At 50.5% G+C, this 118,541-nt stretch overlaps 1 protein-coding gene across 1 annotated transcript; it reads left to right on the forward strand.

Moving 5' to 3' along the window:
• Positions 1-31,284: 31,284 nt before the first annotated feature.
• On the forward strand, positions 31,285-91,841 carry LOC311526530 (antigen WC1.1-like; the record flags this gene model as incomplete). Its single annotated transcript, XM_084639685.1, is given in 16 exon segments — positions 31,285-31,348; positions 38,558-38,872; positions 65,471-65,776; positions 71,855-72,172; positions 73,139-73,453; positions 79,452-79,766; positions 80,340-80,402; positions 80,489-80,803; positions 83,326-83,360; positions 84,367-84,394; positions 84,397-84,540; positions 86,840-86,935; positions 88,397-88,480; positions 89,588-89,677; positions 90,319-90,462; positions 91,690-91,841. Coding segments are annotated over 16 exon segments (2,784 nt in total).
• Between the last annotated feature and the right edge of the window lie 26,700 nt (positions 91,842-118,541).

The following is a 118,541-nucleotide window of genomic DNA, read 5'->3' on the forward strand; positions in this document are numbered from 1 at the left end:
CCTAATTCAGATCTGAAACTTTTCTTGAATCCAAGGAGATAAAAGGGAAATTCTCTCTGGGTACTTCCCACCTGAACTGAAGGAAATGGTAAAAAGAATTCCCATTAGCGATAAATACAGAGGATGAATATTTCTGCTAGGACAATAAATAAATTGAATAGAAAATAATGACAAGAGGAGGGTTAATAAGAATCTGGGTTTCCACTGAAGCAATAAGGCTAAAACAAGTAACAAGTCACTGAGTTGTTACTAAAAACCCCAGTAATACTAATCATTTTCACACAGTGGGATATTTCCATGACAATCTACGAATATAGTTTAAAGTCAATGCTGAGCTGAGTACTGACTAGTGGAGAAGCCAGAAGTGCTCTCTGGTTGAACCCTCAGTGAAATCAATACCAGAATGCCCACAGAGTAAAGATATTTCTGTGAAATAGCGATGTCTTTCCTTCACCACCAATCCTGAGTGTAGTTTGGTCACTTCATCTGTGGAAGGATAGAATGGAAATAGAAATGATGGGAGAAGGAGTTTCCAATCATCTGCATTCAACAGGGTCAGGGGTCATATGAAGACACAGAAATACAGCAATTTACTTTCGAAAAGAGAAAAATTAAAAAGACATGACTGAGACATGTCACTGACCCGTGGAGACTGAGGAGGGAAATCTCAGGGGCTGTGCTACCCTGTTCCAGGGCAAAGAGAGGAGCAGAACTCCCCCCAAAAATGACACATGCAGATCCTGGAGAAAAGGAAAGAGAACAGGGACAGCAACAGGTGAAGGTGACTGAAGAGGGAATTCCCTTGTATAAACGGGGGATGTTATGGAGATACTGTGATCTGGATCACTTGGTAAGCTGGGTCTGTCATAAATATAAAGGGAAGGGTAAACCCCTTTAAAATCCCTCCTGGCCAGAGGAAAAATCCTCTCACCTGTAGAGGGTTAAGAACCTAAAGGTAACCTCGCTGGCACCTGACCAAAATGACCAATGAGGAGACCAGATACTTTCAAAAGCTGGGAGGAGGGAGAAAAAACAAAGGGTCTGTGTCTGTCTGGGTGATGCTTTTGCCAGAGACAGAACAGGAACTGAGTCTTAAAACTTAGTAAGTAATCTAGGTAGGTATGTGTTAGATTATGATTTCTTTAAATGGCTGAGAAAATAGCTGTGCTGAATGGAATGAATATTTCTGTCTGTGTGTCTTTTTTGTAACTTAAGGTTTTGCCTAGAGGGATTCTCTGTGTTTTGAATCTAATTACCCTGTAAGGTATTCACCATCCTGCTTTTACAGAGGTGATTCTTTTTTACTTCTATTAAAAGCCTTCTTGTAAGGAAACTGAATGCTTTTTCATTGTTCTGAGATCCAAGGGTTTGGGTCTGTGGTCACCTATGCAAATTGGTGAGGATTTTTAACCAAACCTTTCCCAGGAAGTGGGGTGCAAGGGTTGGGAGGATTTTGGGGGGAAAGACGTGTCCAAACTATGTTTTTTCAGGAACCCAGATAAAGTTTGGTGGCAGTCCAAGGGCAAAGGGTAAAATAGTTTGTACCTTGGGGAAGTTTTAACCTAAGCTGGTAAAAGTAAGCTTAGGAGGTTTTCATGCAGGTCCCCACATCTGTAGCCTAGAGTTCGGAGTGGGGAAGGAACCTTGACTGGTTTGGCCCACAGAAATAAAAATCTGCACATCTTCCATGTGGTTTTGGACCAATAGAAAAAAAAACAGGTACAATTCAAGTGACTTTTAAAATTGCGTATGAAACTGAGTTAACAAAATAAACGAGCTTATGAACAACCAGAAAATATACTTCTCAAGTGAAAAACTATCAATGGACTTCTTTGCAAAGAAATTGTAAGTTTTCTCACAGGAAAAGCCACAAACTGTCTGGAAAGGAAGAGTAGACTGAATTACTTGCCTAAGTGAAATTAAATACCCAGAGAATTGCTAGGCCTGTGATGATGATGACCAGGGCTTGCTCACCTGTGGCTCTCCCTCCCGTGTTGTGGAAGTCCAGCCAGGCAGGTCTGCATCTGCAAGCAGGCACCCTGCGTCAGGCGCAGCTCCCATTAGTCATGGTGGCCAACAGGCTGGGAACCTCCCGGCCAATGGGCTTGGGAAGGAGGGGTAGGCAAAGGGGGAGATTGTAGGGAGCGGGATGGTGGGGAGAGGAGCTGTCTCTGGAGGCACAAAGGGGGGGGGGGGTTGTCCAGAGAGGGGTGATGGGTGCACAGGGGCCGGTGGGGGTCTTTGCGGGGGGCAGGGGGCACAGGGTTGTGTGGGTCTCTGTATGGCATAGGGATTGATGGACGGAGCCAGCTGCAGCCTGGGTCTGCTCTGTGGGGGCTTGCTATAGTCCCCCCCAGGAAACCACCTCTGTACTTTGCATTTAATGCCAGCCCCAGGGTGCCCATCACTGTCTGACAGTAACACACTCCAGCTGCTCTCTCTGCTGCACCTCTCTCCCCGGCCCTGGTGTGGAGGCGTGGCCAGGCAGCTCCGGCACCGCCCCCCGCAGCTCCCATTGGCCGTGGTTCCCGGCCAATGGGCTGGGAGCAGGGTCAGCGCTGGGTGGGGACGGAGGCAACATGCGGAGCTGCCCTGCCTGGGCCCAGACTCTCCACAGCACGCAGGGAGCTGGGGGGGGAGGGGAAGCCACCCCCACGGTGAGAGGGCCCCACGTCGCCAAGCCATGGCGTAGGGCCCCCCAGAGCATGGGGCCCGGGGCCCAAACATTACTGGAGCCAGGCCCATCCTCATGAATATTCAAGGAGCAGGAGCACCACGGGCCAATATAACTCAAGGCCTATCTCCTGCCCCAGCCTCTGGGGGCACATCGTCCAAGTGCCCCCCTCCAGCTGCCGGAGGGGAGGCCCTGACACGGGGGGCGGGGGGGATGGAGCAGCTAAATGGCCCCGAGCACCCAGAGCAGGGGGCATTTATCTGGCAGGAGCTGATGCCAAAGCATCGTGGGGGTGACTGACAAAGGGGGTGAGCAAAATCCTGGGTTCAGAGGCTGCTCTCAGGGCAATCCTGTGTAAATGCACTGACCTTGCAGAGCAGACTTTGGTCCTAGTAACAGTCATGTCATGTCTACGCAGACTGCTCTGTTAAAGAAAAGATATTACACCGCCGGGGAAGCTGGGAGCTTTGGCGGGGTGAACCTCATTTTCAAGTGTCCAAAAAGCATAGTAAAACTTTAAACAGGAGACAGGTAATAGCTTGGCTTTCAGACCAGGATGCTTACACTTTACCATCTTTCTCACCCACACCTATGTATTTACTTAAAATACACAACCTCATCAAATAACCAAACCAAAAAGTGAAATATATTTACTGGGCTTCATCCATCCATCAGCCGTTGATGCTGGTGAATTTTTCTTTTCAGCTGCCTCTTTCCTTTTTCTTTTGAGCTTGTTTACCCTCTGGCCTGAGGATCTCTTGTGTTCTGATCATACTGTGGAGCAGACAACATTATTATGATGAAACGGTCTTGTAAACTTAAAAAATAAAATACTCATTAGGGTGTTTTTCTTTTTAAAAAGTCATAGCTTTAAAACAAAATAACCCATTTCAGGCTGTACAACTAACACAGATTATGAGTTTATTTCTATCACTTTAACAAAATAACAACCCCAGAAACATTTTTAAAAACACATCTCATTTTGCAAAATAAAAACCAAACTGCTTGAAAACCAACTTTTAAAATCCATTTTAAAACACATTTTTCCCCAGAAACACCTGTTAGTTTGAAACACACCAAACCAATAGTTTGCAGCCCTATAACTTCTGTTTAAGAAACCCAGCAATATATATTTTTTATAACCACACCTATGTTTTGCACCAACTCACACACCCCAGCAGTTTAAAACACCAAACCAACAGTTTGCAACAAAATACTTTCTTAAACACCCACACTTATGTATAGCTTAGGCCCCTGAATTACTAACAATTGAATCATTCAAGCCAACTCTTTTAAGAAGACAAACAACCCCATTTAAAAAAAAAAACCCTTTTTGTTTCAGAATAAAAATCAAACTGCTTTTAAAAACCAACTTTTAAAAACCATTTTAGACCCCCCTCCCCTAACATTCCCTTTTGTGATCTGGGGTGGGGGAATTCAGTTGTCTGTACAACTGGGTTCCTTTTGGCTATTTTTTTCTTTTAGTTAAAATACATTTTTCTTTGGGGCCTTGTTACAGTATTAAGCAGTAAATCACCATACACAACAATCCTTAACGTTACTGTACCCATTTCCACGTGTGGAGCCCCTTGCAGATATCAGTGAATATCTTGGGGCTTGTTCGTTTGTTTTTTAAACATATTTCTTTCATGCTTAAAGTCTGGGGGTTGTTTTTGAAATGAAATGGGTGTACCACAACCATAGCAAGCACCCTAGAAATACCCAGAGCTTTTAAATGTTTGATTGTCTTTAGCGCAAATGTTTGTTCTAAAGTATGGTGGAGGTTTGTGAACCCTTGAAATTTTTAGTTTTGTAAATATATTATTTTAATGACTTTAAGTTGCTAGAAAGAGTGACCCATAGCATTCAATGAACTGCTGGGGTTATATTTAAACTGTCCAATAGAGTTCTACCAACTGCTGGGGTCATATTTTTAACTGTCTAATAGCATCTATCAACTCCTGAGGTTTTATTTCCTTTCATATTAAATCTCGCCATCCTCACCCACCCACCTCCCTTACTGTGGGTGTACCCCATTCAAATTTAATTTCTTATTACTAATACGATTAACCCTGATGGCAACAAGGGTGGGTAATGTCAGTTACCCTGACTATTCAGTGGGGGTGTGGTTAAACCCATTCAGTTCAACAGGATGGGTCAGCTCTGTTGTACTCAAACACATGTCTGAACCATCCCTGGGTTTTTTTTTTTAATTGTAAGCACATTTTTAGGGTTCCCCCCCCCCACATAATTCTACAACTACATTTCATTACATGATTGCATTACATGATTATACAACTACATTTCAGTTTTTTGCTGTAAATGGGTATCTTTTACACAAAGACATAAGAGCTAGGTTCTCACAAACTATTTTTTTTATTAACAGACATACAGCTCCTTGAAAACAAACCAAGATGCTCCTTTAAAACTTTTAGCTCACTTAAGGGCCACTGAGACCTTCGAACAGAAACACAGATAGTCACAAAGCTCTTTTCAATAGATTTTTTTTTTTTTACAATTTACAGCTATCACGTTTTATATCGCCAAAATGATCAGGGCCTGCAACCCCATACTCTGCATGTCCCTAAACCTCCAACTAACAGAAGCTGGGACTGGATGACAGGGGGTGGATCATTCAAAATTTCCCTGTTCAGTTCTTTCCCTCTGGAGCATGAGGCACACTGGCCACTATCAGAAGACACAATACTGGGCTAGATGAACCATTGGTCTGACTCAGTAGGTCCATTCTTATGTAAGTTATGAAGAGTAAAATATGGACAAGGGAAGCTAAAGACATTAGGGGAAACTCCATGGCTTGCAGAACTAAGGATAATAAGGAGGGGGTTTTTTTTAAGTGTATTAGGAACAAAAGAAATCCTAGCAATGGTGTAGGCTCATTACTAGATGGAGACTGTTTAAAAGGATGCAGTAAAGGTGGAAGTGTTCTTTTAATATGTTTTCTCTCTTTGGAAACCCCATGTCAGTGTATTTAGAAAGGACAAGGGTCTCCAGTGCTCTTACATTTTTGCCACAGCATGAAGGAGTAGAGGTGGTGAAGTCCAACCACAACTCATCGCAAGATCTCCTGCTCAGCACAGCACAGAGTGGGACACCCCACCAGCTGGCCCAGGACTCTGAACTCCTCCACTCCCTGACGGAGAGAGGGAGCAAAGGGAGTCACTTGTTCCTGTAGGACCGGTGCAGTGTGTCCCCCTGCCATTGTACTAGCGATGGGTTAGAACCAGGGGAGGCAGAGCCCAGCGTAGAGAGACCGGGGACAATGAGAGCAGGAGGAGCCATGGGGCTTAACACCAGGGGCTGAGGAAAGCTCAGTAGGGATGGGAAATCTGGGTAGCAAAGTCAGCAAACATTGCCCCCAAGTGAGAACCCTGGTAACAAATGAACTAACATCCAGTCTCCATCTCAAGGGCAAGCTCCTCATCCCAGCCCCTTCTGCCATCCCCCTCCCTCCACTGACCTCAGGCCCAGGAGCTTGGGGTCACCTTGGACTCCGCTGCTCTGCATCCCGCCTCTCTCACTCCATCCTGAAGCTCCCCAAAGCCCCCACTTTCTGCACCGTGCCCAGCCTGCTGGCTCTCTCCTGCAGCCTTCTCCTCTCGTCTCCCCTTCCTTCCAGACCTTCCCTTACCCCTCCTGCAGCCTCTGCGCTGGCTCCCTGCTCTTCCCCACATTGCACCAAGCCCCTTGTGCTCCTCTCTTGCTGTCTGCACAGCCTCCCCACATCCACTCCTCATTGCTCTGGCTCCTTTGGCTCCTCCCATCCCTTTCACTCTGTCCTCTCCCACCTCCCTCCTTCTGTTCCGCTGCCCCAGCCTCTGGGGGCACGTCATCCAAGCGCCCCCTTCCAGCTGCCAGAGGGGAGGCCCTGCCACAGAGGGGATGGAGCAGCTGCAGCAGCGAAATGGCCCTGAGCACCCAGAGCAGGGGGCATTCATCTGGCAGCCTGGCAGGAGCTGATGCCAAAGTATCTTGGGGACAACTGACAAAGGGGGTGAACAGACACCTGATTTCAGAGGGTGCTCTCAGGGCCATCCTGTGTAAATGCACTGACCCTGTGGAGCAGACTTTGGTCCTAGGGGAACAGCGGAGAGAGTCCTTGGAGATAGAATTATGGGACTCAACCCAAAGCACACTGGAGTCAGAGGACAGACCCGTCGACATCAGTGCTCGTTAGACTGGACTCCTACCGAGACTAGACTCCTACCGAGGATCTTCCTGAGTCACTATTCTAGACCCGCCTTCTCCCTGCCAGGAAGCGCTGCACAATGAGGCTGCTCAATGCAGTTAGGAGGCGGCCAGGGTCAAAGGCTGCTCACCTTGAATTTGTGGTGCCCAGCGATGAGTATGATCAGCCAGCTGATCCTTACCACTGCCCTCAGCTGCCCATGCACCTCCTTGGACGTGGTCCTGGGGAACAGGAACTGAGAGAAACAAATTGGGACAAATTGCTAAAGAGACGTACCAAAAAATAGCACAAGCACATAGGGTGAAAATCAGAAAGGCTAAGGCAAAAATGAGTTCTATCTGGCATAAAAGGCAATCAGAAGCAGCTCTATAAATGCATTAGGAGCAAGAGAAAGACAAAGGAAAGTGTGGGGCCACTACTCAGCAGGGAAGGAGAGCAAATAATGGATGACACAGACAAAGCCAAGGTGTTTAATGCCTTTTTTGCTTCAGTTTTCGCTAAAAAGGTAAATGGCGACAAGATGCTTAACACAATATTAACAACAAGGGGGGAGGAATACAGGCCAGACTAGGGAGAGAACAGGTAAAAGACAATTTAGGTCAGTTAGATGTATTTAAGTTGGCAGAGCCTCCTGATATTCACCCTCGATGTAGCTAGGCTAAGTAATGTCTGAACCTTTAGGAGGGCTGTGGTCCCAGAGGACTGGAAAAGGGCAGACCCAGAACCTATCTTCAGAAAGGAGGCCCCAAGGAATTAGAGACCAGTCAGCCTAACTTTGGTACCCAGAAAGATACTGAACAAAGTATTAAACAGTTTGTAAGAACCTAGAGGAGATAATAGGGTGATAAGGAATAGCCACCCAGGATTTGTACAGAACAAACCATACCAAACAAATCTAATTTCCTTCTTTGACAGGGTTACTTGCCTAGTGGATGCAGGGAGGCAGTATATGATGATGGATGTGAAGTTCAGTAAGGCTTTTGACACAGTTCCACCAGACATTCTCATAAGCAAACTAAGCCAATATGATTCAGATGAGATTACTATAAGGTGGGCGCACAACTTATTGAAAGACCGTACTCAAAGAGGACTTATCACTGACTCACTTGCAAACTGGGAGGGTGTCTCAAGTGGGCTCCCCCAGGGGTGTGCCAGATTCAGTACTAGTCAATATTTTCATTAACAACTTGGTTAACGGAGAGGAGAGTATGTTTTTAAAGTTTGTGGATGACACCAAGCTGGGAGGGGTTGCAAGCACTTTGGAGGACAGGTTAGAATTCAAAATAAGCTTGCTAAATTGGAGAGTTGGTCTGAAGTCAACAAGATGAACTTCAGTCAAAACAAATGTGACATAACGCACGTGGGAAGGAAAAATCAAATGCATAGAAACAAAGTGCGGGATAACCGGCTAGGTGCCACTATTGCAGAAAAGGATCCGGGGGTTATCATGGGTCTTACACTGAATAGCAATCAACAGTGTGATGCTGTTGTGAAAAAGGGAAATGTCATTCTGAGGTGTATTAGCTTGGAGCACTGTGTCCAATTCTGGGCACCACGCTTTAAGAAAGATGTGAACAAACTGGAGCCAGTTCGGAGGAGAGCAGCAAAAATGATCAGTGGTTTAGAAAACATGACCTCTGAAGAAAGGTTGAACGAATTGGGCATGTTTCCTCTTGAGAGGACAGAGGGGGCACCTGTAGCAGTCTTCAAATACGTTAAGGGCTGTTACACAGAGGATGGTGACCAATTGTTCTCCATGTCCCCTGAAGGTAGGACAAAAAGTAATGGGCTTAATCTGCAGCAAGGGAGATTTAGGTTAGATATTAGGAAAAACTCTATGGGTGACTGAGCACTGGAACAGGTGACCTAGGGAATCATAGAATCTCAGCATCGAAAGGGACCTCAGGAAGTCATGTAGTCCAACGCCCGGTTCAAAACAGGACCAATCCCCAAGTAAATCAGTGGGGGAAATGGTGGACTCCTCATCATGGAGGTTTTAAAAAACAGGCTGGATAAACACTCCTCAGAGATGGTCTAGGAATGCTTGGCCCTACCTCAGTGCAGGGGGTGGAGTAGATGACCTCTTGCGATCCCTTCCAGCCTGGGCCTTCTGTGATTCCCTCTTCCCAGGTTCCAGAATGGAGGAGACCAAGTCTCTGCCAAGAACATTTCCCTCTTTTTGGACCACAAACCACCCACAGAATCTACTTCCTGTGGCCCCAGAACTAGAACGTTGGGGGAAATCTAGTTCTGGGCTCTGGCCAGGTGGGTGGGCCCATGAGTGATGCTCCGGGCCCACAGCCCAGGGATCCCAGTGTGATTGCTGAGAAGGGCTGCAAGAGATTTGCCATCACTCTGCAACCCCACCCTGCCCCCAGGCAGCTCAGCTGTCGTGTTGATGGGCTCTGGAGGCAAGGCCCTGCACCCAGCCAAGGGCAGGGCATGAATGCCAGGGTCAGATGCGGGCTCAGTGCAGATCACGGCAGATCCCGTCTCCCAGATATAGCAGGGGCACTTGGTTCTCCAGCCCAAGAACCTTTGTATAGAACGTACTCTGAGGAACAGAAGGCACGGGGGTGTCCCATGCTTGGGATTAAATGGAGCCTTGGTTCCCAAGCCCCACCCCAGCTACAGGTCTAGTCCCCTTCCTGCCCCCACGCCTCCAGACCTCCAAGATGTTCTGCAGCACCACAAGGTTGGACTTCTGATCCTCGCACACCAAGGCCTTCAGCATCTCATCCATGGCTTTCAGAGTCTGCGTGCAGAGCAGAGGAGAAACCAGAGCAAGTGGTGTTACCCAGCCAGGCGAGGAACCAATGCCCTGGCGTGTGACATGCCCCAGGTCACAGCAGCCCCTGGTATTCCAGCTCATCCCCTCACTTGTACCTGCAGGGGACCTACTGCAAACTCCTCCTGGCAACAGGACCCCACCTGCCTTTGCTGTCCCCAGGAAGGCCACTGCACACAGTCTAACCCACTGGAAGAGTCCAAAAGGACTCCGCATTTGGACGGGGAGGGAAGATTTCCAGCCAAGCTTCAGTTCCCCTGGCCTGTGTGGGTCTGAAGCAGCCGATCTCAGGCCTGTGCCCCCAGCCATGCACTGGGGATGAATGTGCTTGTGAAGGGAGTGTCTGTTCCCCACTAATTGCCGGTGCATGTGAAGGATAAATGCCTACTAGTGCTACCCCATGAGGGAGTTACTCCTTTTTCTGCGGCCGTGGGGCCTGTGCTTTGCTGCCGCAGTTCCTGAGCTGAAGTCCTGCCAAGAAGCTGTGATCATTACACTCTTATGCCAGTGCCAGGTAACCCAGGGGGCAGGTACACGAGCGACTGGCAGAATTCCCACTCGGTTTGGGGTGGCTCCTCACAGCCAGTTTGGGGCTTACCTTGGTGTTCAGAGCAGCCTCCATGCCCTGGATGGTCTGTGCTGGAGGCAGGGAGAAGATGCTGGAGAAGCAGGTGGCGAGCAGGTTGGATTGTTCCATTCCCCACAGTGGTGGCTTCACATTGCTAAGAGAAGAGACACGTGCGGATTGGAGGGCTGTGGCGAGACTGATGCGTGAATGTTGGCCGCAGGGTCCCAGGACATGGAAACACCTGCAGGGGCTCTAGCTGGGGGATGGAGGATGAGAATAGGCCAGGGGGCGGTGGAGGGAGCCGGTACTGTCTTTTCTCATACCAGCAGGCTGAGGTGGAGATCACTGTGCTTTGCCGTAAAACAACATCCCGCAAACGGCATGGACGGGAGACTAGAATCTATTGGCACAAAAGCGCCTCTGAACCCAGCGGCCACAGTGCAAAGGAGTCTGCCAATCCTGCCCCGCTGGGGGCAAGAGACCCTCCCTCCACAGCCATCTGGACTGCAGCTGCACAGTCCGGGCCAGCAGAGAGATGCTGCATCAGGCCTCAGTAGGGCAGAATCCAGGCAGGGATCCAAGATCTGCCTCTGCCCATTACTCTCAGCACGGTGGACAGGGCACAGGGAGGCAGGAAGGTGGGGACTGCCCAGATGGCATTAACCCCTTCACCCCCACTGCCAGAGCATGGCCCCAGCACATGCCATGAGGTGCCAGGTGACTACTCGAGCTGCCCCCTGCAGGACACAGCCACGCCTGTCAAGGCAGGCGGCAGCCAGTGAGGAACAGCTAGGCCCACTGCTTATGCAAATCACCACCACCCCTGTCCACCCCGGCAGAGATGGGATCACGGCCAATGCTGTCGCCTGCCCTGACCTCAGGAAGCCCATGTCCAGTGGGGAGAGCCACTCCAGCACCTGCCCCGCCTGCCCTTCCCATTCCTGGGGAACCTATTGAGCCAACTGCGAGAGCCGAGCTCCAGCCCGCAGCATCCGCCACCCTCCGGATGCCTGAAGGGCAGGCTTCTGGGAAGCTCAGAGCAGGATGCCAGTGGCACCGAGAGAGAGCCCCCCATGGCACAGACAGTGTCACGTGCCAGGGCTCAGCCTGCCCAGCCTCTCAGCCACAGGGAGTCGCTGAGCTGCCGGTGTGACGCAGCTGGCGGCGATTCCAGTTGCTCCGCTTCAGCGGCACCCAACTGCCCCTCTCCCCACAGAGCCATCGCCTGTGGGGTCCCAGAGGGGACCGGTCCGAACCCCCTCACTCCCTCCCCCACATCTTCATAAGGCCACTTGGAGAGGTCGCCAGGCACCGAAGGATCCTCCACCACCAACCCACTTCTGCCAGCGCCCATGCACCAGCCCCATGACCCGGTGCCACGTGCCCAGGGGAATCAGAAGATGGGGGAGGAGCAGAGGGGAGAACACCCTGGAGAACTGGCCATGCCAAGAGGCTGGCCTGTCTGGCTGCACACAGCACTGGCTGGGGCTGGGAGGGCAGGCCGGGTACCTCAGCTCCATGATGGCGAGCATCACTTGCTAACGCACCACGCCGGTCACGGTGTCGACGGACTCGTGATCAATTAGCTCCTGGAGAGACAACGTGAGGAAATGCCAGCCAGGCTCCGAGCTCCTGCCAGGCTCCAACTGGGGAGCAAAGTGCAGAGCCTGCAACACGTTGGCTCGACAGCCAGGTCGTCCTACTGTGGACTCGATGGCGTGCAGGGCTCCAGCCGGGGAGCGCAGTGCAGGGCCTGTGGTCAGTGCCCCAGCGTCATGCACCAGTGCACTGCAAAGGCTCCATCAGCATTAGCCCCCAGGGACTCCACCTGAGGCCCCCTTGTGCCAGGTGCTGCACACACACAGAGTGAGAGCCAATCCTTGCCCCAGAGAACTCACAAGCTAACTGGACGAGACAAGGCATGGGAGGGAAACTGAGGCATAGAGGGGGAAGTGACTTGCCCAAGGTCTCACTGGAGAACCGAGCCCCAGCCCACTGGACCACTCACCAGCCCACGCTGTCCCACGTTCAGGGAAGGGAGGTAAGCTCTGGAAAGCTTTTTGCAGCGCTGGAGAGCAAAACTTTCCAAATCTATGGAGCAGATTTGTTGCTAGTTCCCTAGTGGGCACTGGCTGCGCAGTGTTGGGGCTCTGTGCAGGGAAACTGGCGTATACAGAGCGACCTGGTGACTTGGAAAGCTGGGTGCAAGGGAACAATACATGTTTCGATACAGTTCTATGTTTAGGAATAAGGAATGCAGGCTACACTCACAGCATGGGAGGCTCTAAACTGGGAAGTGGTGACTCTGGAAAAGACTTGGCAGTCATGGTAATCAGCTGCACATGAGCGCCCAGTGCGACGCTGAGGCCAAAAGGGCTAATGTCATCCTGGGATGTATAAACAGGGCAATCTCCAGTTGTTAGACAGGTTATTTTCCCTCTGTGTTTGGCACTGGTGCATCTGCTGCTGGGATCCTGTGTCCAGGTCTGGTGCCCACAACTGAAGGAGAATGTTGATAAATTGGAGAGGGATCAGAGAAGAGCCACAAGAGTGATTGAAGGACTGGGAAACAGCCCTTATAGTGAGAGACTCAAGGAGCTCAATCAGTTCAGCTTAATGAAGAGAAGGTTACAGGGTGACTTGATGACAGTCTGTAAGTACCTACATGGGGAGCAAATACTTGATAATGGGCTCGTCAGTCTAACAGACGATCCAATGATTGGCAGTTGAAGTTAGACAAATCTGCAGAGATCTCCAGGACAATCACTAAACCCGCCAAGTAACACAGCTCTAGTGTGTGTTCTATTCACCTTTATCTTCTCCACAAGGAGGGCTTTGCTGAGAAAAGCAGCCAGGTTTCTCTCTGGGCTCCTAGTGAGGACGGCTCTGCTGAAGGTGCTGACGCAATCCAAGAACTTAAGTGTCTTGGTCTCGTCCTATGCCCCACAGAGATTAGACACAAACATGAAGGTTAGCGTGGAAAGGAGCTTCCAGTGGGAGAGATGTCAGAAAGCCTCCCTCCTAGCGCTGCTCAGGCTTTAATATGCCGAATGCCAGGAGGCCATTCATCTGGCAACAGGAGTGACTATCTGGGGAGGGCAGGGCAGCGCTGTGTGAAACCAGACCAGAGAGGGAGCAGATCTCAGGGCAGGTGTCCAAAGAGGAACTGCAACATGGGGGCTAAGCAGTCAGAGAGTCTTACGGGGGCATGGTAGTGTGGGAGGAACATCTAGGTATGATACCCTGACACCCCAATATTTGCTACTGTCATGTAATTAGGATATGTTTGGTACAAGGTATGTTTTGTGATGTAGCATTCTAAAAGTCTTGATCTGCTAGACATTAATGTCTCATTGGATTGTATGTGCTATTGTTGTATGTGAAGTTATGAACTTCAGCTATGTATGCGTTCCTGAAACACATTGTGAGGTTCAAAACAGCCTTTCAGGTACAACAGTAAAAAAGCCAAACACTGGCTTATTGAGGAAATGCACACAAGCACCAGGGTTACCCCAATAGAAACCTCCCCGAGATAACACGACACAATGGGACCTGTTGGACCCAGGTCACAGCAAAAGAGTTTTCCAGCAGTTGGGAAGAGGAGATAAAAGGAGAACAATGACATCTGTGGAGCGGGAGGAACCTCACACTCCCTGCAATAAGATATCTGGAAACACCTGAGGGACGAAGATTGAACTATGAGAAGTGATGGTTCCAGGCTGGAGAGAGATTCCTAGCCTGTGTAAGAAAACCTAGGAAATCCAAGCTGCAAAGCCAAGACAGCTTGTGCCTTAAGTATGTGCCAACCTTTTCATCACTCAGGGGGAGAATCTGCAAATGTATATCCTATCTAGTGTGTAAAGCTTCGTTTGCGTGGTTTATTGACTAAGGTAATCTGCTTTGGTCTCTTTGCTATCTCTTATAACCACTTCAAATCTACCTCTTGAAGTTAATAATCTTATTTCTTCTTTATACCCCAACCCAGTTAGTGCAATTAGTAACCGATGGGGAAGGGCGAAGAGTTGTTCGTACCTCTCTCCACATCGAGGGAGGGGGTGAATTTCATAAAACCTTTGGGTCTGTACTCCAGAGGAGGTGGGCAGCACAATACTGGGACAAGCCCCTTCAGCTGAGTCTTCCCACAGCTGAGCTCAGTGTCTGTGTCTTTCTGCAGCTGGGCGTGGCCCTGCCTGTGTGCACGGCTGGAAGAAGCTTGTGAGCCTAGCCCAGCAAGACAAGGTAAAGGGGGCCCAGGCTGACAGAAGAGGTGGGCTCAGTGGTATCCCAGTACATCAGGTGGCACCTTAAACCATCACACTGGGGACTGGCCAAATCCAGTGTGCACAAGTCCACAAGGGGCTGGAAATTGAAGCAAGACACATTGAAACTGGAAATGTACGTTTTTAACAGAGAAAGTAATAGACCATTGGAACAACTGAGCAAGGGGCATGGTGCGTGATCTTTTGTAACTCAAGATGGGACATTTTTAAGATGCTCTAGTTTAAACAGGAATTATTTGGGGGCAGGTCTCTGGCCTGTGTTATACAGGAGGTTACAGTGGTCCCGTCAGGCCTTAGAGTCCATGTATCATCCGTAGAAGGGCGGATGGTGCATGTGGACAGGGCACTAGCTGACACATCAGAGGAGGGCTCTTGGTACCTGTTCATTGCCCTTGAGAAAGCCGTCGACGTAGTCCAGGGGCTCTTTCTCCTCGGAGTCTGGCCCCATAAAGCAGGAGGCATTAGCAGGTGAGGGTGAATCTGATCAAAGACAGAGCAGTGGTAATACCTGGGGCTGCCAAGCTGCAGGCTGGGTGACAGAGATCTTAGAGGAAATTCTTGCCCGCAACTCCTGCCTCAGTAGGGTAACAGCCCCGATGCACAACAGGGTCTGGCACAGCGATCCCTGGCTTCCCCACCTCTTTGCTGCCCAGCCCAGGAAAGATCCAGTCGCAGCCCTGGTTCCCAGCGGCCACCCCACTTCCCCACCCAGCATGCAGGCTCAGCCTGGGGATTGGGGGAGAGCCACACTTGGAAGGAAGGGTGATGTCAGGCTATGAGTGGTGTCCCCACTCTCCAGGCCATTGCTGGAGGGGGCAGAGGAACTGGCAGTGAATCGGTCTACTCCCCACTGCGGGAGAGGGAAGAGCTGCCCAGTCTGCGTGGGATATTGGGACACAGGGCCTGCCCGTTCTGCTTGTTCCGACTGCCTCTCCTGCCATCGACAGCCAGCCAGAGCCACCGGGTGTAATCTGGGCAGGGCCTGGGCTCCCATCATCAATCACCCCGCCAACGCCCTGTGCTGCAACATGCATGGCCCCCCTGCAAAGGGGCCAGCAGATGGGGCTACAACATCAGGGGGCATCATGCTCTGACTGGCGCCCTGCAATCCTAGACTTAACAACCCACCATGCACCGAGCATCCCCTTCGACTGGTGGAAAACATCCTCCGACCCTGCAGAGTGACGGATCGGGGCAGGCAATTCAGTCAGTCTCCACCTGATGCTTCTGCTGCCGCCCCTAATGCCCCCCTCAGCTGTAGAGGCTGCAGCTGCTGCCAGCAAGAGGGGCCATTACCCCTCTGCCTGGGTTTTGCTGTCTCTCCATCCCGTGGCAGCCCAGAGTAGTTCAAGATCTATGGAGTCTTCTCCCCCAATGACACCCTGGTCTTGCAACCCCAACCCCCAGAGGGGCCAAGCCCCACTGCAGTGCGGGGCCATGGCCCCTGCCATTTTTTACAGGAGGCACCCACTCACCAGCACGGAAGGGCTGAGGCACACACAGCTCCTGCTGCTGCTGTGGGCTCTTCCACTTACATCCCTGCGGGAAGTTTAGTCTCCTCCCAGGCTCGGATGGGCTTGGAGACTTCCTCAGCATCCTGCAAGAAGCCAGGACAAGGCATTGCTTGTGAGTGATGAGAGGCGACTGCCCTGTTCAGCATCAGGGCCAGCCCAGTTATTTCTGTTCCACCAGTGCCTACAGATGCCAGCTGAGATCAGGGCCCTGTTGCACCAGGTGCTGCAGACAATCCCTGGGCTGTAGGGCTCAGACTCTAACTACCCAAGGCAGCCAGTGGGGAAACAAGGGAATGGATGTGCTCAACGTCACCCAGTCAGTCAGCAGTACAGGCAGGATTAGAACCTAGGTCTCTGGACTCCCAGGCCAGCACCCCATCCCGCAGGCTGAACGGCCTCCCCTGGGTCACTCCCGCCTCTCCTTCTGCTGGTTCACAAACAGCACAGCAGACAGGCTGAATCCAACCACTCAAGAGTCTTCCTGCCCAGGGAAATTACCCTGATCCCTTCTCCCATAAATATTGGGGTTGTGGCAGATCCCAGGTCGGGAAGGCCAGCGGGGTGGGGGAGCTGGGGACGGGCTAATGAGCAGCAGAAGTTGCTCAGACACCACCATGAAGGGGAAGGAGCAGAAGGCAGGAGAGCTGCAGGCAGGCTCGTACCTTTTCTTCCAACCTCCTGGCCCCTTCGTCCCTGGTTCAGTGTGAGCTGTGGGAGCTCTCTGGGGCACAGGAGCTGGCTGGTGCCCAGATGGAACGACGTTGCTTATTGCACAGATCTCGCTTTCCCCGAACATTGAAAATGCTTCTACAACCATACCAGGGCCCGCCCAGATCCTTGCAGCTGGTCAGTGCTAAATTGTGAACTGTGCCCTGGCCTCCCAGAGTGGGGCAGTGGGAGAGGGTGGGGCTGGCCCAAGGCCCTGCTGGATTGCGGCTCACGTGTACGGGGTCCCAGTGCTACAGAGCTCTGTGCCAGGGGCCGCGCTTTGTGGGGGTTTCGCAGCTCATCTCTCCAAGGTCTGTGTGGCAGCAGCTGCTGCAGAGAATCCCAGGCCTGATTCCCCCGACGCTGGGTCTCCTGAATGGCCCCTGCCCTTGGGGGCTCCATTCCTCACCCAATGTCTCCTGCTGACTCTCCAGCAGCTGCAGGACAGGTGTCCTAATGCAGCTCTAGCCCCCTCCAGCACTCAGAGGGACTGTCCTGGTAAATAGAACAATGATTACTGGCAACCTGAGAATGCCTCTTCCCCCGGCAGCCTCAGTGCCATTCCCTCTGGAAGGGATGGCAGCTCCACCACTCACACTCCCAGCTTCCTGGGAATGAGCCAGGATTAGCGCTCGGGGTAGCCAGGGCGTCTCCAGACCCCCAAATGGGAGAATAAGTTCCATCTCGGCTCCTCCTTCTCACTACAGCGCAGAACAGGGATTCACAAACTCTCCCCGCCCCCACTTCCTAGCCCACGCTGGCGGCTCTTTGCACCTGCCCAAGCTGCTGGGTGCCTTGGCCGTGGGATGTAAAACGGTCCCGTCTCTGCTTCCTCTCCCACCGCTGCAACTATGCAGGAGCTGCTTTAATAGCAGCTCCCCCCGCACAACTGAGTCTCAGGCCTTGCTAGCTGCTCAGTGCCTCAGCAGCCCCAGGAGATGATTGCTGCGGGGGTCTCGGCCCTGGGGAGGCAGTAACTTCTAGAAGCAGGGAGAGCAGCACCACCATAGATCAGGGAGGTCTGGCAATGCCAGTGGCTGGCTGGGGTCTCACAGCCCAGGAACCCTGAGCAGATTGTCAAAGACCAAATCCCTGTCACCACCGGCTCTGTAGCTCCCCTTTGCTTTCGGTCTGCCCTAAGCACCATCCTGATCCTCCTCCCCCTTGCATCTGAGCACTGTCCAACCTCTATTGCATTTATTCTAACCGCCCCCTGCGGGGTAGGACCTGGCTGCTACCCCACTGTACAGACAGGAAACCGCGGCACAGAGGGAATGAGGGACTTGCCCAAAGCCACGCAGAGCATCTGTGGCAGAGCTGGGAAATGACCATAGGTCTCGTGGGTCCCAGGCTGGCACCTTCTCTTCCAACCTTCTGCCCCCTTCGTCCCTGGTTCAGTGTGAGGTGTGAGAAATCTGGGGCACAGGAGCTGGCTGGTGCCCAGGTGGAACTATGTTGCCGATTGCACAGATCTCACTTTTCTGAAACATTGAGTCTGCTGCTACAACCATACCAGGGCCCGCTAAGATCCTTGCAGCTGGTCAGGGCTAAGCTGTGACCTGTGCGACGTAGGGAAGACAAAACAGATCTTCCATCACTACCACAGCTCTGTGTTACATGGGACTCACTGCTGGCTCAAACCAACCAGCCCTCCTAAAATGGATCCTGTAAATCCTCCAGCCCTGCTGTTCTCCTTTGTCTGTAGTGCCCAGAGGCCTCAGTCCCGGATCAGGGCCCCATGGTGTTAGACATTGTACAGACACAGCCCAATTCCCCCCACGCGGGGTCTCCTGGGCAGGAGGGGCTCCATTTCTCACCCAGTGTCTCCTGCCAGCAATGATGCTCTGAGAGACGTCTATGCTCTGGGCTTCCCGGGCTGGGAGGCAAGTGTGGCTGTCTCTGGGTGACTCTGCTGACTCTCCAGCAGCTGCACTTCAGGTGTCCTAATGCAGCTCTAGTCCTCTCCAGAGCTCAGGGGGCCTGTCCTGGCATCAGACTGTCCTGGTAAATAGAACAATGGCTCCTGGCAACCTGAGAATGCCTCTTCCCCCAGCAACCTCAGTGCCATTCCCGATGGAAGGGATGGTGTCAGCAAAGGTGATGGACGCGGTCATGCCTAGTGGTTGGAGCTGGACTCAGGAGGCCAGGGCGTGAGTGGAGCAAGGCTGGAGGGAGACCAGAGCTGGAGTGGGACTAGGAGCGGGGCTGGAGCAGGCTAAGACTGTTGCCAATGTCAGACAGGAGCGAGTTCCTGGCCCTGGAGTCGTGTTGAGCAGACTGAGCTGCTGCTGTGAAATGGATACACCTGCTCTGGGAGTCACGGGTCCAGTTCCTGGCTTGTGGTTGGCTGGAGCCCAGCACAGGATGGACTCAGGGCCTGACAGATGGCTCCAGGGGGCGCTTGGCTCCTGGCCCAGCAGGGTACTGACATGCCAGGCACCCCAGGGCATTATCACCAGCCCGTTCCCAGTCTTGGCATGGCAGTATGTTTCCTTCCCAGTCGCCGTCCCCTGGCATTAAACCAGGAACTCTGCGCTGGGGATGTGCACCTGGCAGCACGCAGCCTCCTGAGAACAGACAGGCCAGGGTGCAGGGCGAGGGCTCCCAGAGAGAAATAGCATGAGGGCAATGCTGGGAACCCCCAGGCCGTCTTCAGCTAGAGCATGAGGGTGCCCTGGCCTCCTGGAGAGCATGAATCGAGCTTCAGCTCAGCCTTTGTGTCCCCCCGTTCTCTGCGCTAGATGGGTCGGTCTCCTGGAGGGACAAAGTGCCGATCAGGAGTTCCTGGCTCATCCAATGTCAGTTTCCAGCTCTTGTAAAAAAACCGGTGACTTCCCGAACACAGGAGCTGGCCTTCTTCAGGCTGTGCTGTGCCTGTACACGTTCCACTGTAGGGGCGTGTGCACCCAGGGCACGCGAGTCACAGACGTTTGCCAACAGTACCACGGAGCAGGGCCTACGCCCCTGCTCTCCCCGTGTGCTCGGGCATCAAAAGGGCACATCTGCCACCTCCCTCTCAAGGCCTTCGCACCTGTGTGCTGCCAGGTGAACATCCCCATTTCTACTGAGGCCTCAGGGACAAGGTTTCTGAGGAACCGGCTGGAGTTTATCACCCCCTGTGTTGCACCCCTACGGCTAGCTGGGGATCCAAACTCACTCACCGGTTTGAGCCCCTGCCTAGCCAGGCCCTGTTCCCTCCCCCAGGCAGTTGCTGGCCCTGAACTCCTGCAGGCAACCATGACACAGAGGCACTTGGGGCTCGAGAGAAGGGCTATTGCCAGCTGAATGACCCCTGCCTGTACAGGGGGGATTGAGGCCACCTTTACCAGCAGGTGCCCCCCAAGTCCTGTGCTATGCTGAGTCTGGGGAGATGGGCAGGTTCAGCCTCATTAGAGAGGATGTGGCCGGACAGACAGACAGAATCAGGTCCCCACGCAGAATAGGTTCCAGTGTCGGGTCCTGTCTATACCCACAGCGTGTTGCACCCAGCATGTGCAGATACTGGATGTTCTGGAATCTAAGTTCAGACACTAGAAACTGCCTAACACCAGGCTGAGGTCTGGGGCTGTGTATGGTACAGAGCACAGCGCCCCTAACAACGGGCAGGAAGCTGGGAGATGTGTAGGATACAGAGCACAGCACCCCTAATGCTGGGCATGGGAGCTGGAGATGTGCAAGGTACGGAGCACAGCACCCCCTAAGTTGAGCAGCGGGGCTGGGAGATGGGGTAATGTCGGGTACAGAGCACAGCACCCCCTGATGCTGGGTAGGGGGGCTGAGGCTGTGTACGGTGCAGAGCACAGCACCCCTTAACACCGGGCTTGGGGGCTGGGGTTGTGTATAGTACAGAGCACTAACGCCAGGCAGGGGGGCTGAGAGATGAGTGCAGCACCCCCTAACGCCAGGCAGGAGGACTGGGGGAATATGTAGGATACAGAGCTCAGAGTCCTCTAACCCCTGGCAGGGGGGCTGAGAGATGGGGGGGCGTGTAGGATACAGAGTACAGGGGTGTGGTCTCCTGCCCTGACAGACTGGGAGGGAGTCACAAATACCCCCTGGTGGGCAGAACCAGGACACCCATGGCAGCCCTGCTGGAAGCAGAAGGGCAGGACAGGAAGCGGAACTGTGCAAGGCCGGCCCTCCAGCTCAGATGGGAGAGAGCTGCTAGATGAGCAGGACGTCTCTTCCCCGCTGCAGGAGCCCAGACCTGACAGAGCGCTATCCTGACAGAGACCCAGAGGGGCTGCCGGAGCTGCCAGACGCCAGGGACTCCGAGGAGCTGGTGGGGCTGCCACAAGCCGTCTACCCCAGTGAAGCGAACGACCCTGGAACCCATGTACACACAGAATGGGCATGTAGGAAGGAGCCCAGGGCAGCCGAATAGGGTTCAGCCGTGTTATTGACTACAAGCCGGACAGTGTGTTGCCGTCAGATTTTCCCTGCTGCCCCAGTGGCAGACCACTCCACCGCTGTTAGGGTCCTGGGCTGGGACACAGTGGAGCGGGAGGGCCTGGGTTCCCCTACCCCCGCCACCCCACCGTCAGGAGTGGCAGCCTCCCCACCTGGTTGTCAGGAGGCCTGCATTGGTCTGGCACCCGCCTGAATCAGGACGCCAGACGGTTGTGTTGACTCTCCCACCAGAGAGCTAACCTCCCCTTGTCTGCGACGGCTCTGCCAGACTATAGGCCAGAACCCCCCTACTTAATTGCTGGCCAGCCCCGATCAAGGGCCAGGCAAGTGGACCTCCTGCTGCTCTGCCTGCCTGTAGGCCAGAGCTCCTTCTCGATTGCAGCCCTGCCCTGATTGAGGGCCCCAGGAAAACAGACTCCCTACCATTGCTTGGCCTGACTGCAGGCCAGAACCATTAACACTGAGCTAATTTTCCCCTGAACCAAGGTACCCCGGAAGTATCGTAGCGAGTGGAGTGGTCTCCCACTCAGACTGATGGGGAGGGAGCTGCGAACTCCTTACAGCCTCTCTTTCTGCTCGTTCATACTTTTCCTCTAAATATGTCAAAACACAAGCACACAATCTTATCCTGGCCAGACACAGAAAAAGAATACAAAATAAGTTTTCAAAATGTCCGACACCACCAAAATCGTACACGACCGGAAATGGGAATGGAGAGTGGAACATAAACCCTACACGGGGCAAGGAAAACTGTCAAAAAGTACATGGTGATGAAAGCTATCAAGCGGTTAACTACTCACATGGCTGGGGAGGGCAGGCGGCCAATGGGAAAGAAGCCATGGTCTGGCACGAAGTGCTCCACCCTGCTCCAGGAAGGCTCTGGTTCTCCAATCCCCCAAAGAAGGGAGGCTGGCTTTTACCAGAGCTAGGGCAGCTGGGCAGCTCCAATGACCGGGCTCTCCCTAGTGCACATCACTGTCATCCTGTGGAACAACGTCCACAGGCTGGAGCGGGCTGGAAGGTAGTTCTTGAAGGTATCCAGGATGAGGATGGTCTGCGAAGCCAGGCATCGGACTGAGGACTTGCTGTCCTGTCCTGAAGGAAATGGAGGTCAGAGCCACGGCTCTCTGGAAAGCCCCGGCAGACCAAGCCAGCACTGTGCCTCTCGGCCCACGACAAAGAGGCAGCAGGCTGGAGGCAGGGGACTCGCGGGAACAACCAGCAACCCTCACTAAACATCCCCACTGCCCTCCATAGCTGGGGGAGCCTCCAGACACAGACAAGAAGTCACAATGAACCCCATTCACTCACTATTTCTAGGACTGCCCCGTCCCTGCAGTATCTGAGCACCTCATCCCTGCCTGCATTTACCCTCCCCTTTCCCCCTCAATGCACAGATGGGCACTTAGGCCCAGAGAGGGGGAGAGTCACAAAGGGGGCTTGGGCATTGTTAGGCTACGCCTAACTTCGGGTGCCCTGCTGCCCTCCAGGAGGGAGCTCAGCCATTCTCTAGCTCCAGTTGGGAGGCCCAGCTATGAACCTGCTCTGGGAGTGAGGAGCCTGAGCTATGTCACCCCTTCCCCCTTTTCCCCAACAAATGTGGAGGAGACACTGCTCTGCCCTGCGCTGGCCCAGGGGTCTGGGCATGCAGCAGGGAGGTAGATGACCGGATGTCACCTCGGCCTCATTTGGAGCAGTGGCTTGACCCCAAGCACCCCATGTGGAGGTGACTTCCCCAAGCACTGGGCTAGTGAGTGCAAGGGGGGAGGCAGGACCCCACCTTGGCTGTGTTCTGGGGTGAGGGGGGGCAATCCTTGGTACTTGCCAACCAGCAGACACGACAGGGTGAGGGGGCAGCTGATCAGGGTTGGGGGGGGATCTACATTTTGCATCCCTTTGTGGCTCTCGCCCACGATCATATTGCTGGCGTTGGAGATTGAACCCAGCCCGCGGCTCTGGGCCATTCGTCCCCCTAACGCTCAGTGCTCAAAGCGGTTACCACTCACCGTTGCAGATAGCATCCAGCTTGTCCTGGCTCCTCTGGTCCAGCTGCCAGGCAGTGAGCCCTCTACACACACAAACAGCTCGTCACCTCCCCACATCCCCCGTGAGGGTTTCAAAGCGTCTGTCACCCTCCAAGCAGTTTCAGAGTAACAGCCGTGTTAGTCTGTCTTCGCAAAAAGAAAAGGAGTACTTGTGGCACCTTAGAGACTTGTGCTGGAAATGGCCCAACTTGATGATCACTTTAGATAAGCTATTACCAGCAGGACAGTGGGGTGAGAGGAGGTATTGTTTCATGGTCTCTCTGTGTATATAATGTCTGCTGCAGTTTCCACGGTATGCATCCGATGAAGTGAGCTGTAGCTCACGAAAGCTCATGCTCAAATAAATTGGTTAGTCTCTAAGGTGCCACAAGTCCTCCTTTTCTTTTTCCTCCAAGCAGTGGGGCTTTCCCCCACCCCTCACTGACCAGGACGTGCTCCTGAGTCCCCAGAGAAAGGGAGAGGCCCCAGGGATGGCTGTGGGGCTGGTTGCCAAAGGAGAGCATAGCGCCTTGAGGTTCCACTACCAAGAGCCCATGGCGGGCTGTGGGGGGACGGGTACTGCATGGGGAGCAGTGGGGTTAGAGGGGGCCCATCAGCCAATCAGGGCAGTTTGGGTTGAGCTTACTCCTACGGGTTTCTGATACCACTGAGCCTTCATTCGGCAATCAGGAGCCCAGGGGTTACTTCTCGCTGCCGGCAGGGATTGAGCAGAGCCTGGGACCGGATCCAGCCCCCTGCTAAGGGGAGCCCTCTGCTCTGTGCTTACTAGGAACCTGATGGCCAGTTCTCTAATTGGAGCCTGCGGGTTCTCCAGAAAGGCCAAAGTCTGACACAGGAAGGTTTCTGCTCTCCCCTTGTAGTGAGCCACCGAGGAGCCAGAACAAGGGAGCACCAGATTATGAAAGGCCTTTCCGTCCCGCAGGCCGGGTTCCAGGTCTGTGCAGTGTCCTGCCTTCGCCCCTCCTTCCTGTGCCGGGGGGATCACGCAGTGGGACTACACCCAGGGCCAGGTGTGGTCCTGGGGCTCGGTGTGGGCACAGAGCCGGGCAATGGGGGTTGCCCTATCCACCAATTCCCCCACTCCTGCCAGAAAGGGCTACGCAGTGAATGACCCGAGGGCTCCCTCACCCGGCAGTCACAGCTTCGCCACGGCTCCTTTTGCTGGAGGAGGGCACCGAGCTGGTGCCACCTCAGGAATTGTGCAGCACTGCTGAGGGTGTCCCAACACACCTGTAAAACAAGAGGGGCCGGAGCGAGCCGGCCATGGTTACGGGAGCTGGAAGCCAGGGCCGCCCCTAGGCATACGCAGCTGCGTAGGGCACCATGAAATTTGGGGCACCAAATTGCTCCAAATTTCATGGTGCCCCTAGGCAGCTGCGTGCTGCATACGGAGCAGCCCAAGCCCCAGTGACCAGCCCCATCCCTTGGCCAGCCCCACGCAGGCTGCGCCCACTACAAAAGGCAGGGCAGTCCCGGAGGGGGGGTCCCAGACAACTCCCTCCACCCTGGCTCTTACCCTTTCCCCTGCTCCGCCCCTGGCCCGCCCCCATTCCACCTCTTCTCTGCAAGCCTCTTCCCCCAGCGACCCCACACTCACCAGCAGTGGCAGGAAGTGGAGCAACCCTGTCCCAGCCCGCTGTACTCCGCCAGCTCCCAGCCGCGGCGCTCCACTTCCCTGCGCCGGTGAGTGCGGGAAAAGGATCGCCCCCCACACTCACCAGTGGCGGGAAGTGGAGCAAGGTGGGCCCAGCCTGCTCCGCTTCCCTTGCCCTGGCCCCAGCCACGTCACTCGGGTGGGGAAAGGACTGCCCCACGCTCTCACCGGCGCTGGGAAGCGGAGCGCCGCAGCTGGGAGCTGGCAGAGTAGAGCGGGCTGGGACCAGGCTGCTCTGTTTCCCGCTGCTGTCAGTGAGTGGAGGGGGGGGGTAGGATCTCTTTCCCGAAACCTCTTCCCCCGAGTGACACGGCTGGAGCTTGGGTGAGGGAAGCAGAGCAGGCTGCTCCCGGCTCCCCGCTAATTCCCCGGGCCACTCTGGGCCTGTAGGGCCCCCAAAAGTGGCCCCCACAGCTCCTGCCTCCCAGACCCTAGTGGCGGGTGGAGGGGGAGGCCTGGGGCTTCACACAGCCCCACCTCAGGGGGGCTGCATAAGGCACCCAAATGGCTAGGGACGGCCCCTCTCTGCTGGACTAACCCTCCTCAGTCTCTTTGGGACAGGACTCTTAGTCAGCAAGGAAAAAGGAAGAGGGACAAGGATGAGATGTTCAGCAACATGCTCTGCAGCACTGATGACCCGCTGGAGTAGCAGAAGGCGAAGGAGGAATGGGACGCCCAGCAGGAGGAAGGAATACTGGCTCAGTTCCTCAAGCATGAAGAGAGCAATTGGGACCAGGACCAGTTGCTGATGGAGCAGTTGATCGACCTGGTGGCCATTGGGTACAACCTCCACCTCCAGGGCACAGCCCACTACAGCACCAACTCCACGAGTACAAACTCCCGCTCCAGGGCTGCACTGTTCTGGCTGCAGGACGTGGTACCCTGCAGAACAGGCCCTGGAAACTCTGCGGATGGGTGGTCAGTGAACAGCTGTTTGCCCTGGAATGGACAGATGTTCCCTGTGCACACCACCTGCATCGCCTGTACAGCTGTGTGCAACATGGGCAACACGTTCTGTTGGGGGCAGGAGAGCAGGGGCCAGACTTCTGACCGATTTAGTGCAACAGTATGAAACCTTCCTGCATCGCATTCCCCCAACACATGCCCCGTCACTGCATTACAGGCTCCTCATCCCTGCGGTGCCAGGACGTCAGCACACAAGGCATCCCTCATTTCCCTTCCTTGTCTGGATCCAGCCCCAGTGAGGAAAGGGGCACTGTCTGGTTGCTAGTCGACTGGGCAGGTGAATCAACAGGAAGCTCCCAGCTCAGTCAAGGAGGAGCTCAGCTGCTGGGAGCCCAGAGAGCAAGAGAACTCAGCTAGCGCACAGCCCCTAGAAGGAGGGCCACAAACCCTGATCTAAAGGGGTGAAATTACAGGCTGGAGATGATTTGAACCACAGAGCCCCAGAAGGCAGATTGTGGAAACCGTGACCTGAGGGGCTCACTTTGGGGAGCTGAACTAGGTTGAATATATTAGATCCCAAGAGAGGAGGAATACTGCTTTGAAGACTTCTTGCTGTGAGTAGATTATTTTTGGGAAGCTAATGGGAAACTGATGGGCCACCTCAGGCCACAAAGGGTTGCCCTGGGACAGAACCTGTCTACAGTCCCAATTTGGGATGGGATCTCCATTTTATCTTTTGAAAATCTGCAGGATGGGAAAACCACCCCTCCCCCAGCTCTACTATTTAGGTTTGCTTCTTTCTTGTGTCCCTGTAATGGGGTCGCTGCTTCTGAGCACCTGTCATGGCTGGGGATGGCTCTGCAGGTGCCTCTGCCTCAGTGTCTCCTCACCAGGCTTTTCCATCTCTCCCAAGAATTCACATTGCTCAGCCCTCCGGCCAGGTCACTCCCAGAGTTCAGCCCCTTTCAGGGTACTCAAAATACAAAATAAACATGACCTGTGGCAATAGTCTCAAGTTAACATGATGTGACGTTATGAGTGTAATATAATATCTCATTGAAAGGTGACAGGGCCAGAAAGAGTTAATTAACTCCCAGATTGACCTGACCCATGGTGGAACTTTAGAGACTGGTTAGGAAGAGATGTAAATGAATAGAGCTTTGAGATGCAGCCTGTATTGTTAGAGATAGAAGAGTAGCTGTTTGCTCAGGTCTTGTGATGTAAGCAAACAAGTCTTGTCTATGGCTATAGCTTTGATTCAAAGATCAAAAAAGGAATATTAACATTTAGGAAGACACTTGAGTGAAATAGTATTATTGTCTATATGTCTCTTTGTGATATATGTGATAACCTGTATCTGAACTGTTTAATGGATAAATTATCCTGTGCTAGTTGCCATGATGTTTTGAAGAAGGAAAGTTAAGCCTATTGTTTTCTCAGGCCAAAAGGCTGCTGGAAATGTATAAAAATCTTGGGACACAATCCTTCATCTCAGATCTGCTTTGGGTTTCAAGAAGGGGAAACCTTAAGCCATAAGGATTGAGATCCCCAGTCACTGACTGGAGTCACCCTGAATATGGACATTGGACTATAACCTATGGACTATTTTTAAAGGGACTTTTGGCGACTACAAGATCATCTCTGCTGTGTATCTAGACCTCAAGAATTGAATTCAAGTCTGTCTGGATATTGATCTTTTAACCATCACTCTCTCTCTTTTCTTTTTTAATAGATTTTAGTTTAGTTAATAAGAATTGACTGTAAGCGTGTATTTGGGGTAAGATCGAAGTTATTATTTGACCTGGGTCTGGGGCTTGGTCCTTTGGGGTCAGGAGAACCTTTTCTTTTATATGATGAAATAAAATTTTCAGAATTTATCATCAAACATTGGACATGTGTGCCTGGATGGAGGCCTGAAGCTGGGTACTTAAGGGAACTGCATTGTTTGGACTTCTGAGTAACCAGTGAGATAATACAGAAGTTGTTTTGTGCTGGCTTGGCAAATCTAAGTATTGGAATATCTACCAGCGTTTGGGGTTTGTCTGCCCTGTTTTGTTTGCAGTTCACCCTATTTGAGTCATCTCAGCTGGCTCCCACGGGCAGCACCGTCACACATGAATTAAAGGTTTTCCATCCCTCCTGTCATGGAGTCCCCAGGTGATGCTCTGGAACTGCTCTCTATGAAGCCAGGCAGGACTCTGGGGAAGTCTCCTTTCTGCGAGCAGACTGTCTTCAGGACACTCAGCTCACACAACTTCCACCTTCCTGAGTCTGACCTCAGAGCATTCAGCATTCTCTGCCCCTCGGTGCGCTTCCCACATCAAGTCCGCCCAGGCGGGGTCCTGGGGAAGCCAGAGGGTCCTGCACCCCAACTTTGCAGTCAGACGTGACTCTCAGCCAGCCAGTAAAACAGAAGGTTTATTAGAGGACAGGAACATGGTCTAAACCAGAGCTTGTAGGTGCAGAGAACAAGGCCCCTCAGCTGGGTCCATTTTGGGGGGCAGTGAGCCAGACAACCACATCTGCACTTCACTCCAGGTCCCCAGCCAGCCCCAAACTGAAACTCTCTCCAGTCCCTCCTCCTCTGGGCTTTGTCCCTTTCCCAGGCCAGGAGGTCACCTAATTCCTTTGTTCTCCAACCCTTTAGCTCTCACCTTGCAGGGGGGAAGGGCCAGGTGCCAGGAAACAGGGTGTTGGCCATTCTGTGTGTCCAGACCGCTTCACACACCTGCCCTCTAGGGCTCTGCAATGATCATACATCCTTATCCCACCACCTAGATACTTAAGAACTGCATAAGGGAAATTGAGGCACCTCCACAATATTCAGAGGAAACATTAAGAACAGTCCCATTTCATCACACCTCCTGAGCTCAACTCACAGTTCTTCTCTCTCTCATGGGAGCACTCTCTGGGGTTTCCTACTGGGAGTGCAAGTACAACACAAACAGAAACAGCCTCCTGCACCCTCCTAGGCTTCACACTCTTCTTAAACAAACTTGGTCTTAATCCTTACCAGAGCGCTGACTCCCAGAGCTTTTCCTGGGGTCTGGCCTCTTCTCTGCCTTGGCAGGTCACTCCCAGCCGTACCTACCTGGAGACGTTTTTTCCCCTGCAGCCTCAGGGTCTCCTGCAGGAGCCTTTTTGCTTTCTGCAACTTCTGCAGCCATCTGCCACTGCCCCCTTCTGCCCAAACTGCTAGGCTAAATAAGGCCAGATTGTGTCATGTGACCCACTGTCATTCTCCCCACATAGAGAGAGTCACGGGTGGGGCTGGGCCCATTTCCCCTTAAAGGGGCCAGTCACTCTGCAATAAATCCCTTTTCTTTGCCACCTCTTGTTTTCAGGGAGAGGAGGTAGGAAATATGACAAGCAGCTTCTTCCCTGGAACCTCACTGATTATAGACATTGGTGTCCTGGGAGGCAAAAGTGGAGCAAATTTCCATTGATCATGTCGGTTGATGGCTGACCCACAACACAGAGACTCAGAGATTGTAAGGCCAGAAAGGACCATTGTGATCATCTAGCCCAGGGGTGGGCAAACTTTTTGGCCCGAGGACCACATCGGGTTGCGAAACTGTGTGGAGGGCTGGGTAAGGAAGGCTGTGCCTCCCCAAACAGCCTGGTCCCTGCCCCAGCCCCCTATCTGCCCTCTCCCACTTCCCGCCCCCTGACTGCCCCCCTCAGAACACCCGACCCATCCAACCCCCCTGCTCCTTGTCCCCTGACTGCCCTCTCCCGGGACCCCCACACGTAACCACCTCCCGTGCGAAAAAGAGCAGCCCCTAAAGTCCTTTTCCACAGCTCAGCACCAGATGTCAGGGTAGAGCTCATTCTGGCTCTGCTTACATATATATGTTTTCATATAATTATACTTATGCTTGGATTTATTTGGATTTTAAATAAATTTAAACAAAGTCTTCCTGTTCCTATTTGTGTGATTCACCAGTCTCACTTGATAACAATCTTAGTTCGCTCCCTGAGTAAGGAACCTCTTATTAGTGACCCATTCAACTTGCACCCTAAATTTATCAAAGGCTACACCTGTCAGGTAGCCACTTTTTAATCCATAACCAAGTTGAACATTATTTATCAACAAAATTTGTAATCTCACCAAAAAGGGAGTTAATCATCAAGTTAATTTGACAGGATCCATTTTCCATAAACCCATGTTGTTTGGCATTAATTAAATTATACTCATTTAATTCTCTATTGATTGAGTCCCATATCAGAAGTTCTATTATTTTCCCTGGAACCAATAACATAAAATAACATAAAAGCAAATTCACATGGTGATGATTGGTACAATTTCCTGTTTTGTCGTTACTGTTGTTTAAGTAGCAGTAGGGCTGAGTGAGGGGGAATGGCAGGATTGGGGAGCGGAGGTTGGTTAAAATAAGGAGAGGGAAGGAAGGGCAAGAGGTACACCCAGAGCTCCTCACCTGCCAAGCTAGTCACTGTCAAGTCTTTTTCCGGAATCACAACAGAGGGAGGGATCTCAAGAAGGGATTCAAAGGAGGATCAGGTGTTGGCTGCACAGATTTTTTCGGGGAGTTTTCTCCATAAAGAAAGGGCAGCATGGGAGAAAAGGGAAAGGTAAAGAGTTAAAGATGTTTCCCTTAATCCAAGTATTTGAAACAGTTCTCTTTAGGAAGAGCCTGAGGTGGTGTGATGCCAGCCAGTCATTATTCTGAGCTTTCTATGTCCGTTGCCTTGTGCCTGTTCCGTTAATTGTCTGTGTCCCAAGAATCAAGTAAACTTCTTTCCAAGGAGTCGTCCCCCTACTGACAGCACTGATGGGCATAATGTGTGCCAAACATCCTGCTACCGCAAGAGAGGGTCATGGCCTACTCAGGAAGCCCTAAGATCTGCCTCTGCCACTAATGATCATGGTCTAGGCAGGAAACCCCAAGGTCTATTAGTTGGACAACTGTCAATATTACAGGTGGTGCTGGGTAATTTATCTTGTTCAACAGCTGATCTGAGTGACACAAACTGGTTCTAGTGACTTGTCCTTGTCTACAATTGGGCATGTCCTATACTGGGAATTGGTCTTGTAATGATCACCTTTGGCACAGGGGATTTATTCCCTAGTTTATAAAATAACCTGCCTCAAATGTCTCCCAACTGATATCTAATACAATATAGAATCTATGAGGGTGAGAAACAGCTTAGCTACATACAGTTTGTACAGCAGTTTTTGTTCCCGCACCAGAGATGGGGTTAGCCAATGATCTGAGGCTGTGGTAAACCTGACGTCAGGAGGGGGCTCATCACTCATATATGGTGATGCTTGTTGCTTTTGAGTTTTATTGGATGTTTTAGCTTCATACATTCACAGATAAAACCACTGATAATAACTAAAAAGGCAGATGGGTTTGCTATTGGTTCCTTCCCGCAGCTGATGCCAGCCTCTGAATCTATATATTTCCCTTCCACTGCTTTGTTGTCACTTGTCAGTCACAGAGGAGCCCTGGCAGGTGTTTAGGTGCAGCCAGTGCAGTGAATGAGGGGACAGCAAGTCAGGCTGGCAATGAAGGGACATCTCTCCACTCCGGTGCTGTGGCTTCTTCTCCTCACAATTCAGGTCATAGCAGGTAAGTCTCCTCAGTGTTTCACCAGGAGAGCTGGGTTAACTGGAACTAGGGTGGTAACTTTTACAGTCTGCTTTTTACCATCTGTGTCTGGCTTGGAGGTTGTGACTTTTCCTTTTGGGATTGGACCTTGCCACTGTTACCGAGGCTTTTACTACTTTGAGATTGAACTAATGCAATGACCTCTGTGTGGGGCTGCACCTTAAAACCATTCAGAGAACAAAGCTGGTGCAAATGGCAGTGACTCACTGAGCAGCGCATCTGGCTGGGAGCATGTTACAGCCATTCTGCAGGGTCTGCACTGGCTGCCCAGCTATGGGTGGAGGTTAAGGTGTTGGTGATGATTTATAAAGTCCTAAATGGTCTGGGACCAGCCTCTCTGAGGGATCACCTCTCTCCCTGTGCCGTATGGCCAGAGCTATGGTCAGCAGGGTACCCGAGCTTGTTCCCCCTTTTATAAAGGAGAGTGGTGGCTGGCAGGATGCTCTCTGTGGGGGCTCCAGGACTCTAGAACTTGCTCGCCCTTTGGGCCAAAATAGTGCAAATTTGGTGATGACCTTTTGGGCACACTGCAAAATACACTTGTGTGAGGCGTGGGGGTTGGGAAGGACACAGGCTGTGCATCACATAATGAGAAAGGGGTGGAAGGAGTTTCTGTAGGTGTCTGGCTAGCTGAGTTCCTATTGAAATGGTCACTTATGCTGCTGGAATTTGTGTGTTATCCATGCCGTCCGGGTGCCTAGAGCCTTGGCTAGGCGTCACTTTAGTGTTTTAAATCCCAAGAAATACATCAATAATTTGGGATCCAACAGAAATGTCTGTTGGTCCAGAATCCAACAGCTCCAAGGGCCAAGTCCTGGCTCCTCACTCCCCCATTCACTCACTGAAGCCAGGAGAAGTTTTGCATGTGTGAGATGAGCAGGATTTTCCCAAATAAACCCAGAGCTGATTCCTACCACAGAATGAGTGAGGGGGTGTGAGGTAGGGTGCAGTGTGCAATACCCTGTGCGTGTGAGGGTACTGGAAGTTCTGCCAGCGGGAAGATTTATGCTGTGGGACCCCTGCCTCCCTCCCTCCCTCAGGGTTTCTGCTGGCACACAGCAGCTTTGAATCCGAGCTGGAGTCTAGAGAAGCCCGACCAGCACAAGCTGCATGGCAGAGGTGCTGTATCAGTGTCTCTGTCATAAATATAAAGGGAAGGGTGAACCCCTTTAAAATCCCTCCTGGCCAGAGGAAAAAATCCTCTCACCTGTCAAGGGTTAAGAAGCTAAAGGTAACCTCACTGGCACCTGACCAAAATGACCAATGAGGAGACTTTGAAAGATACTTTCAAAAGCTGGGAAGAGGGAGAAAAACAAAGGGTCTGTGTCTGTCTGGGTGATGCTTTTGCTGGGGACAGAACAGGAATGGAGTCTTAGAACTTAGTAAGTAATCTAGCTAGATATGCGTTTGATAATGATTTCTTTAAATGGCTGAGAAAATAAGCTGTGCTGAATAGAATGAATATTCCTCTCTGTGTGTCTTTTTGTAACGTAAGGTTTTGCGTCGAGGGATTCTCTATGTTTTGAATAGAATTACACTGTAAGATATTTACCATCCCGATTTTACAGAGGTGATTCTTTTACTTTTTCTTCTATTAAAATTCTTCTTTTAAGAACCTGATTGCTTTTTTCATTGTTCTTAAGATCCAAGGGTTTGTTCTGTGGTTACCTATGCAAATTGGTGAGGATTTTTATCAAACCTTCCCCAGGAAGTGGGGTGCCAGGGTTGGGAGGATTTTGGGGGGAAAGACATTTCCAGACAACACTTTCCTAATAAAATAAACCCAGATAAACGTTTGGTGGTGGCAGTGGAAGTCCAAGGGCAAAGGGTAAAATAGTTTGTAGCTTGGGGAAGTTTTAACGTAAGCTGGTAAAAGTAAGCTTAGGAGGTTTTTATGCAGGTCCCCACATCTATACCCTAGAGTTCAGAGTGGGGAAGGAACCTTGGCAGCCTCTCACGGCCACATTGGTTTCATTCCCTCAAGGCTGCCCCGCCCAGGGCTGCTCTCCTTCCTCCAGCACAGAGGGGGCTGCAGGCTCTTTGCCAAACTGTGTCCAAGCTCCAGGCAGACTTAACACTAATGGGGGGCCTAGACAATGTGTTACAGCAGCATGTGCTCGTCAAATGCAGGGAGTGAATCTGGCCCAAAGATTCCAGAAATGATTAAATATAGGATTAAAATCAAATGTGAGACCCAGATATAATTTAAATAATACAGTGATTGGAACCTGTTGGGCTGGTATTAATAGCATGAGAATGATCCAGGTGTTTGGCAGGGGAGCGAATGCCTCAGCAGTAGCTGTTTCATGGGAACCCGATGTGCTGCTGCACCAGCTAGAGAAACTGAAGTTGAAGCTGATAATGAGAAATTTCAGTCTAAATTATTGCATTAGAGTAAAAACAGCCCAAATGTATATTTCACAGACAGCTCAGTAACTGTGTGGTGATTAGGGACCTAAGACCCTGAAAATCCTGAGCAAACCAAACCATCTAGCAGGTTACTTGGTGTTTATATTTCAAATTCCCAAGAAGCTGAAATATAATGTGCTGGGGCTAGAGCCCATGACAGAGCTGTACATGACCAGAAAGCAGAGCATTTTGTGGTGACTCGTGCGCGATCAGACTGGCATTGCAGGAGATGGACAATTGTTGCTTTGTGAGGAATAAATTATGACATGATTGTGGGACAGTGTCATATAGTGATGCCAAGCACATGTTCAGCTCAATGCATTTTTGTTGGATTTATAAGCAAATGTGCATCATCCCCTAGAAATTTTTTATTTTCTAGGGGAAATTTGAGTTTGCTTCGCATGACGCAAACACAGTGTTGCAGGGGAGTATACAGGATAGGGGATATCACCATGTAGCTATTTTCCCTTTTCCTCAGTGCCCCAATCCCCCTCCATTAGCCCTGAACAGAGGCTTGGACAGTCTTTGCCAGAAGATCGTTGTGCAATGCACCCCATATTTGTCACAGTGATATTATTATGATCTGATTATGACATAATTATGATGGATTTTATCCTACATAAGTCATGTGAGGTGTCGTTGGAAAAGTTATCATTTGCTGAATATGATTATCCTATTTGCATGCATTTATTCTTTTTTGTATCTGAAGATATGAATACTGACTATGTATCTATACTTCAAATATAGTTACACCTGGGTAACGCCCACTAGACAAGATGCTTTCAGTCTAGATAGTGGGTGGGAAAGGGCCTATTCAGGTTAATGGGCCATTCGGAAAAACAATAGGACTTAGGAGAAGCTTATTCTCCAGCTGGTGAGCCCTCCTGAGAATGCTCCAGACAGCCTGTAAGTAATGGCTGCTATGACTCTACAAAGACATGTGACCAGGCCACATGATGCTGGACTCCATCTTGGGATGTCAGTATTTTTCCATAAACTGGTCTGGGAACCAAGCTTTGAAACAAAGGGTTTGCACCATAAGCAAAAGCTATATAAGGCAGGGAGTGACATCATCTGGGGTCTTCACTCCCCACACAATAAGACTCCTGGAAACTCCTGAGGACCAAAGACTGAACTGCGGGAAGTGCTGGACCCATGCTAAAGAGATTTCTAGCCTGTGTATGAAACACCTGGGGATTCCAAGCTGCAAAGCAAGTGTAGCTTGTGCCTTAAGACTCTGCAGCCTGTTTGTATCATCTCTTAGGGTAAGAATCTGCTAATTCATATCCAATCTATCTAGTATATTAAACTTAGGTAGCATTTTTGTTTATTTGCTAGGTAATCTACTTTGATCTGTTTGCTATCACTTATAATCACTTAAAAGCTATCTTTTGTAGTTAATAAACTTGTTTTTGTTTTCATCTAAACCAGTGAGCTTTGACTGGAGTGCTTGAGGAAAATCTCAGCTTGGGTACTACAAGTGTGCATTGTTCTCTTCACATTGAGGGAGAGGTGGACCAGGTGTTAAACCCATATACTGGTCAGATTTGACCAGGGCAGGATGGTACTGCTCTCAGATCCTAGGCTGGGAAGCTGGTGATTAGAGAGCCTGTATGTGACTGCAGCTGGGTGTGTCCCTACCTGTATGAAAGCTGGTGAAAGTGCAGGCTGGAGGGCTTTGCAGTTTGTCACCGCAGTACAGTGTGAGAGGGAGCCCAAGCTGGTGCATCAGGGGGCTCAGTGATACCCTAGTTCAAGGTGGCACCCCGGGGGGAACCCGTCACAATAGTGATTCACCATTATTGATCCACCCCAAATATGTGGGCTCCAGGCAAACATTATACAATTCTTTGGGCTCCAGGCAAACAAATGAGAAAATATCAGGGATGGACAAAAGCCACAGGTTTCACTCCCAGACCGGGATCTGAATTTACCCAATGTTCAGAATGCTGGCTGGGGTCATTATTCCAAGTTGGGCCCAAGTGGTGCAAGCATACGATAGGTGCAGTATGTAAATGTAATTGTTATCCTGAAAGGTGCTAATGGCTGCCATCACGGGGTCTTGGATCAGAAGCGAATCACAGACATCATGACAGCTAATGGCTGGACCAAGCACACTCTATTAGGCTCAATAGACAGAACCATCAAAATCTTTTATGTAGTAAAAACATGTCCAGACGCTGGGGGCTATTGCCCAAGTCACTGGCCACATGGTCAGGGCAGAGCTAGCCAGGGCTTTCCCTTGTTGCCAATGCAGGGGCCAGGATATTGGTGTTGGACTATGTCTGTTGGAGGGAGAAGCCAGTAGAAGGAGTTGTGGCTGGGATCCAAGAAGGGAGCAAAGAACCAAAGCCTGTTGGAGCTCGCTGGAGGTGCAGGCTGGGGATTTCTGAGCACTGAAACTGCTGGCTGTTGTTAGGTTCAACTCTATTCAGGGAAACAGAACTCTGTGTGCACTTAGCCTTGTGTCCTACCACAAGTGAACGTCACTGAGTTAACTCGATTGAAAAAAAACTAACCCTTTCTTCCTAGTGCAGACCAGGCCCAAGGGGTTTCCTTTGGGACTCGACTGCACAGAGCAGCTCCTAATAACCTTCCCTGTGGATTGCAGCAAAGTGACTGTTTTGTATTTACTTGGCATTGAAGGAGCAGGACGGTCTGGCCACGTACTGGTGTGAATTGCACTGTTCTCTCAGCTCCATGGAGGCTCCTTAAACATGGTGTCCCCAGCTCAGCCATCCACTGCTGCAACCAGCCTGTTCCAGGGCTCATAGTGGAACTCTGCATGTAGCCGTAGCTCCTAGGTGTAGTAATGATGCCTGGACTTGCTCCCAGTCTCAGGGACAGTCCAGGGTCGTCAAACCCTGTCCTGGGGGCCAGTTCTCCCAGGCAATATCTGAGGACTGTGTGGCAGGCAGTGGCCCCACCTCACAGTCCTAGTAAACTGCCTCTCTCCCAGCAGCCAGCTTTTCCTCTCCACAACCCCCAGAAATGCAAAGAGGCCTAGAGACAACTGAGGGCAGGGGGTGAAACTCAGAGCAACTGGGAGAAAAGCAGCTTGCAGGGAGTGGGGGCAGAGTCTGCTCCTCATCTGGGGAAGGAGCAGCCTGTACGTGCTGGGCAGAGAGGCCAGTTAGAAAGGGGAGAAGAGGAGGGGGAAGAGCCCAGGGGAGGAGGGGGGTAAGAGACCAGTGGAAGAGGGAAATGTGTGGGGCAGGTGGGGAGAGGAAGCTCCGTTAGGGAGCACAAGGCTGTAATGCCAAGCGCCACAGAAAAAAATTGCAAGGTTAAAAAAACCATCCAGTCTCATTTTTCCATCTGTCTTTGGACTTTAGAATCCCCGTCTACACCTCTGCCAGCGCTTGGGGTGAGAATCGCAGGCTGAAAAGTCACCCTTTGTGCACCCGAACTGCACGACTCCCCCTGGCTGCTCAGCTGGAGACTGCGCTTACCCTCCCCTCACCCCAGAGACGGGAACTGCCGTCCATTGCCCAGCACTGCCTTCGCTCTCCCGTCCTGCTTCAGTTCCTCTGACAGAAGAAGGGCTGGCTGGGAAATAGCTTGACAGCCACTGAGCTAATTCATGAGCATGGTTCATGCTCGCACACAGAACTTCTGTCACTGGTCAGGGGTGAGTTACAGACAGAGATACTGGAGACCTTCACTCTGACATCAACCATTCACATCAGCTATAATGTCACCATAACACAATGGGATTGGTTTAGCCTTTTGCAAATAGCAACACTTCTCTGAATCCCCCCCACCCCACCCCCATAACTTCTCTGTCGGAGGCTGTTAAGCACTCTCCTCACTCTAGAGGCCCCTCCTCTTCCCTTGCCTCCTTCCAGCCTCCTCTTCCAGACCCCCTCTTCCCCTCTCCACCCTCCCTCCTGCCCCCTACTACAGTCCAGATTCTTCACCCCACTACTCCCTCATATCCCTCTGCTCCAGACCCCCACCTCCCTGCCCCTCCACTCCCCTCACCTCCCTCCTTCCTCCTTCTCCAGACCCCTCCGCACCCTCCCCAGCTCTCCCTCCTACCTCACTCTAGACCCCCTCCTCTCCCTTCCTCCTGACCCAACTTTCCAGACCCCCTCCCTTCCCCTGGTCCCCTGCTCCAGACCCCCCACCCTACACTTTCCACTCCTCCTTTCTGCTGACATAGCACCTGCACCCCATTCCCTTGTAACCCCAGAATCTGCCTCCAGCCCCCAAGTGCCCTGCTCCCCTCACTCTTCCCCTCCTCCTTGCACAGGGTCTCTGCTGCTCATCACAGTCCATGGGTCCTGTCCAGTCCCCTGAGCCATTCAGGGGAAGCCACGTACCCTGCTAAAGTCTCACTGAAAACAGTGGTAGGTGGCAGCCAGCTTTACTCAGGGAGGCCTCACTCCCACGTGCTGACAGCCTGTAGGGAGATGGCGGCACCTCGCTGACTTCAGCCCCAGTGACAGTGACAGGAGATGGTGCCATTTGGAATAAGGGAAACTCGGTGAGTTGGCGCCTTTCATCGTGTTCTCATGAGACAGGTAAAAACACCCCAAATTGCCAGAGTGGGGATAAAATGGCGAAAGCTACAGCAGTGACAGCCCCGAGTGGGAGGCTCTGAGACAGGATCAGGTGGAGTCATGAGGCAGCTCTGGGCATGTCCCATTCTCCTGGCTCTGGGCGCGGATCCCCTGCTGCTGGGCGCGGACTCTGCTGTGCAAACGCTGGGGAGGAGGCTCCCTGCTCACTCTGACCCTGCTCTGTCTCTCTTTGAAGGTGCCAACCAGCTGAGGCTGGCGGATGGACGCAGCCACTGTGCCGGGAGAGTGGAGGTTAAACACCAGGATCAGTGGGGGACGGTGTGTGATACCAGCTGGGACATGGAAGATGCTGAGGTGGTTTGTAAGCAGCTGGGATGTGGATCTGCTGTCAGTGCCCCTGGCCGGGCTCATTTTGGAGAAGGATCTGGACCAACTTGGCTGATTCTAGTTGATTGTGGTGGTGACGAGTCAGCTCTCTGGGACTGCAATCATGTAGGATGGGCTGCATTCCAGTGCTCTCATTCTCTTGATACTGGAGTGATCTGCTCAGGTAAGAACTCGGCCAACTTGCCCCTGTAGGAAACTCCCCATGAGGGACAAGGGACTGAACACAGTGAGTGACATTCCTGGTGACTCAGAACTGGACTATGCCCTGCACTGGGGTCAGGGTGGAACTGACCAGTCTCTCCCTGAGCTCCCTTGGGCAGACTGGGGATGAGCAGGCTGCACCATCCTCTGCACCACTAGCAGGGGGCAGCTGGGGCAGTTGTTGTGGGGTGTGGTGTTGGCCCCATTAGCAGGTTTGTGCTGATACATGCCTGGGTACAGCCGCCCAGAGTCTCCCCAGGGCTTCAGCAGCAGCTGCAACCCTGCCTGTGGCTGTGGGAGCTGGGACTGGAGCCAGGGGGGGCGAGTGCTGTGGAGTTTTACCCAGAGTTCCCTGAGGCAGCAGGAGAGGAGCCCTGAGCCTGCACTTGTCAAGGTTCCTCCCCCACTCTGAACTCTAGGGTACAGATGTGGGGACCTGCATGAAAAAAAACCTCCTAAGCTTATCTTTACCAGCTTAGGTCAAAACTTCCCCAAGGTACAAAATATTCCCCCCGTTGTCCTTGGACTGGCCGCTACCACCACCAAACTAATACTGGTTACTGGGGAAGAGCTGTTTGCACGCGTCTTTCCCCCCAAAATACTTCCCAAAACCCTGCACCCCACTTCCTGGACAAGGTTTGGTAAAAAGCCTCACCAATTTGCCTAGGTGACTACAGACCCAGACCCTTGGATCTTAAGAACAATGAACAATCCTCCCAACACTTGCACCCCCCCTTTCCTGGGAAATGTTGGATAAAAAGCCTCACCAATTTGCATAGGTGACCACAGACCCAAACCCTTGGATCTGAGAACAATGAAAAAGCATTCAGTTTTTTACAAGAAGACTTTTAATAAAAAATAGAAGTAAATAGAAATAAAGAAATCCCCCCTGTAAAATCAGGATGGTAGATATCTTACAGGGTAATTAGATTCAAAACATAGAGAACCCCTGTAGGCAAAACCTTAAGTTACAAAAAAGATACACAGACAGAAATAGTTATTCTATTCAGCACAATTCTTTTCTCAGCCATTTAAAGAAATCATAATCTAACACATACCTAGCTAGATTACTTACTAAAAGTTCTAAGACTCCATTCCTGTTCTGTCCCTGGCAAGAGCAGCATACAGACAGACACAGACCCTTTGTTTCTCTCCCTCCTCCCAGCTTTTGAAAGTATCTTGTCTCCTCATTGGTCATTTTGGTCAGGTGCCAGCGAGGTTACCTTTAGCTTCTTAACCCTTTACAGGTGAGAGGAGCTTTCCCCTGGCCAGGAGGGATTTCAAAGGGGTTTACCCTTCCCTTTATATTTATGACACGCCCCCCAAATCTCAGCTAGGGTGAAACACTGGCTGGGATTTCTTCCTGGAGCTCTAGGAAAACAGAGTTAATAAGACACATGCATCTCTAAATATACTACCAAGTACATAAAGACTAACAGTATTTTCCACATCTCAAGGATGATTTTAACCAGTTGATTCTGGGAAACTTTCACAGGAGAGTGCATCAGCCACTTTGTTAAAAGCTCCTGAGATGTGTTGGATGTCGAAATCAAAATCTTGGAGAGCTAAACTCCACCGAAGAAGTTTTTTGTTAGTTTCTTTGACGGTGTGAAGCCACTTTAGTGCAGCATGGTCGGTTCGCAGGTGGAAACGCCGTCCCCAAACACATGGGCGTAGCTTTTCCAGAGCGTAGACAATGGCATAACATTCTTTTTCAGTTACTGACCAGTTGCTTTCCCTCTCAGACAGTTTTTTGCTGAGAAACACTACAGGGTGGAATTCTTGATCAGGTCCTTTCTGCATTAAAACTGCTCCCACACCACGCTCGGATGCATCTGTGGTTACCAGGAACGGTTTGTCAAAGTCTGGGGCCCTTAGTACAGGGTCAGACAGGAGTGTCGCTTTAAGCTTGTTAAAGGCCTTCTGACACTTTCCGGTCCACTGAACAGCATTTGGCTGTTTCTTTTTGGTTAGGTCTGTCAGTGGGGCAGCGATTTGGCTGTAGTGCGGTACAAATCGTCTGTAATAACCGGCCAAGTCTAAGAAGGATTGAACCTGTTTCTTTGACTTTGGGACAGGCCACTTTTAGATAGCATCCACTTTGGCCTGTAGGGGGCTGATAGTTCCTTGACCCACCTGGTGTCCAAGGTAAGTCACTCTGTTTAGGCCTATTTGACACTTCTTAGCCTTAACAGTTAGTCCTGCCTCCCTTATGCGCTCAAGGACTTTTTGTAGATGTTCCAGGTGGTCTGCCCAGGAATCCGAAAATATGGCCACGTCGTCAAGGTAGGCAACTGCATATTCTCCTAATCCCGCTAGGAGACCATCTACAAGTCTTTGGAAAGTGGCGGGTGCATTTCGCAGCCCGAAAGGTAGTACGTTAAATTCATACAGCCCGAGATGTGTGATGAAGGCTGACCTTTCCTTGGCAGATTCATCTAGCGGTACCTGCCAGTACCCCTTGGTTAAGTCCAAGGTAGAGATGAACTGGGCCCGTCCCAGTTTCTCTAATAGTTCATCTGTGCGTGGCATTGGATAGTTGTCTGGGCGAGTTACAGCATTTAGCTTACGGTAGTCCACGCAAAAACGTATTTCCCCATCTGGTTTGGGAACTAGAACCACTGGAGATGCCCATGCACTTTCAGAGGGGCGGATTACACCCATCTGTAACATATCCTGGATCTCCCGTTCTATAGCAGTTTTAGCTTGAGGAGACACCCGGTAAGGGTGGACCCTAATTGGGTGAGCATTACCTGTGTCAATGGAGTGGTATGCCCGTTCAGTCAGTCCTGGGGTGGCTGAGAACGTTGGCGCGTAGCTAGTGCACAGCTCCTGGATCTGCTGTCGCTGCATACGCCCAAGGGTCATGGAGAGGTTCACCTCTTCCACACCACCACCACATTTCCCTTCGTAGTAGACACCTTCAGGCCACTCAGCGTCGTCTCCTCCCTGGGCTGTAAACTGACAAACCTTTAATTCTCTGGAATAAAAGGGCTTTAGAGAATTAATATGGTACACCTTAGGCTTTCGGTTGGAGGTGGGGAATGCTATGAGATAATTAACAGCTCCCAGGCGCTCCTGGACCATGAATGGCCCTTCCCACGATGCTTCCATTTTATGGGCCTGGAGCGCCTTTAAGACCATGACCTGGTCTCCTACTTTGAAGGAACGCTCTCTGGCATGTTTATCATACCAGGCTTTTTGCTCTTTTTGAGCATCCTGTAAGTTTTCTCTAGCAAGGGCTAAAGAGGTTCGGAGGGTGTTTTGTAGGTTGGTTACAAAGTCCAGAATGTTAGTTCCTGGAGAAGGTGTAAATCCCTCCCATTGCTGCTTCACCAACTGCAATGGCCCCTTAACCTCACGGCCATATACAAGTTCAAATGGGGAAAACCCTAAACTGGGATGTGGTACAGCTCTGTAGGCAAAGAGCAACTGCTGCAACACTAGGTCCCAATCATTGGAGTGCTCATTTACGAATTTACATATCATGGCCCCCAAAGTTCCATTAAACTTCTCCACCATGCCATTTGTTTGATGATTGTAAGGAGTGGCAACCAAGTGATTTACCCCATGAGCTTCCCTAAGGTTTTTCATAGTTCCTGCCAGGAAATTAGTCCCTGCATCTGTGAGGCTGTCAGAGGGCCAACCTACCCTGGCAAAAATGTCTGCTAGTGCCTGGCACACACTTTTAGCCCTGGTGTTGCTTAGAGCTACTGCTTCCGGCCATCGGGTGGCAAAATCCATGAAAGTCAGTATGTACTGCTTTCCTCTGGGTGTCTTTTTTGGAAAAGGACCCAGAATATCCACAGCTACTCGCTGAAATGGAACTTCAATGATGGGGAGTGGCTGGAGAGGGGCTTTGACCTGGTCTTGGGGTTTTTCCACTCTTTGGCACACCTCACAAGACTGGACATAGGTAGAAACATCCTTGCCCATTCCCTCCCAGTGGAATGACCCCCCCAAACGGTCTTTGGTCCTGTTCACCCCAGCATGGCCACTAGGGTGATCATGGGCTAAGCTCAAGAGCTTGGCCCGGTATTTCGTTGGAACTACCAACTGTCTCTGAGGATGCCAGTCTTCCTGGTGTCCACCAGAAAGAGTTTCCTTGTATAAAAGTCCTCTTTCTACAACAAACCTGGATCGATTAGAAGAGCTGAGAGGTGGTGGGTTGCTCCGTGCCGCCCTCCAAGCTCTCTGGAGGCTTTCATCTGCTTCCTGTTCGGTCTGGAACTGTTCCCTTGATGCTGGAGACATCAGTTCCTCATTGGATTGTGGACCTAGGCTTGGTCCCTCTGGAAGCGATATAGGGGATGGAGCTGTTTCTGTTGACTGTGAACCGCTCTCCGCTGGTGCACTATGTTGGGATTCAGGCTCCGGCTGAGCCTCTTGTGTAGAGTTATCGGCTGCTGCCAGTTCAGGTTCGGTGGGGCCCTCTGGTGTTGAGGTTGCAAGTACTGGATTCAGTGCTGGCACGGGGTCTGGTGTTGGTTGTTTGGCTGGTTCCAGTTCTGGGACTGGTTCCGTCTGGGTCTCTGGGACTGGATCCACTACTGCTGTTGCAGACATTGGCCTGGGGCCCGGGTCCATCACCTCTGACTGGGTCCTGATAGAAGTTTCCGGAACAGAGCTAGGCCTCACGGCTTGTTTAGCCTGGCTGCGGGTGACCATTCCCACCCTCTTGGCCTGCTTCACATGATTGGCCAAGTCTTCCCCCAACAGCATGGGGATGGGATAATCATCATAGACTGCAAAAGTCCACATTCCTGACCAGCCCTTGTACTGGACAGGCAACTTGGCTGTAGGCAAATTGAAAGAGTTGGACTTGAAGGGTTGAATCATCACTTGGATCTCTGGGTTGATTAAATTGGGGTCCACTAAGGAAGCATGGATAGCTGACACCTGTGCTCCGGTGTCCCTCCACGCGGTGACCTTCTTCCCGCCCACACTCAGTTTCCCTCTGCTCCAAGGGTATCTGGGAGGTATCTGGGCCTGTGGACCTCTGGTGTGATTCCGGTGCAATGAACTGTAATCTGTTGGGGTTCTTGGGGCAGTTGGCCTTCACATGCCCCAGCTCGTTACATTTAAAACATCGTCCAGCTGACGGGTCACTGGGGCGAGGAGGGTTGCTGGAGAACGGGGTGTTGGGATGATAAGGGGTCTGGAGGGTTCTTTGGGAGGTAGGTGGGGCTTTGGGCGGCCCCCGGTAATAGGGTGTGGTCTGGGGTGGTCCCTTCTGGTCTCCGCTCCAACTGCAACCAGTTTTCTTCTTCTCTGCCACCTCCACCCATCTGGCTCCAATCTCTCCTGCCTCAATTACAGTTTTGGGTTTCCCATCTAGGATGTATCTTTCTATTTCCTCAGGAACACCCTCTAAGAATTGTTCCATTTGCATTAGGAAGGGCAAATTTACTGGAGAGTCAACACTTGCTCCTGATATCCAGGCATCCCAATGTTTCACAATGTGGTAGGCATGTCGGGTAAATGACATGTCTGGTTTCCACCTTAGGGCTCTGAACCTCCGACGAGACTGCTCGGGTGTTATCCCCATTCTGACTCTCGCCTTGGATTTAAACAGTTCATACTTGTTCATGTGTTCTTTAGGCATTTCAGCTGCCACCTCAGCTAAGGGTCCACTGAGCTGCGGCCTCAGCTCTACCATGTATTGGTCAGTAGAGATGTTGTACCCAAGGCAGGCCCTTTCGAAGTTTTCTAAGAAGGCCTCAGTATCATCACCTGCCTTGTAGGTGGGGAACTTTCTGGGATGGGAAGTGGTACCTGGAGAAGGATTGCTAGGGTTTGTTGGTATATTCTGCTGGGCCTTTATCCTCTCCACCTCCTCCACATGCTTCCTCTCTTTTTCCTTCTCCTCCTCCTCCACATGCTTCCTCTCTTTTTCCTTCTCCTCCTCCTCCTCCACATGCTTCCTTGCCTCCATTTCCCTCTTGTGGGCAGCCTCCTGTACCTCCTTCTCCAGCCACATGAGTTCTATCTGTCTTTCATGTTCCCTTTGTTTTTCCTCAGCCTGAAATTTGGCTAATTCCAGCTGTAGTCGAGCTGAGGATTTGGTCATTCTAACCTCTCTGTTTTTAACTAACTTTATACCCGAGGTTTAGAAATAAACAAACAAAACTTGGCTGTAAAATTTTGCTGTGCTGGAATAGAATACCTATTCTCTGATAGTGACTGTCAGCCTACAGAAAAAGACAATTCCCTTGTCTCTGCTCTGGGCCCAAATTAAATCAAAAAACCTCCAACTACTTGGAAACCTGCTTACCCAGCCCAAAGAAAAAGCAAATGGGTAGAACACACACCCCCTATTTACTTTTAGGAAGAAAAGAAAAAAAAAACCTCTGGGTTGGAAGACTGTGAATTTCCCTGCAGGAGTTAAGTACCCTGCCTCCAGGCAAAGAAAACCTGCAATTCACAAGATAATCCCCTTTTGTCTCTGCTTGGCCACAAAGCAGAGAGAAACCAAGCTGCTTTCAGTTTCAAAGCTGCTTTCTGGACTTCCTAAAAATTCCTTTTTAAAATCTGTATTTCTAGTTCAAAAAATCTCAACTGGATCTCAAAATGATTTCAGGTTAATCCCACCACAATGCCACCATGTCACGGTTCCTCCCCCACTCTGAACTCTAGGGTACAGATGTGGAGACCTGCATGAAAAACCTCCTAAGCTTATCTTTACCAGCTTAGGTCAAAACTTCCCCAAGGTACAAAATATTACACCCGTTACCCTTGGACTGGCCGCTACCACCACCAAACTAATACTGGTTACTGGGGAAGAGCTGTTTGGACGCGTCTTTCCCCCCAAAATACTTCCCAAAACCCTGCACCCCACTTCCTGGACAAGGTTTGGTAAAAAGCCTCACCAATTTGCCTAGGTGACTACAGACCCAGACCCTTGGATCTTAAGAACAATGAACAATCCTCCCAACACTTGCACCCCCCCTTTCCTGGGAAATGTTGGATAAAAAGCCTCACCAATTTGCATAGGTGACCACAGACCCAAACCCTTGGATCTGAGAACAATGAAAAAGCATTCAGTTTTCTTACAAGAAGACTTTTAATAAAAATAGAAGTAAATAGAAATAAAGAAATCCCCCCTGTAAAATCAGGATGGTAGATATCTTACAGGGTAATTAGATTCAAAACATAGAGAACCCCTGTAGGCAAAACCTTAAGTTACAAAAAAGATACACAGACAGAAATAGTTATTCTATTCAGCACAATTCTTTTCTCAGCCATTTAAAGAAATCATAATCTAACACATACCTAGCTAGATTACTTACTAAAAGTTCTGAGACTCCATTCCTGTTCTGTCCCTGGCAAGAGCAGCATACAGACAGACACAGACCCTTTGTTTCTCTCCCTCCTCCCAGCTTTTGAAAGTATCTTGTCTCCTCATTGGTCATTTTGGTCAGGTGCCAGCGAGGCTACCTTTAGCTTCTTAACCCTTTACAGGTGAGAGGAGCTTTCCCCTGGCCAGGAGGGATTTCAAAGGGGTTTACCCTTCCCTTTATATTTATGACAGGAGCCCTGAGCCTGCACTTGGCAAGGGGGAGGGGCCAAAACAGCTGGGGTAGGTGCAGGGGGCAAAAACTGGCTATACTGCTCCACATGTCTACGCTCCTTCCCCGAATCCCCCTGCAGGGAACTCCCACATGGTGCATAGCTCTTTGCTCCACAGCCTGCCCAGCTGTCTTCCCATGCAGGGTGGGCTAGATTTACCCCCCAGCACAATGTCATGGAGACTGCACCTGGATCCCTCTGCACTCTGCATTTGGGAATTAATTTGTATGCATAACCTGGCTTCATCAAAGCGTGTGCAAGTAAAATGCCTGGGGACAGGGCTTTGCACAGCGTGACAAATGCACTGAGAGAAACAGCTCCTGACGCAGATAAGACTTAGAGTAGGACCATGGATCACTGCATCTGGCTGAACAGCGATAACGCCTCTTTGTTCTGATTAGCTCAGTTTGCACCTTGCTTCTAGTCCCTGATCACCACCATTGGTGAGGTCACACCTGAGCGCGGGGGTCAGTGCTCTGTGTGTCTCCCCCTCACACCCTGCCACTCACTTACTATCCTCATTGTAGGATCTCCAGAAACTGTCTAGAGTGTTCACCCCAGCTCTGTACCTTCTGGGCCCCGGCTGTGTCAGCACAAAGGGGCCACAGTCACCGTAAGCCCCACCCCTTCCCGCGGAAATATGCCTGGCACGGTGGTGGCCTCCTCAACGGGCTCTAAACGGGAGTAAACCCCAGCACGTGGAGGTGCATTTGTAACATTGACAGACCCTGGTTGGTGGCAGGCAGGACTGACCCTGGGACCTCTGAAGCTTAGTGCTGTGGGCCTCTACTGCATAAGCTAAAAAAGCACCTGCCTATTAACCAAGGATGTAGCAGACTCATAAAAATCTAGGTGATTTCGGTGCCACTAGAGGGAGACCGAGCAGCACACCCATCAGGCATGGGTTACGCATTGGCTTCCTCTCAGTCCCTGTGCCACTGGATGCTTGTAATTTCTTTGAGTTGCTTGGTGATTGTTTTTTGGGCTTTCTGGCTCTTTAAGTGGCTTGTTGCTTGTTGGAGTTGTTGCTTGTTTGGGCTTCCCAAGTGGCTGCTGCTGCTACCAGGGCCGAGGGTCTCTTTGTGGGCTTCATTCTGGGTTTCCCACATAAAGTGAGTCCTGCAGCTGCAGTCTCTTAGCTCATCCTGGTGTAACTGACTGAGCTGCACCGTCCTTATTTCCACTGTTTCTGTACCAGAAATGCACAAGTACAGAGAGGAGCTAATTTACATAATGGGAGGAGCCAAAAGCAGTAACCTGACAGCCAAAACCCCCATTCCCTGCTGGGCCAGTTCTTGTCTCTTCAGCAGCTCTAGGATCAGAGGCGTGTGTGTGTGTGTGTGTGTGTGTGTGTGTGTGTGTGTGTTGGAGGGGGGAGGGCACATGACCCAGATTTCTGCCACAGTTTCCCAGCCCTGCTCAGTCACATGGTGCAGCCAGGCCCCTACTCCCTGCAGGGCGGCTACCAGAACCTGTGAGCTGCAAGCTGTGCCCCTCGGGGAGAGGCAGGAGGAACAGACGGGAGCTGCAGGGAGGTGGGCACTGCTTTCTGGGAGGGGAGACTGAGGGCCAGGAGGGGGCCTGTCTGGAGGAGGGGGAATAACTTGAGCTGTTCTGGGGGTGGTCGAAAGTTTAAATTGTGCCCCTCCATCCCAGGGTGACCACATAGCAAGTATGAAAAATCGGGACAGAGGTGGGGGGGGGGAGAAATAGGCGCCTATTTAAGAAAAAGGCCCAAATATCGGGACTGTCCCAATAAAATCGGGACATGTGGTCACCCTACTCTACCTCCACACTATCAGCAGTTATGGGTCGTCTCTGCCTGGGATTGTAAATCCTGAACTTCTGGACTGTTTCCTGCTGCTTGGGGGATTTGGGAAGTATTCAGAGCGTGCAAAGGAACTTGACCGACTGTCTGGGAATTAGGCAGGCACAAGCAGTTCCCAAGGTAAAAGCAGAATAAACAAAAAGTGGAAACCTACGTGTCTGAGAAACCCTCACTCCAACCATCCCAGTTACCCGGTTTTGAATATGTAACTCATCTTGGTACCAAAGCAACCGATGAGCCATATAAATGGAGTGTCCCTTCATGTTTAGTATTAATGACACTAAGCTGGGGGGAGAGGTAGATAGTGTCCAGAGTGATCTAGAAAAATTGGAGGATTGGGCCAAAAGAAATCTGATGAGGTTCAACAAGGACAAGTGCAGAGTCCTGCACTTAGGATAGAAGAATCCCATGTACCGCTACAGGCTGGGGACTGACTGGCTAAGAGGCAGTTCTGCAGAAAAGGACCTGGGGATTACAGTGGACGAGAAACTGGATATGAGTCAGCAGTGAGCCTTCTTGGCCACAATAGCAAATGGCATATTCGGCTGCATTAGTAGGAGCATTGCCGCAGATTGAGGGAAGTGATTATTCCCCTCTATTCAGCACTGATGAGACCACATCTGGAGTATTGCGTCTAGTTTCAGGGGCCCCAATACAGAAAAGATGTGGACAAATTGGAGAGAGTCCACTGGAGGGCAACGAAAATTATCAGATGGCTGGGGTACATGATTTATGAGGAGCGGCTGAGGGAACTGGGCTTGTGTAGTCTGCAGAAGAGAAGAGTGAGGGGGGATGTGATAGCAGCCTTCAACTACCTGAATGGGGGTTCCAAAGAGGATGGAGCTGGGCTGTTCTCAGTGGTGGCAGATGACAGAACAAGGAGCAATGGTCTCAAGTTGCAGTGCGGGAGGTCTAGGTTGAATATTAGGAAACACTATTTCACTAGGAGGGTGGTGAAGCACTGGAATGGGTTACCTAGGGAGGTGGCGGAATCTCCATCCTTAGAGGTTTTTAAGGCCTGTCTTGACAAAGCCCTGGCTGGGATGATTTAGTTGGTGTTGGTCCTGCTTTGAGCAGGGGGTTGGATGAGATGACCTCCTGAGGTCTCTTTCAACCCTAATCTTCTACGATTAAACACTATTTACCTCATAAATAAAGTATTCTTGCCCTGAACTTAGAGACATTTACACTTAACGAAAAAATTCCTCAGCACTTTAAATTTCATGCATGAATGCTCAGTGTGTGTTGTTCATTTGAAGTCTTTATCACATGTTGGCACCTGTCACGGAGTGTGGGGAGGTGAGGGTCCTGCACCCCACTCTTCCTGCGATTCACCGTGACTCTCATCCAGCCAGTAAAACGGAAGATTTATTAGACAACAGGAACACAGTCCCAAGCAGAGCTTGTAGGTAAAACTAGAACCCTTCAGTCAGGTCCCTCTCGGGGGCAGAGAGCTTAGACCCCAACCCTGGGGTTCCCTCCATTTCCCCAGCCAGCTTCAAACTGAAGCTCCACTGCAGCCCTCTCCTTCCAGCCTCCCCAGTCTCCTCCTCCAGCCTTTGTCCGTTTCCTGGGCAGAAGGTGTCACCTGTCCCCATCCCCCTCCCGGCTCAGGGTACAGACTCAGGTATCCTCCCTCAAGTAAAGTCACCGCCTGCTATCTCATCCCCCATGCAGATAGTCCCAGTAAAACTAAACGACATTCCCAGGTCAGTCCGCCCCGCTCCCTACAGCTACAGCGTCACAGCACCACACCTGGGCCTTGGCAGGTGTCATAGATTTACAGGATCTGTGCTATGCCCCAGCTTTTAAACAGTCCCTTGGAGGAACGCCTTCAGTGTGCCAGACCCTCAAGGGCGGCTCTCTTTCTTAAGGTGGGTCACGTGGCCTCAATCCCTCTGTGGCAGGGCAGGGGCATAAACCCCTTGGATGCCCTGATAAAGGGATGACTCCTCCCCTGCTTCCCAGCAGGGCAGCGGGGTGCAGGGGCCCAGACACTCAGCAAGGAGCTCAGCTGCAGACCCTAACGAGGGCAGGCTCAGGGGAATCAACTGAGCCAAGTGGAGCCAATTGGGCTGTTGACTGGGAGGAGATATAAGCCCAGAGATAGGCTCAGTGGGAGGCTAGCCAGGGGAGCAGACAGAGGGACTGCAGCTCTGTCTCTACCGACTACAGAAAGCCTTGGGGCCGGAAGACCCAGGGAAGGGTCAGTGTGGGGGATCGGTGTTGGGGGAATTGGGGCTGCACTAAGCATTGTAAATGAAAAGACACCGGTGAAACAACTGAAAGAGGCGTTGGGACCCCTTCTTTGACCAGCCTGAGCACAGGGATGCGAGGCCAGGAACTTGTGCAGACCCTGTGACCGCCTCCAAGACTGAGCCTCTGTGCTCCAGCACTCCTGTTTCACACTGTGAGCTCTGCCCAATGAGTCCAACTGAGTTAGACCTCTACTCAGAGACTTTTACATTCATCAGGGACCAGTGTACCTCAGCAAGTATCTGCAGTGACTCCAGGCAGCCTTTTCAAAACCCAGCAGGATTTATTAGTCAACTGGAATACGGCATCGGGAAGTCCTATGGTTAAGGTTACCATGTGTCTGGGTTTTCCCAGACATGACCTCTTTTTCTGGTCTGCCAACATCTGTCCGGGTGGATTTTCCAAATAAGAGAAAATGTCCAGGATTTTTCCAGATGTTGCAGCTCAGAAAGAGCCATCTCCACACCCTGGTTGGTCCCTCCCCTGAGCATCTGCACCTCCTGGATCCTGCCAGCCCCCGCGCAGCTTGGCCCACCAGGTAAGCGGAGCCACCAAGCACCTCTCAGCCTGGCCGCCTGCCCCACCACAGGACCTCAGAACCTGACCAGGAGTGGTGAGACAGTCAGGCCCCAGCTCCCAGCCCAGGGAAGGGGGAGAAGCCCTCAGGGAGACCTTGACTGATGGGCTGGCTCTGCGTCCCAGGCATGCACCAGCTGGCCTGCCACCATGACAGGAAGCGCGGCACTGACCCCCACCTCGAGAGTGAGACTTCAGGTACTCCCTCCATCACTCCCCAAATACTCCCTCCCAGTGCACACACCCCTCCAGCATCCTCCAAATACTCCCTCCCAGTACACAGACACACACCCCTCCAGGACCCCCCAAACATCTCCTCCAGCACCCCTGACCTGTAACCCCTCTCCAGTGCCCCTCCCCCACTGTATACTCTATTTGGAAACTTGAAATAGGGTAACACTACCATGGATTAGCACAGAGAAGAAGCAAAGGTTAAGATATGGTCCATACTCGCCAAGTCCGGGCTGCCGTGAGCCATGCTGCTGTGGACCCATCTTGGTTTCCACTTTTTCTCTGTCTCTTTGTCTCTCAGTCCCAGGTGAGCTCTCATGTCTCCCCAAAGGCTAGCTCTTATCCGAGACTCCTGTCACTGCTCAGTCCATGGTCCTCCTCCTGCCGATTATGGCCAATTATCCATATTGCACTAAAGCAAACACATCACAATTCCCATAGTCTACATGCCAAGCAGCAATCTTGTACCTACAAGGCAGTACCAGGAGGGGAGCATGAAAATGGACATGCCCCAGGTGAGAACAGCAGAGAGGCCAGCACAGAGCAGATTGAGTACGGTCCCTGTACACCAGCTTTGCACGTACAACAGCCACTTACACCAAATTTGCCCAGGCTTGCACTGGAGAATATGCACAATATAGATTTTGCTGACCACTCCCTTTTTTGCGGAGCCACTGTCCAAATTCTCTTTTGGAGCGTGCCTCTTGTCTCACCGAGCCAGCGGGTCTAGTTGCAGCTACAGCGACTTCACTCAGCCACCAATCACCTCAGAGGTGGCAAATGGGTGCAGGGCACTCGTGGTGATGGTAAAGGCCCACTTCACACCAATGCAGCTGCCCACACATAGTTCTATGGAGACCTGAGCCCCCTGCGTGCACGTAGCCCAGCAGTCACTGCTAGAGTGAAACATTTCTCACACTGGTGAGCTATTTATCCTCACTGGAGCTCTACGAGTCCCGCCCGAGACAGGAGGCCTTTGTTCATTCATTGCAGTGAAGGCCAGACTCTCCTTACGGCCTCTGGACAGACAGCTGCGCATGTCAGAGGCTGTGGAGTTAAGTTTAAATTCGCTGACAAAAAACTTCATAAACACAGAGTTCATGTTGCCTGGAGGTATCTTGTGCCCTGCTAGGATATCGAGTTGGGAAAACTCAGACCCTGAAAACCAGGCAATAGAGAGTATGGTAAACGCCAAGGCAGCCTTAACTCTGCCCCTGGAGCTGGAACTAGCCACTGGCACTGGAATTATTTGCCTGTGCTCCAGCTGCAGTCCCTGTGTTAGGTGGAGCTGTACTGAATGGTGGAGGCATGAGTGGGAGCACTTTGGCAGAGCTGTGACTGTGATGTGAGGAGGTCTGGGTCTAAGCCACCCTGTGATCAAAGGGAAGAGGTGCCTGTGTACCCTGGGGGATCCCGCATACCTCATTTCAGCGCTGTGTTCTGCAGGGTGTGTCAGTGGTGGAGCACAGGCATCTTCTTGCCGCGGGGATTGCAGCCGTGAGGTGAGAGATGGAAGCAGTCTGTGTGTTTAACGATGGGTAGGTGAAAGGACAGTGTTCGCTGGAACCCTGTGAGTACGGTTGAAGGGGTTGTGAGGGGGCAAAGGGGCTGTAAAATGTAACAAGTGTGGGGTTGTTTCTGACTGGGAAATAGAGTCAGTGTTTGGAGGGCACTGGCCACTGAGGACCCCGCTCTGTGACTGTTAAATGTTTCCATTTTCTTGTTTGCAGATGCTCCTGTCCCAGGCCTTTCCTTTCCCTTGGAATGGCTCCCATTTTACAGTTTGTTTTCTGAATGTGGGTCAGTGTCATGGAGGGTCTCAGCCCAGCTGTGGGACCCATGGCCTGGGTGAAGGCTTATGTGGGAGGAATCTCTGATCCTGCCAGGAGTTAGCTTGCTTTGCAGGGTGGAAGGTTTCATGTTGATGCAGTCGTTCGTCAGGGCAGTAGTGATGCTGGTGCTGTCTGCCCCACGGGGCCCTGGGACTGGGGCTGCCAGTTGCCCCTTTTGGGGGAAAATATTTGGGAAACTTAGTCATGGTCATAGAAACATTTAATGAAAATCATTGAATTAGTGAATTTTCCTGTTGGCAAATAATGTTTATAACCGTTAACTTCTTTTCAAAAAATTGTATATGAATTTACATTGGGAATGCCAAAGAGGCTGATGGGAGTTCAGTGACACTTTTAGTGAGACTAGGGATCCTAAGTGCACAAGGTCCACGTTTTAAAAGATATTTAGGTGTCTACAAATGCAGATAGGTGCTCAGTGGGATTTTCAAATGTGCCTGGTGCCGAACTCCCAGGAGATTTGGAAACTCCCAGTAGATGCCTGTCTGCACTCCTAGGTGCCTGAGTGTCCTTTAAAATCTGGCGCTGAGTGACTTTTGAAAATGACACGTAGGCTCCTAGGTCACTGAGGCATGTCTGAAATGTTTCCCCTTAGGCTAAAATCCCGGCCCAGGCACCCAGCCAGAGTAGCTTAGGAGATGCACAGGGGGCAGGGTGTTTATGGAGCCCCCTTCCCACCCGCACAGGATGACCAGGCAATGGGTTGATCGTCCCGGCTCTCTGATACCCTGTAGACCTGGTGTAGCATAGAGGGATCAGCCAAAAGCATATCTCAGCCTTACAGAGCACAAAAAATACCGTATTATGGAGGAATTTTCTGTGACTCCATAGTTAACGTAACAACTATGGGCCCATTATAAGTTTTATTTTTAACTCTTCACTTTTAACAGTTAGTAGGAGTAATAAATTCCAATGCAAAAGGCACAAGGAAGAGTAGAATATTTTCCTTTTGAATTTCAAATGTTTTAACATCTTCCCCTGGCAATGGGAACTAAAGGTAAGTGTTTAATCTTAAGCCTCTCTGGATTGTGAGTGGTTCTATGCAAAATCTCACCATCCTTTTAACATGGGGGACGCGAGGGCAGGGGGGCGTGATATGCATTTCCTAGCATTGTTAAAAAATAAAGATGATGGGCAGGACTTTATAAAAATGAGTTTCATTGCCAATACTTTTCGGCAGAAAACAGACTGGCCCTTGCAGATGTAAATTCTCTAGCAACAACAGAAACAGCCTAGACTCCACTAGTTGGGCATTCACGGTGCCATTTGTGTTGAGTTTCCTTCATCAATAGCACTGCAGTTCCCATGGAACAGTCTGTGTACAGTATCCTCTGTGTTTTTGGCCCTCTCGTCAGGACCTGGGGGGAAGAAAGATTTCTCTTCCCTAAGACCTTTCTGAGACTGGGCTCAGCTCGCCCTGTTCCTCTCTCTTTCCCTACCGGGGCATCCTTCCTGTGCTTCTTTATCAGATGTGGGCTGATGGGCTACTTGGCTCTTTATCCACCCAGCCTGTAAACCTTCTTATCTAATTACCTCAGTCAGCTTTCGTTGGGGGACTAACTGACATCTAAAAGATCAGTGTCACACTGTCTGGAGGGGTCATGACTGTGAGTTCCTACCTCAGGAGAGATTGTCAGAAAACAGGGTAGACGCTGCAAACTGGTGGTGTGTTCTATCTTTAGATTTCACGAGGTCAGTAACAAATGTGAACTCCTGGATTCATAGGCACTGACTCCATGGAAAAAATTAACAGGACTTAGCACCCACCAGAAGCCAAGCTCCCCCAGCGCCTCCTGCCTGCTGGCGGCTCTGCCAATCAACTCCTCTGCCTCCCTCCCTGTGCCTCCCACCCACCACGATCAGTTGTTCAGCGGCATGCAGGAGGTGCTGAGTGGGAGGGGGAGGAGCAGGCATGAGGCGTGCTCAGATGGGGGAGGGGTAGAAAGAGGCGGGGTGGAGGGCATTGGGGAAGGGGTGGAGTGGGGGCAGGTCTGGGGGCAGAGCGGGAGTTGAGAACGCCCTGGGGCAATTGGAAGATAACTGTAACAGTCTTACCATGGAGTCACAGACCCTTAGACTAGTAGTGGGCAACCTGCACCCTGCAGGCCGCACACCACTGCCTTAGACTCCCCAGAAAAGCTGGACTCTGCAATCAAATGGTTACTTACACCAAAAATCACACCCCATTCACTTTGCTCCCAAGAGACCAGTCACTTACCCTAGATCAATTGGTATCCTGGATCTTACACCAAAGACAACTCTGGTAGCCAATTGTATAGTAAATGAACTAAAGATTTATTAGCTAAGAAAAGGAAATGAGAATTGAGAGGTTAGAGCAGTAAAATATATGTACAAGTGAGTCACAGTCTATAATTCAAAACAGTACCAGAGATGTAGTCATCTGCCAGTTTCCCAAAAGTCTCTCAGGGCTACCCAGAAGAACTCTGGGGATCTCCATCTTTTTGTTCACTTATTCCAACCTATTAGAATCCAGACACTCCAGAGATGAAGGATCTTTTTGTGAAACTGTACGTATAGCTTCTTCTCGCAGAAAACAAGCTGACAGAGTAACTACCCAGGTGGACTCTTCCTTTGATGACAGAGATTGAGGAATGCATTTAGAGTGTTTGCCTCCGATCATCACACACAATGACCACTTGCTTTGAAATTAGCACTTTTCTGTGAAAATTCTTCATTTGCATTCCACAAGGCTTCCTTCTTGTTTGATGGGTTATTTAGTTACAGGGCTATAAACAGTGTAAATATTTGCTATTGCATTATAACGAGATACAGATAAGTGAGAACAATGCAAATAGCATCCTGTTAGCTTTCTTGAAAATTAAACACTCTTATACATTTACACATTTAATAATCACTTTGATCAATACTAATACACACGTGAATGGGCCAGGCTGTCCATCTGTAAGTTTTCAGTGAGACCTGGGGCATTGGCATGAACTGGCACCTGATCTGCCAGCATCACAATCAGAGTGCAGGCTCATCTGTTGGCTCCCGGCACTCTGTCCCAGGGAGACTGTCTTCCCTTACTGGGCCCAGGCAGTGCAGAAGGGAAACCACCTGAACTGAATGTAGAAGGGACAAGAATCAGACCAGGATGAGAGGAGGAGGGTAGATGGGGACAAGGAGCCTTTGGGTGGCCGGGGGACAGATGGACATTCTGAGACTAGATACTGGTGAGAAGCAAGAAACTGGGACTGGGAGAGAAAGGGGGAGATGGAAACTGGCTGGGCAAGGGGACTGGGAGGAGGGAGGGGGAGGAGACTATTACGGGCTCGGCAGGGTAAATAGAACAAGAGTCGGGGGACAGAGACTGTGACTTGCTGAGCAAGGAGATTGGGAGCTGGGGGAGACTGGGACTGAGTGGAGAAGGAGTCTGGGACTGGGAACCAGTGGGAAGGAACTGGGAGTGGGCATCCCAGCTGGAGCTGCACATTTGTAGTGGGAATAAACTTCAGGTTTGTTACAGGGCGCGTGAAGGGCTGGGCTGCCTAGTGGTTGGTGCCCCTGACCTCCAGCCCCTTGTTTTCAAGGTCAATTTGTCTCAGTCTTTTAGGCAGTGGGGCAGGAAAACCCAGGCCCTCCCTCTCCACTGGGTCCCAGCCCAGGGTCCTGCATGCATCTACCCCTGAATAGGGGAGACCTCCCAGCAGCAGCGAGTCAAAATCCCCTTCCCAGGGCTACTTCCTACCACTGTCCCTTTTGTTTGGGGCATGGCCCCTCTAGTCCAGTTTGCTGGGTGACTTGCATCCTATAGCGTCCTCTCGTGGATGTTTGGTGGCACCGTGCTGCAGTCCCAAAGTTTTTCAGATGGGGCAGCCACAAGTTTGGTGAGACTGAACCCCACAATGTCTCTGGGCTTCAGGGACCCAGTTACCTCAGTTGCCAGAGGCTCCTAGCTCTCCTCCACAGTCTCCCTTGGCTGGGGAGACAGTGATTACTCCCTGGTGGCTGCCTCCACTGGTAGGCTAGTGACCCTTCCCCCTCAGGTAGGGACGCGGATAGCTCCAGCCTCTTCGCCAGTCAGCCCTCAAGTGAGCCAGGCTCTCTCCTTTTCTCCGCCCAGGCCTGGCATTGGCTGCAGGTACAGCGGGATGGGGCTAGCTGGGCCCAAAGGCTCCCTTTAACCCCTGCCGTGCTGGCAGAGTAGTTCCACATGCCTGTGCTGAAGTTTGGACAGGAAGATGAGTCTTTCCATGGTCCTTATAGTTATGTCCATTCTTGTCACTAATCCCTGTCTTCCCTGGGTATAGGTGCAGGGCCAGCTCATAGGCCAAACCCCGGGTTACTTCCTCAGGCCATCAGCTATTGACTGTAATGTGAGTTTGCTTTGTACAGACTGAGTACAAACAGAATAAAGGACTCAGGATTGGGCCAATTAAGGATTGTTCCAGAAATAACCAGTCAGCCGTCTACAAACTGCCCTGTGCACTAGATATCACTGAGAACAAACACATGTGGTAAGCGTGATTCTGCACCAAGCAATTTTTGAGAGATGCTGTCCTGACTGAATACTCAAAAACTTTCCAAAAAGTGACAGTCGTCTTCTTATATGTAGCGTTGCTGTAGCCGTGTTAGTCCCAGGATATTTGAGAGACAAGGTGGGTGAGGTAATATCTTTTATTGGACCCACTTCTGTTGGAGAGAGACAAACTTTTGATCTGACAGAGAAGAGCTGTGTGTAAGCTCAGAAGCTTGTCTCTTTCACCAACAGGAGAGGGTACAATAAAAGATATTACCTCACCCACCTTGTCTCTCTCAACCCCTTCTCGTCCAGCTTTCAGTTTTCATTTCTGGTTGGATGCATACCAAACGTCGCCACAACATTCTCCTCTGGCAAGGTCCCTGCCTCCATCAGTGCACGGGCTGGATGGTGCCTAGGGAGTGAATCAGGGATGCACAGTGACAGAGGCTGTAGTATGGAAGCCCACAGCTCCCTTTGTTGCAGCAGCAGCATCGCCATCATCGGCGATCCCTCCATTCGAGGATGATGTCTGACACAGATTTACATCTGGGCCCTGCAACGACTCAGGGGTCCGATGCTGGAACCATAGATCTGCCCGCAGTAGGTACAGACATTTGCTGACAGGTCAGCTGCCTGCTGTGAGAGAGTTCTTTTTCTTGCTTTCATTCTCTCTCTTTTCAACTTCAGGGGCAATGCACTTCTCGAAGCGGGCCACTGCCTGGTGGAGAATGAAGCGTCATTGTGATCAGTTGGTTGCTTGCTCCTCCCAGCTTGTGATGTCCACATGAGTTTTCCTGAGATACGCTTTCAGTGTATCTTTGTAGGGTTTCCTCTGACTACCATGGGATCTCTGACCATGGGTGAGCAGAGAGTAGAGGGCTTGTTTTGGGAGGCGAGAGTCTGGCATCCGCACACAATGTCCAGCCCAGCAGAGTTGGTGAGTGAGGATCATTGCTTCAGTGCTGGTGACATTACCTTCAATGAGGATGCTGGTGTTAGTCCAGCGATCTTTCCACTTGATGCAAAGGATCTTCTGGAGGCATTGGTGGTGGTACCACTCCAGACTCTTGAGGTGCTTTCGATAAGTCACCCAGGTTTTGAATCTATAAAGGAGTGTAGGAATAACAATTGTCTTATAGACCTGTATCTTGGTGGCCTTCTGTAGGTTATGGTCTGTGAAAACGCACCAGAACAGTTTCCCAAAGGAAGCACTTGTGCAATGGATCCTGTGCTGGATCTCACTGTCAGTTTTTGAATTTTGAGAAAGTTGGCTACCGAGGTAATAGAGGTCTTCAACTCTCTCCAAAGTCTGTCCGTCGATGGTGACTTGTGGTTGGTCATTTGCAAGGCCTGAAGACAACTGATGGGGAACTTTAGTTTTCTTGATAGTGAGTAAGAGTCATAGGCTTCGGTAAGTGTGTGCAAAAAAATCCAATGTGGACTGAAGGTCATTCTCAGTGTGCGTGATGATGACACAGTCATCAGCGTACTGAAGATGAGCAATGGATGTCCTGAGGACTTTAGACTTTGAGCGGAAACATCAAAGATTAATAAGCCACCCATCCATTCTGTATTGAATGCCAACTCTAGTGGGGAGGCGGTCTTTAACAAGGACCAAAATGACTGCTAAATACATGGAGAACAGGGTTGTGGCAATAACACATCCTTGCTGAACCCCAGTTTTGATGCTGAAAGGATCCATCTCCAGGCCATTACAGAGAACGGTGGCAGTCATCTCATCATGAAGAAGCCTTCGGCCCTTAATAAATTTTGGAGGGCAGCCAAATCTGGCCAGCACCTTCCACAGCGCTTCGCAATTGACAGAGTTGAAGGCCTTTGTCAAATTGATTAAGGCCATGTACAGGTCCTGATTTTGCTCCCGAGACTTCAGTTCCCCGTATGTAAAATGGAGATAACAACACTTCCCTGCCTCCCGGGGTGTTGTAAAGAGAAATTCTTTAATGTTTGTTTCAGAATAACAGTCGTGTTAGTCTGTATTCGCAAAAAGAAAAGGAGGACTTGTGGCACCTTAGAGACTAACCAATTTATTTGAGCATAAGCTTTTGTGAGCTGCAGCTGTACAGCTGTAGCTCACGAAAGCTTATGCTCAAATAAATTGGTTAGTCTCTAAGGTGCCACAAGTCCTCCTTTTCTTTTTAATGTTTGTGAAGCACTCAGCTACTATAGAAATGAGTGCCATAGAAAAGCCCATGAGGAAATTAACAATTCTGTTTCAGGAGTTCAGTTTGGATGATGTGCAGTACATAAGGGCTGGGGCCACTCATTGAACAATGAGTATAAAAAGAACTATTGATCGTCCATCCATCCATTCAGTCAGCACCATGTGTCCTGTGCACTGAATGAGGCAGGGGTCCTGTGGAAAAAATAGCATTTGATCGTGTGATTAAAGACTGTATCACAATGCAAATACAAAAGGGACTAATTAAGGTTACAGAGGACAGCACGAGTCTGGCATTCTGAATGTTTGAGTGCTTGACTTCCTTTTAGATACATAGCTTTATAGATTTTAAGGGCAGAAGGAAGCATTAGATCATATAGTCTGGCCTCCTGCGTAACAGGCTACAAAATTTAATCCAGTTACTCCTGAACTGAACCCAATAATTTTTGTTTGGCTAAAGTACATCTGCCAGAAAGGCATCCAGTCTATTCACCTCCTGAAGTATTTAGATGAAATCTTCTGCTTCCCTTTTTAGTTTGTTCCAATGGTTAATTGTCCTCACTATTGAAAATGTATGGCTTACTTCTAATATGAATTTATCTGGCTTTAACTTCCAGCCATTTGTTCTTGTTTTGCCTTTCTCCACTAGAATAAGGAGGGCTCTACATACCAGTGTTTTGTCCTTGCGCAAGTTCTTCTACACTAAAGTACTTATACAGTATAATCATGTCACCTCTTGGTCTTCTTTTTAAAAAACTAAACAGACGGAGCTCCTGGAATCTCTCACTGCAAGGCACATTTTCAAGCCCTCAAATAATCTTTGTGGCTCTTCTCTGCACCCTTTCCATTTTTTTTAAACATCCTTCTTAAAATGTGGACAACACACTGGATGCAGTATCAGTCTCACCATACTGTATACAGAGGTAAAATCATGTCCCTGGTGTGATGTTGCACTCCATATGCTTTATGGAAATATGTTTATGAATATGACATAACTGGAATATGTTTTATGTGAGGTACCCCTTGTATGGTGTCATTAGAAAGCTTTCAGAGTAGCAGCCATGTTAGTCTATATCCATAAAAAGAAAAGAAGTACTTGTCACACCTTAGAGACTAACAAATTTATTAGTACATGGCCAATGTACTAACCCAAGAACCTATCCTTGCAACAAAGCCCGTTGCCTACTGTGTCCACATATCTATTCAGGGGACACCATCACAGGGCCTAATTACATCAGCCACACTATCAGAGGCTCGTTCACCTGCGCATCTACCAATGTGATGTGTGCCATCATGTGCCAGCAATGCCCCTCTGCCCTGTACATTGGCCAAACTGCACAGTCTCTATGTAAAAGAATAAATGGACACAAATCAGACGTCAAGAATTATAACATTCAAAAACCAGTCAGAGAACACTTCAATCTCTTTGGTCACTCGATTAGAGACCTAAAAGTGGCAATTCTTCAACAAAAAAACTTCATAAACAGACTCCAATGAGAGACTGCTGAATTGGAATTAATTTGCAAACTGGATACAATTCACTTCGGCTTGAATAAAGACTGGGAGTGGATGTGTCATTACACAAAGTAAAACTATTTCCCCTTGTTTATATCCCCTCATACCGTTCTTGTAAAGTGGGAAATGGCCCACCTTGATTATTACTACAAAAGGTTTCCCTCCCCCTGCTCTCCTGCTGGTGATAGCTCACCTTTCCTGATCACTCTTGTTACAGTCTATATGGTAACACCCATTGTTTCATGTTCTCTGTGTATATAAAATCTCCCCACTATATTTTCCACTGTATGCATCCGATGAAGTGAGCTGTAGCTCACGAAAGCTTATGCTCTAATAAATTTGTTAGTCTCCATGGTGCCACAAGTACCCCTTTTCTTTTTATTAGAAATTTTGTAATCTACTAAGTGTGTTCATCCTATTTGTTTGCATGTATTATTTCTATATCTGGAGTTAGGAGAATAAGATATAAACTTGTATCACTGATGTAAACATATTAAGTGGTGGCCATTAAGGGTGCTCCAGAAACAGTCAGTTGTAAATGGCCTTAGTTACTTGAAACCTTCCTCTGTAAGTGTGGGCCAGCCCATGGGGCATGGAGACTAGGGGTCTTACAGTGACATATGACCATGTCACCTGATAATGAAATCCATCTTAAATCTGGTACTTTTCCATTTAGAAGCAGGGGTGGGGATCCAAATAGGCAAAAGATTCCCACCTTTTGCCAAAGCTATAAAAGGGGGTGAAGCAGGAAAAAGAAGGTGGCCAGTCATGAGAAAACCCCTGCTTACCACCTGAGATGTCTACTGGCTCTAACAAGGACTGTACTAGGGGAAAGGATTGGGCCCAGACTAGGAAGGAGTCTAGTCTGTGAAAGAAGCTTATTGGAACATCTTTGAGGGTGAGATATTACCTGTAATCAGTTTCTTAATGTATTAGGCTTAGACTTGTGTGTTTTGTTTTGTTTTGCTTTGCTTTGTGACCTACTTTGTTCTGGCTGTTATTACTGCCCCAGACTGGGGACCCCAGAGCTTTGAGACTCCCAGGCCAGCTGGCTATTGGGACACCAGCTGGCCCATGGGAGAGCTCTGTATTGTTATGGTTTGGATGATGGAGTAGAGAATAAACTCATAAAATGTGTGAATGACACAAACCTGGGAGGGGTCACAAGCTCTTTGGTGAGAGTATTAGAATTCATAATGACCTTGATACATTGCAGAATTGGTTTGAAATCAGTAAATTAAAATTCAGTAAAGACAAGTACAAAGTACTAGACTTAGGAAGGAACAATCAAAAGCAAAAAATCCAAAATGGGGAATAACTGCCTAGGCAGCAGTACTGCAGAAAATGTTCTGGGGTTATGTTGGATCACAGACTGAAATGGGTGATGCTGTTTTGAAAACAGGAAATGTCATTCTCGATTTTATTAACAGAATCATCATGTGTAAGACAGGTGAGATAATTGTCCTGCTGTACTCAGCACTAGTGAGGCCTCAGCTGGAGCAGTGTGTCCAGTTTGAGGCTCTCTTTCTACGATGGGTAGGTAGGACAAGAAATAATCCATTTAAATTGAAGCAAGGGAGAGTCAGGTCAGATATTAGGAAAAGCTTTCTCATGATAAGGATAGTTAAGTACTGGAACAAGGTACCAAGGGAGGTTGTGGAATCCCCGTTGTGACGTTGCACTCCATATGTTTTATGGAAATATGCTTATGAGTGTGAATATGATGTAACTGGAATATGCTTTATGCAAAAGGTCTCTTGTAAGGTCTCATAACAAAAGTTATAACCTACTGAATATATTCCTCCTATTTGTATATATGTATCACTGTTGTATCTGAAGCTAGAAATATGAAGCATAACTCTGAGGTCCAATTGTAATTATGCAAAGCGTGGGCCATTAATGGTGGTTTAGAATCTTGATGGCTCCCATTGACTAGGACAATTGGTTGTAGATGGTTTATTTACCTGCAAGCCTTCCTACTTGTGGGCCAGCCTGTGGGTAATCAACAATGAGGTCTCACAGGACATCCATCTTAAATCTGGTATTTTTCCATTTAGAAGGAGGGGCAGGGACAAAAGATTCCCACCTTGTTCCAAAGCTATAAAAAGGGGTGGAGCAGGACAGACGGGGGTGCCAGTTATGAGAGAGCCCCTGTTTTCCACCTCAGATGTCTGGTGGAACTAATAAGGACTGTACCGAGGGCAGGATTGGGCCCAGACTAGAAAGGAGTCTAGTCTGGGAAAGAAGCTTATTGGAACATCTCTGAGGGTGAGATTTTACCTGTAATCAGTTTCTTAATGTATTAGGCTTAGACTTGCGCGTTTTTGATTTATTTTGCTGGATGACTTACTTTGTTCTGTCTGTTATTACTTGAAACCACTTAAATCCTACTTTTATTCTTAATAAAATCACTTTTGTTTATTCATAAACCCAGAGTAAGTGATTAATACCTGGGGGAGCAAGCAGCTGTGCATATCTCTCTATCAGTGTTATAGAAGGCGGACAATTTATGAGTTTACCCTGTATAGGCTTTATACAGAGTAAAAGGGATTTATTTGGATCCCATTGGGAACTGCGTGTCTGGGTGCTGGAGAAAGGTGACCTGCTGAGCAGTTTTTGGTTGAAGTCTGCAGCTTTTGGGGTGTGGACCAGATCTGGGTCTGTGTTGCAGCAGGCTAGCATGTCTGGCTCAACAAGGCAGCGTTCTGGAGTCCCAGTCTGGCAGGGAAAATGGGCTCAGAGGTAATTTCAGAATATGAGGTGACAGTCCCACGAGGGTCTCTGTGACCATACCCGTCACACACGTCATTGGTGACTTTGAAGAACAAGTTACACAAACATCTATCAGGGATGGAGTAGGTATGCTTAAACCTCTCTTGGTGTGGGGGGATGGACTAGATGACTTCGTGAGGTTCCTTCCAGTCCCACATTTCTATTTATTCAAAGATTTTATAAGCTATTCAGGCCTGCTGGTTTTTAAATAAGTTTATCCCTACTAGGTACTGTTTAACATCCTCCCTAGTTACCAACAGACTGCAGAGTGGTTCACCCTCTTCACATAGTATGAATACACATCCTGCTTTTATCCAAAACCAGAAATGTTTATTGAACACTTCTGCCTTATTTGCATCATTATAAACTATTTTACCATTTCCATTTGTAATGGGCTACACCTTTGTTAGGGTTTGTTTGTTTTGTTTGTCTTTACTCCTAATATAATGAAAACAATGGTCATTATTGTTCCTAGCCCTGCCAACTGTGGAGCATTCCCTGTTAGCTGTAGCTTCCCTTATCAATTTTCTACATCTCAGAACTTCCAATGTATATCGATTGCTATCGAACTCCCTTCTCTCCATTTGTTGTTCATTGTTTTTTTAAAAAATGTCTAATTGCTGCCTGCACTGTCCCACTGCACCAGGATGGGTTTTTGGCCAAAGTTCTAAGGCAGTGGAACAACGAATTCCCTAAGGCTCCTTTGTAATTTTCATCCTTCATTGGCTTTCTAGGACATATTCAGCTCCAGCTGGTTGGAGGGGACAGTGCCTGCTCAGGACGTGTGGAAGTAAGACATGGAGACACTTGGGCTACAATCTGTGATGCACACTTTGATCTCAAAGCTGCCAGTGTTATCTGTAATGGACTAGAGTGTGGAACAGCTCTATCTATCCCAGGAGGAGCTCATTTCCGAGAAGGACATGGACCAATCTGGACTGAGGAATTCCAGTGTGTAGGGAATGAGTCACACCTCGTGTACTGTCCCAGGATATCACACGGGAGTCAGACGTGCTCACATGCAAATGATGCAAGTGTCATATGCTCACGTAAGAATTTGGCACAATGTCTCTAAAATCCCAGTGATGTGTATTCGAGAGTCAGGTGCAGCAAAAATATGATCTCACTCTGTAGGGAGCTGGGATAACAAAGCTGCTATCAGCTTCCAGTAAAACCTAAACAACTCAATATAATGGGAATGGGTTCAATCCCCCCAACTTTCCTTTTCTTTATTATTTAATATAAAATATCTTAAATGCTCCCTCTCTAAACCCCTTCTCCCTTCTCCCCTGGGCTCACAGGGTTCCGGCTGGTGAACGGCAGCACAGCCTGCTCAGGGAGGGTGGAGATCCAGGTTCTTGGTGCCTGGGGAACCCTCTGTGACTCACGCTGGGATTTATCAGACGCCAACGTTCTCTGTCGTCAGCTGGACTGCGGATTCGCTGTATCAGCCCCAGGAGAAGGGTATTTTGGGAAGGGAACTGGCTCTGTCTGGACAGACACATTTCACTGCAAAGGGACTGAAACCCATTTGGGCCATTGCCCTGTTACTGCCCTGGGGGCCTCTCAGTGCTCACACGACAATGATGCCGGTGTGATTTGCTCAGGTAAGTGCAAGAGAGATGCTGGATTAAGGACACCTGCCCCTCAGTGTGTGATGCTGCCCCAGAGTAGGGGAACCTCAGGACACAGCAAGGGGAGGGGGAGCTAGATCCTAAAGCACAGAAAATAACAGTAAATGTATTAAAGATAACATTTAAGTCAATAATATCATCACAAAAGAACAATTGTGACTGGGGAAAGCCTTGGATTCTCCAGTAAAAACATCAGCAACTCTGTCCTGACGCGGGGCAGCGGAGCAGGGACAGCACTTTGTCCTTTGGGTTACATCAATGTCACCGATTCACTGTCCCCAGCCTTCTCCAATAGTAATTAGAGGGGAAGCTGGTAGTGACTCCCAATATAGAGCTTGCTTCACACTTTCTATGATAAAATATTCTCGGCACCTTCTTGAGAAGCTCTTGCACCTTCCTTGATGGCTGGAGCCTTTGCAATTTGGGAAGGGGTCAGTGCTGGGGCCAGGGAGGTGCCTTCTCCTCCTGCAGTGAGATTCCTTCCAGGTTTGGCTGAATTATAAACTGCTCAAAATCAGCATTTCCTTTCTCTCACGTGAGTTCCTGGGGGTATTTCTGGTAGCACAGAACAGAGAAAGTAGTGCTTTCGCTCACTGAGTTTTTTTTTTTACTTTTTTCACACCTTTCCAATTGAAAAAACTCCAAAGATTTTTTTCCCCTGCTTTCTTACTTTCTTACACATTTTTACCTTTTTCTAACTTTTTAAAGTGGAAGAAAAGATGAGCAGGGGATTGGACTAGAGGACCTCCTGAGGTCTCTTCAAATCCTATTACTCTGATTGTGTGAAAAAATAGAAAGGGGGAGGAAGTGGCAAACCTGTACATCCAAAAACTGGAATGGAAAATTGAATGTTTCATTTTCCAGAAGTTGAAATGAATCAATATATTAGTGAGAGTCTAAACAAAAATTTTCATTCCATTTCCACATCCCAGTATCTCAGATCTGTTTAAAAATTGAAATACTGCATTCAAAATACTTCACAGGAAAAATTTTGGGTTGTTGATCTGCTCTAATATTTAGCTTTTATAAAAATAAATAAATAAAAAAATAAACAGCATTATTTAGTTCATTTAGTCAAAGTCAAAGGCACAAGAATTAGAAAATACCAGAATTAAAGTTATCTGTATCATGTTAATTCAGTCCCTCACCCTCCCTTCTGCATATACATTATGATACAGTCTAATCGCATGAACGTATCCTATTAATCTCACCTACCCCCAGCTCCTGCCTCCTTCAGTGCACAGGGAAGATGGTGCTCAGGGGATGGAGGAGCTGTAGAATATTTCTTTTTATCCTCCTCATTCAAGCTGTGACCCAGGGCCTTATTCACTCTACAGACCGTACAAACGCTGCACTGAATACAGAATTATTCATTTCTTCATTGGCTTTTCTATTGTGCTCGTTACAGTAGTGTGAGAATGCACCACAAACATTAATGAATTTGTCTTCATAACACCCCAGGAGATAGCAGACTCTTATGAGGTCCATTTCAAAAGTGACTTAGGCACTTAGAAGCCCAAGAATAACATTTTCAAAAGGCCTAAGTGACTTGGAGACTTAAATCCTATTTTCTCTAGTAACATAGGAGCCCAAGAACCATACAGACTTCTCCCTCTTGCTACCTAAGTCACTTCTGAAAATGGCACTTAAGCTCCTACATCATTTAGCTGCTTTTGAAAATTGTACTTACAACGATTAAAGCCAAAATTCCCAACTTGCTACTTATTTGGGGTGATTGGGCAGCAACCTGAGACCCTCCAGGCCTGATTCTCGAGAGTACTCACCATTTCTGCAGCGCTTTATGTGTTCAAAGTACGCTCCAGACATTAATAAAGCCTCACCAAACTCCAGGGAAGTAGGGGGGTAAGTATTATTATTATCTCCTGTGACAGGTTGGATCACGGAAACCCCTTGGGGGCTGCCACGTGATGTGCCAAGACTACTTCTGCCCTGCTTTCCCTGCCAGCTTAGGACTCCAGCACCATGTCTAGCTGAGCCAGACATGCCAGTCTCCTCCAGCACAGACCCAGGGTCTGAAGCACGTGCCCCAAAGCTGCAGACTTAACTGAAAGCAATTTTAGAAGTGTTCTTGTCTTTAACACTCAGATGCCCAACCCCCAATGGGGTCCAAACCCCAAATAAATCCGTTTCACCCTCAATAAAGCTTATTGTCTGCCCTCTATAACACTCAGAGAGAGAGATGCACAGCTGTTCTCCCCCCCCCCGGTATTAATACATACTCTGGGTTAATTAATTAGTAAAAAGTGATTTTATTAAATACAGAAAGTAGGATTTAAGTGGTTCTAAGTAATAACAGACAGAACAAAGTGAATTACCAAGTAAAATAAAATAAAACATGCAAAGCTAAGCCTAATACAGATAAAATCTCACCTTCAGAGATGTTTCAATAAGTTTCTTTCACAGACTGGATGCCTACCTAGCATAGGTACAATCCTTTCCCTGGTACAGCCCTTGTTCCAGCTCAGGTGATAGCGAGGGGATTTCTCATGATGGCTGCCCAGTTTGTTCTCTTCCACCCACTTATATATCTTTTGCATAAGGCGGGAATCCTTTGTTCCTCTCTGGGTTCCCACCCCTCCTTTTCAATGGAAAAGCACCAGGTTAAAGATGGATTCGAGTTCAGGTGCCAAGATCACACGTCACTGTAAGACTTCATTACCTGCTTGCCAGTATACAGGAAGATTTAGAAGTAAAACAGAGCCATCTACAGTCGATTCTCCTGGTTAATGGGAGCTATTAAGATTCCAAACCACCATGAATGGCCCACACTGTGCATAACTACAATAGGACCTCAGAATTATATTTCAAATTTCTAGTTTCAGATACACGAGTGATACATTTATACAAATAGGATGACCACACTCAGTAGATTATAAACTTTGCAATTATACCTTACAAAAGACCTTTTGCACGAAGCATATTTCAGTTACATTATATTCACACTCATCAGCATACTTTCACAAAATCCTATAGAGTGCAATGTCACAGCTCCATTTTACAGACGGTGAAATGGAGAGAGAAAAGCCAAGTGACTTGCCCAAGGCCACCCAGTGAGTCATCAGCGGAGACAGGATAAAATTCAGTGTTTTGACTCGCAGCCCTGTGCTCATTCCACCCGACCATGCTGCCTGACTGCAGAAGAACGGAGCAGCCACATCTTGTCTTGACCCGAGCAGCAGTTGTGAATACTCAGTACTTCTGCAAATCAGACCCCATAAAAACTGGCTTCAGAGACCTGCTCAGCATCACCTGTGAAATCTGCAGCAGAGGCAGGAACAGAACTGAGCTGTACTGAATGACGGTCACAGCTCTTAACAAGAGCATCCTAGTTCTTCCTGCGCTCCCCTGCTCGTTCTCCACAGGCCTTCCAGTTTCTAAAGTGAATGAGGCAGGGATCATACAAGCAACAGCCTGATGCTGCACAACCCCAATTTATCCATCCTGGGCACTGAAAGTGGCCATGGCCCTGCAAGAAAATAATTGACTAGAAAATTAATTTTAATGGCCAGCCAAGCTGGTTCTCTTGTGGCTAAATGGAGACCGTCTTATGGGTGTATAGATCCATAGAGTTTTAAGACCCAAAAAGGCCATTGTGATCATCTGCTTCTCCCCTCACCACAGGGACCCTTCCTGCTTAGTGAAGTTTCAGCTCCCCTCTCTGCCCCATCTTCAGATCCATGTACAGAGTCTCCACAGGGCTTCTTGCCTGGCTGGAACTGGGGTCCTTCGATAGATAGAAAGCTACTGCAGAAGCCCTGTATTTCAACCTTCTTCCTAATAATGGACACGTAGCTTCCAGGACTGCCCCCCACAGATCCCAGATCCCACTGGTGCCATTACACACCATGACTAAGCCTATGTGGCCCTGCCCAGAACTCTCAACAGACGTCTACTCTCCTCTTTACAACTGATACCTTTGTACCCTGGAGGCAAAAAACCTCGCAGTTCTCATGCTTCTCACAGAGGCTGCTATGGACATTCCTAACTGAATTGCCTGCAGCCCTGCCCTGCCTCTCCTAACTAGCTACCCAGCCCAGACCCTGGTTCTCATAGGGAACTCCTCAGCACATGAAGATGCTGATTTTTTCCTACAGTTGCTGGAAGGAGAATCCCTTCTAAGGAAGAACACCTGGTGCCTTCTATACGAGCTCCATCTGCCGTGATCGGAAAGCCCCAGATCTACTCTCTGCCCTCACACTACACTAGTGGCATACCTAGGACAGGAAACTTGGGTGGGCCCCAGCTTTCGGGGGTGGGCAGTGACTGGAGGAGCAGAGGTTGGGGTGCAGGAGGAATCCGGTGCCCTGGGAAGGGGACAGGAGGGAGGGGGGCTCTCCTCCCTCCACCCCTTCCAGCCAGCCCTTACCACTCAGCAGGCACCAAAATCTGAGGCTGCCCAGGGCACACAGGTAACCAGATAGGAAATGTGAAAAACTGGACAAGTGGTGGGAGGTAATAGGCGCCTATATAAGAAAAAGACCCAAATATCAGGACTGTCCCTATAAAATCGGGACATCTGGTCACCTAGGCGTGCCTTTTGGGCAAAGTGGGGTCCCACTAGGGCTCAAGCTCTGCTCACCCTTCCCGACCCTGGCTCAGTGTCCGTCAGCCCAGCCACGTCCCTTTCCTGCCGGTGCCGGGAGCTGCTGCCCCGGTCTCTGGCCCCAGCACTAGCCCCACCCAGACCTGCCCTCACGAGGCACACCCCCTGCAGGGCTAGTGCTTGGGTCAGAGACCAGGGAAGCAGCGCATGGCGCTGGCAGAAGAAAGATGCGGCCAGGCTGACGGACACTGAGCTGGGGGTGGGAGTCCCAGCCTGTGGATTCGGGGGGCTCCGGCCCTGATTTGGGTGGGCCTGGATGATCACTGGGTGGGCCACAGCCCACGCATGGCTACACCCCTGCACTACACTAGCTGCATGCAGGCAGTCTCCTGGTCCAGTCTTAGGGTGAACTCCTGGCTCCGCTGAAGTCAATGGAGGTTTTACCATTGCCGTCAGTGGGGCCAGGATTTCACTCTTAGCCTTGAAATGTTATTTGGCTACCAAGATCCTTGAGCTGGTTGGACCCAGTGCGCACACACTGCACCCGTCAGATTGCCATACTAGTACATACTGTACCCGACACAGCCAGTGGGTGTGCCCTGCACTGACTCTGCTGTTGTCTTTTAACATTGTCAGTCTCTCCTGGCTGCACCTGGGTCTGAACTCGGGGAGTAATTCCTAACTTACCACGCTGATGTCGGACTCTCGGATTCTGAGACACACGCAAAGACTGAGATTCACATCCCAAGGGAGTCACAATATTCACCAACAGAGAACGTCCCCTTCCCCGCCCCACACACAACCTGCTTCTTGTCCTATGAAATGATCAGCTGGAATCTCACGTTGGACTCAGAGATGACACCACACTTCAGGGGACAGCTCCAGTTAGAACCACCAGTGCCGGGAACCATCTAACACTAGGAGCTCCTGCACTGGATCCACGTGAACCAAGAAAGTTGCCACCTACTGAGCAAAGATCAGAGGGAACTAAGGGAATTTACCAACAATAACCTGTTCCTGACCACCGTGAACCCTGCTCTTCCATTGGCCAAAATCCTTCAAGGCAAACTTGCCTAAATCATTCACAACCCACCTGCTCAGTGCTTGTGCAGACACCGTTCACTGGCTTCCAGCATTTAAGCCTGGATAAAGTGACTACAAACCTCAGCAGCCATTCCACCACCACACAGAGAGACTATTTTCCCAATCAGTAATCTGCAGGAATTCCCTTGCTCACTCATTTAGAGAGTCTGTTGGCAAGCCCTTGTGTCAAGCTCAGAGTTTTACAATCCTTATAGCACCTTGCACTTATGGATTCATAGGAATAAGTGTCTTCTGACAGAGGTTGTTCCCTTTAACACTGTGACACACTCTGATCACTGGCTTATACCTTCTTATTGAGAAATAGTCCACAATTTCATGTGCATTATTTCTAGTGTATAAGAGAGATTGTTATTCAGTGTATTTCCCATCTCTCCTGAGCCCAGGTCGCTCTGAATCACTCAGACTGCTGAACGGAGAGAGCCGGTGTGATGGGAGAGTTGAGATTTCCCTCCGTGGTGTGTGGGGCAGAGTGCTGGATGACCAGTGGGACATGAACGATGCCAGCGTGGTGTGCAGGGAGCTCCAGTGCGGAGTCGCTGAGAAAGCTTATAACCCCCCGAAGTCTGAGCAAGGAATGGGCCCTGTGGGGCTGAGAAGGGTCCAGTGTGCAGGAAATGAGACTCGTCTGACTCTCTGTGACAACTCCATGTCTGAGACAGCCCAGGCAGGAATTGCTGCGGACGTCGGTGTCGTTTGCTCAGGTGATTCATTTCCAAATCTCACAAAAATGACACTAAACTGGGAGGAGAGGTAGATACGCTGGAGAGTAGGGATAGGATACAGAAGGCCCTAGACAAATTACAGGATTGGGCCAAAAGAAATCTGATGAGGTTCAACAAGGACAAGTGCAGAGTCCTGCACTTAGGATGGAAGAATCCCATGCACCGCTAGAGACTAGGGACCGAATGGCTCGGCAGAAGTTTGGCAGAAAAGGACCTAGGGGTAACAGTGGACTGGAAGCTGGATATGAGTCAACAGTGTGCCCTTGTTGCCAAGATGGCCAATGGCATTTTGGGATGTATAAGTAGGGGCATTGCCAGCAGATTGAGGGACGTGATCGTTCCCCTCTATTTGACACTAGTGAGGCCTCATCTGGAGTACTGTGTCCAGTTTTGGGCCCCACACTACAAGAAGGATGTGGAAAAATTGGAGAGAGTCCAGCGGAGGGCAACAAAAATGATTAAGGGACTGGAACACATGACTTATGAGGAGAGGCTGAGGAAACTGAGATTGTTTAGTATGCGGAAGAGAAGAATGAGGGGGGATTTGATAGCTGCTTTCAGCCACCTGAAATGGGGTTCCAAAGAGGATGGATCTAGACTGTTCTCAGTGGTAGCAGATGACAGAACGAGGAGTAATGGCCTCAAGTTGCAGTGGGGGAGGTTTAGGTCGGATATTAGGAAAAACTTTTTCACTAGGAGGGTGGTGAAACACTGGAATGTGTTACCTAGGGAGGTGGTGAAATCTCCTTCCTTAGAAGTTTTTAAGGTCAGGCTTGACAAAGCCCTGGCTGGGATGATTTAGTTGGGGATTGGTCCTGCTTTGAGCAGGGGGTTGGACTAGATGACCTCCTGAGGTCCCTTCAAAACCTGATATTCTATGATTATGTGAAACATTTTCTGTTCAGTAGGAAAATACATATTAACAGCTGGGATCTATCCCTGCAGGAAGCCGGCAGATCAGACTGGTGAATGGGGCAGGTCGTTGTGCCGGGAGAGTGGAGATTTATTACAATGGCAGCTGGGGGACTGTCTGTGATGATTCCTGGGATCTGTCAGACTCCTATGTCGTTTGCAAACAACTGGGATGTGGACGTGCCATCAATGCAACTGTCTCTGCTCATTATGGGCAAGGATCCGGGCAGATCTGGCTGGACGATGTGAACTGCTCTGGGAATGAATCCGATCTCTGGGCGTGTCGTTCCGGGGGCTGGGGCCAGCACAACTGCAGACACAAAGAGGACGCGGGAGTTCTCTGCTCAGGTCTGTTCTGGGAATGCTCACGTGAGCCTGGTTACCAGGGGATTAAATGGAGGGGGCAGATGTTGAAGGAGATTGCTGAGAATGATACTCTCACTGACTGTCTCTGCCTCCCTTTCCCTTGTGTAACTACCTACCAGGGTCTCCAATGGAAAGTCCTCAGCTCCCACCCAGAGGTGTTGGAGATATTGCAAGATTTCCCTTTGAATGCTCTTTAAACTAATGCAGAAAGGCAGAACAAGAGTTGATGGCTAGAAGCTGAAAGCAGACAAATTCAGATCAGAAATAAGGCCCAGGTTTTTAACAGGGAGGGTGATTAACCATCAGAACAAACTACCAGGGAAATGGTGCATTCTGCATCTCTTGAAGTCTTCCTGTCTAGACTGGATGCCTTTCTGGAAGCTATACTTACATCAAACTCAAGTTATTAGGCTCTATGCAGCTGTTTTACAGAAGCTCAAATTATTTGATCTCATGATCCCTGTCACACTGTCTGGAGCGGCTCACGGCACTGAGTGCCCACCTCTGGGCAGATGGTGAGAAACAAGGCAATACCCCAAATTGCTGGTGTGTTCTATAAGTAGATTTCACCAAGAGGGTAACAGATGTGAACTCCTGGACCATTGTTCCCTCTACTTTTTACATCCATGTGCGGAATGAATTTTGTTCTGTGCACCAGTCTAGAGTTGATGTGTGGTGGAGTTGGAGCTGAGGGGTTCAGAATGTGGGAGGCAGCTCAGGGCTGGGGCAAAGGGTGGCTGTGCACAGGGTGAGGGCTCTGGCTGGGGGTGCGAGCTCTGGGGTGGGGCCAGGGATGAGGGGTTTGTAGTTCTGGCTGCCCTGGGTCTGCAGCAGGAAGAGAGGACTCCCCCAAGGACTCTCTTGCTGCAGCAGCCTGGGGCCAGGGGAGAGGCACCTCTCCCTACTGCAGCAGCTCTGGGGCTGGGAAAGAGGTGCCTCTCCAGTCTAGGCCTCTGTGGCTGCTTGCCTATGTGGCCTTTGATAGCCTTCTGTGCGTCCATATGGCCACACAGCTCAGAGGGAACTTAGTCCTGGATCACTGTATCTATCTTACCATGTTTCAGAGTAACAGCCGTGTTAGTCTGTATTCGCAAAAAGAAAAGGAGTACTTGTGGCACCTTAGAGACTAACCAATTTATTTGAGCATGAGCTTTCGTGAGCTACAGCTCACTTCATCAGATGCATGCCGTGGAAACTGCAGCAGACTTTATATATACACAGAGAATATGAAAAAATACCTCCTCCCAACCCATTGTCCAGCTGGTAATAGCTTATCTAAAGTGATCATCAGGTGGGCCATTTCCAGCACAAATCCAGGTTTTCTCACCCTCCACCCCCCCACACAAATTCACTCTCCTGCTGGTGATAGCCCATCCAAAGTGACAACTCTTTACACAATGTGCATGATAATAAAGTTGGGCCATTTCCTGCACAAATTCAGGTTCTCTCACCCCCTCACCCCCCTCCCAGAAACCACACACACAAACTCACTATCCTGCTGGTAATAGCTCATCCAAAGTGACCATTCTCCCTACAATGTGCATAATTAAGGTGGGCCATTTCCAGCACAAATCCAGGTTTTCTCACATCCCCCCCACCCCCATAAACACACAAACTCACTCTCCTGCTGGTAATAGCTCATCCAAACTGACCACTCTCCAAGTTTAAATCCAAGTTAAACCAGAACATCTGGGGGGGGAAGGGTAGGAAAAAACAAGAGGAAATAGGCTACCTTGCATAATGACTTAGCCACTCCCAGTCTCTATTTAAGCCTAAATTAATAGTATCCAATTTGCAAATGAATTCCAATTCAGCAGTTTCTCGCTGGAGTCTGGATTTGAAGTTTTTTTGTTTTAAGATAGCGACCTTCAAGTCTGTGATTGCGTGACCAGAGAGATTGAAGTGTTCTCCGACTGGTTTATGAATGTTATAATTCTTGACATCTGATTTGTGTCCATTTATTCTTTTACGTAGAGACCAATGTACATGGCAGAGGGGCATTGCTGGCACATGATGGCATATATCACATTGGTGGATGTGCAGGTATACGAGCCTCTGATAGTGTGGCTGATGTTATTAGGCCCTGTGATGGTGTCCCCTGAATAGATATGTGGGCACAATCTCGGGGCCTTTCCTTCTGCCCCTCCACCCCCACGAACATGATACAGTTCTGTGGTGACCTAGAATCCTATTTTTGACGTCTCCGACTCAAGGAATATTTCCAAAATACCTCTGAACAACATACTAATCCACAGAGACCTCCCTACCAACACTACAGAAAGAGGGATTCTAGGTGGACTCCTCCTGAAGGTCGAAACAGCAGACTGGACTTCTACATAGAGTGCTTCCGCCGACGTGCACGGGCTGAAATTGTGGAAAAGCAGCATCACTTGCCCCATAACCTCCGCCGTGCAGAACACAATGCCATCCACAGCCTCAGAAACAACTCTGACATCATAATCAAAAAGGCTGACAAAGGAGGTGCTGTTGTCATCATGAATAGGTTGGAATATGAACAAGAGGCTGCTCGGCAGCTCTCCAACACGAGTTTCTACAAGCCATTACCCTATGATCCCACTGAGAGTTACCAAAAGCAACTACAGCATTTGCTCAAGAAACTTCCTGAAAAAGCACAAGATCAAATCCGCACAGACACACCCCTGGAACCCCGACCTGGGATATTCTATCTACTACCCAAGATCCATAAACCTGGAAATCCTGGGCGCCCCATCATCTCGGGCATTGGCACCCTGACAGCAGGATTGTCTGGCTATGTAGACTCCCTCCTCAGGCCCTACGCTACCAGCACTCCCAGCTACGTTCGAGACACCACTGACTTCCTAAGGAAACTTCAATCTATCGGTGATCTTCCTGATAACACCATCCTGGCCACTATGGATGTAGAAGCCCTCTACACCAACATTCCACACAAAGATGGACTACAAGCCGTCAGGAACACTATCCCCGATAATGTCACGGCTAACCTGGTGGCTGAACTTTGTGACTTTGTCCTTACCCATAACTATTTCACATTTGGGGACAATGTATACCTTCAGATCAGCGGCACTGCTATGGGTACCCGCATGGCCCCACAGTATGCCAACATTTTTATGGCTGATTTAGAACAACGCTTCCTCAGCTCTCGTCCCCTAAAGCCCCTACTCTACTTGCGCTATATTGATGACATCTTCATCATCTGGACCCATGGAAAAGAAGCCCTTGAGGAATTCCACCATGATTTCAACAATTTCCATCCCACCACCAACCTCAGCCTGGTCCAGTCTACACAAGAGATCCACTTCCTGGACACTACAGTGCTAATAAACAATGGTCACATAAACACCACCCTATACCGGAAACCTACTGACCGCTATTCCTACCTGCATGCCTCCAGCTTTCACCCTGACCACACCACATGATCCATCGTCTACAGCCAAGCTCTGCGATACAACCGCATTTGCTCCAACCCCTCAGACAGAGACAAACACCTACAAGATCTCTGTCAAGCTTTCTTACAACTACAATACCCACCTGCAGAAGTAAAGAAACAGATTGATAGAGCCAGAAGAGTTCCCAGAAGTTACCTACTACAGGACAGGCCTAACAAAGAAAATAACAGAACGCCACTAGCCGTCACCTTCAGCCCCCAACTAAAACCCCTCCAACGCATTATTAAGGATCTACAACCTATCCTAAAGGATGACCCAACACTCTCACAAATCTTGGGAGACAGGCCAGTCCTTGCCTACAGACAGCCCCGCAACCTGAAGCAAATACTCACCAACAACCACATACCACACAACAGAACCACTAACCCAGGAACTTATCCTTGCAACAAAGCCCGTTGCCAATTGTGCCCACATATCTATTCAGGGGACACCATCACAGGGCCTAATAACATCAGCCACACTATCAGAGGCTCGTTCACCTGCACATCCACCAATGTGATATATGCCATCATGTGCCAGCAATGCCCCTCTGCCATGTACATTGGTCAAACTGGACAGTCTCTACGTAAAAGAATAAATGGACACAAATCAGATGTCAAGAATTATAACATTCATAAACCAGTCGGAGAACACTTCAATCTCTCTGGTCACGCAATCACAGACATGAAGGTCGCTATCTTAAAACAAAAAAACTTCAAATCCAGACTCCAGCGAGAAACTGCTGAATTGGAATTCATTTGCAAATTGGATACTATTAATTTAGGCTTAAATAGAGACTGGGAGTGGCTAAGTCATTATGCAAGGTAGCCTATTTCCTCTTGTTTTTTCCTACCCTCCCCCCCCAGATGTTCTGGTTTAACTTGGATTTAAACTTGGAGAGTGGTCAGTTTGGATGAGCTATTACCAGCAGGAGAGTGAGTTTGTGTGTGTATGGGGGTGGGGGGGATGTGAGAAAACCTGGATTTGTGCTGGAAATGGCCCACCTTAATTATGCACATTGTAGGGAGAATGGTCACTTTGGATGAGCTATTACCAGCAGGATAGTGAGTTTGTGTGTGTGGTTTTTGGGAGGGGGGTGAGGGGGTGAGAGAACCTGGATTTGTGCAGGAAATGGCCCAACTTTATTATCATGCACATTGTGTAAAGAGTTGTCACTTTGGATGGGCTATCACCAGCAGGAGAGTGAATTTGTGTGGGGGGGTGGAGGGTGAGAAAACCTGGATTTGTGCTGGAAATGGCCCACCTGATGATCACTTTAGATAAGCTATTACCAGCTGGACAATGGGTTGGGAGGAGGTATTTTTTCATATTCTCTGTGTATATATAAAGTCTGCTGCAGTTTCCACGGCATGCATCTGATGAAGTGAGCTGTAGCTCACGAAAGCTCATGCTCAAATAAATTGGTTAGTCTCTAAGGTGCCACAAGTACTCCTTTTCTATCTTACCATGGAGTCACAGACCGTCCCCTTAGACTCTCCAGGCTATTGTCACCCAAACAAACTGGACTTAGTGATAAGTGGTCACTTACACCAAAAATCACATCACATTCAGGTTTCTTCCAATCCCAAGAGACCAGCCACTTACTCAGATCACTTGGTACCCTGGATCTTACACCAAAGACAATGCCTGTGGCCAATCCTGTAATAAACTATATACAGGTTTATTCATTAGGAAAAAGAAATAAAAGGGTTGTTTACACGGTTAAAGCAAGCAATCATCTACACACAAATGAGTTACCATTTATATCCTCGGAGTGACAGAGTTGTAGTGATCTGTCAATTCCAAATGTCCTTCAGCGCTGATCCAAGGGTAACCCCTTGGGGTCTCGGGCTTCAGTTTGGTTTCTTTAGCTCTGTCAGAGTTCAAACAGCCAAAAAGATGAAAAATCTTCCCATCTATTATTTTTATTTCCCTCTTCCAGCCTTCAAAGCAATGGGATAAGACCTTCTGCATGTACTACATGCAGGGGATGGGCGGCGGGGATCATTCCCGTGCCTGAGTTCACAAGTTCAGAGCAAACATTTTCAGTTATAAAGCAAAACTTGCATATGTTCTTGTAGCATGGACCACAGACATTACAAGTGAGATTAATGCCTGCAGCAACTAACCAGCATTTCATAAAGTCTAAACACTCAATAATTCTTCCAAGACTAATACCTGTTTTCAGCAAAACTAACACACATGTGACCCTGCCTGGTCTCCAGCTACAAGATTGTAAGTTTTCAGCCAAGGCCTGCAGCCTGGGCAAGAGCTGGCATCTGGCCTGCCAATGTCATAATCCTTCCCGGCCTTTATCTATTACAATCTCTATGTAGCTGCTGCTAAATGGTGGCCTTCCAGAGATGCCCACTGTATTTCGAAGGGGCCTGTGGTGTCTAAAAGAGTCTCTTACTCTTGGACTGGTTCTCTAGCAGTTGCTCCTGCAGAATGATGCACAGGATCGTTAGCAATCGCTGGGATTTCACTCTTCACACCCCAGTTCATTTCAGAATCAAATGATTTAAATTCCCTTTTTCTGCATTTTCTTCTAGAGTTCACAGATCTGAGGCTGGTGAGCAACAGTGACTGTGCTGGGCGGCTGGAGGTTTTCTACAATGGGTCGTGGGGCAGTGTTTGCTCCAATCAGATTTCTGGAGTCACCCCAGCAATTGTCTGCAAACAGCTGAACTGTGGGGACAAAGGGCAGATTGCAAGTGACTTTGAATATGGAGCAGGTTCTGGTCCCATGTGGTTGGACCACGTTGCATGCAGTGAGCAGCACAGCTCCCTCTGGCAGTGCCTGTCAGACCCTTGGGATCCAAAGTCGTGTGATAACCGAGCAGAAGAGACCCATATTTCTTGCACTGGTAATTCTGAAACTACCTGCATGTGCGTGTGCAAACCCACATGTACACGATGTGTTTAATTAATTGAAGGGTTAGGATAGAACTTCTGTTGTTGTTCACATCTCAGTGTAGGCAGATTTAAATTCTCAACACAAGATACAAATATATTTTCATGATGTTTTATAAGAACAAGCATTTGTCTGATTAACAACAAACATGGAATTTAATCAATTAATTTTAAAAGAGACCGGTGTTAGACACTGCGATAAGGTAGTCTGAGAGCCGAGAAAAGCCTCTCCCTAGAGGCCGTCATGAGGCAGCTCTGTGGTTATTAATCCTTTTGGGATGAACACTCAGAGATGGACCCAGGCTGTGCAGTTTGGGTCAGAACTGGAATCCCCCACAAGTCTGGGTGCATGTCGGCCTGTGTGTCTGAGTAACAGCTGAATAGCAAATTAATTAGGTATTAAATGACCCAGAGTTCACATTTTGGTTCAGACAGTGCTGAAATTAGGGGTTTAAAATACAGATAAATTCTACTCCCACATCACACACACAGCCCAGTGCATTCACCTCAGCTTTTTCTCTCCATAGGAAAAAAACCAAAACCAACTCAGACCCTGTTTGCCGAATGCCCAAACTCTCCAAGCTGCACAGGTATCTCTGCTTCTCACTGTCTCCCTCGTGGTCCCTAAGGACTTTCCCAGCTGTTCCAGTAACATGTGAGGTTTCTGTATTTCCAGACCAGGACAAGTTACGTGTCGTGGGAGGAGAGGACAGATGCTCGGGGAGAGTGGAGGTTTGGTACCTTGGCTCCTGGGGAACAATTTGTGATGACTCCTGGGACATGGCAGATGCTAATGTTTTGTGTCAACAACTGGGCTGTGGCTCTGCTGTATCTGCCCCGGGCGAGGCTGCATTCGGCGAGGGGACTGGTCCCATCTGGGTGGAGACGTTGAATTGCAGAGGGACAGAGTCATCTCTCTGGGACTGTCCTGCCAAGCCCTGGGGTGAGAGCAACTGTGGTCATAAGGAAGATGCTGCCGTGAATTGCTCAGGTGAGTGACAGGAGATGTTTCTGCTACATGCTGTAATATTCAGGGAAAAGGATGGTTTAGCCCACCCATCCCCTTTGGTCCCAGACCAGGCCCTCCCATCTCCTGTGTGCTGGAGCATCCTGGATGTTGAGGGGTGGAACCTTTGTGGGGTCAGACTGGCTCAGGCATCAGCCCACATAGCCCCTGCATCCATCACAGGCCCCACTGTGCTGGTTTGTTATGAGAGTCCTCATTGCTGCACAGAGCACAAGGGACTTCGGTCCCAAATCATAGAGTCATAGAATATCAGGGTTGGAAGGGACCTCAGGAGGTTATCTAGTCCAACCCCCTGCTCAAAGCAGGACCAATCCCCAACTAAATCATCCCGGCCAGGGCTTTGTCAAGCATGACCTTAAAAACTTCTAAGGAAGGAGATCCCACCACCTCCCTAGGTAACACATTCTAGTGTTTCACCACCCTCCTAGTGAAAAAATTTTTCCTAATATCCGACCTAAACCTTCCCCACTGCAACTTGAGACCATTACTCCTTGTTCTGTCATCAGCTACCACTGAGAACAGTCTAGATCCATCCTCTTTGGAAACCCCTTTCAGGTAGCTGAAAGCAGCTATCAAATCCCCCCCTCATTCTTCTCTTCCGCATACTAAACAATCTCAGTTTCCTCAGCCTCTCCTCATAAGTCATGTGTTCCAGTCCCCTAATCATTTTTGTTGCCCTCCGCTGGACTCTTCCCAATTTTTCCACATCCTTCTTGTAGTGTGGGGCCCAAAACTGGACACAGTACTCCAGATGAGGCCTCACCAGTGTCGAATAGAGGGGAACGATCACGTCCCTCGATCTGCTGGCAATGCCCCTACTTATACATCCCAAAATGCCATTTGCCTTCTTGGCAACAAGGGCACACTGTTGACTCATATCCAGCTTCTCGTCCACTGTAACCCCTAGGTCCTTTTCTGCAGAACTGCTACTGAGCCATTCGGTCCCTAGTCTGTAGCGGTGTATGGGATTCTTCCATCCTAAGTGCAGGACTCTGCACTTGTCCTTGTTGAACCTCATCAGATTTCTTTTGGTCCAATCCTGTAATTTATCTAGGGCGCTCTGTATCCTATCCCTACCCTCCAGCATATCTACCTCTCCTCTCAGTTTAGTGTCCTCTGCAAACTTGCTGAGGGTGCAATCCATACCATCCTCCAGATCAGTTATGAAGATATTGAACAAAACCGGCCCAAAGACCGACCCTTGGGGCACTCCACTTGATACCGGCTGCCAACTAGACATGGAGCCATTGATCCCTACCCATTGAGCCCGACAATCTGGCCAACTTTCTATCCACCTTATAGTCCATTCATCCAGCCCATACTTCTTTAACTTGCTGGCAAGAATACTGTGGGAGACCATGTCAAAAGCTTTGCTAAAGTCAAGGAACAACACGTCCACCACTTTTCCCTCATCCACAGAGCCAGTTATCTCGTCATAGAAGGCAATGAGATTAGCCAGGCATGACTTGCCCTTGATGAATCCATGCTGACTGTTCCTGATCACTTTCCTCTCCTCTAAGTGCTTCAGAATTGATTCCTTGAGGACCTGCTCCATGATTTTTCCAGGGACTGAGGTGAGCTGACTGGCCTGTAGTTCCCAGGATCCTCCTTCTTCCCTTTTTTAAAGATGGGCACAACATTAGCCTTTTTCCAGTTGTCCGGGACTTCCCCCGATCGCCATGAGTTTTCAAAGATAATGGCCAATGGCTCTGCAATCACATCTGCCAACTCCTTTAGCACTCTCGGATGCAGTGGATACTTGTGCTCATCCAGCTTTTCTAAATAGTCCCGAACCACTTCTTTCTCCACAGAGGGCTGGTCACCTCCTCCCCATGCTGTGCTGCCCAGTGCAATAGTCTGGGAGCTGACCTTGTTCGTGAAGACAGAGGCAAAAAAAGCATTGAGTACATTAGCTTTTTCCACATCCTCTGTCACTAGGTTGCCTCCCTCATTCAGTAAGGGGCCCACACTTTCCTTGACTTTCTTCTTGTTGCTAACATACCTGAAGAAACCCTTCTTGTTACTCTTAACATCTCTTGCTAGCTGCAACTCCAGGTGTGATTTGGCCCTCCTGATTTCACTCCTGCATCCCTGAGCAATATTTTTATACGCTTCCCTGGTCATTTGTCCAATCTTCCACTTCTTGTGAGCTTCTTTTCTGTGTTTAAGATCAGCAAGGATTTCACTGTTAAGCCAAGCTGGTCACCTGCCATATTTACTATTTTTTCTACAAATCGGGATGGTTTGTCCCTGTAACCTCAGTAAGGATTCTTTAAAAGAGAGCCAGCTCTCCTGGACTCCTTTCTCCCTCCTTCTCCCCCCCCCCCCCAATCACGAACAAACAGGTCTTGTGCTGCTGTGAGGGAGTTTGTGGAGGTGACAGCTGGAAACAACCGGGGACTCTCAGAGGTGAGGATCCCCCCGGGAACAAACATGTCACCTGCCCCCTACTACAGGTTCCAAGTTTCCTCCCTTTAATTTTGCAGGTCTGACAGAGAGGACAGATTTTCCAAATACCCCAGTTAAAGCATCCCCCTCCTCCCATCAAGGGTTAAATTTCCCTGGGGCTGGGTCACAGCGGATGAGCTGCAAGCTGCAGCCTGGGGGAAGGAGCTCCTTTTCATGGCCTGTTTCAGAGTAACAGCCTTGTTAGTCTGTCTTCGCAAAAAGAAAAGGAGTACTTGTGGCACCTTAGAGACTAACCAATTTATTTGAGCATGAGCTTTCGTGAGCTACAGCTCACTTCATCGGATGCATACCGTGGAAACTGCAGAAGACATTATATACACACAGAGACCATGAAACAATACCTCCTCCCACCCCACTGTCCTGCTGGTAATAGCTTATCTAAAGTGATCATCAAGTTGGGCCATTTCCAGCACAAATCCAGGTTTTCTCACCCTCCCCCCCCCCCACACACAAACTCACTCTCCTGCTGGTAATAGCCCATCCAAAGTGACCACTCTCTTCACAATGTGTATGATAATCAAGTTGGGCCATTTCCTGCACAAATCCAGGTTCTCTCACCCCCTCACCCCCCTCCAAAAACCACACACACAAACTCACTCTCCTGCTGGTAATAGCTTATCCAAAGTGACCACTCTCCCTACAATGTGCATGATAATCAAGGTGGGCCATTTCCAGCACAAATCCAGGTTTTCTCACCCCCCCCACCCCCATAAACACACAAACTCACTCTCCTGCTGGTAATAGCTTATCCAAAGTGACCACTCTCCCTATTCTCAAATAAATTGGTTAGTCTCTAAGGTGCCACAAGTACTCCTTTTCTTTTTTCCATGGCCTGTGATACCTGAGGGCGAATGACACCCGGGTGGGAGCTGAAGGCCATGCTGAGCCAGAGGATTCCTGTCTGCTGGCTCCAGCTGACAGAGCAGGGCCCATGATTTAAACAGCATGCTGTGAGCTGCCCCCATGGTGCACAGACTGTGTCCCAGCCCATTACTCTGCTGTCCTGGGCCCTGCAATGAATAACTGGGGAGCTCCCTGGACTCCCCCGACTCTCACAGGCTAATCTCTCATGTCGCATGTTCATTTCCATCCAGCTCCCCCGCACCACCCTCCGACCAACGGTGGGAGAGTCACGGTGCCCGTGGTCATCTGCATTATCCTGGGGGCCCTGCTCTGCCTGGTCTTAATCATCCTGGGGGCGCAGGTGCGAAGTGCCAGGGCACAGCGCAGAGGTGGGTCCTGATTGGTGTCACTGTGTGAAATGCTTCTGCAATAGCAGGGGGGCTGCAGGGTGTCAGGGTGAGGGGCGATACCAGGCTGGGTGGGGTGGCCAAGGGTGCCTGTTAACTCCTCTCTCATTGAATATTTCATTAACTATCTGGCAGTGGAATAGCCCAGCCATGAAATCTGGAGATGATACTGGCTAGGGACCTTCACATTTTCAGAGAAACGACATCTGTATCCCCATCCACCCCCACCCTCCGGTGATCCACTCCAGGAGTGCCTACTCAGGCCTCCTCCCGTCACCTGTCTCTGGGTGGGAAACCCCTGTCCCATCTCCTTGCGGTGAGGGGTTTTTAAGACTGCACAGTCCCCTGCCTTCCACTGTGATACCCGCAGCAAACCAGTCTCCCTACAGGCCAGCCCCCATGCTGTGCTTTCTCCCCAAGGGCTATGAGCAGGGCATTGCTAGTAGTTACAAATTACCACGCAGCTCTCTCTCAACAGATTAGACCTTATTCCTAGATAAAAGTATGACAGAGAAAACATTAAAAACAATAAAAATTCCTCCACACTTGGTGATCATACCAGAATTCACCCATCTTCCTCATGGGCAGCCTGGTAGACCAACATCCCTCCAACAATACAGTGTTGGGATCCCTATGGACAGAAGGTCCTGCCCATTTGCAGAATCAAAATGAAGGCCCTGAGTCTTTTTAAACTCAGCCTTTCATATCAGAAGTCCTCCTTTGTCTCTTGGTCTCTGGTAACCCAGTTTGAACCAATCTGTATAAACCACCCTGAAGGTTTTTACCTTTCTGGAGTTGTTTATAATCTCAGTGATTCATCTTAACCACCCACCCACCCACCCACCCATCCACCCCACACACACACTCAGTGTTTTTTCTTCCTGGAGGAGCTGTGGTAACCCTCCAACATGCAGTAGAACATAAACCATTCATAGCTTTAATATAGTGATTCCCAAAGATACTGCCTGGAGCTGCAGTATCTGCCACAGGGAGGGGATCTGAATATCATGAGGAGAGACATCATGGAAAAGGGACCGAGAGAAATTGGAAATATTGTCAAGGAAAAAAGATGTATAAAAATAGAGCTGTGGTAAATAGTTGTGAAGAGAGTGATCCAGTAGAAAAGACAATCTTAGTTAGGAGAAGTGTGGGAAAGGAGCATTTTACTGTCTTGTACTCAAAGCTGGCACTTGTCGGGGATTTTACATCTATAACACGCTTTATACAAACATTAGCGACCAGCTCCTTGGCAAGAAGATAAAGGACGGGATTGCCATCAACATACATGTAACAGTCACAACTTTGCAGTAAGACAATGACTATAATCAGATCTCTTGCTTCAGGGCTTCAGCCAGTGACCTGCAGGGGTCAGGAAGGAATTCTGGGAAGCCCCCATCTTTGTGTTTTGTTTTGCTTTGTTTTGTTTCTTGCCCTCCTCTGAAGCATCAGACATTAGCTACAGAGGGATATGTGTCACTGGATGGGCTGGACCAGTCTTCTGAGGTGATACAGAGAAACCTCTTTCAAAGATATCTGACTGGTGTGTCTTTTCCACGTGTTCAGGATCAAACCAATTGTCAGATTTGGGGTCAGGAAGGAATTTCCCCCCAGGTCAGGTTGGCAAAAAGGGACCTTGAGGGATATTCCTCTTCCTCTGAAGCATGGAGCGTGGATCACCTGCCAGGATTATCAAGGCATCTCTCAAGTAATCAGTTCCCTGCCACTGTGGGGCCCTTGGGCATTGGTGATACCTTACTCGCTCCTGCTTTCTACCTGTGACACACAATAGTTTATTCTCCTGAGGACTGAAATGCTTTACTCTAAGTGCATCTTTGGGCTCAAACCTAGGAGTATCTGGGTGAAATGCAGTGGCCTGTGTTATACAGGAGGTTAGACTAGATGTTCAGATGGTCCCTTCTGGCCTTAAACTCGATGAAAAATAAAGATGTTCTCACCATTTTGCAGATAAACACCTGCGTGGGGGAAGAATTATTTAAGATGCTCCGAAGGGGAATATCCAGGAATAATGGGATGAGATTAAAAAGGGAACATTTAAGATGAATGTGAGGAAGCTTCCTGACAGCGGTCTAGCCCTGGGAACCATCATCAAAGGGATGCTGTGGAAAAGAAACCCTGTCACCTGGCTCATTTAAATTCCAGCACTGGGAATGTGCTGTAGGGTTCAGGCTGACATGGGCCCGGGGGAGGGGCTGAATAAGCTAACAGTGTTTCCCATCTCTGGTTTCAATGACCCTGTGCAAACCCTGCCCTTTGTTTTCAGGCTCCAGAAGACCCTTGGATCCCTTCTCTGAGGCCGTGTACGAGGAGATTGATTATAACCTGATGAGAGAGAAGCAGGAGATGTTCAGTCGCTCAGGTCTGTGGGTCTCACTCTTAACAGGGAGCAGCTATCTAATGCCCTGTCCATCTGAGGCCCTGACCCAGAGTTAAATCACTGCAGCTTCAGCCCTGTGAGCTTGTCATTGGAGCTGGGCACAAGTCTCCATTGCAAAATGTTTTGGTGAAAAATGCAGATTCAGAGACACCGAAACATTTCACAAATTCTTGTCGATATCACCCAATTGTTCCAAATACACACAGAACGATTCATTTCAACACTTTCTAAAGAAAACATTTTGTTTTTTTCAATTGGATATTACTTTTCCATTAGAAATTTCCTTTAATATTATCGGGAAAAAAACAAATAAACAAAAATTAACTAATGTCCAAAAGAACACCAAATGGTTTCATTAAACTTTTTCTTTACTTTTGCATTTCCCAAAAATTGCCCCAAAAAAGTCATTTTTGGCTCAACTCAAAACAATCTTATGTTTTGCTTTTCCCCCCAATGGTCAGAAAACCAAACCATCTGTTTTTTTTGCCAAGCTCTAGCTGTGGGAGCTGTGGGTCTGTGGTTAGACCAGCAGTTACTCATGTAGACTGAGGGAGATGGGTTTCCTTCCCACCATACACTGAGTGTCCCAATTCTAGGGACAGTTAATTTCCCATCTGCCCGTACTGCAGCCTTGGCATGTAACCAGTGAGGGGTCAGGAAAGCGACTGCCTGGGGCAGGCTAAACTATCATTTGAGAACTTCTTTGGAGCACTGGAGCAGGGGATGTTCTTTGCCCCCCTCCCACTGCAGCCACTGGTCTGTTGTGTCAGCTCCCTCCTGCTTCCAGAGCAGAGGGATCAGCCCAGGAGAGCCTCATGACTTTGAGTCCCGGCCCTTTTTTCCTTAGTGCCATTTTGTCTCAATGTCTGATGGGAACATCCTGCCCAAGGGCTGTGCTGTGGTGGGGCTCTAGGAACATGCTCAGGGCATCTCCCAGCATCACTGCCAAGATGGTTACAGTGAATCACAAAAAGAAAAGGGGTACTTGTGGCACCTTAGAGACTAACAAATTTATGAATCACAGACTCTGTTCTGCGCGTTCCTTGGTTTAATATGGAAACACCACGGAAAGCTGATTGACTGATTCATGGGGGAGGTGGGTATTTACCCTTAAGAAGGAGGAGTCCCCTCTATGGCTGAGGAGGCCAGGAGAATTGTGGAACTTCCCTGGACCAGCAGCCAGAGACGTTCCCTTCACTCACCACAGCATCTTTCAGGTCAGATTATATCATCCCCTCAGTCACATTTACCACAATAACATGGAGATTTCTCTTGGGGAGTCTGTGTCAGCCTCTCACTGCTCAGAGTTGCTGTGAGTCACCATGTCCTGTAGAAGAAGGTATAGACTGAGACTGGAAATCCTGCTCCAGGCCCCGGATGTGTTCCCAGTCCCACAGTTGTGCTGTTCTCACTGTGATGAATTTCTGGTTCTGGTCTCTCCAGTCTCCTGTTCAGATGTCTCGGTGACGAAGCTGCAGTATTACACCGGGGACAGTGAGGGGGAAAACGATCCTGGATCAGAACAAGGTAACGGGGGAGGGGCAGACTCAGGCCGAGAGACCCAAATCTGGGCAGAGAAATGAATTTCTATGACACTTTCTGCAATCGCAGCCATTTCCCCTCACATAGTTCCCATTTTACACAGTTGGGTCTCATCCCATTGAACAGGATTTCTGTCAGAATCTCAGGAAGGGAACATGTGACAATCTTCTGAGCACACACCCCTCGGAGTAGCTCCCAGTGACCTCCCCAGGTGAGCAGCTGGAGGAGATGGATCAGTCTCTTTGGGTGGAGGCGTCAGTGCCCAGCAGGGCTCATCTCTTGTCCGCAAGAGAGAGGGGAAGATAGTCCTATGTTATAATTACAGATGGGCTCAGCCCAGCTCACTGATCCAAACCCACCAGAACTTTGGGGGGTGGAGGGATTTGCAGATTCTGACCCCAGCTCTGAATCTCAGTTTTGGGGCTGGCACCTGTCGCTATAACAGGCTGAAGCAAAATCCTAGACCTGCACTTCCTGGCCTGGCCCCATCTCTAATGATAAACAGGGCGGCATTTCTACCCCAGCTGCTGTCAAGGGAGTCCATGATTTGGGCCCTGTGGGAATTTAGCCTGTGGCTCGGGGAGAAGACACTGAGCAGATGAGCCAGTTCTGCTGAGAAGCTGGAGCGCTGCCAAGCTGTGCCCTGGGCTGCCTAAGAGGCCAATGGAGAGCAGGAGCTGACAAAGGATCAGGCCATCAACCTTCTAGCGGGAGCTTTAATTCCTGCACAGGGGAGGTTCCCCCTCCCCGGTGTAAAAGGAAAATTCAAACCTGTCTGCACAGATCAGCTGGATTCACACAGGCCGGCTCTGGAACCCATGTTCCAACCTGTTATCTCAGCACAAGCCCAGATCCTGCTCCCACTGAAACAGATGAAAGAGCTGCTGTTGGATTCTGCAGGAACAGGATTGGCCCCTAGTTATTTCTGGGACTCCTGTTTTACTGTAGTTCTCTGACTTGTGCCGTTCTCCCCATGGGCCCCTGTGACTTCCCCTCACACGTGCCATGATACACAGCTCTAGTTAGAAGGGCCACCTGCACTGAAGAGATGCTGCTGGTGCCATGGGCTGAGTGTGGTGTTTGCTGTTCCAGAGGGAGTTTCCCCAGGGGGGTCTCAGCTGGATTACGATAACGTGGAGGAGCCTGCCTTGAACGACGTCCCCCAGACTCCAGACGACCGAGGTGAGCAGTGAATCCGCCTCCTGGAAGCAACGTCACCCTGACGAAAAACTAACTGTATTTCCCAACAGGGACAATAGTGGTTTGTTAAGAAAACCAGAAAGTTCACCCACCAGTATTGTCTATTGGCCGTAACGCTGGGGGCGCTGACCAGATGCATGACAAGAGCTGTGTGGAGGCCCAGGTGTAGGGAAGCATGTGATGTCCTAAGGCATAATAAAGGCCCATAGCAGGGACTGAAGGAGCAGTTTGCTCAGGAGCTGCCCACACTATACTTGGCTCAGGTCACTGCCCCAGTTTGTATACATCTGTGTCAGACACACTGTGCTGGTGTGGGACATAGAGATTTTTCACCCAAGGACCCATGTTCCAACCTTATTAGCTGGCTCCCCGACCCCTCCACACTTGTAATCTGGGAGCTCTAGGATCCTCTCAATTAGCTCCTGAAATATATCAAATCAATGTGATATGTGAAATCCCCCAGTCTGAGGGTTCCAGAGGAGGGCTTCTCTTAATGTCCTGAAGGTGGAAGTTAAGTGCTGAGAGATCCCCAGAGACCAGTGAGGCTGATGCATCTGCAGCTTGTAGTTTATTTCTGTCTTCACCTTGAATATTCTCTTAATTACTGCACATCTTCACGTCAGATGACCCTGCCCTGCCTGGAGATGTCCCAGGGGCTGTTTACGATGATGCCAGAGAAGTGTCTGTCCCTGAAGGTGACCCTGGCTTGGGACAGAATGATGACAAAGGCACTGGGGCGAGTGACAGGGACAGGGATGCACAGACAGGTGAGTGGAGAACTGTTTGCACTTCCCAGTGTCTCTGCAGAGTGGGGTAGCTGGAAATGTGGAGTTCACAGCAAGGGAACAGCCCTGGCCAACCCAACACCTGTGAGAAAAACTCTCCTTCTCTCATCTGTCCATTCCCTCCCCTCAAAGAAGAGGATTCAGTGCCGGAAATAGAGAGAGGAAAAGTAGGATCTGTGCTGGGTGGTACTTCCTGGTCAAACCAGCAAGATAGCTAGGATTCCCTCAAGCTCTAGGTTCAAATCCTTGTGTGGCTGCCCTACTCTTGATGTACTGGATTCCTACCTATTTACTGAACGTGTATCTTTTGGGCAGCATCTTATAAACCAAAGTCATGTTACTGCTGCACAAATGCTAAAGAGCCCATGACACTTCCTGTAAAAGTTGGGCTTAGCCCATTATCCTTGGCCTAAATTTCCACTCGCCTCCCTGTTGTGCCATGAGCAGAGGAGGTGCAGTGGTGATGAAATGTGCGTTGCTTAGTACTTGATGCTTATCTTCATTGTTAGGGCAGAGTGACAGTTCTGATGTCCTTAAGTAAGTGCTCCTGGCTGGTAAGTGCTTGGGATTTTTTTCACCAATGTACAGGTAGCTATAGCTGGCACTGGGCAGTGTTAGCTGGTCTGGAAACCAAAGGTTTTAATTTCTAGACTATGTATCGAGATGATGGATTAGAACTTGTTCTAGACCAAGCCAGAAGACTGAAGGAGGAACAATTCCTAGCCCACACCATAGAGCAAAGGTTCTCAAACCGTGGAGCATGGAATATATTCTGGGGCAGCATGAGAAGCCAGAGCAGAAAGCAGCTGCTACTTTCCTGGTGCCCAGCTTCGAAGGCAGCGCTGCCACCAGCAGCAGCGCAGAAGTAAGGATGGCAGAGTATGGTGTTGCCACTCTTACTTCTCCGCTGCTGCTGGCAGTAGTGCTGCCTTCAGAGCTCGACGGCCAGGGAGCTATGTACTTAAATGGCTCTTTGTGACTCAATGCCCGACTGCTTTTCATATTTAGTGAGAGTTGCACGTTGATTTTTGTAAATCGGTAGATGTACCTGTGTGGTGGGGGTGGGGGGCGTCAACTACAATGGACACAAAGAAGGGGGGTGATCAAATAAGTTTGAGAACCACTGCTGTAAACGCCGCCTTGCTCTGCTGCTGCCCATCACCATAGAGTGGATCCACTGACTGTATGTGTCTCCCTTGGTATTTTCAGGTGGGAGTCTGCACTCGCGAAGGAGTGAAGGTGTATCTGGGATGGAGAAGGAAACCCTGTTCCTGCCTCTGGGAGACACAGGTTATGATGATGTGGGACATTGTGACTCTGGGGGAATCACAATATCAGAACAGTGTGATTGGACAAAATAACCTTGTGCTGATGTAAATGCTTCACCTCTTTCTCTTAGAAATGCTCCCTCTGTTCTGATGGTCCAGAGACAGTCCCTTCCAGTTTGATAGACAAAGCAGGTGTTTTTATAAGATTTGTGTGAAGTTGCAAGAACTACAAGTGTGAGAGGGAAAAGATTCATAAACTTTCTTTGCATAATTCTCCATTGTTTCAAGGGATGGAAGTTTCCTGCTTTTTTATGCCTATAATTTCTTCATCTTGAATTTGTGCCTTTTTGCATATTAAATCCTTTCTGAAAGTTTTCCCTGTTGTGGAAGTTTTTCTTGCCAGATGAATTGTGAAGTTTCCAGGGTTCATCACAGGGAGAGGCTGAGATACAACAAACCAGGAGACAAGGACGGGCCACCTCTGGGTATGCCCGGCTGTTTGATGGGAGGTGGGTTGACACTGAATGGTCTATCAGGCATGTGGTAAAAGTGAGACACCGGCAAGAGAACATTCTGAGATGAGCAACATGGTTGTTACTAAACCTAATTCAGATCTGAAACTTTTCTTGAATCCAAGCTGATAAATGGGAAATTCTCTCTGGGTAATTCCCACCTGAACTGAAGGAAATGGTAAAAAGAATTCCCATTAGCAATAAACACAGAGGATGAATATTTCTGCTAGGACAATAAATAAATTGAATAGAAAAAAATGACAAGAGGAGGGTTAATAAGAATCTGGGTTTCCACTGAAGCAATAAGGCTAAAACAAGTAACAAGTCACTGAGTTGTTACTAAAAACCCCAGTAATACTAATCGTTTTCACACAGTGGGATATTTCCATGACAATCTACGAATATAGTTTAAAGTCAATGCTGAGCTGAGTACTGACTAGTGGAGAAGCCAGAAGTGCGCTCTGGTTGAACCCTCAGTGAAATCAATACCAGAATGCCCACAGAGTACATCGCTATTTCACAGAAATATCTTTCTTTCCTTCACCACCAATCCTGAGTGCAGTTTGGTCACTTCATCTGTAGAAGGATAGAATGGAAATAGAAATGATGGGAGAAGGAGTTTCCAATCATCTGCATTCAACAGGGTCAGGGGTCATATGAAGACACAGAAATACAGCAATTTACTTTCGAAAAGAGAAAAATTAAAAAGACATGACTGAGACATGTCACTGACCCGTGGAGACTGAGGAGGGAAATCTCAGGGGCTGTGCTACCCTGTTCCAGGGCAAAGAGAGGAGCAGAACTCCCCCCAAAAATGACACATGCAGATCCTGGAGAAAAGGAAAGAGAACAGGGACAGCAACAGGTGAAGGTGACTGAAGAGGGAATTCCCTTGTATAAGTGGGGGATGTTATGGAGATACTGTGATCTGGATCACTTGGTAAGCTGGGTCTGTCATAAATATAAAGGGAAGGGTAAACCCCTTTAAAATCCCTCCTGGCCAGAGGAAAAATCCTCTCACCTGTAGAGGGTTAAGAACCTAAAAGTAACCTCGCTGGCACCTGACCGAAATGACCAATGAGGAGACCAGATACTTTCAAAAGCTGGGAGGAGGGAGAAAAAACAAAGGGTCTGTGTCTGTCTGGGTGATGCTTTTGCCAGAGACAGAACAGGAACGGAGTCTTAGAACTTAGTAAGTAATCTAGGTAGGTATGTGTTAGATTATGATTTCTTTAAATGGCTGAGAAAACAGCTGTGCTGAATAGAATGAATATTTCTGTCTGTGTGTCTTTTTTGTAACTTAAGGTTGTGCCTAGAGGGATTCTCTGTGTTTTGAATCTAATTACCCTGTAAGGTATTCACCATCCTGCTTTTACAGAGGTGATTCTTTTTTACTTCTATTAAAAGCTTTCTTGTAAGGAAACTGAATGCTTTTTCATTGTTCTGAGATCCAAGGGTTTGGGTCTGTGGTCACCTATGCAAATTGGTGAGGATTTTTACCAAACCTTTCCCAGGAAGTGGGGTGCAAGGGTTGGGAGGATTTTGGGGGGAAAGACGTGTCCAAACTATGTTTTTTCAGGAACCCAGATAAAGTTTGGTGGCAGTGGAAGTCCAAGGGCAAAGGGTAAAATAGTTTGTACCTTGGGGAAGTTTTAACCTAAGCTGGTAAAAATAAGCTTAGGAGGTTTTCATGCAGGTCCCCACATCTGTAGCCTAGAGTTCGGAATGGGGAAGGAACCTTGACTGGTTTGGCCCACAGAAATAAAAATCTGCACATCTTCCATGTGGTTTTGGACCAATAGAAAAAAAACCAGGTACAATTCAAGTGACTTTTAAAATTGCCTATGAAACTGAGTTAACAAAATAAACGAGCTTATGAACAACCAGAAAATATACTTCTCAAGTGAAAAACTATCAATGGACTTCTTTGCAAAGAAATTGTAAGTTTTCTCAAAGGAAAAGCCACAAACTGTCTGGAAAGGAAGAGTAGACTGAATTACTTGCCTAACTGAAATTAAATACCCAGAGAATTGCTAGGCCTGTGATGATGATGACCAGGGCTTGCTCACCTGTGGCTCTCCCTCCTGTGTTGTGGAGGTCCAGCCAGGCAGGTCTGCATCTGCAAGCAGGCACCCTGCGTCAGGCGCAGCTCCCATTAGTCATGGTGGCCAACAGGCTGGGAGCCTCCCGGCCAATGGGCTTGGGAAGGAGGGGTAGGCAAAGGGGGAGATTGTAGGGAGCGGGATGGTGGGGAGAGGAGCTGTCTCTGGAGGCACAAAGGGGGGGGGTTGTCCAGAGAGGGGTGACGGGTGTACAGGGGCCGGTGGGGGTCTTTGCGGGGGGGAGGGGGCACAGGGTTGTGTGGGTCTCTGTATGGCATAGGGATTGATGGACGGAGCCAGCTGCAGCCTGGGTCTGCTCTGTGGGGGCTTGCTATAGTCCCCCCCAGGAAACCACCTCTGTACTTTGCATTTAATGCCAGCCCCAGGGTGCCCATCACTGTCTGACAGTAACACACTCCGGCTGCTCTCTCTGCTGCACCTCTCTCCCCGGCCCTAGTGTGGAGGCGTGGCCAGGCAGCTCCGGCACCGCCCCCCGCAGCTCCCATTGGCCGTGGTTCCCGGCCAATGGGCTGGGAGCAGGGTCAGCGCTGGGTGGGGACGGAGGCAACATGCGGAGCTGCCCTGCCTGGGCCCAGACTCTCCACAGCACGCAGGGAGCTGGGGGGGGGGAGGGGAAGCCACCCCCACGGTGAGAGGGCCCCACGTCGCCAAGCCATGGCGTAGGGCCCCCCAGAGCATGGGGCCCGGGGCCCAAACATTACTGGAGCCAGGCCCATCCTCATGAATATTCAAGGAGCAGGAGCACCACGGGCCAATATAACTCAAGGCCTATCTCCTGCCCCAGCCTCTGGGGGCACATCGTCCAAGTGCCCCCCTCCAGCTGCCGGAGGGGAGGCCCTGACACGGGGGGCGGGGGGGATGGAGCAGCTAAATGGCCCCGAGCACCCAGAGCAGGGGGCGTTCATCTGGCAGGAGCTGATGCCAAAGCATCGTGGGGGTGACTGACAAAGGGGGTGAGCAAAATCCTGGGTTCAGAGGCTGCTCTCAGGGCAATCCTGTGTAAATGCACTGACCTTGCAGAGCAGACTTTGGTCCTAGTAACAGTCATGTCATGTCTACGCAGACTGCTCTGTTAAAGAAAAGATATTACACCGCCGGGGAAGCTGGGAGCTTTGGCGGGGTGAACCTCGTTTTCAAGTGTCCAAAAAGCATAGTAAAACTTTAAACAGAAGACAGGTAATAGCTTGGCTTTCAGACCAGGATGCTTACACTTTACCATCTCTCTCACCCACACCTATGTATTTACTTAAAATACACAACCTCATCAAATAACCAAACCAAAAAGTGAAATATATTTACTGGGCTTCATCCATCCATCAGCCATTGATGCTGGTGAATTTTCCTTTTCAGCTGCCTCTTTCCTTTTTCTTTTGAGCTTGTTTACCCTCTGGCCTGAGGATCTCTTGTGTTCTGATCATACTGTGGAGCAGACAACATTATTATGATGAAACGGTCTTGTAAACTTAAAAAAAAAAAAACTCATTAGGGTGATTTTCTTTTTAAAAGGTCATAGCTTTAAAACAAAATAACCCATTTCAGGCTGTACAACAAACACAGATTATGAGTTTATTTCTATCACTTTAACAAAATAACAACCCCAGAAACATTTTTAAAAACACATCTCATTTTGCAAAATAAAAACCAAACTGCTTGAAAACCAACTTTTAAAATCCATTTTAAAACACATTTTTTCCCAGAAACACCTGTTAGTTTGAAACACACCAAACCAATAGTTTGCAGCCCTATAACTTCTGTTTAAGAAACCCAGCAATATATATTTTTTAAAACCACACCTATGTTTTGCACAAACTCACACACCCCAGCAGTTTAAAACACCAAACCAACAGTTTGCAACAAAATACTTTTTTAAACACCCACACTTATGTATAGCTTAGGCCCCTGAATTACTAACAATTGAATCATTAAAGCCAACTCTTTTAAGAAGACAAACAACCCCATTTTAAAAAAAAACCTTTGTTTCAGAATAAAAATCAAACTGCTTTTAAAAACCAACTTTTAAAAACCATTTTAGACCCCTCTCCCCTAACATTCCCTTTTGTGATCTGGGGTGGGGGAATTCAGTTGTCTGTACAACTGGGTTCCTTTTGGCTAATTTTTTTTTCTTTTAGTTAAAATACATTTTTCTTTGGGGCCTTGTTACAGTATTAAGCAGTAAATCATCATACACAACAATCCTTAACGTTACTGTACCCATTTCCACGTGTGGAGCCCCTTGCAGATATCAGTGAATGTCTTGGGGCTTGTTCGTTTGTTTTTTAAACATGTTTCTTTCATGCTTAAAGTCTGGGGGTTGTTTTTGAAATGAAATGGGTGTACCACAACCATAGTAAGCACCCTAGAAATACCCAGAGCTTTTAAATGTTTGATTGTCTTTAGCGCAAATGTTTGTTCTAAAGTATGGTGGAGGTTTGTGAACACTTGAAACATTTCAGTCTTGGGTTAGACCCATTTTTAGTTTTGTAAATATATTATTTTAATGACTAAGTTGCTGGAAAGAGTGACCCATAGCATTCAATGAACTGCTGGGGTTATATTTAAACTGTCCAATAGAATTCTACCAACTGCTGGGGTCATATTTTTAACTGTCTAATAGCATCTATCAACTCCTGAGGTTTTATTTCCTTTCATATTAAATCTCGCCATCCTCACCCACCCACCTCCCTTACTGTGGGTGTACCCCATTCAAATTTAATTTCTTATTACTAATACGATTAACCCTGATGGCAACAAGGGTGGGTAATGTCAGTTACCCTGGCTATTCAGTGGGGGTGCGGTTAAACCCATTCAGTTCAACAGGATGGGTCAGCTCTATTGTACTCAAACACATGTCTGAACCATCCCTGGGTTTTTTTTTTTAATTGTAAGCACATTTTTAGGGTCCCCCCCCCACACGATTCTACAACTACATTTCAGTTTTTTGCTGTAAATGGGTATCTTTTACAAAGACGTAAGAGCTAGGTTCTCACAAACTATTTTTTTTATTAACAGACATACAGCTCCTTGAAAACAAACCAAGATGCTCCTTTAAAACTTTTAGCTCACTTAAGGGCCACTGAAATCTTTGAACAGAAACACAGATAGTCACAAAGCTCTTTTCAATAGATTTTATTTACAATTTACAGCTACCACGTTTTATATCGCCAAAATGATCAGGGCCTGCAACTCCATACTCTGCATGTCCCTAAACCTCCAACTAACAGAAGCTGGGACTGGATGATAGGGGGTGGATCATTCAAAATTTCCCTGTTCAGTTCTTTCCCTCTGGAGCATGAGGCACACTGGCCATTATCAGAAGACACAATACTGGGCTAGATGAACCATTGGTCTGACTCAGTAGGTCCATTCTTATGTAAGTTATGAAGAGTAAAATATGGACAAGGGAAGCTAAAGACATTAGGGGAAACTCCATGGCTTGCAGGACTAAGGATAATAAGGAGGGGGTTTTTTTTAAGTGTATTAGGAACAAAAGAAATCCTAGCAATGGTGTAGGCTCATTACTAGATGGAGACTGTTTAAAAGGATGCAGTAAAGGTGGAAGTGTTCCTTTAATATGTTTTCTCTCTTTGGAAACCCCATGTCAGTGTATTTAGAAAGGACAAGGGTCTCCAGTGCTCTTACATTTTTGCCGCAGCATGAAGGAGTAGAGGTGGTGAAGTCCAACCACAACTCATCGGAAGATCTCCTGCTCCTGCTCAGCACAGCACAGACTGGGACACCCCACCAGCTGGCCCAGGACTCTGAACTCCTCCACTCCCTGACGGAGAGAGGGAGCAAAGGGAGCCACTTGCTCCTGTAGGACTGGTGCAGTGTGTCCCCCTGCCATTGCACTAGCGATGGGTTAGAACCAGGGGAGGCAGAGCCCAGCGTAGAGAGACCGGGGACAATGAGAGCAGGAGGAACCAAGGGGCTTAACACCAGGGGCTGAGGAAAGCTCGTAGGGATGGGAAATCCGGGTGGCAAAGTCAGCAAACATTGCCCCCAAGTGAGAACCCTGGTAACGAATGAACTAACATCCAGTCTCCATCTCAAGGGCAAGCTCCTCATCCCAGCCCCTTCTGCCATCCCCCTCCCTCCACTGACCTCAGGCCCAGGAGCTTGGGGTCACCTTGGACTCCGCTGCTCTGCATCCCTCCTCTCTCACTCCATCCTGAAGCTCCCCAAAGCCCCCACTTTCTGCACCGTGCCCAGCCTGCTGGCTCTCTCCTGCAGCCTTGTCCTCTCGTCTCCCCCTCCTTCCAGACCTTCCCTTACCCCTCCTGCAGCCTCTGCGCTGGCTCCCTGCTCTTCCCCACATTGCACCAAGCCCCTTGTGCTCCTCTCTTGCTGTCTGCACAGCCTCCCCACACCCACTCCTCATTGCTCTGGCTCCTTTGGCTCCTCCCATCCCTTTCACTCTGTCCCCTCCCACCTCCCTCCTTCTGTTCCGCTGCCCCAGCCTCTGGGGGCACGTCATCCAAGCGCCCCCTTCCAGCTGCCAGAGGGGAGGCCCTGCCACAGAGGGGATGGAGCAGCTGCAGCAGCGAAATGGCCCTGAGCACCCAGAGCAGGGGGCATTCATCTGGCAGCCTGGCAGGAGCTGATGCCAAAGTATCTTGGGGACAACTGACAAAGGGGGTGAACAGACACCTGATTTCAGAGGGTGCTCTCAGGGCCATCCTGTGTAAATGCACTGACCCTGTGGAGCAGACTTTGGTCCTAGGGGAACAGTGGAGAGAGTCCTTGGAGATAGAATTATGGGACTCAACCCAAAGCACACTGGAGTCAGAGGACAGACCCGTCGACATCAGTGCTCGTTAGACTGGACTCCTACCGAGACTGGACTCCTACCGAGGATCTTCCTGAGTCACTATTCTAGACCCACCTTCTCCCTGCCAGGAAGCGCTGCACAATGAGGCTGCTCAATGCAGTTAGGAGGCGGCCAGGGTCAAAGGCTGCTCACCTTGAATTTGTGGTGCCCAGCGATGAGTATGATCAGCCAGCTGATCCTTACCACTGCCCTCAGCTGCCCATGCACCTCCTTGGACGTGGTCCTGGGGAACAGGAACGGAGAGAAACAAATTGGGACAAATTGCTAAAGAGACGTACCAAAAATAGCACAAGCACATAGGGTGAAAATCAGAAAGGCTAAGGCAAAAATGAGTTCTATCTGGCATAAAAGGCAATCAGAAGCAGCTCTATAAATGCATTAGGAGCAAGAGAAAGACAAAGGAAAGTGTGGGGCCACTACTCAGCAGGGAAGGAGAGCAAATAATGGATGACACAGACAAAGCCAAGGTGTTTAATGCCTTTTTTGCTTCAGTTTTCGTTAAAAAGGTAAATGGCGACAAGATGCTTAACATAATATTAACAACAAGGGGGGAGGAATACAGGCCAGACTAGGGAGAGAACAGGTAAAAGACAATTTAGGTCAGTTAGATGTATTTAAGTTGGCAGAGCCTCATGATATTCACCCTAGATGTAGCTAGGCTAAGTAATGTCTGAACCTTTAGGAGGGCTGTGGTCCCAGAGGACTGGAAAAGGGCAGACCCAGAACCAATCTTCAGAAAGGGGAATATCCTCAGAAAGGAGGCCCCAAGGAATTAGAGACCAGTCAGCCTAACTTTGGTACCCAGAAAGATACTGAACAAAGTATTAAACAGTTTGTAAGAACCTAGAGGAGATAATAGCGTGATAAGGAATAGCCACCCAGGATTTGTACAGAACAAACCATACCAAACAAATCTAATTTCCTTCTTTGACAGGGTTACTTGCCTAGTGGATGCAGGGAGGCAGTATATGATGATGGATGTGAAGTTCAGTAAGGCTTTTGACACAGTTCCACCAGACATTCTCATAAGCAAACTAAGCCAATATGATTCAGATGAGATTACTATAAGGTGGGCGCACAACTTATTGAAAGACCGTACTCAAAGAGGACTTATCACTGACTCACTTGCAAACTGGGAGGGTGTCTCAAGTGGGCTCCCCCAGGGGTGTGCCAGATCCAGTACTAGTCAATATTTTCATTAACAACTTGGTTAACGGAGAGGAGAGTATGTTTTTAAAGTTTGTGGATGACACCAAGCTGGGAGGGGTTGCAAGCACTTTGGAGGACAGCTTAGAATTCAAAATAAGCTTGCTAAATTGGAGAGTTGGTCTGAAGTCAACAAGATGAACTTCAGTCAAAACAAATGTGACATAACGCACGTGGGAAGGAAAAATCAAATGCATAGAAACAAAGTGCGGGATAACCGGCTAGGTGCCACTATTGCAGAAAAGGATCCGGGGGTTATCATGGGTCTTACACTGAATAGCAATCAACAGTGTGATGCTGTTGTGAAAAAGGGAAATGTCATTCTGAGGTGTATTAGCTTGGAGCACTGTGTCCAATTCTGGGCACCACGCTTTAAGAAAGATGTGAACAAACTGGAGCCAGTTCGGAGGAGAGCAGCAAAAATGATCAGTGGTTTAGAAAACATGACCTCTGAAGAAAGGTTGAACGAATTGGGCATGTTTCCTCTTGAGAGGACAGAGGGGGCACCTGTAGCAGTCTTCAAATACGTTAAGGGCTGTTACACAGAGGATGGTGACCAATTGTTCTCCATGTCCCCTGAAGGTAGGACAAAAAGTAATGGGCTTAATCTGCAGCAAGGGAGATTTAGGTTAAATATTAGGAAAAACTCTATGGGTGGCTGAGCACTGGAACAGGTGACCTAGGGAATCATAGAATCTCAGCATTGAAAGGGACCTCAGGAAGTCATGTAGTCCAACGCCCGGTTCAAAACAGGACCAATCCCCAAGTAAATCAGTGGGGAAAAATGGTGGACTCCTCATCATGGAGGTTTTAAAAAACAGGCTGGATAAACACTCCTCAGGGATGGTCTAGGAATGCTTGGCCCTACCTCAGTGCAGGGGGTGGAGTAGATGACCTCTTGAGATCCCTTCCAGCCTGGGCCTTCTGTGATTCCCTCTTCCCAGGTTCCAGAATGGAGGAGACCAAGTCTCTGCCAAGAACATTTCCCTCTTTTTGGACCACAAACCACCCACAGAATCTACTTCCTGTGGCCCCAGAACTAGAATGTTGGGGGAAATCTAGTTCTGGGCTCTGGCCAGGTGGGTGGGCCCATGAGTGATGCTCCGGGCCCACAGCCCAGGGATCCCAGTGTGATTGCTGAGAAGGGCTGCAAGAGATTTGCCATCACTCTGCAACCCCACCCTGCCCCCAGGCAGCTCAGCTGTCGTGTTGATGGGCTCTGGAGGCAAGGCCCTACACCCAGCCAAGGGCAGGGCATGAATGCCAGGGTCAGATGCGGGCTCAGTGCAGATCACGGCAGATCCCGTCTCCCAGATATAGCAGGGGCACTTGGTTCTCCAGCCCAAGAACCTTTGTATAGAATGTACTCTGAGGAACAGAAGGCACGGGGGTGTCCCATGCTTGGGATTAAATGGAGCCTTGGTTCCCAAGCCCCACCCCAGCTACAGGTCTAGTCCCCTTCCTGCCCCCACGCCTCCAGACCTCCAAGATGTTCTGCAGCACCACAAGGTTGGACTTCTGATCCTCGCACACCAAGGCCTTCAGCATCTCATCCATGGCTTTCAGAGTCTGCGTGCAGAGCAGAGGAGAAACCAGAGCAAGTGGTGTTACCCAGCCAGGCGAGGAACCAATGCCCTGGCGTGTGACATGCCCCAGGTCACAGCAGCCCCTGGTATTCCAGCTCACCCCCTCACTTGTACCTGCAGGGGACCTACTGCAAACTCCTCCTGCCAACAGGACCCCACCTGCCTTTGCTGTCCCCAGGAAGGCCACTGCACACAGTCTAACCCACTGGAAGAGTCCAAAAGGACTCCGCATTTGGACGGGGAGGGAAGATTTCCAGCCAAGCTTCAGTTCCCCTGGCCTGTGTGGGTCTGAAGCAGCCGATCTCAGGCCTGTGCCCCCAGCCATGCACTGGGGATGAATGTGCTTGTGAAGGGAGTGTCTGTTCCCCACTAATTGCCGGTGCATGTGAAGGATAAATGCCTACTAGTGCTACCCCATGAGGGAGTTACTCCTTTTTCTGCGGCCGTGGGGCCTGTGCTTTGCTGCCGCAGTTCCTGAGCTGAAGTCCTGCCAAGAAGCTGTGATCATTACACTCTTATGCCAGTGCCAGGTAACCCAGGGGGCAGGTACACGAGCGACTGGCAGAATTCCCACTCGGTTTGGGGTGGCTCCTCACAGCCAGTTTGGGGCTTACCTTGGTGTTCAGAGCAGCCTCCATGCCCTGGATGGTCTGTGCTGGAGGCAGGGAGAAGATGCTGGAGAAGCAGGTGGCGAGCAGGTTGGATTGTTCCATTCCCCACAGCGGTGGCTTCACATTGCTAAGAGAAGAGACACGTGCGGATTGGAGGGCTGTGGCGAGACTGATGCGTGAATGTTGGCCGCAGGGTCCCAGGACATGGAAACACCTGCGGGGGCTCTAGCTGGGGGATGGAGGATGAGAATAGGCCAGGGGGCGGTGGAGGGAGCCGGTACTGTCTTCTCTCATACCAGCAGGTTGAGGTGGAGATCACTGTGCTTTGCCGTAAAACAACATCCCGCAAACGGCATGGACGGGAGACTAGAATCTATTGGCACAAAAGCGCCTCTGAACCCAGCGGCCACAGTGCAAAGGAGTCTGCCAATCCTGCCCCGCTGGGGGCAAGAGACCCTCCCTCCACAGCCATCTGGACTGTGGCTTCACAGTCCGGGCCCGCAGAGAGATGCTGCATCAGCCCTCAGTAGGGCAGAATCCAGGCAGGGATCCAAGATCTGCCTCTACCCATTACTCTCAGCATGGTGGACAGGGCACAGGGAGGCAGGAAGGTGGGGACCGCCCAGACGGCATTAACCCCTTCACCCCCACTGCCAGAGCATGGCCCCAGCACATGCCATGAGGTGCCAGGTGACTACTCGAGCTGCCCCCTGCAGGACACAGCCACGCCTGTCAAGGCAGGCGGCAGCCAGTGAGGAACAGCTAGGCCCACTGCTGACGCAAATCACCACCACCCCTGTCCACCCCGGCAGAGATGGGATCACGGCCAATGCTGTCGCCTGCCCTGACCTCAGGAAGCCCATGTCCAGTGGGGAGAGCCACTCCAGCACCTGCCCCGCCTCCCCTTCCCATTCCTGGGGAACCTATTGAGCCAACTGCGAGAGCCGAGCTCCAGCCCGCAGCATCCGCCACCCTCCGGATGCCTGAAGGGCAGGCTTCTGGGAAGCTCAGAGCAGGATGCCAGTGGCACTGAGAGAGAGCCCCCCATGGCACAGACAGTGCCACGTGCCAGGGCTCAGCCTGCCCAGCCTCTCAGCCACAGGGAGTCACTGAGCTGCTGGTGTGATGCAGCTGGCGGCGATTCCAGTCGCTCCGCTTCAGCAGCGCCCAACTGCCCCTCTCCCCACAGAGCCATCGCCTGCGGGGTCGCAGAGGGGACCGGTCCGAACCCCCTCACTCCCTCCCCCACATCTTCATAAGGCCACTTGGAGAGGTCGCCAGGCACCAAAGGATCCTCCACCACCAACCCACTTCTGCCAGCGCCCATGCACCAGCCCCATGACCCGGTGCCACGTGCCCAGGGGAATCAGAAGATGGGGGAGGAGCAGAGGGGAGAACACCCTGGAGAACTGGCCATGCCAAGAGGCTGGCCTGTCTGGCTGCACACAGCACTGGCTGGGGCTGGGAGCAGGCCGGGTACCTCAGCTCCATGATGGCGAGCATCACTTGCTGATGCACCATGCCAGTCACAGCGTCGACGGACTCGTGATCAATTAGCTCCTGGAGAGACAACGTGAGGAAATGCCAGCTGGGCTCCAAGCTCCTGCCAGGCTCCGACTGGGGAGCAAAGTGCAGAGCCTGCAACACGTGGGCTCGACAGCCAGGTCGTCCTACTGTGGACTCGATGGCGTGCAGGGCTCCAGCCGGGGAGCGCAGAGCAGGGCCTGTGGTCAGTGCCCCAGCGTCATGCACCAGTGCACTGCAAAGGCTCCATCAGCATTAGCACCCAGGGACTCCACCTGAGATCAGGCCCCCTTGTGCCAGGTGCTGCACACACACAGAGTGAGAGCCAGTCCCTGCCCCAGAGAACTCACAAGCTAACTGGACGAGACAAGGCATGGGAGGGAAACTGAGGCACAGAGGGGGAAGTGACTTGCCCAGGGTCTCACTGCAGAACTGAGCCCCAGCCCACTGGACCACTCACCAGCCCACGCTGTCCCACATTCAGGGAAGGGAGGTAAGCTCTGGAAAGCTTTTTGCAGCACTGGAGAGCAAAACTTTCCAAATCTATGGAGCAGATTTGTTGCTAGTTCCCTAGTGGGCACTGACTGCGCAGTGTTGGGGCTCTGTGCAGGGAAACTGGCGTATACAGAGTGACCTGGTGACTTGGGAAGCTGGGTGCAAGGGAACAATACATGTTTCGATACAGTTCTATGTTTAGGAATAAGGAATGCAGGCTACACTCACAGCATGGGAGGCTCTAAACTGGGAAGTGGTGATTCTGGAAAAGACTTGGCAGTCATGGTAATCAGCTGCACATGAGCGCCCAGTGCGACGCTGAGGCCAAAAGGGCTAATGTCATCCTGGGATGTATAAACAGGGCAATTTCCAGTTGTTAGACAGGTTATTTTCCCTCTGTGTTTGGCACTGGTGCGTCTGCTGCTGGGATCCTGTGTCCAGGTCTGGTGCCCACAACTGAAGGAGAATGTTGATAAATTGGAGAGGGATCAGAGAAGAGCCACAAGAGTGATTGAAGGACTGGGAAACAGCCCTTATAGTGAGAGACTCAAGGAGCTCAATCAGTTCAGCTTAATGAAGAGAAGGTTACAGGGTGACTTGATGACAGTCTGTAAGTACCTACACGGGGAGCAAATACTTGATAATGGGCTCATCAGTCTAACAGACGATCCAATGATTGGCAGTTGAAGTTAGACAAATCTGCAGAGATCTCCAGGACAATCACTAAACCCGCCAAGTAACACAGCCCTAGTGTGTGTTCTACTCACCTTTATCTTCTCCACAAGGAGGGCTTTGCTGAGAAAAGCAGCCAGGTTTCTCTCTGGGCTCCTAGTGAGGACGGCTCTGCTGAAGGTGCTGACGCAATCCAAGAACTTAAGTGTCTTGGCCTCGTCCTATGCCCCACAGAGATTAGACACAAACACGAAGGTTAGCGTGGAAAGGAGCTTCCAGTGGGAGAGATGTCAGAAAGCCTCCCTCCTAGCGCTGCTCAGGCTTTAATATGCCAAATGCCAGGAGGCCATTCATCTGGCAACAGGAGTGACTATCTGGGGAGGGCAGGGCAGCGCTGTGTGAAACCAGACCAGAGAGGGAGCAGATCTCAGGGCAGGTGTCCAAAGAGGAACTGCAACATGGGGGCTAAGCAGTCAGAGAGTCTTACTGGGGGCATGGTAGTGTGGGAGGAACATCTAGGTATGATACCCTGACACCCCAATATTCGCCACTGTCATGTAATTAGGATATGTTTGGTACAAGGTATGTTTTGTGATGTATCATTCTAAAAGTCTTGATCTGCTAGACATTAATGTCTCATTGGATTGTATGTGCTATCGTTGTATGTGAAGTTATGAACTTCAGCTATGTATGCGTTCCTGAAACACATTGTGAGGTTCAAAACAGCCTTTCAGGTACAACAGTAAAAAAGCCAAACACTGGCTTATTGAGGAAATGCACACAAGCACCAGGGTTACCCCAATAGAAACCTCTCCGAGATAACGCGACACAATGGGACCTGTTGGACCCAGGTCACAGCAAAAGAGTTTTCCAGCAGTTGGGAAGAGGAGATAAAAGAGGAACAATGACATCTGTGGAGCGGGAGGAACCTCACACTCCCTGCAATAAGATATCTGGAAACACCTGAGGGACGAAGATTGAACTATGAGAAGTGATGGTTCCAGGCTGGAGAGAGATTCCTAGCCTGTGTAAGAAAACCTAGGAAATCCAAGCTGCAAAGCCAAGGCAGCTTGTGCCTTAAGTATGTGCCAACCTTTTCATCACTCAGGGGGAGAATCTGCAAATGTATATCCTATCTAGTGTGTAAAGCTTCGTTTGCGTGGTTTGTTTATTGACTAAGGTAATCTGCTTTGTTCTGTTTGCTATCTCTTATAACCACTTCAAATCTACCTCTTGAAGTTAATAATCTTATTTCTTCTTTATACCCCAACCCAGTTAGTGCAATTACTAACCGATGGGGAGGGGCGAAGAGTTGTTCATACCTCTCTCCACATCGAGGGAGGGGGTGAATTTCATAAAACCTTTGGGTCTGTACTCCAGAGGAGGTGGGCAGCACAATACTGGGACAAGCCCCTTCAGCTGAGTCTTCCCACAGCTGAGCTCAGTGTCTTTGTCTTTCTGCAGCTGGGCGTGGCCCTGCCTGTGTGCATGGCTGGAAGAAGCTTGTGAGCCTAGCCCAGCAAGACAAGGTAAAGGGGGCCCAGGCTGACAGAAGAGGTGGGCTCAGTGGTATCCCAGTACATCAGGTGGCACCTTAAACCGTCACACCGGGGACTGGCCAAATCCAGTGTGCACAAGTCCACAAGGGGCTGGAAATTGAAGCAAGACACATTGAAACTGGAAATATACGTTTTTAACAGAGAAAGTAATAGACCATTGGAACAACTGAGCAAGGGGCATGGTGCGTGATCTTTTGTAACTCAAGATGGGACATTTTTAAGATGCTCTAGTTTAAACAGGAATTATTTGGGGGCAGGTCTCTGGCCTGTGTTATACAGGAGGTTACAGTGGTCCCGTCAGGCCTTAGAGTCCATGTATCATCCGTAGAAGGGCGGATGGTGCATGTGGACAGGGCACTAGCTGACACATCAGAGGAGGGCTCTCGGTACCTGTTCATTGCCTTTGAGAAAGCCGTCGACGTAGTCCAGGGCCTCTTTCTCCTCCGAGTCTGGCCCCATAAAGCAGGAGGTGTTAGCAGGTAAGGGTGAATCTGATCAAAGACAGAGCAGTGGTAATACCTGGGGCTGCCAAGCTGCAGGCTGGGTGACAGAGATCTTAGAGGAAATTCTTGCCCCCAACTCCTGCCTCAGTAGGGTAACAGCCCCGATGCACAACAGGGTCTGGCACAGCGATCCCTGGCTTCCCCACCTCTTTCCTGCCCAGCCCAAGAAAGATCCAGTCGCAGCCCTGGTTCCCAGCGGCCACCCCACTTCCCCACCCAGCATGCAGGCTCAGCCTGGGGATTGGGGAGAGCCACACTTGGAAGGAAGGGTGATGTCAGGCTATCAGTGGTGTCCCCGCTCTCCAGGCCATTGCTGGAGGGGGCAGAGGAACTGGCAGTGAATCGGTCTACTCCCCACTGCGGGAGAGGGAAGAGCTGCCCAGTCTGCGTGGGATATTGGGACACAGGGCCTGCCCGTTCTGCTTGTTCCGACTGCCTCTCCTGCCATCGACAGCCAGCCAGAGCCACCAGGTGTAACCTGGGCAGGCCCTGGGCTCCCATCATCAACCACCCCCCAAACGCCCTGTGCTGCGACATGCGTGGCCCCCCTGCAAAGGGGCCAGCAGATGGGGCTGCAACATCAGGGGGCATCATGCTCTGACTGGCGCCCTGCAATCCTAGACTTAACAACCCACCATGCACCGAGCATCCCCTTCGACTGGTGGAAAACATCCTCCGACCCTGCAGAGTGACGGATCGGGGCAGGCAATTCAGTCAGTCTCCACCTGATGCTTCTGCTGCCGCCCCTAATGCCCCCCTCAGCTGTAGAGGCTGCAGCTGCTGCCAGCAAGAGGGGCCATTACCCCTCTGCCTGGGTTTTGCTGTCTCTCCATCCCGTGGCAGCCCAGAGTAGTACAAGATCTATGGAGTCTTCTCCCCCAATGACACCCTGGTCTTGCAACCCCAACCCCCAGAGGGGCCAAGCCCCACCGCAGTGCGGGGCCATGGCCCCTGCCATTTTTTACAGGAGGCACCCACTCACCAGCACGGAAGGGCTGAGGCACACACAGCTCCTGCTGCTGCTGTGGGCTCTTCTGCTTACATCCCTGCGGGAAGTTTCATCTCCTCCCAGGCTCGGATGGGCTTGGAGGGGCCCTTGGGGACTTCCTCAGCATCCTGCAAGAAGCCAGGACAAGGCATTGCTTGTGAGTGATGAGAGGCGACTGCCCTGTTCAGCATCAGGGCCAGCCCAGTTATTTCTGTTCCACCAGTGCCTACAGATGCCAGCTGAGATCAGGGCCCTGTTGCACCAGGTGCTGCAGACAATCCCTGGGCTGTAGGGCTCAGACTCTAACTAGCCAAGGCAGCCAGTGGGGAAACAAGGGAATGGATGTGCTCAACGTCACCCAGTCAGTTAGCAGTACAGGCAGGATTAGAACCTAGGTCTCTGGACTCCCAGGCCAGCACCCCGTACCGCAGGCCAATCGGCCTCCCCTGGGTCACTCCCGCCTCTCCTTCTGCTGGTTCACAAACTGCACAGCAGACAGGCTGAATCCAACCACTCAGGATTCTTCCTGCCCAGGGAAATTACCCTGATCCCTTCTCCCAGAAATATTGGGGTTGTGGCAGGTCTCAGGTGGGGGAGGCCAGCGGGGTGGGGGAGCTGGGGACGGGCTAATGAGCAGCAGAAGTTGCTCAGACACCACCATGAAGGGGAAGGAGCAGAAGGCAGGAGAGCTGCAGGCAGGCTCGTACCTTTTCTTCCAACCTCCTGGCCCCTTCGTCCCTGGTTCAGTGTGAGCTGTGGGAGCTCTCTGGGGCACAGGAGCTGGCTGGTGCCCAGATGGAACGACGTTGCTTATTGCACAGATCTCGCTTTCCCCGAACATTGAAAATGCTTCTACAACCATACCAGGGCCCGCCCAGATCCTTGCAGCTGGTCAGTGCTAAATTGTGAACTGTGCCCTGGCCTCCCAGAGTGGGGCAGTGGGAGAGCGTGGGGCTGGCCCAAGGCCCTGCTGGATTGCGGCTCACGTGTACGGGGTCCCAGTGCTACAGAGCTCTGTGCCAGGGGCCGCGCTTTGTGGAGGTTTCGCAGCTCATCTCTCCAAGGTCTGTGTGGCAGCAGCTGCTGCAGAGAATCCCAGGCCTGATTCCCCCGACGGTGGGTCTCCTGAATGGCCCCTGCCCTTGGGGGCTCCATTCCTCACCCAATGTCTCCTGCTGACTCTCCAGCAGCTGCAGGACAGGTGTCCTAATGCAGCTCTAGCCCCCTCCAGCACTCAGAGGGACTGTCCTGGTAAATAGAACAATGATTACTGGCAACTCACACTCCCAGCTTCCTGGGAATGAGCCAGGATTAGCGCTCGGGGTAGCCAGGGCGTCTCCAGACCCCCAAATGGGAGAATAAGTTCCATCTCGGCTCCTCCTTCTCACTACAGCGCAGAACAGGGATTCACAAACTCTCCCCGCCCCCACTTCCTAGCCCACGCTGGCGGCTCTTTGCACCTGCCCAAGCTGCTGGGTGCCTTGGCCGTGGGATGTAAAACGGTCCCGTCTCTGCTTCCTCTCCCACCGCTGCAACTATGCAGGAGCTGCTTTAATAGCAGCTCCCCCCGCACAACTGAGTCTCAGGCCTTGCTAGCTGCTCAGTGCCTCAGCAGCCCCAGGAGATGATTGCTGCGGGGGTCTCGGCCCTGGGGAGGCAGTAACTTCTAGAAGCAGGGAGAGCAGCACCACCATAGATCAGGGAGGTCTGGCAATGCCAGTGGCTGGCTGGGGTCTCACAGCCCAGGAACCCTGAGCAGATTGTCAAAGACCAAATCCCTGTCACCACCGGCTCTGTAGCTCCCCTTTGCTTTCGGTCTGCCCTAAGCACCATCCTGATCCTCCTCCCCCTTGCATCTGAGCACTGTCCAACCTCTATTGCATTTATTCTAACCGCCCCCTGCGGGGTAGGACCTGGCTGCTACCCCACTGTACAGACAGGAAACCGCGGCACAGAGGGAATGAGGGACTTGCCCAAAGCCACGCAGAGCATCTGTGGCAGAGCTGGGAAATGACCATAGGTCTCGTGGGTCCCAGGCTGGCACCTTCTCTTCCAACCTTCTGCCCCCTTCGTCCCTGGTTCAGTGTGAGGTGTGAGAAATCTGGGGCACAGGAGCTGGCTGGTGCCCAGGTGGAACTATGTTGCCGATTGCACAGATCTCACTTTTCTGAAACATTGAGTCTGCTGCTACAACCATACCAGGGCCCGCTAAGATCCTTGCAGCTGGTCAGGGCTAAGCTGTGACCTGTGCGACGTAGGGAAGACAAAACAGATCTTCCATCACTACCACAGCTCTGTGTTACATGGGACTCACTGCTGGCTCAAACCAACCAGCCCTCCTAAAATGGAGCCTGTAAATCCTCCAGCCCTGCTGTTCTCCTTTGTCTGTAGTGCCCAGAGGCCTCAGTCCCGGATCAGGGCCCCATGGTGTTAGACATTGTACAGACACAGCCCAATTCCCCCCACGCGGGGTCTCCTGGGCAGGAGGGGCTCCATTTCTCACCCAGTGTCTCCTGCCAGCAATGATGCTCTGAGAGACGTCTATGCTCTGGGATTCCCGGGCTGGGAGGCAAGTGTGGCTGTCTCTGGGTGACTCTGCTGACTCTCCAGCAGCTGCACTTCAGGTGTCCTAATGCAGCTCTAGTCCTCTCCAGAGCTCAGGGGGCCTGTCCTGGCATCAGACTGTCCTGGTAAATAGAACAATGGCTCCTGGCAACCTGAGAATGCCTCTTCCCCCAGCAACCTCAGTGCCATTCCCGATGGAAGGGATGGTGTCAGCAAAGGTGATGGACGCGGTCATGCCTAGTGGTTGGAGCTGGACTCAGGAGGCCAGGGCGTGAGTGGAGCAAGGCTGGAGGGAGACCAGAGCTGGAGTGGGACTAGGAGCGGGGCTGGAGCAGGCTAAGACTGTTGCCAATGTCAGACAGGAGCGAGTTCCTGGCCCTGGAGTCGTGTTGAGCAGACTGAGCTGCTGCTGTGAAATGGATACACCTGCTCTGGGAGTCACGGGTCCAGTTCCTGGCTTGTGGTTGGCTGGAGCCCAGCACAGGATGGACTCAGGGCCTGACAGATGGCTCCAGGGGGCGCTTGGCTCCTGGCCCAGCAGGGTACTGACATGCCAGGCACCCCAGGGCATTATCACCAGCCCGTTCCCAGTCTTGGCATGGCAGTATGTTTCCTTCCCAGTCGCCGTCCCCTGGCATTAAACCAGGAACTCTGCGCTGGGGATGTGCACCTGGCAGCACGCAGCCTCCTGAGAACAGACAGGCCAGGGTGCAGGGCGAGGGCTCCCAGAGAGAAATAGCATGAGGGCAATGCTGGGAACCCCCAGGCCGTCTTCAGCTAGAGCATGAGGGTGCCCTGGCCTCCTGGAGAGCATGAATCGAGCTTCAGCTCAGCCTTTGTGTCCCCCCGTTCTCTGCGCTAGATGGGTCGGTCTCCTGGAGGGACAAAGTGCCGATCAGGAGTTCCTGGCTCATCCAATGTCAGTTTCCAGCTCTTGTAAAAAAACCGGTGACTTCCCGAACACAGGAGCTGGCCTTCTTCAGGCTGTGCTGTGCCTGTACACGTTCCACTGTAGGGGCGTGTGCACCCAGGGCACGCGAGTCACAGACGTTTGCCAACAGTACCACGGAGCAGGGCCTACGCCCCTGCTCTCCCCGTGTGCTCGGGCTCGGGCATCAAAAGGGCACATCTGCCACCTCCCTCTCAAGGCCTTCGCACCTGTGTGCTGCCAGGTGAACATCCCCATTTCTACTGAGGCCTCAGGGACAAGGTTTCTGAGGAACCGGCTGGAGTTTATCACCCCCTGTGTTGCACCCCTACGGCTAGCTGGGGATCCAAACTCACTCACCGGTTTGAGCCCCTGCCTAGCCAGGCCCTGTTCCCTCCCCCAGGCAGTTGCTGGCCCTGAACTCCTGCAGGCAGCCATGACACAGAGGCACTTGGGGCTCGAGAGAAGGGCTATTGCCAGCTGAATGACCCCTGCCTGTACAGTGGGGATTGAGGCCACCTTTACCAGCAGGTGCCCCCCAAGTCCTGTGCTATGCTGAGTCTGGGGAGATGGGCAGGTTCAGCCTCATTAGAGAGGATGCGGCCGGACAGACAGACAGAATCAGGTCCCCACGCAGAGCCTCTCTACTACCTGCCTGTGTCCTAACCACCAGGACAGTGGCCAATCCCACTTTCAGGTCAGGTTCCAGCGTCGGGCCCTGTCTATACCCACAGCGTGTTGCACCCAGCATGTGCAGATACTGGATGTTCTGGAATCTAAGTTCAGACACTAGAAACTGCCTAACACCAGGCTGAGGTCTGGGGCTGTGTATGGTACAGAGCACAGCACCCCTAACGACGGGCAGGAAGCTGGGAGATGTGTAGGATACAGAGCACAGCACCCCTAATGCTGGGCATGGGAGCTGGAGATGTGCAAGGTACGGAGCACAGCACCCCCTAAGTTGAGCAGCGGGGCTGGGAGATGGGGTAATGTCAGGTACAGAGCACAGCACCCCCTGATGCTGGGTAGGGGGGCTGAGGCTGTGTACAGTGCAGAGCACAGCACCCCTTAACACCGGGCTTGGGGGCTGGGGTTGTGTACAGTACAGAGCACTAACGCCAGGCAGGGGGGCTGAGAGATGAGTGCAGCACCCCCTAACGCCAGGCAGGAGGACTGGGGGAATATGTAGGATACAGAGCTCAGAGTCCTCTAACACCTGGCAGGGGGGCTGAGAGATGGGGGGCGTGTAGGGTACAGAGCACAAGGGCGTGGTCTCCTGCCCTGACAGACTGGGAGGGAGTCACAAATACCCCCTGGTGGGCAGAACCAGGACACCCATGGCCGCCCTGCTGGAAGCAGAAGGGCAGGACAGGAAGCGGAACTGTGCAAGGCCGGCCCTCCAGCTCAGATGGGAGAGAGCTGCCAGATGAGCAGGACGTCTCTTCCCCGCTGCGGGAGCCCAGACCTGACAGAGCGCTATCCTGACAGAGACCCAGAGGGGCTGCCGGAGCTGCCAGACGCCAGGGACTCCGAGGAGCTGGTGGGGCTGCCACAAGCCGTCTACCCCAGTGAAGCGAACGACCCTGGAACCCATGTACACACGGAATGGGCATGTAGGAAGGAGCCCAGGGCAGCCGAATAGGGTTCAGCCGTGTTATTGACTACAAGCCGGACAGTGTGTTGCCGTCAGATTTTCCCTGCTGCCCCAGTGGCAGACCACTCCACCGCTGTTAGGGTCCTGGGCTGGGACACAGTGGAGCGGGAGGGCCTGGGTTCCCCTACCCCCGCCACCCCACCGTCAGGAGTGGCAGCCTCCCCACCTGGTTGTCAGGAGGCCTGCATTGGTCTGGCACCCGCCTGAATCAGGATGCCAGACGGTTGTGTTGACTCTCCCACCAGAGAGCTAACCTCCCCTTGTCTGCGACGGCTCTGCCAGACTATAGGCCAGAACCCCCCTACTTAATTGCTGGCCAGCCCCGATCAAGGGCCAGGCAAGTGGACCTCCTGCTGCTCTGCCTGCCTGTAGGCCAGAGCTCCTTCTCGATTGCAGCCCTGCCCTGATTGAGGGCCCCAGGAAAACAGACTCCCTACCATTGCTTGGCCTGACTGCAGGCCAGAACCATTAACACTGAGCTAATTTTCCCCTGAACCAAGGTACCCCGGAAGTATCGTAGCGAGTGGAGTGGTCTCCCACTCAGACTGATGGGGAGGGAGCTGCGAACTCCTTACAGCCTCTCTTTCTGCTCGTTCATACTTTTCCTCTAAATATGTCAAAACACAAGCACACAATCTTATCCTGGCCAGACACAGAAAAAGAATACAAAATAAGTTTTCAAAATGTCCGACACCACCAAAATCGTACACGACCGGAAATGGGAATGGAGAGTGGAACATAAACCCTACACGGGGCAAGGAAAACTGTCAAAAAGTACATGGTGATGAAAGCTATCAAGCGGTTAACTACTCACATGGCTGGGGAGGGCAGGCGGCCAATGGGAAAGAAGCCATGGTCTGGCACGAAGTGCTCCACCCTGCTCCAGGAAGGCTCTGGTTCTCCAATCCCCCAAAGAAGGGAGGCTGGCTTTTACCAGAGCTAGGGCAGCTGGGCAGCTCCAATGACCGGGCTCTCCCTAGTGCACATCACTGTCATCCTGTGGAACAACGTCCACAGGCTGGAGCGGGCTGGAAGGTAGTTCTTGAAGGTATCCAGGATGAGGATGGTCTGCGAAGCCAGGCATCGGACTGAGGACTTGCTGTCCTGTCCTGAAGGAAATGGAGGTCAGAGCCACGGCTCTCTGGAAAGCCCCGGCAGACCAAGCCAGCACTGTGCCTCTCGGCCCACGACAAAGAGGCAGCAGGCTGGAGGCAGGGGACTCGCGGGAACAACCAGCAACCCTCACTAAACATCCCCACTGCCCTCCATAGCTGGGGGAGCCTCCAGACACAGACAAGAAGTCACAATGAACCCCATTCACTCACTATTTCTAGGACTGCCCCGTCCCTGCAGTATCTGAGCACCTCATCCCTGCCTGCATTTACCCTCCCCTTTCCCCCTCAATGCACAGATGGGCACTTAGGCCCAGAGAGGGGGAGAGTCACAAAGGGGGCTTGGGCATTGTTAGGCTACGCCTAACTTCGGGTGCCCTACTGCCCTCCAGGAGGGAGCTCAGCCATTCTCTAGCTCCAGTTGGGAGGCCCAGCTATGAACCTGCTCTGGGAGTGAGGAGCCTGAGCTATGTCACCCCTTCCCCCTTTTCCCCAACAAATGTGGAGGAGACACTGCTCCGCCCTGCGCTGGCCCAGGGGTCTGGGCATGCAGCAGGGAGGTAGATGACCGGATGTCACCTCGGCCTCATTTGGAGCAGTGGCTTGACCCCAAGCACCCCATGTGGAGGTGACTGCCCCAAGCACTGGGCTAGTGAGTGCAAGGGGGGAGGCAGGACCCCACCTTGGCTGTGTTCTGGGGTGAGGGGGGGCAATCCTTGGTACTTGCCAACCAGCAGACACGACAGGGTGAGGGGGCAGCTGATCGGGGTTGGGGGGGATCTACATTTTGCATCCCTTTGTGGCTCTCGCCCACGATCATATTGCTGGCGTTGGAGATTGAACCCAGCCCGCGGCTCTGGGCCATTCGTCCCCCTAACGCTCAGTGCTCAAAGCGGTTACCACTCACCGTTGCAGATAGCATCCAGCTTGTCCTGGCTCCTCTGGTCCAGCTGCCAGGCAGTGAGCTCTCCACACACACACAAACAGCTTGTCACCTCCCCACATCCCCCGTGAGGGTTTCAAAGCGTCTGTCACCCTCCAAGCAGTTTCAGAGTAACAGCCGTGTTAGTCTGTCTTCGCAAAAAGAAAAGGAGGACTTGTGGCACCTTAGAGACTTGTGCTGGAAATGGCCCAACTTGATGATCACTTTAGATAAGCTATCACCAGCAGGACAGTGGGGTGGGAGGGGGTATTGTTTCATGGTCTCTGTGTGTATATAACGTCTACTGCAGTTTCCACGGTATGCATCCGATGAAGTGAGCTGTAGCTCACGAAAGCTCATGCTCAAATAAATTGGTTAGTCTCTAAGGTGCCACAAGTCCTCCTTTTCTTTTTCCTCCAAGCAGTGGGGCTTTCCCCCACCCCTCACTGACCAGGACGTGCTCCTGAGTCCCCAGAGAAAGGGAGAGGCCCCAGGGATGGCTGTGGGGCTGGTTGCCAAAGGAGAGCATAGCGCCTTGAAGTTCCACTACCAAGAGCCCATGGCAGGTTGTGGGGGGACGGGTACTGCATGGGGAGCAGTGGGGTTAGAGGGGGCCCATCAGCCAATCAGGGCAGTTTGGGTTGAGCTTGCTCCTGCAGGTTTCTGACACCCCTGAGCCTTCATTCAGCAATCAGGAGCCCAGTGGTTACTTCTCACTGCCAGCAGGGATTGAGCAGAGCCTGGGACCGGATCCAGCCCGCCTGCTAAAGGGACCCCTCTGCTCTGTGCTTACCTAGGAACCTGATGGCCACTTCTCTAATTGGAGCCTGCGGGTTCTCCAGAAAGGCCATAGTCTGACACAGGAAGGTTTCTGCTCTCCCCTTGTAGTGCGCCACCGAGGAGCCAGAACAAGGGAGCACCAGATTATGAAAGGCCTTTCCGTCCCGCAGGCCGGGTTCCAGGTCTGTGGAGTGTCCTGCCTTCGCCCCTCCTTCCTGTGCCGGGGGGATCACGCAGTGGGACTACACCCAGGGCCAGGTGTGGTCCTGGGGCTGGGGCTCGGTGTGGGCACAGAGCCGGGCAATGGGGGGTGCCCTATCCACCAATTCCCCCACTCCTGCCAGAAAGGGCTACGCAGTGAATGACCCGAGGGCTCCCTCACCCGGCAGTCACAGCTTCGCCACGGCTCCTTTTGCTGGAGGAGGGCACCGAGCTGGTGCCACCTCAGGAATTGCGCAGCACTGCTGAGGGTGTCCCAACACACCTGCAAAACAAGAGGGGCCGGAGCGAGCCGGCCATGGTTACGGGAGCTGGAAGCCAGGGCCGCCCCTAGGCATACACAGCTGCGTAGGGCACCATGAAACTTGGTGCCCCAAATTTCATGGTACCCCTAGGCAGCTGCATGCTGCATATGGAGCAGCCCCAGTGATCAGCCCCATCCCTTGGCCCAGCCCCCACTACAAAGGGCAGGGCAGTTGCTGGTGCGGGGGGTCCCAGACAACTCCCTCCAACCTGCCTCTTACCCTTCCCCCTGCTCCGCCCGCCCCCATTCCACCTCTTCTCCGCAAGCCTCTTCCCCCAGCGACCCCACACTCACCAGCAGTGGCAGGAAGTGGAGCAACCCGGTCCCAGCCCACTCTACTCCGCCAGCTCCCAGCCACGGCGCTCCACTTCCCTGCGCCGGTGAGTGCGGCAAAAGGATCACCCCCCCGCCCCCACTTACCAGCGGCAGGAAGCAGAGCAACACGAGCCCAGCCTGCTCCGCTTCCCTAGCCCCAGCCATGTCCCTCGGTTGAGGAAAGGACTGCCCCCCGGCTCTCACCAGCGGCGGGAAACAGAGCACCGCCGCTGGGAGCTGGCGGAGTAGAGCAGGCTGAGACCGGGCTTCTCTGCTTCCCGCTGCTGTCAGTGAGTGGGGGGAGAGGGGGGTAGGATCCCTTTCCCGAAACCCTCTTCCTCCAAGCGACACGGCTGGAGCTGGGGTGAGGGAAGCAGAGCAGGCTGCTCCTGGCTCCCCACTAATCCCCTGGGCCTCTGGGGGCCTGTAGGGCCCCCAGAAGTGACCCCCCACAGCTCCTGCCTTCCAGACCCTGGTGGGGGTGGAGGGGGAGGCCTGGGGCTTCACACAGCCCCACCACAGGGGTGGCTACATTGGGCACCCAAATGGCTAGGGACGGCCCCTCTCTGCTGGACTAAGCCTCCTCCTTAGTCTCTTTGGGACAGGACTCTTAGTCAGCAAGGAAAAAGAAAGAGGGTCAGGGATGAGATGTTCAGCAACATGCTCTGCAGCACTGATGACCCACTGGAGTAGCAGAAGGCGAAGGAGGAATGGGACACCCAGCAGGAGGAAGGAATACTGGCTCAGTTCCTCAAGCATGAAGAGAGCAATTGGGACCAGGACCAGTTGCTGATGGAGCAGTTGATCGACCTGGTGGCCATTGGGTGCGACCTCCAGTACCAGGGCACAGCCCACTACAGCACCAACTCCACGAGTACAAACTTCCACTCCAGGGCTGCACTGTTCTGGCTGCAGGACGTGGTACCCTGCAGAACAGGCCCTGGAAACTCTGCGGTTGGGTGGTCAGTGAACAGCTGTTTGCCCTGGAATGGACAGATGTTCCCTGTGCACACCACCTGCATCGCCTGTACAGCTGTGTGCAACATGGGCAACACGTTCTGTTGGGGGCAGGAGAGCAGGGGCCAGACTTCTGACAGATTTAGTGCAACAGTATGAAACCTTCCTGCATCACATTCCCCCAACACATGCCCCGTCACTGCATTACAGGCTCCTCATCCCTGCGGTGCCAGGACGTCAGCACACAAGGCATCCCTCATTTCCCTTCCTTGTCTGGATCCAGCCCCAGTGAGGAAAGGGGCACAGTCTGGTTGCTAGTCGACTGGGCAGGTGAATCAACAGGAAGCTCCCAGCTCAGTCAAGGAGGAGCTCAGCTGCTGGGAGCCCAGAGAGCAAGAGAACTCAGCTAGCGCACAGCCCCTAGAAGGAG

The sequence above is a fragment of the Lepidochelys olivacea genome (genome assembly GCF_965140295.1).
Source record: "Lepidochelys olivacea isolate rLepOli2 genome assembly, chromosome: 1".
In the NCBI taxonomy this organism is placed as follows: Eukaryota; Metazoa; Chordata; order Testudines; family Cheloniidae; genus Lepidochelys; species Lepidochelys olivacea.